The sequence below is a fragment of the Pinus tabuliformis genome, chromosome 4_2 (assembly GCF_031772625.1).
Source record: "Pinus tabuliformis cultivar Carrire ecotype Pingquan chromosome 4_2, CPIR1, whole genome shotgun sequence".
Lineage (NCBI taxonomy): Eukaryota > Viridiplantae > Streptophyta > Pinopsida > Pinales > Pinaceae > Pinus > Pinus tabuliformis.
In genome coordinates this window covers 9,300,991-9,445,169 of record NC_142304.1, presented here as the reverse complement: position 1 = coordinate 9,445,169, position 144,179 = coordinate 9,300,991, and positions in this window count along the sequence as shown.

Sequence of the window (144,179 nt, the reverse complement as noted above, 5' to 3'; positions counted from 1 at the left end):
ATGAAGAAGGTGGTAGCAGAATATTTAGCCTAATGTCTCAAATGCTAGCAAGTAAAGGTGAAGCACTAACACCCAACAGGATTACTCCACCCACTTCCTATTCTTGAATGGAAATGGGAAGCCATATCCATCTATTTCATTACTAGACTACCTAATTCAAAAAGGAAACATGACTCAATCATGGTGGTAGTGGACAAATTGAGAAAATTTGCTCATTTCATACAAGTATAGTCAACTTATAAAGTGGTACAAATTGCTAACATTTTTATGCAAATTTTTTTTAAATTACATGGAATACCCAAAATGATCATTTTCGTTGGTGATGTGAAATTTACATCACCATTATGGAAAGCTCTATTTGAAGGATTGGGTACACAACTACACTTCAACACTGCATATCATCCTCAAATGGATGGACAGACAGAGCGAGTAAATCAAGTAGTAGAAGACATGTTGTGGACTTATGTAATGCAACAACCATCTAAATGGGAGAACTACTTGCACTTGGTAGATTTTTCCTATAATAATGGATACCATACATCCTTACATATGAGTCCCTTTCAAGTGTTATATGGGCGTAAGTGCAGGACACCCTTGAGTTGGAGTGCTCCAGAGGACAACTTGATGGTAGGACCAGATATGTTAGAGGAAATGGAGGAGATGGTGAAAAAGGTATGAGCCAATTTGAAAGATGCACAGGACCTCAAAAAGAACTATGTTGATCGGAATAGAAGTTTTCGGGAATTCAAAGTCACATTCGGGTACGAGCCAAAAAATCACTTTGCAATGGACCAGATGTGCTAAACTAGCACCACAATTCTTCAGTCGTTTCCAAATTTTAGCTCGAATCAGACCAGTGTCTTACCGGCTTGCCTTACCCAGCCATATTTGTGTGCAGAATGTCTTTCACATTTCTCTACTTAAGAAATACATTTATGGTGCTAACCACATAATCAATTGGCAAGACATTCAGGTAAAGTATATAATAAGTTTTTTTTTTTGAATTCATATTTATTAAAAAACATAGTTGATGATTTAAAGTGTTTTGTTGATATGTATAGCTCGAACCAAAAGGCGAGTTCTTCATCGAACCCCTGTTTATACTCGATCGAAAAGAAGTAACGCTGCGGAAATGAGTTATCACCTAGGTTAAAGTGCAATCAGAACACTATGGGCCGGAGGAGGCTACCTGGGAAGATGAGTAGGTTCTGAAGGAAACCTTTCCGGATCTATTTCCAGAAGGAAAACATCGGTAAGATGTTATATATTGGGGGGAAGGTGAGATATCCCTAGATAATGTAAATATTTAATTTACTGCAAACCAAACAAATTGTTTACTATTTTAATTATAAAATTATTTCTTGAATTTAATTATGCTAGTTAGGAGAGACAGTTATCTGTCCCTAACTAATTTATTTAGTATTTACTCAAGAAAGATCAAGAGGATAAGGGTATTTGAGATCAGGGAAAGAGAAAGAAAGGAATGAAAAGGAAGAAAGTCTATGTTGAGATGTCAGGCAGAGCTCTGTAGCTATGTCTAGTTTGGACCAGATAGTTGTGAGATAGTGAGATCTTGTAATAAAAAAAAACGAAGAAGGTTCCTATGTACAGGAACAGCTCAAGGGGAGACTACATGAGATAGTAGTCTCAAGGTTGGGAGGAAAAATATCAAGCAGCAAGGCCTAGTTGCAGACTAAACTTGGAAGACAATGTGAACCAGATAACTGAAATTCTCTTGTGAAGTAATTAAGATTCTGTTATATATCTTTATATAAATTTATGCATGGCAATTGCTAATGGACAGTAGGATTGACAGGTTAACCTGAGGTATTGGTAGTGATAGTTGGTAAGAAAGTTTCCATGTAACTTACTTTGTATACCAGTAAATGTACATTCACTTTCAGTAGGCTTTGACAAAAGACAATTGACAGAGTTTAATTGAGTATACATCACAGTAATCAAATCAAACATCAGGGAAATGAAAATGATCAGACTACTACCCAGATTTACATATTCTTGCATGAAATTAGATTACCAAAATCTTTGCTAAGAAGATCAAACCCTGAACATCAAGAACATAGCAAAACAAACATATATATATATATATATATATATATATATATATATATATATATATATATATATATATATAACGAAACAACATTCACATTATGGATAAGAAAAGAGAAACATCAGATTTACTAAAAGAGAAATTACAGTATGCGACAGGTAAATCAAGAGATTTCATCTTGCTACCCTCGCGGTTAGGGAAAATAACTTACCCCTTTTTTTGGAACATAGACAGATGAATAAACTATTAAATCTGATAAAAAAGGACGAATAATTGTTGAATCATGTCATTCACAGAATATATTTAAATAATAAAACAAGTTAACCGTATCTTAAGAACTGTAGAATTCTCGGGCAACATCACACGCTGTCTAGCCTAACGCTACAAAGGGAAGTTGAACAAGTGAGGCTAGAATTTCGAACCACGCCCCTTTACAGACATACAAAAACACACTTCGCCCCTTTCTAAGGTGGGCTTGCAAGACAACTATAGCTATTTAAACTAATAAATTAATAGTGGACTACGAAACCCTCCCTCTCAAATATGCAAACTGTTTATCACCCTTAAGGATCGACATTGTTCAAAACAAATACTGTCAAGTACCTTAACATCACAGTAGTGCTCAAATAGAGCCTCCTATTGGAGTCGAGACCTTAAATCAAGAAATAACTCTAAAAAGAAAACATTAAGCAAGCTCAAGTACACGATAGAAACTTTAGCACTCTCAAAGGACTGAGCAAGAGCTCCCACCAACAATTCTCTCAAGATGTTAACACCTGTAAAACCCTCCATCCCAACGTGGAGGAGTATCAAGAATTAAAAGTTGAGTCACAAAAATTGGAACTGTAAAGAGGGGTTTAAGACCTGAGTCTCTAAACAAAAGAACTTCAACATTACGTGATTGGAGACATTGGTATAAACCCTTGTCGTTGTAGAGTGTTGAACCAGAGGCCAATATGCCTGTGAGGGAGGCCAGAGACGATTACGAGTCATAGTATGACAACAACAAACCAGTTCAGAATACAAAGAAAAGAACTTTGACATTACCTGATCGGAGACATTGGTGCAAACCCTCGTCGTTGTAGAGTGGCAATCATTGAACTAGCTTAGAATACAAATATCACCAGATATGAGCAATAGACCTCTGAGCACTTGGGTATAGAGAAAACCCTTTCGAGCACATTGTTTCCATCTCGAGGAAGGGAAAGAATGAGTGAACAACAACGTTTCTTTTGAGGCATAGAACCCGAGTTTCTCCTCCAAGTCTGATCCAAATAATGAACAAAGGTCGTTGATATGGAACCAGTCTTGAGACCAATGATGGATTTGTACCACCATGAAGACTCCATAGAGGAGAGGCCTCCACCTAGGCCGATGAAACAACCAGAACATTAATGCAGCGTCGAAAAGTGAGTGGTAAGAGTTTATGTTTTTAAGAAAACCACACAACAATTAAGTCCGGGCTTAAATACCATGGAGTTGTAATAGTCTGTCATGTGTCGGAGAGAGAAGTGGCTCAGTTAAAAAACCCACTCCCATTACAACTTGTAATTATAATCGCGAAAAGCATGCAAGGGCCATGGTAGGTCATATTATACAGGTTCACACCATAAATAGATAGATCATGTAATAACCAAAATCACTTTGGTAAAACACTTTACACTTCTATAAAAGCCATAACTTAGTTCTATGTTAATTTAGAGTAATTTTTAATTTAAATTTTACTTATGTATATTTTAACTCGTGAATGTGTGACATATATATATATATATATATATATATATATATATATAATTACCTCTTCATATATAATAATATGAATTTTTCAGTCATATATATTTTATTTAAATTGTATAATATGAAACCCATATATATATAACATTTTATTAAATATTTTATGGATAACGATAAATTCATAATATAATTTTAATTATATATATTAGAAATATTATAGTATGTTTATTAATATATTTTGTTTTAAATATTTTAATATCAAATAGTAATTATTTATTTGATTTAAAAAAATTAATTTAAATAATAATAATAAAAGAAATTAGTGATAAATAAAATTTCTACAATTAAATTGTATATTTGACATTTATTTAACAAATCCGGCTTAATTAAAGATTTAAATTTGCAAAAATAATTAATCCATCTAACTTTATTCGAATAAGAATAAGGATATGAAATTTGTAGCCTAATCTATAATTTCACAAGTAAATTATTTAAATAATAATAAAATTTCCAATTTAAAAAATACCACCGGCTGATCTCATCTCTCTCCCATGGAAAAACCTATCAATTTTACATGAAAAGCTAAATATATGCGAAAAAACACAGCACTACTAGGAATTTGTCGTGCAGGGCATGGACCATGTGAATGCCACTGTGATAATCATGGCACTTTGCATCACTGGGTTCCTGCCAAATCATTCTAAAATATCCATCTTTACGTCGCACTTTTTGACCTCTTCATATTTGTTGCAACACAACCTTGTGTCTAGAATGTCATGGATTTTCTTTCGTATTCTATATTGGCTTTTTTTGTGAGTGGAGTTTACGCGCTAAAAACAGTGCACTAATATCGGCAGAGCCCCTATTACGAAGGCCCCAGCTGGAGGGTCGCCTTACATGATATCTCAGTTTCCACAGAACATTATCATTGAAAATTGCATTATTGAACGGAGCTTTAATCCAATATCGTGCCGAGTCACAATCCTGTTCCTACCTATCTGGTTGATTGAAATCACTGCAACCATGCACGACTTCGAATACTAACAACTGTTCATTTAACTTTTTTTTTAAGTAATTAATCGCACACCGAAAGCTCTCGACTGTATATAATCTTACTCAAAATTGTACCGGAAAATTTATAGGGACCAAACCTCCACAAATAACAAATAACCATTTGACCTCATTAACTATTTTCGCCAAGTATACGAAAATACCCTAACTAACTCTCCAGCGACTTCGTCAGCTTTGTCGGGTGTGAATGATAATGATAATGGAAAAGAATGTTTGACGAGACGAGCTTTTGCCGAACCTTTCCATGAAATTAGGTGAAATGAGGTACTTCATGTCTCCTTAGATATAATCGTACGCCAGTCATTGGCTGGTATGTTACAAACCATAAAGAATGTCGGTCTAAATTTCAGCTGCGTGGGATTAAGGTCACCGATTGTTCACCTTTCCTCCATTTTTCTTGAAGAAATTGGGTCGCAACAGAGGAGTAAAGAAGAGAGCACTCCACTGCCCACAATCTCCGCCTGTGAAAACTGCGGTTTCAGAATTTTTCTATATATAAAACTTTGAATTGGCCCAAAAAGTCAATGGAAAATCTGACGATTTCAACAGCGCAGACTTTGCCAGATTTGGAAGGAAATAGCAATTACGGTCTTCAATGGAGAAAACATTGATTTGGAAGGAAATAGAAAGAACCATTCAGAGGCGTCATGAGGGGTGTGCGGGGTTGTGGACATGTGAGTCTCGCGTTTTAAATCAATAGTTTTCGCCGTACGTCTTTTTATATCAACAATTTTCACAGTACGTCTCTAGGATAATGATTACCATTTTTACAGTGCTGAAATTGGATGTGAACCTGTGAGACACAAAGTCTTTAAATAAAAGGTAAAAAATAAAGTATTACAGATTAGTTGTTCTATTGTTATTGGAATCATTATGATTATATTGCTATCGATATACTTATAAAATTAAATTTTGGATATATATATATAAAAGACTAAAAACCATCAAAATAATGATTGTTATTAATTTGTGATTGATGAGGAAATTTTAATGGGACATAATTTTTATGGTGGAGGGAGTTTTATTTTTTGTTTTTTCTAATATATGATAGTTTACTTTAAAATTAAAATAAAAATAATTTTGTGAATGGTTATTGCAAGTTGTTTGCATAGGCCCTCGGGTTTGGGGGCAACGGGGTTTGGGGGTAGGGGTGGAGAGGGAAAGTTGAAGAAATGTCTAATTCATATTATTATGTTTCTTTATGCCGAAGATGGAGTATGAGCATGACAAGTGTGGTCCTTTGCATAGTGAGCCTTGTGAAACTTATGAACGATGTTGTAATTGGTACGGTTTCATTGTGCAAAACTTTTACTATGTGGACGACAAAGTATGCACGCGAGAATGTACAGAAGGCTTATGCAACCATGGAAGTAACTATGCGGAAAGAGTTGTGCGAAGGTGGTTGTTCAAAGGTAGTAGGTGCGGAGTTCCGAAAGTGAATGATTCAATCAAATGCGTTATTGAATGTGGAAGCAGTTATGCACTTGTGGTTGTGCATGTGCAGATGTTGTGTGAAAGTTGATTAAAATAATAAATATACAAATATCATTTTAAAAATCTTATTTAGGGGCATATTTCACAACATATGATCATAAATTAATATCAGTTTCAAATGTCAATGATTGAGTGCATCATTGAGCGTGGAAGTAGTTTTGCGGAAGAAGTTGTGCAGAGGTAGTTGTGCGTGTGCAGATGTTATGCAGAGAACATACACATGTACAAAATTTGTGTGAAATGAGGAAAGTGATTGCAATGTGTTTCTATACTGCTAGAATGTGCATAAGAGCAGTGCTTATTTTATTATTAATAGATTCTGCTGAGTGTGGAAGTGCAAACAATGAAAGCTTGAGAGTTTTTGGCAAAAAATGGACAATGTTGTTCAGAGGTAGCGTGTGCAAAGAACAAATGTTTTGTCCAACTTTTATTAAAGTAATAAATATACAAATGTCTTCTTTGGTTCTTGCGCACTATATCTGGGAGTCACATTTATTAATATCATTTTCAAACGTCAATAACAGACAGAAAGGCATTGTTGAGTGCAAAAGTAGTTGTGCAGAGGTGCTTGTGTGAGAGCGTTTTGTGCAAAGATAATTTTGCTATGTAGTTCTACATATATTTGTGTTATGTTGAAAGTGTATGAAAATTGTGTTTCTAGATTTGATGTTTTACTGCTTATGTGGTTTTTATAATGCGTGAGCAGGTGAGTAGTTGGTGAATTGAACACTGAGATGACTTGTATTTACTTGCAAATTTATTTTCTATTAATCAGAGGCTAGACCTGGAGACACTAGAAAATATGGATGACAACTTTACCTTTGAAGTGTGTTTCAAATGCAAAATCGTTACAATTGGTGATATCTAGGAAACAAGATTGAAAACATTTGAAATAACTACTATAATGAGGGGAAAAGGCTATTTGCAGTGAAAGAAAAAACAACACATTAATGTGTAGCATTTTTTGTTTGCAAATTGTGTTTAAGAGATCAGATTATTGTCCGAGCTTCTATTCCCTTACATAAGGTGTTATTTTTGATATTGCGTTTGCACCTTCAATTATGTCTCAATGGTGTTTCTCTTAAATCGTGGATAATAGCAGTAGTGCATAAAAACAAAAGTTGTACAATAGTGCAATATTTTAAACCGATTTACCTTTGTGAGTTTCCTATTCACATATATTATTAGAATTTGTTTTGTATGGTACATTATTCGAATTTGTTTTGTATGGCAAAGTTATGTTTCTTATGACACATATAACTCGCTTATTAAATCGGTGGATTGTTATTAGCTTTTTTATTCTACGGCCAATTATTTTTCATGTCATATGCACCAATTTTGACATAGGTAATATTATATACATTTCTGTTATGTTGAAAGTATATGACATAGTTAGGGTTTTGTATCTATTTTAATTATTCTGGTGCCTATTCCCTTATTGATAGAAAACACTCAATTTATCTTGTATATTGGTACGCACAAGGTATGAACATTACTTGTTTGGATTCGTTAAAATGATACTTAATCTAATATTGCATAATCATAATAAGTATTTAATCGATAAAATATTCATTATTTCTAGTTTACAAATTTATTATGTGCAGTAGAACTAAGATTATTTCATAGTGAGTGTTGTGACACTAATGGTTTGGGTGAAAAAATGTTTCCAAAAATTTGGTTCCAAATTATGAGGCCACTAGGGATGGTTGCAGAGTTCTTTATGAATGGTAATATAGTTTTATTTTCTTCTTGTCTAAGTAGTGGATTACAAGTACACTTGCTAGATGCTAATTTCAAATTACATATTTTTTTTTGGTGTTTTCAAGAAGGTTTCATTTTAATGTTAGCTGCTAATTTCTAATTGCATATTCCTTTCTTTTTGTGTTTTTAAAGAGGATTTTGTTTTATTTGACAGTTTATGGTTTTGTTGTGTGAAACTTTTGTTGTGCGGAGGAGAAAGTATGTGTGAGACAACTCAGGTGCTATGACATTGACGAGGCTACAGAAGGAGATAGTATCAGTTCTTTAACAGTTATTATAATCGTTGGACTATAAAATATACTCTTATTATGCATTATTAAATAAACCATGTTTATAATCTGTACGACATGTGCTTGTGGGGCACTGTTATGTTAATGCTTTGGTCAATTCTTTAACAGTTATTATAATCGTTGGACTATAAAGTATACTCTTATTATGCATTATTAAATAAACCATGTTTATAATCTGTACGACATGTGCTTGTGGGGCACTGTTATGTTAATTCTTTGGTCAATGATACACGGATTGATGCGGTTGTAGGTTTTTTGGACTGGGGGGGGAGGATGGCTGAAGAAATCTACAATTGCTATTATTAACGAATATATGCAAGAGAAGTGGGCCTCTTTTGCATAGACGAGGGTGTTAAATAAACTGTGTTTTCATTCTGTGTGAGGAAGAAGTATTTTACAATAAAAGGAATGTGTGGAGGGCTTTATGCAAGATTTATTAAAATAATCAATATACAAGTCTATTTTTTAATTATTGTTTAGGTACATTTTTTTGCAACTATGGAAATAACTGTGCGAAAGGACCTAAGCCAAAGAGGTTGTGTGGAGCTGGTTGCTCAGAGGTAGCATGTTTAAAGTTTTGAATGTTAATGGCCGATTGAAGGGCCTCATTGAGTGTGGAAGTAGTTGTGTGGAGGTAGTTTTGCATGTGTGGATGTTATGTGAAAATTTTGTGCAAAGTTTATTAAAATAATACATATACAAATCCCATTTTTTAATTCTTATTTAGGAATGTATTTGACAACGTATGATGATTATTAATATCGTGTTATTAAGTGTGGTAGTAGTTGTGCAGACGAGGATGTGCGCAAGTGGTTCTACGTGTGGAGAGGTTGTGCAGAGAACAAATACATGTGTGTAATTTATGGAAGGAGGGAAGTGATTGTAATTCATTTCGATACTAGTAGAGTGTTCACAAGAGAAGTTCTTATTTTATTATTGATGGATTCTAGGGAATGCGGAAGTGCATACAATGAAAGCTTGAGAGTTTTTTGCACATAATGAACTGTGTTGTTCGGAGGTCAGTGTGTGGAGAACAAATTCTTTGTCCAACATTTATTCAAATAATAAATATACAAATGTCTCCTTTGGTTTTTATTTAGAATCTATTTCATAATGAATGCTTCCTTCCCAGAATATCTGGACCCACATTTATTAGTATTAGTTTAAAATTCCAATTCCCGATGGAAGGGCATTGTTGAGTTCAGAAGTAGTTGTGCAGGCGAGGTTGTGTAGAGGTGGTTTTGCGAGATAGATTTTTGTGCACAAATTGATTTTCTCTACAGTTCCACACATGCATCTGTCTTCTATTGAAAGTATATGAAAATTATGATTATATTTTTGATGTTTGAGTGGTTATGTGGTTTTTTGAATACATGAGCAGGTGTGTAGTCGACGAATTGAATGTTATGTTGACTTCTGTATACATGCAACTTTGTTTCTATTAATCAGAAGACAGTCCTCAAGATGATAAAAAATCTAGATGGTAGCTTTATCTTTGTAGCATGTTTCGGAGGCAAAATACTATAATGTGGCGATTTGTATGGAAACAAGACTATAAACATTTGAAATAGCTAGTATCATGGGGAAAAACACTATTTGGAGTGATATTAAGAAAACATATTGTGTAGCTTTTGTTCTTTGAAAATTGCATTTAAGAGCTTGGAGTATTGTTTGAGATTTTATTTCCTTACATAAACAATTATCTTCAAAGTTGAGGTTGCATCTTCAATGGTGTCTCAATGGAATTTTTGTTAAATTTTAGATGATAGAAATAGTGCAGAAATAAAGAAGTTATACAATACTGCAGGCTTTTAAACGGATTTACCTTTGTCGGTTTCATGTTCACATTCGGCAAATTATTAGCTAATTATCATGACTACAATTACTTCAAACTTGTTTTATATGGTAAATTTCTATTTCTTATGACACATATAACTCTGCTATTAAATCAATGGATTATGATTAGCTTTGGTTTATTCAATTGCTAATTATTTAATGCGTCATATGTACCAGTTTTCGCTCAGGTAATAGTATATGCCTTGGTGTTATGTTGAAAATATATGACATAGTTATGTTTATTAATTTATTTTTAATCGTTTCAATCTTTGTTCTTTTATTAACACAAAAAACTCAATTTATCATGTATCCCCATATGGGAGAGTACTATTTGTTGAGATCCATTAAAAGGAGACTTAGTCTAATATTGCATAACAATAATAAGTATTGAATTGAGAAAATATTCATTATTTCTAGTTTACAATTTTTTATTTTATAGTTGTGCGTGTTACGCTATGAATTGAAGTTTTTGTTCTAAGTAATTAAATTGTTTTTGCATCCACAAAAATCAAAGATTTAAAAATTAAATCTCTTTGTGACTATGTATCAAATTTTTCAAGAAATAGGTGTGTCAAGTTATTCGTAAATCAAATTTAGTTGGATGGGGTAAATTTTCAAGTTGATTTGTCATATAACATATCTTTACTATTTGTAGCTCTTACTAATAGTTTTACAAGTCTTAAAATTTGACCGAAACTAACTCAAAATTATAACTATCCACTTTCAGTGATAAACTTATTTTCATGTTTGCAAAAATCAAATGTTCTAGAAATAATTTTTTTTCTGCACAATAAGGTTCACACTACATCGTAACTGCGTGTCAATTTTTGCGAGAAATAGTTGTACAAAGTTATTCGTAAATCAAATTTGGTCTGGTTTTACAAAGTAGTAGGGACCAATTCTCAAGTTGATTGCATCATAGGAAGTAGCTGAATACATCTTGTCATAATATTTTCTTGTATCTATTATTAATAATTTTATGTGTCTTCAAAATTGACCGGAAAAATTCCAACACGTTGGTAAAATATCGTGGTACTTTTTTGTAACTTGATGTTATAGTTTTCAACATTCATGATCTTGGGTGCCAATCGTCTATCAACATTTGTGCTATTAAATTTTTATTTAAAAAAAAAAGGTTTGCGGTGATTTTTGGTGGTATGGGAAAACTTATGGATGGGTTTTCTGATGATGTTGAATCCATTTCCATTATTACAAAAAATGATTCAACATTTTCATTGTCAGGTTTTTATTAAAAAATGAAAAAAGCTAGCATGCAGTGATTTATGGTCGTATGGGAGAATTTACCATTTCCATAGACAACATCTATTATTGTATATCATAAATATATGTTTCTTATTACACATATATCAATGATATTGAAGTAGGAATAAAATGAAAAGTAAATGGACAAGATGCTTTTGGAATTTCAAAATTTTTCCTATTACTGTCCGTAAGAATCAGCGTTGGTATCTTTAATTGCTATATATTGAGAGTGTCAGGTGTAACATTTTTCACATGAGTAATTGTAACATCTCGTGTTTGTGAAGAAAATAATGAATTCTAAAGTGAAACTAGACTTAAATATGTTATTGAGTGAAAAAGTACCTTTTTACTGCAAATGAAAAATGGGTAGTAGATGAGTGAAATAATCTATTTTCAATGATATGGTTAACTCACTTGCTGAGATCGATGATAGATTTGACTCGTCGAGAATTTATAAGTTATATGTGTGTTAGGAAACCAACTCACAAGAAGATAGAAAAGATAGATCAACGCCTCAGAACTCAACCTCTTCGAGGGGGAAACCTCCTTTACATTACACAAATGAACAATTCTTGGATGATACAAATGACTAAACCTCTCTTCTATATATAGGATTCCAAGGGGTTACAATATAATCAAGCTGGCATAACAGTAATAACATAAGGGCACAAAAATAACAATAGTGGCTTTCTATAGGGTATACTAATAACAATATGGGGACAATAGGGGCACAATAATAACAATAACGGAGACAATGACAATAGTAATGGGGTAATCACTAGTATTATGGGGGCCTAACATGCTCCTCTCCCTCTGAAAAGTGTTGTCCTCAACGCTTGAGTAGTTCTGGATGCTTCTGTATAAAATTTGCATCCTCCCATGTGGAATCTTCAGCAGATAAGTTCTTCCACATGATGAGATACTCTGAAATTGATTGATTTCGTAGCTGTCAAGCTCTTGTTTTTGTGACTGCTTCTGGTTCCAATATGATTTTTCCTTCCTCATCTAGTTCTGGCAATATTGTTTGAATAAGGAGCTTGTCACCTATAACCTTCTTTAAACATGAAACATGGAAGACTAGGTGCACTCAGGAAGCTGCAAGAAGCTCCAATTTGTATGCCATAGTACCAATCTTTTGCAACACCTTCTACGGACCATAATACTTTGGTGATAATTTATTATCCTTCTTAGCTTGCTTGAGGGACATTTGTTTACATGGTTGTAGTCGTAGGAATACCTAGTCACCTAAATCAAAACTTTTTTCGCTGCGATGTTGATCTACCTGTTGTTTCATTCTATTCTGCGCCAACGTGAGGTTATCCTTTAAGAGTTGGAGAACTTGCTGTTGATGCTTGATGTGATGTTCCACTGCTTGAACCTTAGAATTTTCTCTTAAATATGATGTGATGGATGGTGGATGATATCCATAAAGTGCCATAAATGGGGTCATTTTGCTACAATATGGAAGGAAGTGTTATACCACCATTCATCTAGAGGCAACCATTTGACCCATTGTGTCTGTTTATTAGATACAAAGCAACGAAGATATCCTTCCAAAAATTTGTTTACTATCTCAGTTTGCCCATCAGATTGAGGATGATAAGGTGAGCTATCAGCTAACTAAGTACCTAGACAAGAAAATAATTGTCCAAAAATTTCCAGTGAAAATGGGATCTTTATCGCTTACAATAATCTTTGGGTTTCCATGTAGCTTTTGAATTATTTCCTTAAATGCAGTAGAAACTGTACTAGCTTTAAATGGATGTGATAATGCACAAAAGTGTGCATACTTGGTAATTCTGTCAACTACCACCATGATGACACTCTTTCCCTCAGACTTGGGTAAACCTGTGATAAAATCCATTGAAACCTCCTCCCAACGTTGGCTTGGAATGGATAAAGGTTGTAATATACCTGGGGTCTTAATTGTTTCAACTTTATTTTGTTGGAAAACCAAACATTCCGCCACAAACTTTTGAATATTTGATTTAAGGCCATCCCCAAAAAATTCCTTCTTAACCCTGTGGTAAGTTTTTAAAAATCTTGAGTGCCCTCCTAAGGGAGAAGTGTGCAATTCCATAAGAATCTTTTGTTTGAGTTGGGAATTCTTACATAGGTATAAGCGATCTTTGTACCATAACGAATCATTTTTCCAAGTAAATGTATCATATGTACTGGGATCTTGTTGTAACTTTCGAATGAGTACCCACACTTCTTCGTCATTCTTCCATTCCTCCCTTGCTTCATTTATCCAATCTGGTTGGATAATAGAAATGGCATACAACAATGCTTCCACATCCTCATCCTTTCTTGAGAGTGAATCTGCCACAACATTTTTCTTCCCTTTTTTGTAGATGATTTCAAAGTCATAACCCAACATCTTTGTGACCCATTTTTGTTTCTCTTCAGAGGATAATCTTTGTTCTAAAAAGTATTTAAGACTATCATGATCTGTTTTTACCTTGAAGTGTCTTCCCATTAGGTAGGGTCGTCATTTATTAAGTGCATGTAGCATTGCCAACATTTCCTTCTCATAAATAGCTTTGTGTAAGTACTTTCCCTTGATTGGACGACTTTCGAAAGCAATGGGTCTTTCATCTTGCATTAAAACAGCACCAATTCCATTTCTTGAAGCATCACATTCCACAATAAAGGTTTTTGTGAAGTCCAACGTAGCTATGACTGGTGCTTGGCACATTGCCTCTTTAAGATATTCGAAGGCCTTTGTTGCTTTTTGAGTCCATGAAAATGGATCGTTCTTCAATAATGTTGTTAGAGGTGCTGCTATTCTCCCATAATTCTTAACAAACTTGTGATAATACCCTGTCAACCCGAGAAATCCTCGCAGATGCTTTATGGATGTGGGGATTTTCCATTCCTTAATGGCTTTAATTTTTCTAGGGTCTACCTTAACACCTTCCTGAGATACAATATGACCCAGATATTCCACCTCTTGTACTCCAAAGAAGCATTTGGAGCTTTTTGCATATAATTGTTTCTCCTCCAATAGTTTGAACACCCTATTAACATGTTCAACATGATCCTTCCAAGACTTGCTATAGATTAGTATATCATCAAAACATACTAACACAATTTTTCTAAGGAAGGGTTTAAAAATGGAATTCATCAAACCTTGAAATGTATAAGGTGCATTGGTAAGGCCAAAAGACATGACCAAAAATTCATAATGACCTTCATGAGTTCTAAATGTTGTTTTCGGAATTTCTTCAGTCTTCATTCTGATTTGATGTTATCCTGAACGAAGATCCAACTTGGTGAAGTAAATTGATCCATGCAATCATCCAATAATTCATCAATGAAAGGAATGAGAAATTTATCTTTAATAGTGAGCTTGTTGAGCTCCCTATAATCCATAAACATGCACCATGATCCATCCTTCTTGGGCACCAATACTACTGGAGTAGAGAAAGAACTTTGACTAGGTTGAATTATACCAGCATCTAGCATTTCTGCAACCATACGTTCAATTTCACTCTTTTGGGCATAGGGATATATGTAGGGCCTGATGTTTGGAGGAACACTTCCTGGAATCAAATGAATAGGATGATCATGATCATGAATAGGTGGGAGACCTTTTGGAATCTCAAAGACCTTGGAATGATTGCCCAAGAATTTTTGGAGATCTGGAGAAATAGATGATTTCGATGTGGGAACCTCTAGCAAACATAATTGTGCAATTACACCTCGTTGTTCCTTATTTAGAATCTTTTTCATACCATTAGAGCTGATTATCTTTCTTGGTTTCCCTGCAACACCCCTTAATTCAACTTCCATTCATTCCGCTATTGTACCCAAGGATTGTAGCCATTGGACTCCTAGTACAACATCAGCACCACCCAACGTAATGGAAAGCATTGGGCTATTCAATACATATTCTCCCATGGATAGCTTGATATTATGGCACTTTCCAGAGCAATTTATGTTTCCTCCACTTGCAACCATCACTTGACACTCTGGTGCTGGATATAGGAAGCAATTCAATTCCTTTGCTATATTACAATGAATAAAATTATGGGTACTTCCCGAATCAATCAACACTATTACCTTTTTCTTCTTGATATGTCCTTCTATCTTGATATTTTGAGGAGTGGTAATTCCAGCCAATGCATTACAAGATATGGTCAAATTCATTTCTTCTTTATCTAGCATCTTTTCCTAGAGTATATCCTTTTCTTTTGGCATTTCTTGTTCCTTTTCTTCCTCCTCTTCACAATATATGTAGAATAATTTCTTCTCAGCACACTTGTGACCTTTAGTGTATTTGTTATCACAATTGTAACAAAGCCCTTTTGCTCTTTTTTCTTCCAATTTTTGTGGTTTCAACCTTGAAGGTTGTGGAAGGCTATGGGAAACAACACTTCCATATTTATAGTTGTGAGTGGTAGGCTTCTTGGTTGCCATAATTTTGCTTTCCATTTTTCTTACTAACCTGAATTCCTTCTCCAATGAATCTGGTTCCCAAAGGCAAACCTCATGTTGCATATTATCCTTTAAAGTCCCTATGAACACGTCAATCCTATGTTCCTCTGGAATATCTTTTACCCTTATGTTCAATTTTTGTAAGTCCTCAATGTGCTCTATCATTCAACCCTTTTGTTTGAGATTTATCAATTGGCTAAAAAAGGTGTTTCTTTTTGTATCCTCATAATGTGCTATCATTTCTTCCATAAAAATTTCCGAAGTGAAGTAGGGGCTATTGATTAATATGGAAAAATTAGCTGAGGACACACAACCCATGATATAATTTGTAACTTTTAAGGAAAACCCAATTTATAGGAGGACTAGTATAAGATAGGTCTAGTTTACTTTATCAAATACTTTGTGTGACTTCTTGTGCAATGGAAATGGCATCATGGATGTTCACGTCAAATAGGAAGCCAAATTGATTTGGTGACACCTTCTCCGATAGAAATGGCTTGATCTTGTTAGAGATTACCTTTGTGATTATTTTATATACCAGGTTGCATTAAGAAATAGGCCTGAATTCAAAATAGACTTAGTATTCAATAATTTTGGGATCAAATTTATATAAGAAGCATTAATGGCTACTGATACTTTCATATATTTTCTATATTCCTCCACCACTAAGCATAGATTAGGCCCCATAATGTCAAAGAAAGAAAGGAAATTTTCAATCATCCAATTATTGGGGCTTGTACTCTTGTCTTGAGAGAAATGTTCCAAAACTAATTTCTCAAGTGTGAGATGGCAACCAATCTTAGCAAATTTTCCATTGCAGAAAAAATGAAGATAATGTTTGGGGAGATGAAGCTAGGGCAGAAAAAATGAGGGTAATGTTTGGTGACATGAAGCTAGGGACTAATATTAGAGGTACTAAGGTCTTTAAAGAGAGAAAAGAAGTAGGATGAGGCTACATCCTTTAACTCTTTGGATGAAGATACAATCTTTCCCTCTTCAATCACGAGCTGCGGGATAAATTTAGTGTTCCTTCTATCATTGGTATAGTTTTGGAATAATCATGTGTTACCTTCCCCATTCATTATCCAAGTCTCCCTACATTTTAATCTCCAAGTTTCTTATTCCATTTTTAGGATATGGGTTTTCCTAGCATCCAAGGAGCTCATTTTCTTAGCTAATTCTATATGGAAGAAAGTATTAGAAAATTTTTGAGAGATGATCTCACATTTTGATTTAATCGTCAAAAGTTCTTCTTCTTGCTCAAATTTCTTGTTCCTTTCCCAAACCACCACCACCTTCCTTAACTACATAAGTTTTCTAGCCATGGTAAGCATAGTAGAGGTGTTATTATTAACTAGGGATTTTTGTTACACATCCCTCACCAATGATCTAAAGGATTCCTCTGCCAACCTACACACTTTTTTTTCACTTTGTAAGAGCTCAATATTGAATTTGTTGTATCTCTGTAACTACGGATCTTGACTATTTGAAATCTTGTCCTGCGGTAGACCTTTGATTCCTCTTTCTAACCCCACAAGTCTGATCAAGATTGAACTCTCCAAGGAAGAGTTATGTTGAATCTCCCACGGTGACCTGACTATAGACTAGTTCAATGGAGAGAACTTGTATGATGTGCCACATGTCACTGTTTCGACCTTAGTACTTGAAACTGATACACAGAAAAATAAGGTCGTCCTATTTTTGAAACATCTTACGAAATTTCAATCTGATGCTCAAAACAGAAGTTATGACGATTTCCCCCAGGTCACATATTTGGAATGTAATTCGGGAGTCTAAAAAAACCATAACTTCCTTAGCTCATATCTCCACAAATATAGCGAGACAAGCTCTGAAATTCAGACCCGAAGTTCAAAATGATTTCAGCTCAAATGGGTTTTTTTTGTAGCTTCAGGAATGTCACAGAATTTTTTTTTTAGCGAAAATGCCACGATGACCTGTTTGGAGTAGCGAAACCCTAGAATCCAAAGCTCCGATACCAAATGTTATGAAACCAACTCACAAAAAGATAGAAAAGATAGATCAACGTTTTAGAAATAAGCCTCTTCAAGGGGGAAACGTCCTTTACATTACACAAATGAACAATTCTTAGATGATTCAAATGACAAAACCTCCTTTCTATATATAGGAGTCTAAGCGTTCACAATATAACTAAACCGACTTAACAATAATAATATAAAGGAACAAAAATAACAATACAGTGATTCTATGGGGCACAATAATAACAATATGGGCACAACAATAATAATAAGGGATACAATGAAAATAGTAATGGGGGAATCACTAGTATTATAGGGACCTATCATTCATATCTCGGTTAAGTATATATATATTCATGTGCGAAACCGAAATATGTGTAAGCCAAGATAGGGGTTGACATTTGAGTTGGCTTGCTTGGGGATTTTGTATCATATGACCAATCAATTTTACCAACTCCCTTGACAAAGAAAAATAACAATGTGGCTTAGACCTTTTACCCATGTGACCATATCTTAAGACTCGGAGGGTAAGGGTCACTGGAAATCCCTTTGCTAACATTATGATCTCATACTTGCCATGTGGCTCATTTTACATGACCCAGATGCCATCAAGATTCATGATTATTGGTCCACCAAATGTACCCTGTTGGTATGCCACATGGCATCATGATCAAATTCCATGTCATCACCATTGCACAATATTGTCCTTCACTACCATGTGGACAGTTCATAATTTAGTACATGTCCTTCAAATCTGACTCATATCTATCACTTGTATAACCACTAGATGCTGACAATCTATCAACATTTCATCAGTCCAATGGGGGATCTTAAATATCATTCGTATTTGCATATCATCCACCTTATATGCTTTTTATCCTTTTCAAATTGGTCAAAAGGTGCATGTTGTTTAATGACATTAAATAGTGCACGTATTCATATGCCAAAAGATATTTCTTGATTTCTAAAGTTTGGATTTTCCCTCAACATGTGCAAGGAGTTTTTCCAAATGTTATATACCATTTGAAAGGTCTCAAAGAGGAATATCAAACCATACCATCCATAGACTCATTAGGACATCAAAACATCGATAAAAACTCAATCAAATCAAAAAGTTTTTTTCTTCACTTCATCAGGAAATACAATAGAGAAACCTATGATACTGCTTCCTTGGATTCATTACTGACATTGATGCTCCCTTAGACACCCCCTTTAACATCAATGACATTGGTTTTCATCAATGAAAATACCATTTCCAATAGACTAAACCATGAAAAAAATATTTTATTCCTAATAAATGTTATAAGGTAATTGGCTTCACATTAAAAATATATTTTAATATATTATGAAAATATAAATTAAGGTGTGTGATGCCTATAAAATGGTTATTGAACTATTCATTTGAGGATCAATTCTCTCTCAATCTAGCTAATGTTTTTTTAAAGGAGAGCTATAGAGTTCCTGGCTATTGTACCTTCAGGATCCTATGTGGCTCTAGACATGAGTAAACAGTTCCTGGGGTTTCCTTAGTCAAGGCTAAATCCTATGAAGGAGAAGTATAGGAATAGGAGTCCCTATCTGAGTCATGGAGGTTACCTGGAGACACGCCTTAAGGTAGTTCGAATTACCGGAAACCACAATGCTTTAAGAAATCCCTAGAATACCACAACTAGAACCCTTGAAATGTAGTGGCATAACTCGATTGACTAATTTTGGAGAAGGGATGCACTACATTTTGTTGAAGTGAGATATTGGGGATGTGATATTGATGGTTAGGAGGCTAAGGGGGTTTTTTACATTTCCCTTATTTGTGTTTGGCATTGGTTAAATGCCATGGAAGGCTTTAGGTAATCAATTTGGTTGTGAAGTCATAGCCCAACTTGTGGGTGATATATTACTAAGAGTAAACAAGTAGCACAACCTATGGTTGGTTGGAATGTTCAAGGAAATTTTCCAATTAGAATATTCTATTAGATGATTATTCTAAGCATGTTATTATGTTTAATATATATTATTATGGTTTACGATTATAGTTTTTTATTTCATGCATGATATAATGTGACTTTGATCATGTTATTTATATGATTTTGGTATCATTATTGGTGAGTAGTGGCATTTCCCCAACTATCTGGTTGGCAGATGTTACAAAGAGAGATGAAGAGTTAGAGATAGTGATATTCAATGGTGGAGGATAGTATTATAAGGGGAGTGAGTGAGTGAGAATGAGAGAGAAGAAGAGAGGGAAGGAGATAAGATAGAGATAGAGGGTGGAGAAAGGGAGGGAGAGAGGGAAGAAGTGAGACAGACAAATATATATATATATATATATATATATATATATAGATATAGATATGAATAGAGAGAGAGAGAGTTGTGGGACGAGAGAGAGATTTTGACTGGGTTGTTTTGAATGACTTACTCGAGGAGCAAAGGAGATAGAAGAGGGTAGACACAGTGACAAGTGTGGGGGAATATAATAGGAGAACAGAACAAAGTGCCTAGAGTGATAAAGGAGTGAGGGAGATAGAGATAGAGTTAGAGAGTGGAGAGCGAGAGAGAAGCTGAGAGAGAGTTATGGTGAAGAGAGAGATCCCTATATCTCCCAACACTCTCACTCAATATATGTCTCTATCATATGCTCACTTACTCTCTTCCCATATCCCCATATTATTCTCCCTCTATTCCATTTTCATCATCTTTCGCACTCTCCCACTCTCTTACATTCCTACTATCCTACCATATATCCCTCCCCACCTCTCTATATTAGTCTACCTCTCTCTCTACCCAATAAGTATCTTATTCCCTCTCTCCCTCCTTGCTTACTTTAGTATCCCCTAGCCCACATCTCTTTCCATATGACACTACCAACCCCCCATTGTATCCTATCCTCAGTCCCCTCTCTCTCTCTCTCACACACACACACACGCGCGCACACACACACACACACACACACACACACACATTCAATCCATCATTATCATCACCACGTCATTATGCATATCTCTCTAAATGCCTCCCTATCCATTGATATTTTACTTTATCCCTTTCTTCTTCCCTCATTGCATCCATTACAATAGAACCCCCAAAGATATGCCTCTCTCGCTCTCCCTCCTCTCCACTCTCCCTCTTTATCCCTTCACCAATATCCTACAATGTTTCCTTATTTACCCATCGATCTTCCTCTTCTCGTCTCTCTCACTCTCCCTTTTGATCCTATCTCTCTTTCGACTCTCCCCTACCCTCTCCAACCCCACATATCTCTCTCTTACTTAATTCTACACCTTTATACACCGCATTCCCTATCCTCCATTTGTATCTCTTTCCCCCATTGTTTATGTGTATGTTTGTATTCCCCTATTTTATTCACTCACTTTCTCTCTCCTTCCCCACTCATATGTCTCTTTCTCCACTTATCTATGTCTTTCACCCTATCTCCCACTTCCTTGTTCCCCCACCCTACCCCTATCCCCCAATCTCCATCTCTCTCCATTCCTCCCTCTATTTCCCTCTGCACCTCTCTCTCTTCCTTCTTTATCCCAAACTCTACCCTTGTCCCGTAGCATCCATCTCTCTCCCATCCTCACTATGTTCCCATCTTTCCCTCTTCACTTCACTCTCTACCCCCATCTCCTCTACCTCCACACTTCCATAGCCATTGATCCATACACCCTTACATTGTTCTCTCACTCTGTTTCCCATCCTCCCTCTCTATTTCTCACAATCTCTCTCATTCCTCAACTCCCTCATTCTCCTTCTTTCACAAAATTCCTCTCAGTAGAATTTCATGGATATTCCACTAGATAGTTTCTCACAATAACTATACTAAAATATATTAGAAAATCCAAAATATATTGTACAATAGTTTATTTATCCTTAGATTTTTTGATACATTAATTATTGTTTATTTCATATGAATTTAAAATTAAGCTAGTTAGAAAATACAAAAAAAATGTAGAAATCACTCAAAAACAATAGTAACACAAGATATGACCTAGGAAACCCTTTCGGTGGAAAATCCAGATGGAAAGTAAGGTTTATTTGCTCTCTCTTTCTCTAAATGGAAACCTTTGAAAGTACAAACAAGTGAGACCTATGGCCCAAAAGATACTATAGTGAAAAAACCATTTATGTTTTCTCTCTCCTATCCACTCTAAAATAATATTCTCATCTATGGAACAAAATGCACTCGAGTAGAATGAAGCTCATTTTACTCCTAGTGGCCTAATTAAACCATGAGTGATAGCCCACTAATGATTTGGTTTGACTCCTTTAACTCTCAACAAGAATAAAATGTTTCCTATTCGAGATTATTCTTCATCATGATCACATGGATGTTGCAATTTCCATGGAAATTGGGAGTTGACATGGCATCCTCTCAATTTTGATAAATCAACTTCCGAGAGGCATAAATTTATCATAGAAGCTCTGATTGAGACAATTCTAGAATTATTTGAAAGGTATTGGAGTGTAGCTTACAGAATATAGGACCATAGTAAATTTGGTACCATACAAAAACTCATTAGAGTAAAAATTTCTCCTGAACGTTTCAAGCCAAAACTTTCATAATGATCCTCATGAGTTCTAAATGCTGTTTTTGGAATGTCTTCAATCTTCATTCTGATTTGATGATATCCTGAATGAAGATCCAACTTGGTGAATTAAATTGATCCATGCAATTCATCCAATAATTCATCAATGACAGGAATGGGAAATGTTTCTTTAATAGTGAGCTTGTTGAGATCCCTATAATCCGGACACATGCGCCATGATCCATCCTTCTTGTGCACCAATAATACTGGAGCAGAGAAAGAACTTTTACTAGGTTGAATTATACCAACCTCTAACATTTCTGCAACCATACGTTCAATTTCACTCTTTTGGGCATAGGGATATCTCTATGGCCTGATGTTTGGAGGAACACTTCCTGGAATCAAATGAATAGCATGATCATGATCAAAAATATGTGTGAGACCTTTGGGAGTCTCAAATACCTTTGAATGGTTGTCCAAGACTTTTTGGAGATCTGGAGAAATAGATGATTTCGATGTCGGAACCTCTAGCGAATATAATTGTGCAATTACACCTCGTTGTTCCTTCTTTAGAAGATTTGTCATACCATTAGAGCTGATTATCTTTCTTGGTTTCCCTGCAATACCCCTTAATTCAACTTCCTTTCCTTCCACACAAAATTTCATGAAAAGATCTTGAAAATCAAAAGCTATTGTACCCAAGGATTGTAGCCATTGAACTCCTAGTACAACATTAGCACCACCCATTGGAATGGAAAGCATTGGGCTATTCAATACATATTATCCCATGGATAGCCTAATATTATGGCACTTTCCAGAGCAATTTATGGTTCCTCCACTTGCAACCATCTCTTGACACTCTGGTGTTGGATATAGGAAGCAATTCAATTCCTTGTCTCTCTTACAATGAATAAAATTATGGGTACTTCCTGAATCAATTAACATTATTACCTTTTTATTCTTCATATGTCCTTCTACCTTGATAGTTTGAGGAGTGGTAATTCCAACCAATGCATTACAAGATATGGTTAGATTCATTTCTTCTTTATCTAGGGTTTGTTCCTGGAGTATATCCTCTTCTTTTTACATTTCTTGTTCCTTGTCTTCCTCCTCTTCACAATCTATGTAGAATAATTTCTTCTCAGCACACTTATGACCCTTAGTGTATTTGCTATCACAACTGTAACAAATCCCTTTTGCTCTTTTTTTTTTCCAATTGTTGTGGTTTCAACCTTGTAGGTTGTGGAAGCCTAGGTGAAACAACACTTCCATATTTATAGTTGTGAGTGGTAGGCTTCCTGGTTTCCATAATTTTGCTTTCCATTTTTCTTTCTAACCTGAATGCCTTCTCTAATGAATCAGGTCCCCAAAGGCAAACCTCATGTTGGATATTATCCTTTAAAGTCCCTATGAACACGTCAATCATATGATCCTCTAGAATATCTTTTACCCATATGTTCAATTTTTGGAAGTCCTCAATGTGCTCCATCATTGAACCCTTTTGTTTGAGATTTATCAATTGGCTAAACAAGGTGTTGCTTTTTGTATCCTCATAATGTGCTATCATTTCTTCTGCAAAAATTGCCCAAGCGGCAATTTGTTTATGAGAGCAAAGCCATCGATACCATACAAACTGATTTGGTTCCAAATATAAAGTTGCAATACGTACCTTTGTGTGTTTTGCACATTATGGAGATCAAAAAATTGCTCCATTTGTAGTATCCATGTTTCGGGATCCTTGCCATCAAACTTCCTCATATCAATTTTTGGAACATGGTGGGTCTTCAATCCAACATTAGAGTCTATGAAATCATGATTAACATTTCTTTTGTTCTCAACGTGAGTTTCCTTTACTACCCTTTCACCATTAGTGACCATTTCTTGTAGTAACTGATTCAAATTTATCTTCAATTCTTCCATCTTATCGTCCATGCCATTCATTTTAGCTTCCATGCCATCCATATTAGCTTCCACACCATTCATCTTGGTCTCATTTACCTTTACTGACAGTGAAATTTGTTTTACTTGGTCTTGTAATTTTTATATATCATGTTGCATTTCTTCCTCTTATTCACGAGTCATGCTAGATCTTTCAGGTTGCTTACTAGGTGTTTCCATTTTATTTCTTCGGGGCATTAATTAATTCTAATAATTCTTCACTATTCCATTTGAATTCCTTCAAACTAATTTTTAAAACCAATCTTATGCAAAATTTAAAAAAAAATACACACCCTTTTTTTCAGTTTGTAAGAGCTCAATATTGAATCTGTTGTATCTCTGTACCTACGCATCTCAAATATCTGAAATCTCATCCTGTGGTATCCCTTTGAGTCCTATGTCTAACACCGCAAGTCTGATCAATATTGGATTCTCTAAGGAAGCATTATGCCAAATCTCCCACAGTGACCTGATTATAATATAGTTTCAGTAGATCGAACTTGTACGATGTGCCACATGTCCCTGTTTCGACCTTGGTACCTGAAACTGATACACAGAAAACTACATGTAGTTGTCTTTCTGAAACTTCTTACTAAATTTCAATTTGATGCTCAAAAAAAAAGTTATGACGATTTTCCCCAGGTCACTAGTTTGGAATGTAATTTTGGAGTCTACGAAAACCCTAACTTCCTCATGTCATATATCTGCAAATATAGTGAGACAAGATCTGAAATTCAGACCTTAAGTTCACAACGATTTTGGCTAAAATGGGTTTGTTTTTGAGCTTTTGAAACATCGCAAAAAATATGTTGTAGTGAAAATGCCACGATGACCTATTTGGAGCAGTGAAACCCTAGACTCCAAAGCTCTGATACCAAATGTTAGGAAACCAGCTCACAAAAATATACAAAAGATAGATCAATGCCTTATAATTTAGCCTCTTCCAGGGGGCAACCTCATTTACATTACAGAAATGAAAAATTCTTGGATGATACAAATGACTAAACCTCCCTTCTATATATGGGAGTCTAAGGGGTCACAATATAATTAAGCCGACATAATAGTAATAACATAAGGGCACAAACATAACAATAGTGGGTTTCTATGGAGCATACAAATAACAATATGGGGACAATAGGGGCACAATAATAACAATAGGGGATACAATGAAAATAGCAATGGGGGAATCACTAGTATTATAGGGGCCTAACAATGTGAGTCTGTTAATGGAAGAGAAAACAAGTAACAAGATTTGGAGTATTGGATGAGAAAATGTTGGGTGTGTTCTAGGGGTCTTTGATTTTAGAGAAGTTGTTTATCTCTGTGCAAATAATTTTGATTTGAGAAAGAGGGAAATTAAGCTAGCAATGATAAAAGTTACTCTGAATCCCAATAAATTCAGATGGTTATAAAAGTTATTAGAACCGAATAAGAGTTTAGAATTCTTTGTTGTGAATAGCTTCCTAGAGTCAGGAGAATGCATAATTGACATTGTACAGGAACACATTCTTGTAAGTTTTGAGGTTTCCTTCGATCTTTCTATTATAGACATTTTTTTGTTAAGGCTAATGTTTAGGTATTTTTTTTGCCTCTTTGTCCATGTAGAAGGGCTAGAAAGTACATCTCATGGTTCAAAATACATTTTATATGTGCTTTATGAGACATACATAAAAAATTGTATTTTTTATTGGTCTCATGTCATTTCAAATGAATTATTTTCTCAGTTACAGAGATTACACAAGAAAAATCACTTATTTATGATGGCATATGTGATAACGCTTCTCATTTCAAGGCATGCGTTTCATGGTTTACCCTGTAATCCTAGTTTTGACTTTTGCGAGGAACCAATGATGTTTTGGTATCCTATATTGTGGAAGCATGAAGCTTATTTAAATTTTTGTTTAATTCAAGATGCGTTTGTAAGGAAAATGTATTGCATGGTAACTTGACAAGAGCCTTCTTGAATATCAACAAAGGCTAAGGCTTTCCTATCTAGCAAAGGGGAATATGAGGAAAGAGAGAGCAATATGGTTATATGAACTTATAGTTTTGAAGATAGGCCATTGCTTTTGCCAACGTTTGTTTTATATAGGTATTTTGTTACTATAATCTGTAGGAAATATCATTGTTGACTATCTATATTTGAATAGAACAGGAAAAGAAAATTTATTTATTTTGTCATTTATTATTGTAAAAGTGATTATGAAGAATACAACGCACGATAATACTTTGAAAAGTATTTATATTATTTTAACTTAAGTGAAGCTAAAGCTATTAAAGTATTTGAATGAGGAATAATTTCTATGGAACACATTTACTCTATGAGGTACAAGGACATGTTTCCAGGAAGTAGAGAACAGAGCGAGGAAAGTTAGATTGTATCAATAAAATATAAAAAAATGATAATAGATGTTGAACAAATCGCTAAAAAAGAAATCATAGGTACAAGATAAATGTTTAAGAAAAGAGGCACGATTCCCACGGGACAATCAAAATCTTACACATGCGGTATTGGTGTGAGTTTATCTTCTAGAAAAAGAAGGAAAATGACTACTGGAAGAAAAAAATTGGTTGTCGATAGACTATGAGGTGGAGGGTATTTGTTAGGTCCCTATAATACTAGTGATTCCCCCATTACTATTGTCATTGCAGCCCTTATTGTCACTGTTGTTCCCCTATTGTTGCTATACTATTATTATTATGCCCCATAGAAGCCCACTATTGTTATTGTTGTGCCCTTGTATATTATTGTTATGTCGTTCTTGATTATATTGTGACCCCTTAGACTCTTATATATAGAAAGGAGGTTTTTTCATTTGTATCATCCAAGAGTTATTCATTTGTGTAATGTAAAGGATGTTTCCCCATCGAAGAGATGATTTTGAAGTCGTTGATCTATCTTTTATTCTATTTTATGAGTTGGTTACATAACATTTGGTATCAGAGCTTTGGATTCTAGGGTTTTGCTGCTCCAAACAAGACATTGTGGAATTTTCGCTATAACTTTTCTTCTACGATATCTGAGAAGCAAAAATTAAAACCCATTGGATAAGAAATCTTGATGAACCTTGGGTCCAAATTTCAGATCTTGTCTCGCTATATTTTCGGAGATGATATCCATGGACATTAGGGTTTTTGCAAGCTCCCGAATTATATGGAAAATAGGTGACTTGGGGAAAATCATCATAGCTTTCTCTCTGAGCATCAACTAGAAATTTAGTAAAATGTTAAAAAAACAGGATGGCCTGTAATTTTTTGTGTATCAGTTTTAGGTCCAAAGGTCAAAACAGTGACACACCTCACTTCATACAAGTTCACTCTAGTGAACTAGTCTATAATCAGGTCATCGTGGGAGATGTTTCTTTTCTCTTCCTTCAAGAATCCAATATTGATCAGACTTATGGGGTTGGAAAGAGTACGCAGAGGGCTACCACAGGACACAATTTCAGACCTCAGATATCCAAAATTACAGAGATACAATAGATTCAATATTGAGCTCCTACAGAGTGAAAAAAGGTGTGTAGCTTTTTTAAAATTTTTGCATAAGTTTGGTTTGAAAATTTAGTTTGAAGGATTTCAAAGGGCATAGTGAAGTAATATTATCATTAATTGATGCCCTAAAGAAAGAAAATAGAAACGCCTAGTAAGAAACCTAAAAGCTCTAGCATGACTCATCAAGAAGAGGAAGAAATGCAACATGATATATCAAAATTACGAGACCAAGTGCAAAAAATTCACTCTCACAAAAAGTAACAGAAGCTAAGATGGGTAGTTTAAATAAAGGTGTGGAAGCTAAGATGGATGGCATGGAAGCTAAGATGAATGGCTTAAAGATAGGCATCGAAGCTAACATGGATGGTATAGAAGAAAAACTTAAAGGCAACATGGAATAATTGAAGGCAAATTTCACAAATTTGCTACAAGAAATGCTTACTAATGGCAAAAGGGTAGTAAAGGAAACTCATGAGGAGAACAAAAGAAATGTTAATCATGACTTCATAGACTCTAACGGTGGATTGAAGACCTGCCATGTTGCAAAGATCGATATGGGAAAGTTTGATGGCAAGGATCCTGTAACATGGATACTACAGATGGAGCAATATTTTGATCTCGATAATGTGAAAAACAGACAAAAGGTACAAATTGCAACTTTATATTTGCAACCAAATCAGTTTGTATGGTATTGATGGCTTTTCTCTAGTAAACAAATTGTCACTTGGGCAATTTTTACAGAAGAAAGATAACAGATTATGAGGATACAAAAATAAACACTTTTTTTAGCCAATTGATAAATCTAAAAAAAAAGGGTTCAACGATGGAGCACATTGAGGACATCCAAAAAATAAATATAAGGGTAAAATATATTCCAGAGGAACATAGGATTGATGTGTTCATATGGAATTTAAAGGATAAAATCCAACATAAGGCTTGCCTTTTAGAACCTGATTAATTGAAGAAGGCATTCAGGTTGGGAAGAAAAATGGGAAGCAAAATTATGGATGCAAGGAAGCCTACCACTCACAACTATAAATATGGAAGTGTTGTTGCCCTAGCCTTCCACAAACTACAAGGTTGACACCACAACAATTGGAATAAAAAAGAGAAAAAGGGCTTTGTTACAATTGTGATAGAAAATACACTAAAGGTCATAGGTGTGTTGAGAATAAATTATTTTACATAGATTGTGAAGAGGACAATACAAGAAAAAGGGACATTGGTGAGGGGTGAAAAACGTCACCATAAGTTCATTGGTGACAGTCAAAAGAGCATTTGTCACCAAAAACTAAACGTCACCAAAGGTGGTGTCACCAAAAGTATATGTTTTGTAGTGACATACAAAGTCCGTCAACAATAACGATTTATAATGACGGATAGTGACTGTCACCATTTATTATGAGCAATGGTGATGGATGATAGACTCTGTCACCAAAAACTGAACGTCACCAAAGGTGACGTCGCCAAAAGTATAGGTGTTGTAGTGACATTCAAAGTTCGCCACCAATAATGATTTATAATTATGGATAGCGACTGTCACCATTGCATATGAGCCATGGTGACGGACCATAGCCTCGGTCACCAAAAACTAAACATCACCAAAAGTATAGGTGTTATGGTGACATTCAAGGTCCATCACGAATATTGATTATTTTGATGGATAGTGACCGTCACCATTTCATATGAAAAACAATGATTTATTGTGATGGATCCTTCATGGCCATCACTATTGGTGCATATATATGGTGACATTCGTTGACCATTGCCAAAAGTCGCATTACCAAAAGTATAGATGTTGTGGTGACATTCAAGGTCTGTCATGAATAATGACTATAATGATGGACAATGATTGTCACCATTTCATATCAACAACGAAGATTTATGGTTATGGACCTTTGAGGGTCATCACTATTGATGTGTATATATGGTGGAGTTCGTTTATTGTCACCATTTCATATTTTTGGTGAGGGTCGAAAAATGTCACCAAAGCTCATTGGTGATGGTCAAAAGAGCCTCCATCACCAAAAATTGATCGTCGCCATTCCATATGGATGTCAGGGCACGATGGAATCGAACCACCAACCTCCTTCTTGTAAAGCAGGTTCTCTTTCATTGAGCTAGCACCCTTTAAAGAATTATACTTTTAAAAATTAGACCTTGAAACTTCATAAATTGTAAATTCTACAACTTTCAATAAATTAAAGTCTCGACAATATTTTACTAAACAAGAAAAGTAGCATCGAAGCTACAGGTCCCTACTTAATGGTTATTGAAGTTATGAAAAGTGGGTGGAGGGAAAAATTGTTATGTAGAAGAGAATCAATATGTTCAGTTGAATAATCAATTTTAAATGAAACTCTGAAGACATTTATATCCTATAAATGACCTATAACTATCAAATGCACCAAATATTGCAAAGGAAATGTCATAAGTAGATAACATATGGAATAAGAGGAGGCAGGGACTTGGAACCCTTGTACATCTTGGCATGCCCTAGCAATTGACACATCTTAGCTTGTTTGACATGTCTTCGTACTATCTAGCACATGTTAACATGCCCTAGCATTCCCTAACACACCTTGGCAGTCATGACCTCACAACTAGCATTACATTTTTCCATGACTTGGGAACCTTACATTCACTAGAACACCTTGGCACTCCCTAGTTGTCATGCCCTCTATTATCCTCCACAATGTCCCAGGTTGATGAGGAGATTGATGGAGGTAACCACAGACCAAGTTTTTAGTTTAGTAGCTAGCCCTACCAAACCAGAGAGGGCTCTCTCTATGAAATCAAAGCCAAGAGTTGACTCAAATGTAAAGGATTTTAGGCTAGATAGCTAGGCTCAGGTGGGTTTTTGGAAAATTTAGGGACTTGGAACTCTATCCACCAGTGTCCTGTTTGTCAAGGACTTTGTCAAGGAGGCTGGGAATTGGAACTATATCTAGGATAAATCACCTAACATGCATGATAGAATCTCCCTAGAATAGAATACATCCAACCTAGAAGAGTGTCCCCTACTCAAAATATAGAACCCTTCTCTACTGTGCACTTCTCTTAAAGGTAAATATGTGCATAAAATAGTACCAAGAAAAACACCTAAATTAAGAAAAGTGAGCATATAAGTCAAACTATAAAAGTATACTAAATATGGCTCTATATAAGTTTGGGAAACACTAGATAGGCATGCTTGCATAAAACAACCATAAGATGCCTAAAATCGATGTGCTTCTTTCGTCGTCGTTATTCCCTCATAGCAAAACTAGAATCTGTAGCATGTACCCCAAGGTTGTATGCATTTTCTGAAGGTGTAGATTGAAAGGATCTACTGAGATGAAGTACTATTGAAGGAGAAACACCTTCAAAACAACAGATAAAGTCTACTGTGAATTCAACCCATTTGCACACAGACCAAGGCTGCTACTGGGTACACTTCTCCGTTGAATGGAAATTGTAATGTATTGTAGCGTTGTTGAAGAAAAAACACCTTTAGTGCAACACGGATAAAACTCTAAAAAATATTGTCATTGTGGCCTTAGTTGTAGATGACCTCATCAATATAGGTAACAAATTCGATAATTGAAAAACCAAAAGGTGAGCTGCATAGATCATTTGAAATAACAAATTTGGGCATACTTTATTATTGTTTAGGAATGTTAGTATAGAAAATGCAAGGTAGCATGTTGCGTCTTTATGTCACAGGCCAAGGATGCGAAGAAATACATAAAATATTAAATAGCATGGTATAAGTCGATTGCAGGTTCTTTTGAAACGAGAATGGAATTATCCTTGTGTGGGTTCTAATTTAGTGGGTATAACTTTAAATAAGAAACTGATAGTTATGGGTTTGGAATTGTCTCATAATTCATGAAAAGTCCCAAATTTGTTCACTAGAAATAAGCAGAGTGAGTCGTCAGGTTTATGGAAGGAACACCCTATTCATAGGAAGATAACTTGAAACTAGTCGGGCATATTATTTCTTGTCTTCTTGTCTGTGTGTGCTTTGAAAAGCTAACAACATTCAAAGACTTAATAACAACTCTAGCAAAGTTTATAGATGTGAAGCACTTCTAAGAAAACCCATCGCCTAATGACAATTGAGTGAGGAATATGTCGAAGGATTCAATCTTTCACTCAGTCATAAAAAGGAAGTTGGGGTGTCCAACATCTTCCCAACAAACTGACTCCAAACATAATGTGAAAGGCAGCTTAACTGTGAAACCTCTTTCCCACTTTGTAGTATTGTTTCCTCTTGAATTCCAACAGGTATCTCGCTGCTTAGATCCACAAAACTCATTCCAGGTAAACTCTGCATGATACAATTGTGACGTGCAAGCTTGACACACACTCTAGTTTCCCTCTAAAAGAGGGTACATCAAAATATTATGACAATCTTAACTGTAATTTGATCATACACCATTGGTGTATTGCATGGAATAAACAATATATTATCAATGCACTTATGAAGAACTCAAAATAAATGAATTTCTTACTGCTACAATAGCGCCACTCGTGGGATTCTCGGATAAAGCACCTAACCTACATGGAAAAACCTTCCTAGAATATAGTACCTCCTACCTAGAAGTGTGCCCCCTGCTCAGAATATAGAACCCTTCTCTACTATTCACTTTTCTTAAAGATAAATATATGCATAAAATAGAACTAAGAAAAACACCTAAATTAAGAAAGGTGAGCGTCTAAGTCAAACTATAAAAACATACTAGATATGGCTCTATCTATGTTTGGGAAACACTAAACAAGCATGTTTGCATACAAAAACCACAAGATGCCTAAAATCGATGCACTTCTTTCATCGCTACTACACCCTCATAGGAAAACTATAATCTAAAACATGTATCCCAAGGCTGCATGCATCTACTAAAGGTGCAGACCAAAAGTATCTACTGAGATTAAGTAATGTTGAAGGAGAAACACCTTCAAAACAACAAATAAGGTCTAATGTTTATTCAACCCATCCGCACACAGGCCAAGGTTTCTACTAGGTACACTTCTCCCCTAAATGGAAACTGCAATGTATTGCTTCTCTATTGAAGGAGAAATACCTTCAGAGCAACACCGATAAAACTATAACATATATTGTCACTGTGGTATCGGTTGTAGAAAATATCATCAATATAGGTAACAACTTTGATAATTGAAAAACCAAAAGGTGAGCTACATAGATCATTTGAAATGATAGATTTGGGCATACTTTGTTATTTTTTAGGAGTGTTAGTATAGAAAATGCAAGGTAGCATGTTGCATCTTTATGTCACAAACCAAGGATGCGAATAAATACAGAAAATATTAAATAGCATGGTATAAGTCGATTGCAGGTTCTTTTGAAACAAGAATGGACTTCTCCTTGTGTAGATTCTAAGCTAGTGGGTATAGATTTAGATAAGAAATTTATAGTTCTGGTGTTGGAATTGTCTCATGATTCATGGAAAGTCCCAATATTGTTCACTAGAAAGAAGTAGAGCGAGTCGTCAAGTTTATGAATGGGAACACCCTATTCGCATGGATATAACTTCGAATTAGTCGGGCATATTATTTCTTGTCTTCTTGTACATGTGTGCTTTGAAAAGCTAACCACCTCCAAAGACTCAAGAACAACTCTGGTAAAGTTTATAGGTGTGAAGCAATTCTGAGAAAACCCATCACTTAATGACAATTGAGTGAGGAATATGGCGAAGGATTCAATCTTGCACTTAGTCATAAAAAGGAGCCTGGGGTATCCAGCATCTTGCCATTAAAAAACCAACTCCAACCATAATGTGAATGCTAGGTTAACTGTGAAACCTCTTTCCCACTTTGTAGTATTGTTGCCTCTTGAATTCCAACAGGTATCTGGCTACTTAGATCCACAAAATTTGCCCCAGGTAAACTCTGCATGATACAATTGTGATGTGAAAGCTTGACACACACTCTAGTTTTCCTCTAAAATAGGGTAATTCAAATTATTATGACAGGCTTAACTGTAATTTTATCATACATTGTTGAGATATTGTATGGAATAAACAATATAATATCAATGCACTAATGAAGAACTCAAAATAAATTAATTTCTTGTTGCTAGAATATCACCACTCTTGGGATTCTCCAAGGATCCACTAATTTATACACATTTTGAATCTTTACATGGTATGCAGAAAGATTAAGCAATGGTGGTGATCACTCTTTGCCCTCCCATGGAATGTCTATACAGTCTCAACAATAAATTGATTTAAAAGTGAGGTATATGCCTGACAAATAGGAGTCTGACTCTGCAACTCTAATTTTGTGGGAGGGAAATATTCAATTGTAAATGCTTGATCTCCTACAATGTAAATTTCTAGATAAATGGCTAGCCTAAGTCTGTACATTGTCCACATATCCCAAAAAACCATGTATGTCTAGACTCTGGTCGTGTGTGAGAGAGGGGAGATCACATAAATAATTCATTATCAAAGAAAAGGTTAAAGCACAACATTCTATGGAGATTTTTTTTAAATTTTATTACATACCTTAGAAAGTTTGAAAGGATAGAACTGAATATTCCCTCTCCTTCCACACTTCATTAAATATGCCCCTTTTCAATGGATATGTGGCCTGCAAAATCACAATCAGCAAACAGAATATGAAGAGTAAGTTTAATGGATTAAAGTAGCTTTTTTATACCTCAAGCAAATGGACTCTTAGAAATTGTATTCATTCTCTACAAAGATGATATAACAAGATCTAATCACATTTTTAACTAAAACAAAGGTAAATTGGATTCATGCTCTGCAATAGACGATATAATGAGATCTAATGACATTTTCAACTCAAACAAAGGTAATTTGAGTAAGCTCAAGATCCAAAATGATGGCATACAACTTCTGAGTGGTAGTTACTGTATATATCTAGCAAGAGGCTATAACATAAAGATATTTCTTACATGTGAAGATAAAAAAATGAAAGGAATGTGAAATTTTGACCATCAACTATAAGTTCCTTTCCATTACTAGATCAAACCATAACATTGTTATCAAGATAATCAACTCACCCATGATAGTATGGTTCTAATAGTTTCATGATAAAGCTCAAACTCAATCAGCTTCAAACAACATAAATTAACCAACAATATGTCTAAGGTTGGTTACCTAAGGATTATATCATACTAAATTTAGGGCAGTTTTAGTGAAACCATTGTCGACCTGTTGTGGCTTTTGAATGTTTTGAGGGTGTTATCTATTAATTTTAGTCATCCCAACTCAATGGCCTATAAAAATGACTAGATCTCTGTAACTTTTAAGATATATTGAACCACGGAACTGGGAACGGAAAAATACAAAATAAATAAATCTAAATGATAACGCTGGTGTAGACAAGAGTGGGAGTTTTTATTAGGTAGCCAGACACACTGATGCTTTTTTTTTTTATTATTTGAAAATTTTCCAACTAGTCATAGGGATAATTATGAGATTATGTTTTTTCAACAAAATTTAAGTGAGGTCAGTGATAATCATGAGTCTTTTTTTTTAATGATCCTATTTTTAATGATTTTACGTAAAATATTTATTATTTCAGGGTTTTAAGCTAATTGATATTTTCATTTTCCCAATGTCTCTGCATGAAAGAAAGGAATCTTGTTTACATTGTGGATCAAATTTTGATATTTAGTTATTCTCTGTCTACTTGCTAAAGTTCCATAACATTTTGGGAACACAATTCTTCAACTTTTATCACAAACATGAGTCCTAGTAGATCCAAGTCTAGAATATTTGAATCCATTTCCAATATTTCCTTGCAAATTGAATATGATTATGGATCTACATGTTGTGTATCTTCCTAGGAGATATAGAGACCAACCAATTTCTTGAAGAAATTTTTGATCTAGGACCATGTCAATTTGCACCCTATGTATCAATACAACTAATAAATACAGTCTACCACACAACATAATAATTGGAGGAATCAAGAGAGATTTAACTACTTCTAGCAAATAAATGAACATGAATACACAACCTGTGGCATCATAAACATAATCTCTTTATTTATTAGCTCCTCCTCTAATATTTAATGCATCACACAGGTCCAAACCATGGTTTCTAGCCAATGATTAATGCCACATGCATACTAAGGCTCCTCTGAGCACATTATCTCTCTATCTCTGTTACATAGAGGTAGGCTTGTCCCCTTATACATAGAGATTACAATTATTATATCCTAAATTTCTTGAAGAAATACATCTAAACCCCCAAATACCAATGCTGCCACATTTTTTGGGTGTTAGATACCCACTACACAGTGCATAGGAATCTTGCTTCATGGTCTTATTGTAATTTCTCTTCTTGCGATTTGGCTCCAAAATCCATCCCTAGCTCCTCATGATTAACAGACCCAACAACTCCCATAAATGGGTCAATAAGTTGGAGGTGTGTCATGCTCTACTGCCCCTGCATCGAGCACAAATCTACATAGACCCACATCTGAGACACACTTCCCAGTTTGTGAAGCTAGAAGTTGCATATCTCCTATTTCTATATTTTAGAACTCAGTCAATTGTGTGCATTTGATGGATCCTCAACCTTAGGAACCCCTAGGTCAATATCATACTTGAATCTAGATAGGTGTGTGCAAACATCATATTCATGTAGTCCTTGAGGCATTAATTGCTAAGTACCTACCAAGGAGCATTTATTGCTCAGTAGGTGGTTGCATTTACTTTAGGAGTTACACTCCCTAAGGGATTTAATTAGCCAAGAATGGTGCACTCCTTGAGGCCATTAATGGCCAGTTTTTAACCCCCTCCTCTTGGCTTATATAAGGACAGAGGGCACACTAATATTTCAAATAACAGAGTTGTTTGTGTTGTATCTTTCAGACATGTGTAGAGCTTGATCATGATGTCAGGTTGCTATAATGTTTCCATGTGGTGACCATGAACAAAAGGGACATGATAGATCTAACTCAACACCTAGTTTTTTTAGAGTTTCCTTATGTATTTCCAAAAGATTTGTTTGCTCTCCCACCCACCTGTGATCTGAAGTTCACCATTGAAATCAATGTGGAATGATACTTATCTCCAAGGTTCCTTATCAAACAATTTCACCCAAGTTATATGAATTACATATGAATTTATAATATTTCTTGAATTTTGGATTGATCTGACTTAATGCAACATTTTGAAGTTACTAATTTGGGTGATGAATAAGTATTAGTGGTTGGAGCTTTGCATTTCCTGTATATGGTTGAATAACATCACCATCTAGAATCAATATTAGTTCTCTTAGATTGATGACTTCTCTAATCAAATGGAAAGGACCATAATATTCTTAAAGATTGATTTGTGATTTTAATACCACCAATTAAGAATTTAGAAGGGCATCCCAAATATTGCATTCAAACCATGATTAAGCAATTGTGATTTTATTATGGTAATGTTTAAGTTTACAAATGCCCTCGTGCTCTTCATGAATCTAATGAATGGGGTTTCTCATAAATACGTAGGCAAGTTTTTTCAAGTGTTTCTGGGTGATAGTTTGATTTATTCTTGTGCTACAAGGGAGAATGAGGAGAACATAGGGTTGATATTGTAGTGACTTGGAGAGAATAAAGATGATTAAAATATCTCTGAGTGTTCCTTTTTCTAGGAAAAGATCCATTATTTGGGCCACATTACTTCTGGATAAGGTATAGTCATGGACCTTGCCAAAATCAAGGCCATTATGGAATTCCTAACACTAAAGGATGCTCACAAGCTACACTATTTCAATGTATTGGTTGGGTATTATAGGACATTCCTAGAGTAATTTGTTGGCATTATGATTCAAGTGTTGTCCTTGATGGCAACTCACTCAGAGGTTGGTACAGGTGATGGCAACTTAATCAGAAGACAGATCTCAGTACAGCATGCCAAGGAAGCTCATACACGCCGTTTCGTTAAGCCCAAGTCGCGTGTACACGCTAGTTCGATTCAGAAAAAGCGCGTGTATGTGGAAAGGTTCCTTTGGTCCATGGTGGTTAGTCCTTGGAAGTTGTGCCTATGATTTCGGACCATTATGTCTCGACGGGCGTGTCGATCCCTAGTTTTAAAGTTGATGGTATTGTGTTACTATGGTTTTGGCTCTTGGTATTGAGAAAGGCCTAAGGCTATATAAGGAGAAGAAGATCATTAGGCAATATCATCTTTCGACAAGGCTTGAATATCTAAGAGAGAAAGAGATCTGATATGCAGGTTCTGGGTTGCTTGATCTAAGCCAAGGAGAGATCACATCGGTTGATGGAAGACTAGATCTAAGGATAGATCGGGATCTAATGGTTTGAAATGCACTATCATGATATGGTTGATTATGCGTATTTCTAGATCTGCATATTGTCGCAATGTTACGTTTTGGGTCTAACTAATGTCTGGTACAGCTGCAAATTGAGAAAGTTTATTTTTAGATCTGTACGCAGGTTGGCTTCGGTAAAAGCGCGTGTATACGCGGGTTTTGCTCATTGAAGTAGCGTATATCTTTTGAAGCTTGATTTTGGGTTTACAGTGGGGTCTGACTGTTATTGCAGAGTTCTGTAGTCTGCTCTGTGTTCTGGTAACTGGTGATTGACAGGGTTCAGTGGTTCAGTGATTCAAAGTTTGGTTGTTTTATGCTTCAATGATCTGTTGTGGAAATTGAATGATTTGTGGTCTTCAGATTGTAATGTTGTGCTTCAGGAATATCCAAGTCTGAAAATGTATGAAAAGTGATACCTGAAAGAAGGAAGATTGTAGGTCAGCACCTACGTACTAGTATCTTGGCTAGTACAAGAGCAAAGGGGGTTGGAGCTCCCTTCCAAGGAAGTTTGGAGAACGAGAGAAGGTTGTAGCCTTCTGCAGGTTGTAGCCTGCGTACTGGTACAAGGCTGCACCAGTACAAAATATTGTAAACTGAAGTTTCTTATTCAAGAAAGATAGAGACAACTTGCAGCAGGTGGTTTTCACCCACATTGGGTTTCCACCTTATATCTTGGTGTTCATGTGTGTGGTTTTTGATCTGTTCTGTTATACTGCACCTGCTTACTGTTAATGTGGTGAATAATGTCCTGATGAACTTAACTGAAGAATAAGCTAACTAAATTATGAGTTTTCTTCTTATACGGTGTTTTACTTAACCACAGTAGCGTGTACATGCTGGTTCACCTAACTGAAGTAGCGTATATGTTTCTGAGCATTGAAAAGTTTGATTGATCTGATAATACTGATTCACCCCCCCTCTCAGTATTATTTCCAACAATTGGTATCAGAGCAGGTCCTTCAGAGAAGCTTGATCGCTTGAAGGTAGATCATTCATCATGAGCAGCTACGAGAAAGAAGCATCAATCAGGCCCCCGATTTTTGATGGGACAAATTTCAATTATTGGAAGGTAAGAGTTACTGCATATCTTCAATCTCTTGGTACAGAAGTTTGGAACATTGTAGAAACAGGCTATGCTTTTCCTTCAGCTACTCCTACAGATCCAGCTGAGAAAAAGAAGTATGAAACAAATGCAAAAGCTGTCAGTACTCTATTAGGAAGTATATCTCAAACAGAATTCATGAAGGTCATGCACTTCAAATCAGCAAAAGAAATATGGGACAAAATGATCACTAGCTATGAAGGAGATGAACAGGTAAAGCAAGCTAAACTTCAAACTCTCAGGATTCAATATGAGACTCTCAAGATGTATAATGATGAAAGTGTGGCTAATTATTTTCTTCGGGTAGATGAGATTGTTAATTGTATGAAAAATTTGGGTGAAGAAATAAGAGAAACTATAGTAGTTCAAAAGATTCTAAGATCATTATCCCCCAAGTTTGAATCTAAAGTATCTGCAATAGAAGAAAAAGAAAATCTCCGTGTTCTCACTATGTCTCAGCTACATGGAATTCTAACCGCTTATGAAATGAGAAAGGGAGGTCCATCTGACAGAAGGGAAGCTGCTTTTAAGGCATCAGGAAAAGAAGATTACTATGAAGCAAGCCATGTTCCAGAAGAAGAGGAAGAAGAATCAAATTTTGTCAGAAATCTTCAAAGGGGTTCTGGAAGGTTCAGAGGTAAGCTACCTTTCAAATGCTTTGCTTGTGGGAGAGTAGGTCATTATGCTGCAAAATGTCCTTATAAGGATAAAGGAAAAGAACCTGCTAGATGGAACAAGAAACAAAGTGCAAATAAGAAAAGCTACTACACCCATGAAGATAGTGATGGCTTATCAAACAGTGATGAAGATGAACAAGGTAATAAATATAAGCTGTTAATGGCATTTGAAGATGATGATTATGAGGATGCTGTAGATGTGGATAATCTCTATAATGAAATCACTAGACTCAAGAGAGGCATAGAAGAAAAGAATGTGATCATTGATACTTTGCAATTTCAGATTGATGAAAAGGAAAAACATCTTGAAAAACTAGAAGGTGAAATTGTTGGTCTCAGAAAAGAAATTGAGAAAACAAAAGCTATTAATCTTAAATTTGTCAAAGGATCTGAAACTTTGGATGAGATTATCAGTGTGCAGCGGTCTCCTCTAAACAAGACAGGTTTGGGCTATAATGGAGAAACCTCTCAAGCATCCACCTCAAAAAGTTATCTTGATGCAGCAAGAAGAAATGAGCGGAAGAACAATGAAGATAATCAGGTAAAGCAGGGACGAATTACAAACAAAAACTATCAGGGACAATCCTCCTTAAGGATGAACAAAAGCTACAACCAACCACAGGTAAAATCTTCTCAGTTTGGCTCAAGAATAGATGAAAATAGAAATTACAATCAGTTGGCTGGTAGATTCAATAACCGCAGAAGCTTCTTCAATGGACAATGCTTTTCTTGCCACAACTTTGGTCACAGAGCAGCTCAATGTGTTGCATATAAAACAATCATGACTAGGGAAGCTCAAAAACAAAGAAGTATGACAGGGATTACAAAAAGGACCTATAACAACTTTTCGGTTCTTGAAAATGAAGTTGAATGTTCTATTTGCAATAATTTTGGTCATAAAGACTCTGAATGCAGGAGCAGGTTTCAGGAGAAAAAGGAACAAGCCACAAGCACCAAAACATGGAGAATAAAGGAACCTCAAACAGAAAGATGTGGGATAGCATTTTATGCAGAAGGACAGGAAAATCTATGGTACATTGACAGTGGATGTTCGAAACATATGACAGGTGATAAAGAAAAACTTGAATCTTATTCTACTTTAGAAAAGGGAAAGAAAGTTTCTTTTGGAAATGATACTCCTGCAACTATAAAAGGAAAAGGTATTGCTCCTTTGAAAGAAAAGGTCAAGGCTGGAAATGTTTTATATGTTGATGGATTGAAGCATAATCTTCTAAGTGTCAGTCAGATGTGTGATCAAAAAACCGAGGTTATTTTTAGATCGAATGGATGTCTTGTTCGTGATCTTGATACAGGAAAAACAGTTCTCAAGGGCAAAAGAACTCCAAATAATCTGTACATATTTGAAGAAGGACAACAACAATGCTATCTTAGCAAGGATGAAGAGCACTGGTTATGGCATCGAAGGTTGGGACATCTAAGTTTCTCACAAATAAGGAAAGCATGCAAATATCAGGCAGTTCGCGATCTTCCAGATATCAAAATTCCAGACAACACCATATGCAAATCTTGTCAGTTTGGAAAGCAAACCAGAACTAACTTTCCAGAGAAGGAAGGATCAGCTAGCTTGCCTCTTGAGCTAGTCCATACAGATGTATGTGGTCCATTTAGAAAAAGGACACCTCGAGGAGAAGAATATCTGATATTATTCATTGATGATTTCTCAAGGTTTGTTTGGTTAGGGCTTATGAAGCACAAAGATGAAGCATTCGAAAAATTCAAATCCTTCAAAGCATTGGCTGAAAATGAATCAGGACACAAAATTAAGTGCCTCAGATCTGACAGAGGTGGGGAGTTCACATCAAATGAATTTTTTGATTTCTGCGATGAACATGGGATAAGAAGAGAATTCTCTACAGCTAGAACTCCTCAGCAAAATGGGGTTGTGGAAAGAATGAACAGAACTATTCAACAAATGGCTCGTGCTATGCTCGATGAATCAGGTACTCCTGCAACCTTCTGGGGTGAAGCTGCACATGCTGCTGTTATTATTCTTAACAAAACAAATGTCCGAGTAAACAACACTCAAACACCTCATGAGCTTTGGAGTGGTAAAACTCCTTCCGTGAAGCACTTCAAAATCTTTGGGAGCAAATGTTATATCAAGAATACTGATGAGCAACTTGGCAAACTTGAACCTAGAGCAGATGAGGGCATTCTTCTTGGTTATTCTCCACATAGCAAAGCATACAAGTGCTACAATAAAAGACTTGGCAGAATTGTTGACAGTATTGATATAGTGGTTGATGAGAAGGGATATATTCCTAGGCAAGTTCATCATGAAGACATTGAAGAAGATGAAGGTTACTCTCAAAGGCGAAATAATGAAGAAGAAGAACCTCAAGAAGAAGAAGAATCTCAAGAAGAACCAGAGGAGCAGACAAGAACGGAAGAGAAGACTCCATCCAGATATGTCCAAAAGAATCATCCAGAAACTCAGATTGTGGGGCAGAAAGAAGCAGGAGTACAAACAAGAAGGACACTTGCAGAAGCTTCAAGCTACTTGGCTCTACTCTCCTCCATTGAACCACAAAATGTGAAAGAAGCATGCAAAGATGAATGTTGGGTCAAAGCAATGGATGAAGAACTTGAGAAAATCGAAAGGAACAACACTTGGGAATTAGTTCCTAGACCAAAAGATAAGAATGTAATAGGAACAAAATGGGTCTTCAAGAATAAGTTAAATGAAAATGGAGAAGTAATTAGAAACAAGGCCAGACTTGTTTGTAAAGGGTATGCACAACAAGAAGGAATAGATTTTGAAGAGACCTTTGCTCCTGTGGCAAGACTAGAGGCCATCCGAATGTTCCTTGCTCTCTCAAGCTTTCAAAACTTCAAGGTATTTCAAATGGACGTGAAATCAGCCTTCCTGAATGGAGACTTAGAAGAAGAAGTATATATTGAGCAGCCAGATGGGTTCATTCTTGGGAATGATCCAAACCTTGTATGCAGATTGAAAAAGGCACTCTATGGGCTCAAACAAGCTCCAAGGGCTTGGTACTATCGGTTGGACAAATATCTTCACCAACAAGGCTTTTCAAAAGGATCAGCAGATAGCAATCTCTATATAAAAGTTGAAAATAACAAATTGCTAATTCTTGTTGTTTATGTAGATGATATTATTTTTGGCAGCAATGAAGAGACTATGAGTCAAAATTTTGCCTTGGTTATGCAGAAAGAATTCGAAATGTCACTTCTTGGAGAATTGACATATTTTCTTGGATTGCAAATCCAACAAAATGAAGGAGGTATCTTCTTGTCTCAAACCAAATACCTCAAGCAGATCTTGAAGAAGTATGGCATGGAAGAGTCAAAGCCAGTATGTACACCCATGGTTACAGGATGCAGCCTCAGTGCAAATGATGAATCAGCAGCAGTTCACCAACCCACTTATAGATCCATGATTGGGAGTTTGCTTTATTTGACAGGTACTCGACCAGATATTACTCATGCAGTAGGAATGGTTGGAAGATTTCAAGCCAACCCAAAGGAAACTCATCTTCAGGCAGTCAAAAGAATCTTCAAATATCTTCAAGGGACCCAAAACTATGGCTTATGGTATCCTAGAAATACAGATCTCACTCTTCATGCTTACACAGATGCAGATTGGGCTGGAAGTGTGGATGATAGGAAAAGCACAAGTGGAGGTGCTTTCTTCATGGGTTCCAGATTAGTATCTTGGTTCAGCAAGAAACAAAGTTCGATTGCCTTATCTACAGCTGAAGCAGAATATGTGGCTGCAGCATCTTGTTGCACACAACTTCTTTGGATGATGCAGACCTTGCAGGACTTTCAAATCACTTGCACTCCACCTGTCTCTATCTTATGTGATAATACAAGTGCAATCAGCATTTCAAAGAATCCAGTCATGCACTCAAAGACCAAGCACATACCAATCAAGTACCATTTTCTTCGGGAACAAGTGCTTGAGCAGAAGGTCAAGTTGGAGTATGTTCCTTCTAAGGAGCAAGTTGCCGATATTCTCACAAAGCCACTGCCCAGGGAAACTTTTGAATATCTCAGACAAAAGCTGGGAGTAGTTGATGCTTCATCCTGTTGTTGAAGTTTGTTTGTTCTACAAAAAGTTGGTATACGCAGGTTACGGAAGGGATATGCGCGTATATACGCGGATTCATGATGGGTAAGTCGCGTGTATGCTGGACGCTTGTTGCAGAAAGAATATCCGCGTACATACGCTGTTTTATACAGGATAAATCGCGTATATGAAGTTCTGAACAGCAAGGGAAATCTCTGGAGTTCTGAACAGCAATGGGAATGTCAGAATTCTTCAGGCACAGTTTCAGGGAGTGCAACAGGCACAGGTTCAGGGGGAGCAGCTTAAAAGTCTCATAAAGCATTGTTGGCATTCAGATGTTTTGGTTGTTGGTTTCAGGAGAAGGAGCTCAGAAAGAAATCCTGGTTGCTGATCTAACAAGATGTTTATCAGATGCTGCTGGTGCCTTTCCTAAGTCTTGGTCTAGATCTGTTGTCTCTATGTCATGTATCTCTCTTGTCATATCTCTTTTATGGTGTCAAGGTCATGTAACGGCCTATGTTGGTTTCCCCACTATGCCTGGGATGAATGCTGTAATATAATTGGTTGTTTCTGATATGTCCCCTCTTGGTAGGGAGTATGGATGTATGTATTGAGTCTTTTGGTGATACGAAGGTCCCTTATGGTGTATAAGTCTTGGTTCTTGTTGAAGAACATCTTTTGCAGATCTGGCCTACTGTCAGGGGGAGCACGAGTCAGCACAGCCAAACAGAGGTATCAGCATGTCCTCAGGGGGAGCACAGCCCTTTGCCCTTGATGTCAAAGGGGGAGAGTGACTTGGTGTGGTGGTTGCCATCAAGTCCAAAGGGGGAGATTGTTGGCATTATGATTCAAGTGTTGTCCTTGATGGCAACTCACTCAGAGGTTGGTACAGGTGATGGCAACTTAATCAGAAGACAGATCTCAGTACAGCATGCCAAGGAAGCTCATACACGCCGTTTCGTTAAGCCCAAGTCGCGTGTACACGCTAGTTCGATTCAGAAAAAGCGCGTGTATGTGGAAAGGTTCCTTTGGTCCATGGTGGTTAGTCCTTGGAAGTTGTGCCTATGATTTCGGACCATTATGTCTCGACGGGCGTGTCGATCCCTAGTTTTAAAGTTGATGGTATTGTGTTACTATGGTTTTGGCTCTTGGTATTGAGAAAGGCCTAAGGCTATATAAGGAGAAGAAGATCATTAGGCAATATCATCTTTCGACAAGGCTTGAATATCTAAGAGAGAAAGAGATCTGATATGCAGGTTCTGGGTTGCTTGATCTAAGCCAAGGAGAGATCACATCGGTTGATGGAAGACTAGATCTAAGGATAGATCGGGATCTAATGGTTTGAAATGCACTATCATGATATGGTTGATTATGCGTATTTCTAGATCTGCATATTGTCGCAATGTTACGTTTTGGGTCTAACTAATGTCTGGTACAGCTGCAAATTGAGAAAGTTTATTTTTAGATCTGTACGCAGGTTGGCTTTGGTAAAAGCGCGTGTATACGCGGGTTTTGCTCATTGAAGTAGCGTATATCTTTTGAAGCTTGATTTTGGGTTTACAGTGGGGTCTGACTGTTATTGCAGAGTTCTGTAGTCTGCTCTGTGTTCTGGTAACTGGTGATTGACAGGGTTCAGTGGTTCAGTGATTCAAAGTTTGGTTGTTTTATGCTTCAATGATCTGTTGTGGAAATTGAATGATTTGTGGTCTTCAGATTGTAATGTTGTGCTTCAGGAATATCCAAGTCTGAAAATGTATGAAAAGTGATACCTGAAAGAAGGAAGATTGTAGGTCAGCACCTACGTACTAGTATCTTGGCTAGTACAAGAGCAAAGGGGGTTGGAGCTCCCTTCCAAGGAAGTTTGGAGAACGAGAGAAGGTTGTAGCCTTCTGCAGGTTGTAGCCTGCGTACTGGTACAAGGCTGCACCAGTACAAAATATTGTAAACTGAAGTTTCTTATTCAAGAAAGATAGAGACAACTTGCAGCAGGTGGTTTTCACCCACATTGGGTTTCCACCTTATATCTTGGTGTTCATGTGTGTGGTTTTTGATCTGTTCTGTTATACTGCACCTGCTTACTGTTAATGTGGTGAATAATGTCCTGATGAACTTAACTGAAGAATAAGCTAACTAAATTATGAGTTTTCTTCTTATACGCTGTTTTACTTAACCACAGTAGCGTGTACACGCTGGTTCACCTAACTGAAGTAGCGTATATGTTTCTGAGCATTGAAAAGTTTGATTGATCTGATAATACTGATTCACCCCCCCTCTCAGTATTATTTCCAACATAATTCTCCAAGATAGCTAATGCCATTACCAAGGTCAAGAAGAAGGTTAAGGAGTTTTTATGGATATAGTAGTTTCAACGGGTCCTTTTGAGGCTTAAAAATTTGTAAGCCACTGGTCTAGTCCTAAAACTGCTAGAAATGGACCAAGATCTGTAGTATTTACATATGCTAGAAACCATATTATTATGTAATGTGTCATCTTATGGAGTGGTTCATTAGTTAAGAAACAAGATCATTATGAAGGCATCAAGAGGAAGTGCTGATTAGTTGGCTAGACACTTGTGTTCCACAACCATGCATGTGGGCATCAAGGTGTATATGGAAGTCCCCATCTTGAATTAAGTTACCATCACAAGTAGTGGGATTACTCATTGTTTACTTCACATGATTCCTCCATCTATGTTAATCACATGTGCATGTCTATGTGTATATACTATCACTTGAGTAAGAGTTTCATGACAATTCCCATGTTGTAAGACCCTATTTTTTCATCTTGAGAAAATGGAGTCCTCTCCAGGTCACTCTCATAGTTTAGGTTGTCATAAGAAAAGTAGCTGATTTTCCTTAAGATGTGAACATTTCATTTAAAGTAGTGTGATAATGTGGTTTCAGTGAGGCATTGAAAGATGGAATGAGCATGCACATTTGGGATGTTAATGTTATGTTTTACTTGAGGCGTGTGTGCACATCTAAGAAGACTCTAACAATGGTTGAAGAGGTGGAATAGTTAGAGAGGTTGTGGGGTTGCAATCTGACTTAGAGGTGTACATAAGAAATTTACACACTATGAAAAGTTGTGAAGAAATATTAAGACATTTGATGAGCTGAATGAAGTCAACTTGGCTGTGGTACTAAGTGTACATTCCTTGATCGAAGTTGATACCCTCTCCTTGGAACTACCACTTTGCAAGACGAAGAAGAAATGTGAAATATATGTGCAATCAATTAAAGAAGTTGGCAATGTTGTTGCAACATATATCGTGGTTTTATCGTGTTGCAAAAGGTGTTGGAACTTGGAAGGTGACCATCGCAGTAGATTTGTCATGGAGTGTCAAGGAGGTGCATCTGATAAGGAGCGAATTACACAAATCTAACAAATAGGCCATATTGGGTTAAGATATTACTATTTTGGGACATCCAAAGTTGAAGGTGTAGTCCGAAGGCCACATCTTATGGGTATCTTGGAATTTTGGTGTGTGTTAGTGGTGTTACTACATTGTGTTTGAAACTTTGATGAGCAGTAGCTAGAATGTGTTCCATGAAGGAAAAATGCCCTCAAGTTTGAGATGGCTTAACCATTTGGCATTGTAAGGTGTCTTATGCCCTATTTTTGAGGAGAAAATTAGAACCATCTTAGGGTGTGATGGGTTGTACCATGGACTTAGGTCCACTTGCATGGGTTGAGGTGTAAAGGCACCCCATGAGTTCAGGAAAATGATTGCAATGCTTACCTATATAAAGTGTTTATAATACAAGATTAACGATTTTTTGTTGAAGAATGGAAGACGAAGATAAGAAAGGAGAGGCACTAAGGTTTGTTGTAAATCAATAAAAATGAAGGAAAAATGTCTCCTATTAGCGGGATTTTTCAAGTTGCCTCTTCAATAGGACTAAATTTTAGTTGGAGCTAGGAAGTTGGCCTCACCAAGACACAACATACCCAAGCTAGTCCATTAGATAGATTCGTTTTCAAAAAAGGTTGCAAAGGCTAAGGTGCAAATCTCCCCTTTTTTAATGTGGGTTTTAAACCTTCCATTTGAGAATGCTAAAAACAAGGTCATGATCTTGAAAGCTTGATTTTACCAAAACTCAATGTCAATGCTTAATCCATGATGTGATTCTTTCTATTTGGGTTTGGCCTTGAACATTGAGATCTATCTTTGGGTCTAGTTATCAGTCTGTCATTTCATTTATGTGTTGAGAATATTTTAAGGGCTATAGGGGATAAAATGGTTATTTTCCAATACCCCTCCCTTGAAACCCTAAAAAGAGATGGTGTGCCCCATTTTGTTGTCGTAATATTTCAACCATGAGTTCTTCCTATGAGGATGCCCTTGTTGAAATGAAGGAGGGGTATATATTGCAGGTGTCTCTAGAGGTCTTGACAAAGGTGAAGGGGAATGGAGTTTACCTCCTATTGCAATGCCTTCTATTCCACCATTTGAGGTGCTAAAGGGCACTGACTTTAAGGGTCATAGGTGAAATCTCACGAAGATCTTATAAATGAGAAGGTAGGTGTGATTTAGCATAGGATTGATTCTTCAACAGTTGACTTTTTGGGTGAGATTTCTGAGTAAAGGGAAAAATTGAAGCCCTACTACCTATAGATTAAGTAGAGTATGAGCAAATGTTTGCTAAGATTCAAATAGTCTCTCCATTGTTTGTCCATGAGATCCATGGCAACTATGTTCAAGTGTCAATAACTCATGTTAAGATATCATCTTTGATTCAAGGCACATATACTTCTTCAAGTAGTGGTGGAGAGTCCAACCAATGAGGAGGGAAGATTGTTCATTTACAAGGTTGGCATCAATCAAGTATTCTCCCTCTCTAACCAACTCTAAGATGAGGAGTGTGCATAATGGACTTATTATTGTAAAAAATTGCAAATATTGGATTATCTTGAATTTCAAGGGCTTGAAGTGGTTGCCTCAACCTACAAATATTTAAAGGAACTATGTGTTTTTCAATTAGACCCTTGTGGTCAAAGAGCTACAAAAGAGGAAGGCCTTATGGCTATTTCTAGGGGCACAATCTGTCATTTTTTGTGATATTGGTTATGTTTTTTATTTTGCTAATTTAATGTTAATAACCTAGTTGTGTGTTCATTTACTAGATCTGTGATCTGCTAGGTCAATGGATTATCATGTGCTAAGTTTGCAGAAAAATTAACATTTATGAAGAAGTTGAAAGATTTTCCTTAACCAAACAATCTAATGACATAATCCATCTCCTTGTATGGAGGGTGCTAAGGGTATTGCTAAGGTTGATAACTACTCAAAATGAATACTGAAGGAAGCTTTGGAGTTTGAATTGAATCAAAGCAATATCAAGAAATATTAAGAGGGATGATGGTACCAGATTCATGAAGCATGGACAACTGATGCTTCAATTACTGCAAAATTCTTCAGAAAACGTAATTGCCCATAGTTTTCCATATATATATATAGATGAAGTATTGAGATCATTGGAAAATTGTGGGCAATTCTATTCTTCTGATGATGATCCATGAGAGTGGATCAAAACATAGAGATTTAAAAAAACTCGAATGCAGTTTCCTTATCTATTTTTCATTGGAATGCATAAATTATGTACAGTAACTACGAATTTGAAACTATAAAAAGATACAACACAAGATATTATGTCTTTCAAGTTGGTATCATAGTAATCATTTTTTAATATACTTATAAATAATATATAGGAAAAGGGGTAATTAAGAAAATGATATGCTTCTAAATGACATCGCATATTCTAGTTGAGGGCATTTATGCCCCACTCAAAGACAAAAGATCAATAAAATATTGGTTCCTACTTCTCTCTCAGATTTTTCTGTCAGTGTGCACTTTGACCATGGCAGCCAACTTCTTTTAAAGTCACTGATATCTGTCACTTTAACGTGAGACTAAATTGTGAATTTTTCCCATGGTGTTAATCCCAGTGAACGTTGGGTTGTTATCAATGGTCGGGGATGCGCTCTTCTTGGTTCTTGGATTGGACTAGTTATTCTTACATAGATCAGGGCTGAAAGGCCGATTACAAATGGTTGGCTGGATAACAAATAATAAATATTTCAGTGGTGTGACTAACCTATTTGCTTATGGTTCATTGGCTGGATCAACTAGAGTTTTGTCTCGATCCATTGATGAATGAAGACAGCCAGCATTGCTAGGATATACCCACTTACCTTTCATTTTAGTGTTACCAACTACCTACCAACCTATTAATACTACTGCACAGGAATAGATAGGAATGCCCTATACTTACTGTGTTGGACATTTCCTCTCGAGAAGGGTTTGGCCACGAAGCTCTCTGTCTTGCAACCTAGAACACTGACATGAGAGGGGACAGCTTTCGCATTTACTCCATTCCCATATGAGGTACTTTACATATCCCAAGTGAGGATGATATACTTTGAGAGTAGCTAACGCATTAGACGAACTGGCACATACGATATCTACTCCCTCATACACAAATTCCCGGTTGTTGCTCTCATACCCGATGGACGAGTTACCCAGAATATTGAGAGGGAAAGAACCATAGTTACCAAGTTTTCCCGAATTGGGGCAAATAGTGTAGAAATTCACCGATTCAGTTCATCTGCTGATCAAGTCACCGAAATTCAATCTTATTCATAGCATTATGGGCTACTCATGGGGCTAATTCAGTTTGTTAATTTTGTGGTGCATATTTGGAAAATTTGAAAATGACAAGGGGTTAGGATTAGTAAACAGTCACATAAAAGAGAGAATTAATATCATTATTTAGCATCGATTTCAAAGTTAGTCGAACTATTACTTGTATATAGAAGATAATCATAATCTTTGGAATTCTCTATGACGAGTATAACAATAAATAAATAAATAAATTGATGCAATTAGAAACTTAAGATAAAAACAAAGAATTAATATGAAACCCGACCTTGAGGAGAACTTACCTGACCAAAGAGTGTTGAGTAGTGTTCCAGTCCTTTGTCGTAGTGCGCCAAAGACCAATATGTAACCATCAGTATTTAGAAAAGGGCCGGATGACAATTACACATAATACACTAAAATTCAAACCCCAAGCATTACCAATCGAGGGTTTCAGTCGCAAGGTTTTCCTCCCAACAGGTAAGGGACCGAATGAGGGAGGCAGTGTGAGATGGGAGGAGGTCGTTACTTTGTAACTCCTCAGTCTAGATTCATCGGCCATGTTTAGCCCTAATCTTTCCACCATTGGATGATTGCCAGCACATAAGATATGGTACAAACACAGTTACAATCTCAAAAAATTTCCAACCAAACTTCATTGAATAAATATTTCATCATAAAATAGTGTATGTGGGTAAGTAAAAGCACTCAGAAGGATTATTCATTAGCTATGCTTTGAGAAGAGATAGATAAAAGCTGGATGGGATATATAGAAAGAAAAAAATGATACGTAGAACAAGGGAAGAAAAATTTGAAAATATAAATGAAATTAGAAAAAATCTGTTTTTTCAATTCTCTAAATTCAGAAAAGAGCTTAGTCATTTATCCACAAGAGAGATTAAACATTTATCCATCCCTGCAACACCAATTGTTTCTTTACACCAAGAGAACTTCTCAGAGCTCACAAATTTTGTCAATGCATCTATAGTATTCTTCAAAGTGTCCACCTTTACCAGCAACACCTTTTTGTCTTCTATCATATCCCTCACAAAGTGATATTGAACATCAATGTGCTTTGTCATTGAATGATATGCAGGGTTCTTTGCCAAGAAAATTGCACTTTGGCTGTCATCGTCTATCCTTATAGCTTCCTGTACTAACCCCATACTTGAACAAAATCTCTGCAACCAAACTACTTCCTTGCTTTCATGAGTGGATGCCATGTATTCTACATCTGTAGTTGATAGTGCCACTACAGATTGTTTCTTACTCATCCAACTGACTGCACCTCCAAATGGATTAAACACATACCCACTTGTAGATCTTCCCTGATCTTTATCTCCATCCTAGTCTGCATCAAGAAAACCACGAACATCCAACAATCTGTCCAATCCTGGTCTTCCTTGGTAGCACAAAACATAATCACTAGTGCCACGCAAATACCTGAAAACCCGCTTCATTTTTGTCCAATGCTCCTTTCTTGGTTTTGCCATAAACCTGCTCAATACTCACACTGCATGTGCAATGTCTGGTCTAGTACAGACCATTGTATACATCAGGCTACCGACTGCACTTGCATATGGAATATGGGACATGTCCTCTTCCTTTTCTTATGTCTTAGGACACTGTTCAGCAGATAACCTCAGACCTACAGGAATAGGAACCTTCATCGGTTTACTATCCTGCATATTAAACCTCTGCAGTATTGTCTCGACATACTTCCTCTGGTTTGACCAGAGCTTTCTCTTTGCCCGATCTCTTTTACTTTCCATGCCCAAAATAGAGTTTGCAGCACCAAGATCTTTCATGTCAAATTTGGAGGACAATTGGGTCTTCAAATCCTAGATAATTTCTTTGTCATTTCCAACCAGCAACATATCATCCACATAAAAGACCAGATAAATAACACGGTCACAAATTAATTTAAAATACAGATAGTGATCTGCTTTGCATCTGGTGAAGCCAAGTCCCCATATAAATGTATCAAATTTATGATACCACATCCTTGGTTACTGTTTTAACCCATATAGAGACTTCTTTAACTTGCATACCAGTTTTTTCTTACCCTTCACTGCAAAGCCTTCAGGTTGCTTCATGTATATTTCCTCTTCCAGATCGCCATGAAGAAATGATGTCTTCACATCCATCTGTTCTACCTCAAAATCAAAAGTAGCAGCAACAGATAAAAGTAATCTAATAGAAGTTACCTTGGAAACAAGAGAAAAAATATCACCAAAATCAATTCCCGCCACCTGGGAATAACCTTTTGCTACCAACCGAGCTTTGTATTTCTCCTCCTTTCCTTCTGCATTTGTCTTCTTATTGAACACCCATTTGCTGCCAATGTGTTTCCTTCCAGCCGGCAACTCCACTAGATCCCAAGACTCATTTTTGTGCAAGGGTACCATTTCATCAACCATGGCCTCTTTCCAGAGTTTGCCGTCCTTTGAATCTACTTCTTCCATCACAGTTCTGGGATCATCGTCAGTAATAGATAAAGAAAAATTTGAACAGAAAGTAGATGGACTATACCTTTCTGGCTGCCTTCTTTCTCGAACTGATCTTCTCACACCTGGAGTTTGTGGCTCTTCATCTTCTGATTCCTCCTCTACTATAGAGTTTGATTCTTCCTCCTTTAGCTCAAAATATATCTTCTCAGGTTCCTTTGGTTGGAATTCATGTTTAATTACATCTTTCACCTCTCTGAACACCACATCTTGGCTATACACAACCTTCCTTGTTACTGGGTTCCAAAGCTTATAACCCTTTAAACAATCCTTATACACAATAAAGATGCACTTTTCAGATTTAGTATCCAACTTGGTTCATTTCTCCTTTGGAACATGTAAATATGCATCACATCCAAATACCCTCAGATGTGAAAGAGAGGGTTTCTCACCAGTCCATACCTCTTGTGGAGTCTTATCCTCCAATGCTGATGAAGGTGACCTGTTGACTAGGTAACATGCAGTATCCACTGCCTTTGCCCAGAATTCATGTCCTAACCTAGGACCACTGAGCATGCTTCTTTCCCTTTCCATCAACGTCTTTTTCATTCTTTCTACAACTCCTTTTTGCTGAGGTGTATATGGAGTAGTCTTCTGTCATGTTATACCACACTTCTTACACAATTCTTCAAATTCCTTGTTACAAAACTCTCCACCATTATCTGTCCTTAGCACCTTTATCTTCTTCTCTGTCTAATTTTCCATGCGAGCCTTAAATTCTTTAAACTTGTCAAAGACTTCAGATTTCTTCTTATGGAAATATATCCATGTATTCCTTGAGAAGTCATCTATAAATGATACATAGTACACAGAATTACCAAGTGATGGAACCTTCATAGGTCCAAACACATCACTGTGCACAAGCTCTAATATATGTTTCGCGCTCTTACCACCAGAGGGAAAACTCACCTGATTCTGCTTCCCATATACACAATTTTCACAGAAATAAAAATCCAGAGAGCTATTACTCATACCTTCTACCATACCTTTACCATGAAGTATTCGAAGGCCCTTCTCTCCAATATGTCCAAGCCTTTGATGCCACAACATGGTCTTCTCTCCACAGACCACTAGATTTTCTGCTCCACTTTTAGGAACCGCAGAATTGTTGCACCCATCAACAACAGTGCTACCTTGCAGCTTGTACAGAGTTCCAATCCTAACTCCCCGCATCATTAACATTGCTCCTTGAACTATATTATAGGTATCCTTCTCAAACATTGTTTTTTACACCCGCATCATCCAACTTGCTTACAGAAATCAAATTTCTGGCCAATGCAAGAATATGTAGAACACTTGGAAGTGTTCTAACCCTTCCACCTTGCAACTCCAACTTTACTTTTCCACGACCAATAATTCTAGCCTTCCTATCATCCCCTAAGAAGACGTCACCACCATCGTATTTCTCATACTCACGGAACCACTCTCTATGGGGAGTGAAGTGAAAGGATGCACTTGAGTCAATCAGCCATGCCTCATGATCTACATGTGTACTTGAAGAAGCCAAGTACACATCCCCACCTTCATCTGAGGTGGTTTTCGCTTTTGCAGAAGGAGCATCATCAGATCCCTTTCCTTTGTTGGGAGCTTTAGATTTACACTCCCTTTTGTAGTACCCTTCCTTTCCGCATTTCCAGCACACCACCTTTATAGGTTTTCCTGGAGATTTAGATCTCCCTCTAGATTTAGATCTCCCACTCGATGACTTATTTTTGTTTCTATTCTGGGACCGTCCTCGTATAGACAAGGCATCACCATTCTGGCTCTCCCTATTTTTCCGTCTCATCTCCTCCGTCAGTAAGGCCGAGACTATTTCATCAAACTGCAAGGCAGTTGCATTACTACCTATTGCAATAACCAGACTATCCCACGAATCTGTTAGAGAACATAACAAACTGATGCACTTATCTTCATCTGAAATTTTAATATCAACAGATGCTAACTGACTTACCACAGTATTAAATGCATTCAGATGCTCTTTCACCGAGTCTCCATCTTTCATCCTCAGGTTATATAGCTTTTTCTGCAGGAACAATTTATTCACCAGAGACTTAGATTGGTACAATGTCCCTAACTTGTCCCACAAAGCCTTCACCATAGCTTCCCTTGATACATTCAGCAATACTGAATCTGAGACACACAATCGTATTGTTCTCTTTGCCTTCCGATCCAACTTCTTCTATTCTTCATCGAACACTCCCATTGGTTTAGTACCGGGATCTACCACGATCCACTAATCTTTATCCACCAACAGATCCTCCATCTTGAGTTTCCACAACTCAAAACTCTGACCATTAAATTTCTCTATCTCTATCTTTCCACTACTCGCCATCTTCTTTCACCACCATAATCGATCTCGTAGATCTCCCACTGAACAGGGTCTACCACAGGCCCGAGCGAAACCCCTCAGCAAAAAAGGCATCCCCTTGAAGCCAAAACTGCTCCGATACCAAATGTAGTTTTTAACCCCATACAGAAATTACCTGCATACGAATTCTAAAACACATAAAATAAACACACAAAACACATATACACAGAGATTTTTCTCTTGGATCCCAAAACCGAGATTACTAGCTTGATTTTTCATTATGTTCCTTTCAATGTCATAATACATATTTATACATGCTGAAGCATCCAATACCATGGACCGAAAACCATCGCGTCCAAAAGCATGGGCGAAAATCATGCACAAAACCATAGGTGGGTCCACCCAACCTAACATAGGGTCCAAAACAAAAATTTTCTAGGGTGCTGCCCTGGACCCCATAAAGTGGGGTTACGGGTACCCCTCAAACCCCATGTGACCTCCCCCCCTCTGACCCCTACTTAACTACGTGGGCTAGTCGTGGAAAGAATATAACAAAACCCAACAAAGAGGATAGAAAATAAGTGAAAGTGGCTTATTCTTTCGTTGTTATAAGATTTTCTAAATATAAATAAATAGAGTTTGGATGATATCTACAAAGATGGAAATAAAAGGTTAAAAAGGCAGAACAAAATAGAAGGTAAAATTGATATTAGAAAAATTCTGTTTTTTCAATCCTGGAAACAGACATGAAGGAATGTGTGAAGTGACTTAATTTTAAGTAATTGGTTTTTATTTATGGAAAAATTAAAGTTTTGGAGGGAAAAAATGAATAGTAAATTTTTTAGATACTTTTATTTGTAAGATTGTTATATTATTTAAAATAAATAAAAGTTATTCAAAATTCAAAATAAATTGAGAAAAAAGTAAAGAATTTTTTTTTATGATGTCTACTTTTGAATTTTTTATGAATTGAATTTTTTCTACTCGAATTTTTATCGTATTGTATCGAATTCGAATTCGAGTTCGAACTCGAACTTGGTAACTATGGAAAGAACCTGCTTAAACCTGCGTTAGGAACGAACCTGCGTTAATAAAAGGAACGACTGGTTTCTCTCATTCATAAAGCTTCAGTCTATCTCCCTTCAAGTACTCGTTCCCACTCTTTCCTCCTCTTTAGGCATATGTACCAAAGTGTGGGAAAGGTAGTTGCATAACACTGAAAGTAGTCAAATCCATGCTTTGGTGAGCTACAGTCTTTATCCAGCTAACTGAATTTCATAAGCAACTATGGAAGCAAAGCAAGTATAGCAGGGGTAGGAACAGAGCCTATTGATTCGAAACCAAATGTCAAGATAGTAGGAGTAAAGAAAGCATCATACCTTTTAGTGAGAAGGTTCCAGTTGGGCTCTTATTGAAGCCAAAAGTTTTGTCCAGTCATCATTTCTGAGGACCAGCAACAACTTAACAACCTTAGGTAATGATCTGGCAACTGCCTCTTGGATTGTTGCCTCAAGTTGTGAGCCAATTGAACTTGAAGTGGATTTAAGGCCATGGAGATGTTGGGTCCGTGAATGCTTTTCACCACGAATATTTTTTATGTGTGATTTATTCAAAAGTTGTGGTTGGGCTTGCATAGATTCAGACTTATTAGCCGCAGTTTCAATGGAGTGCATTCCCCAGATTTCATGGACCTATGGCAGGCAAATGCAGCTGGTAGTCAATGGGAGATTTTTACTACACACAACTTACAATTTTCATTATATGAGGTAGCAACGGCCCACCAAGACATAGCTACTTCATTTGACGAAAATTGTAAGGTTTGCGTACTCAAAATATCCCATTGCCCACCAGTGGGATTTGCGTGCCATAAGGCCAAGAAAGCAGAGGAAGGGACACCGATGAAACTATGGCTGGTGAAGATACGTAACAAAAATACTCGAGTCTTGTAAACCTTCTACACCACCCATTGCATTAGCATGCCTATTACCCACTGGCGCAATCATAATCTAACCCACAATAATAGAGCCTTAGAAAGGTTGTTGAATAATGTCAGGTCCAATGTGTAGGGATTCACTTGTTTTCCGTCTTTTTAGTAATTACTAATAATTTTTCTTGTAAATGAAATTGCGAGAAAGGTATTCCATAAGGCACAGTTCTCTCACGGAATGACTGGATATTCAAAGTATTGTAGGCGACAAGCAAACAGTTTACAGTATGGAGAAGATGTCAAGCTATGCAATGAGAATTGCTAATAAAAATAAAAATATGTACGACTGTTCATATGTAGAACAATCTTAGAGATGCAGGGAGAGCATACAACTCTCAGGATTTACAGTGAGAAAAGAAATAAGATTCATAGATAGGATGGATATATTGTCATGTATGTAAGGAGAATTGCAAATAAAAATATCCCTTGCATACAAAGCACTGAGAGGGTGGGAGTGAGAAAATAACTCTAAGAAAATTAGAAGATTAAAATTGTGGTTCAACAAAAGTGGAAAGAAAATGCAAGGAGAGAAAACACCAGGGGAGTGAGAAAAAAGTCTAAGAAAACTAGAAAATTAAAATTATGGTTCAATAAACGTGGAAAGAAAAATCAAACACTTCTGAGAATTACATTTTCACCCAACTATTTGATTTATTCAAAAGTTCAGGGGTCTCCTGTGACTTCTTACTGAATTGATCTTGCAAAGGAGGAATTCCATTGATCCGTTAATGAAAAGGGGATTATAGACTATGTGTGAAGTTGCCTATGTTACTTAGTTCAACGAATTGAAAAGATTGCAAATAACATAAACACTTAAACAAATAGGAAACACATTCAAACCATCAACGAAATCAAATTTAATAAAGGAGTTCACCAAACTTCCTATTTACGTCTCCTGGTCCCTTCACTTTGAGTGTTGACCTCTTTATTATGTCTTCAAATTGTTGTTACAGGTGTGAGCTCAAAAACAGAGTCTCAAACACAAAAACGGATCTCACCACTTTATTCAGCTCGAGTTTTCAAGTCAAAATGCGTATACACTCAACCATACTTGGCCACTATGACCTCCATACCCGCTGGAATGGTTCAAAACGACACTCTGTCAACTCCTTTTGTGATATGGAATTAATATACCATGTATAGTTACAAACTGGAATGAACACGGAATAATACGATTTCATTAAAAACAGAGGATAAACCAAAGGAATGGCAGGCTTGGAGTTGACCCCGACCGTCTGACCTTTTCCTCGGTGCAGATCCTAATACCATGCAATCCAACAGTTATCGCATCTCGCTCATCAACTAATCCGGACAATCTGCACCGTCGATCTGTCCTGCTTGATTTGACGGCTATCGCACAATCTCACGCAAAAAACTAGCACGTCGGTTAATTCTCCGAAAGCACGCGAGAAAGACTGTTTTGGTGTGCTACATGTCGACCATTGAGTGCAATCATGTAGATTTATGAAAAAACATTTCCAGCCTTTGAGGCATGCGAGAAAACGTTTATCGCTTCCCTGCCAGAACTCAAACAAGTTTAACTTACTTTGAATAACCATATCGTGTCCGTTTTCAAAGATAACCTGCTTTCATGTCTCGACGTGATATGCGTCAATCTCCTTTGATCAGATTATCCAATGATTTTTATGTGAACCAATCACACATACGCCATTCCTTCTCTACTAACATCATCCAGAACCTGTGACTCATTCCCGAGTTGCCACATGTCCTGCTGACGTAGGCATTGGCTTTTGACATAAATATTTAATTGGCTCTAATTTCTTCATCCAAACTTGGATTTATGCATTGGTTACACCATTGGTTTCGTATTAATGAGCCCTTAAACTTGAGCCTACTTTCACCTGCATTTGAAGACTTTTGACCTAGAAGTAAAACTGAATCCATTTTTGGTCACTCCTCCCCAATGGAAGCTTTTGGTCCATCAAATATTTGGTTTTAGCTATCGAGTAAGTGAGGATAAAGTTCCTTCACTTTTTCAATCTCTATCCATATTGCTTTACTTGGATTTGTACCTTTGAGACTAACTCGAAGATACTCAACATTTCCCCTTCCCGAAGTTCTTATCCTTCTGTCTAGAACTGTGTCCTCCTGTAACTCGTTGAGATACTTGGGCAAAAGATCTTCAATGGAAGGTAGATGACCTTTCTCTTTGGGATCTTCAATCAATGAAGGTTCATACAATTGCAAGTTTTCAACATTTACGACAGAGTAGATTTGCATGTAGGCTGGTAGATCTAGGTGGAAAGCATTTTCACCACTTTTATCAAGTATTTTGAAAGGACCATATCTAATTGGTTTCAACTTTTTACCTTCCCCTTGCAGTATTTCTTTGTTGATATACAACCAGACTTGATCACCAACTTGAAAACTATGCTCAACTCGATGCTTGTCATGTTGTACCTTATACTTTGCTTGGCTTCTTTCCAATTGTTCCTCTACTGCCGGGTGAATTTCCTGGATTTGTTCAATGAACTTGGTGGCTTTTTCCACATCACTGTGTCCATCAACTGTTATGTCTTTACCAAAGACAAAATCCAAGGGATACTTTGGTATAAAACCAAAGCAAGTCTCAAAAGGATATCTCTGAGTAGAAGAATGTTTTGCATGGTTGTAAGCATGCTACACATAACACAAATGCTCATGCCAAAGTTTGGGATGCTTGCTACAATATCCTCAAAGCAACTGTATCACTATCCTGTTGATCACTTCTATCGGACCATCTATTTGTGGACGAAATGTCGTGCTCTTATTTAACTTTGTGTCCATTAACTACCATAGATTTGACCAAAATTTCCCAACAAATCGAGAATCTCGATTAGATACAATAGAAGTGGGTAACCGAAAATGAACCCATGCATTTTGAAAGAACAACTTTGCAGTTTGTTCAGTTGTGACCTGTTTATTACATGGTGTCAAAATACACATCTTATTGAACCTATCCACAACTACATAAAAATAATCATGACCCTTTCTAGGCTTTGGCAATCCCCCAACAAAATCCATGGAAACACTTTCCCAAGGACGCGAAGGCATTGGAAGTAGAGTATACAAGCCTAATTTTCTATTACTTAGCTTGCTTGTAGCACACATAGTACATCCTTTAATATATCTAGAAACTGTCTCATTCATTCGTGGCCAATAGCATAATCTTTGTAATTGTGCAACTGTTTTACTTACACCAAAATGACCTGATATGAGAGAAGTATGTGCTTCTCAAATTATATTAACTCTTTTAGTTTGTGGAATGCATAACTTTCCCAAATGATATAAGAGTTTGTCCTTTATGTAAGAATCCAATTCTTCTATCTGCTTGCCATGACTTGTGAATGCATTTATAATTGGTATCGATAACTTGCCTGCAACCTTATTATGTATGCCCTTCTTATATCTGATAACAAGATGAAATTGTTGTAGAAAGCGCATCCACCTGTAATGTCTTGACTGTTGCGATTTATTTTGTGAGTGTAAATAGTGAATTAGTTGATGATCTGTATGTATGATTGTTTCTTTACCCATTATGTAATGTTTCCACTTTTTAACATTCTGAACTAATGCATACAATTCTTTACCATATGTAGGATAGTTAACTACTGCTGATGTAAATGTCTCAAAATGAAAGAATATAGGCTTTTTGTGTTGCATCAACACTGCCCCCATGGCATATTCACTTGCATCTATCTCGAACTCAAATGGATGTTGAAGATATAGCAGTGCTAGTACTGGAATTGTACTGATCCTTTCTTTCAATGTGTCGAATTTGTGATGTTTACCTCCCCACTGAAACACCTATTTCAAACTTGCCAAAGCATGTAAAGGAGTTGCAATCAAAGAAAATTTAGCAATAAACTTTCTCCAATATTGTGGTGCCCCTAAGAAACTTCTAACTTTTGTAGCAGTATTGGGCTTAGGCAAATTTACATTAAATTTGACCTTAGAGGGATCTATCTTCAATTCACCACCCCCTACAATATAACCCAAATAATTCAAAGATGTTCTGCCAAATTCACATTTTGACAGTTTTACATAGAGATTTTCTCTTTTCAAAACATCTAAAATATGCTTTACATGTTCATCCCATGTTCTACTAAAAAAAAGAATATCATCTAAATATACTATTACAAAATCATCAATGAATGGTCTAAATACATCACTCATGACTCGCATGAATGTAGTTGGAGCATTAGTTAAGCCAAAAGGCATAACCATCCATTCATAGAGTCCTTGCTTTGTTTTGAAAGCAATCTTCCATACATCTTGTTATGCAACTCTAATCTGATGGTAGTCGCTTCGCAAGTCCAATTTAGAGAAGTAAACTTCATCTTTTAACTAATTTAACAAATCATTAATACGAGGAAGGGGATGATGATTCTTTATTGTGATTTTATTTAATGCTCTAAAATCAATTCACATTCTCCATGAACCATCTTTCTTTCACACTAACACAATATGTGATCCGCACGGTGATGTGCATGGTCGAATAAACCCTTGATTGAGAAACTCTTGTACCTTCTTCTTTATCTCTACATTCTCCAGAGCTGATAACTTGTACATTCCAATGTTAGGTAGTGGAGCATCTTGCTGCAAATAAATCTCATGTTCTATCTCTCGCTTGGGTGGAAGCCCTTTAGGCTCTTGAAACAAAATATCATAATCGGAAACAACTTTAACTAGATCTGCTTTCTATTTAGGATTACAGCCTTGGAATGCATCGGATTCATCAATATCCTTTTCTTTTACAATCATAAGTAAAAATTGCTTAGTTGAATTTACAATTCTTTTCATCTGTCCTGAATTTATGAGAGAGCAGTTATCTTTGATTTTATGAGCCCTTAAAATATATTCAATTCCATCCTTAGTGATTTGATACTTTTTTTTTCAGTTCGATAGAAAATAGCATTTCTATCATACAAGTATGGACTTCCTAATACAATTCCACATATGTCCAATGGGACTATGTCTAACTCAACCTCATCTACAAACTTTGACCCAATAGCAAAACGAACTTTACATTGTTTCGTAACTGGTAGCCTAGTTTTATCACATACCCAACCTAATTGATGGGTCTTTTTATGAGGTTTTGTTTCTAGACCCAACTTCTTTACAATTGCTTTAGAAATCAGATTAACTTGAGACCCACTATCAAATAAAGTATCAATTTGAGTATGCTTGGAAATGACTCTAATGTGAAATAGTTCATTCCTTTTCCTCCCATCATGATCATTATCGACAGAATGCAAAGAAGTACTTGTAGATTCTTTAGAATCTTTAGCTTTTATACCTGTAGCTATAATTGTTGTCTTGTCACCTGAATCTGACCCCAAGTCCTTTTGAACAACAACAACATTATTTCGCTCTTTACTCTCGAACTTCTTAGGCTTCAATTCTGGATGAAATGACTAGCATTGTGCCTCATCGTGTCCTTCCTTCTTACAATGAGTGCATGAAGTTTTATCCTTCTTCACAGCGTTTGTTTTCCTCTCCTTCCATTTCAGTTTATTATTGCTTTCAATAGGTTTGGATGATTTCCCAACATCTCGGGTTACATTTTTACCTCTAGCTTCTAGATGAGTTGCATGAACTGATACATCATCTAAGCTATTTGGATTAAGCATAAGTATAGTATGCCTCAAATAACTATGAAGTCCACCTATGTATTTCAGTCATTTCTATGGTGAGTCTAATGATATGCTTAATGTTAAACCTCTCTTACGAAACTCCTGAGTATAACATTGAACACTTTGACCTTTTAATTGTCATAGTGTTTCCCAACTCATCATTGCTTGTTGCATATAAGCCAAAGGATAAAATTTCTTTTTAATGGCAGAAATAAACTCATTCCAAGTTGAAATTATTTTACCATGTTTTTGGAGATCTACTTGTGTCTTGGCTTTCCACCATACAAGTGTGGTCCCTCCAAGTCGAAGGCTAGCAAGCTAGATCTTCTTCCTTTCTGAATAAACTTTCTACACCCTACAATATACATCAATTTGCCTTATCCAATTATCAAGCTTTTCAGCATTAAGTTCTCCATCATAAATTGGAAAATCAAATTTTGCATCTAATTTGATCAAAGAGGATTTCTTTTTCTTTTTAGAAGAACTAGTCTTATGAGAAGAAGATGATGATGACGATGATGGTGATGATGGAGGAGAAGGTGGAGGAGGCTTTTCTCCTTTTCCTTTATCTTATTTATCTCGAGCAACAAAAATAAAAGGTTCCTCTACTCCTTTGTCTAGTTTAGGTGATTAAGTGCCCTCACCTTTTCCATTTTTAAACACATTATACATCTCTTCCACCATTGCACGTATCGTCATGAAACTATCCAAGAATTGAGATTCTGGCCCAAGTGGAGTTTCATCTGCCATCCTTCTTTGTGAAAAGACCCTTCCAATCTCTGGATTCGCCTCAATAAGTTCTCCTTCACCTCGTACGAGCCTCAACCTAGTTAGCATTCAAATCTCCACGCACACTTGTCAAACCTTTTAAAAACCTTACTGCTTTGATACCACTTGATCCGTTAATGAAAAAGGTATTATAGACTATGTATGAAGTTGCCTATTATACTTAGCACAACAAATAAAAAAGATTGTGAATAACATAAACACTTAAACAATTAGGAAACACATTCAAACCATCAACACAACCAAATTTAATAAAGGAGTTCACCAGACGTCCTGGCTACGTCTCCTGGTCCCTTCGCTTCCAATGTTGACCTCTTTATTATGTCTTCAAATTGTTGTTAGAGGTGTGAGCTCAAAAAAAGAGTCTCAAACACGAAAATGGATCTCACCACTGTGTTCAGCTCGAGTTTTCAAGTCAAAATGAGTATACGCTTGATCGTACTTGGCCACTATGACCTCCAAACTCCATGGAATGGTTCAAAACTACACTTGGTCAACTCTTTTCATGATATGGCATTAATATACCATGTATACTTACAAACTACAATTAATGCGGAATAATATGATTACATTAAAAAAAGAGGATAAACCAAAGGACGGACAGGCATGGAGTTGACCCCAACCATCTGGCCTTTTCCCCGGTGCAGATCCCAATACCATACGATCCAACGGTTATCGCATTCCACTTATCAGCTAATCTGAATGATCTACATCATCGATCTGTCCTGCTTGATCTGATGGCTATCGTACAATCTCGCACTCCAAATATCACGTCGGTTAATTATCTGAAAGCACACGAGAAAGGTTGTTTTGGTGTGCTACGTGTCGACCGCTAAGTGGAATCACGTAGATTTCTAAAAAACCATTTCCAGCCTTTAAGGCACATGAGAAATTGCTTACCGCTTCCTTGCTGGAACTCAAAGAAGTTTAACTTCTTTTGAATAACCATATCGTGTCCATTTTCAAAGATAACCTGCTTGCATATCTCGATGTGATATGTATCGATCTCCTTTGATTGGATGATCCAACGACTATGGTGTGAACCAATCACACATATGACATTCCTTCTCTGATGACATCGTCCAGAACCTGTGACTCATTCCCAGGTTTCCATGTGTCCTATAGACATAGGCATTGACTTTTGACCTAAATCCTTAATTGGCTCTAATTTCTTCATCCGGGCTCAGATTTATGCACTGTTTGCACCATTGGTTTTGTATTAACGAACACTTCAACTTGAGCCTACTTTCACCTACATTTTAAGACTTTTGATCTAGAGGTAAAACTGAATCCATTTTAGATTAGCCATTCGACTTACCAAATCCGATGTCAAGTTCACTGGATCAAGTGTCGTCTTGTTTTGCAAGTGATTCCGAACCTTGCTAGTCAATTTTTAGAGTTACACAATTTATTGAAATGGAATTGAAATCTTATTGATAATTTCCATAGAATTCACCAAAACTAATGTAGTAGGGTTAGCAGGATAGAAAATCCCCGAACATCCAAAAGGGTTGATTTCAAATCTCATTAGGTAATGTTACCAGGAGAGCTCCAATGGTCAATCTGTAGAATTTCATAATTTCCTTAAGACAACATAGGTAATGAAGTGAGGGTTTGCAGGGTAGAAAATTTCCAAACACAAGTAATGAAGTGAGGGTTTGGAGTGTAGTAAATTTCCAAAGATTCAGAGGTCTTCTTTCCAATTGGGAATCTTCTTTCCAATTGCATTGGGTTTTGTTCAATAACATTAATTTAATTTAACATTCTGGCATTCGCCACATATTTTTTGTTCAAGATAAACATTTAGAATCTAGATATATGTGGTAATTTTGATGGATGCATGCAATTTGGATTAAGCAATGAGAAAAGGAATTAGAAAAACTATGGAAAGAGGTAAGATATATGAATATATTTACATGCTCAAGTAAACTCTGTGCCACCTGAAATCTTTGAGAAATCCATCCATCCATTGTTGTGAAGTAGACCTACGATGCTCAACTGTGGGCCACCTGAAGCTTGGAGAAATCCATCCAACCATTGTTGTGAAGCAGATCCAGTATGCTTAGTCTTCCATCTTTTGATTCTCCAACTAGTCTTTCCTCATGCAAACCCTTTTAACCAGGGTTCGAATTGAATATTTTCATGCGGGGTTCAAATTTACTATTTTCAGTGCGTAAAATTGAGGTGGGAACCAATTCAAAACTCAACTACTACAAAATAATATGGTTTGACAACAACTTTCGTAGATTGACTATTTTCAGTGAGGGGTTGGAATTGACTATTTTCAGTCCGTAAAATTGTGGTGGGAAAATGGATTCAAAACTCAACTACTACAAAAGAACATGGTTTGACAACAACTTTCATAGATACTACTTCAAATAGGTAATACATTAACATAAATGAAATAGTTAATACATTAATATAAACGATACGAGTTTCAAACTCAAAATCTAGCACAGAATATTTGAAAAGAGTAAAGTGATTTTTTTTTACATATTTTATTTTTCTTTTTATAATTTAGTTTAATTTATCTTTGAAGATATTAAAACATCATTTATTTTAATGAAGATGAAATCATTTTTAATGAATAAAGTATAAGTCCCAAGGTAGATGTTACACAATTTGAAGAATCCAATAATATCATAAGAAATTTATTTAATTCCACTCAAACCATTTTGGGACTCTTCCAAAATGAAACTTTGAAAATCTAAAGGAAAAATTTATTTCACCATAGAAAAAGTGAAAGTGTCTTCTAGATGTTTTTAGTCCCCTTGCTATCCATACATCTAATTATTGTGGAAGAACTCCAATATATATCCTAATTTGAAGGAATAGTTTCAACAAGGACATTGATATGACCCTCAAGAACTAAATCCAAGAATTGTTCTTTGTTTAATATGATAGGGAAATTCATCTTCTCTTATCATGTACCCACCCCCCTAAGTGGCATTAAGGAGGCGAGTTAATGAAATTTTTCCTCTTTAAGTACTATTATAGGATCTCTTTTGAGCTTGTATATGTATTTTTCTCAACAATAACTTTCCAACCATTGTATTCTTGCTTAATTATGAGTCATGCATAGAAATATATGACCTTCTAAAAATTTCTTCATGTTTTCTTTTTCTCAATGACACTAGCAATCATACTACTGATGTGGTAGCAAGTTCGCCATGCATTTGTATTATGCCATGTAACAACTAGTATAATTCACCCTGGGATTCACATTTGTTGGGACATTCATCTTTGCTTAATGGTTTATTGGGTTTGTTATTTGTTGTACATGATAGGCATTGTCTTATCATGTACCCATCCCTCTAAGTGGCATTAAGGAGGTGAGTTAATGGATTTTTTTCCTCTATATGCACTATTATAGGGTCTCTTTTGAGCTTGTATACATGTTTTTCTCAATAAGAACTTTCCAACCATTGTAATATGGCTTAATTATGAGTCATTCATAGAAATATATGACCTTCTAAATATTTCTTCAAGTTCTATTTTTCTCAACCACATCAGCGATCATAATGGTGATGTGGCAACAAGTTCACCAGGCATCTGTACTATCTCATGTCACAACTAGTATGATTCATCCTTGGGTTCACACTTGTTGAGTATGATTCATCCTTGGCTTCACACTTGTTGAGAAATTCATCTTTTTTTAACTTCTTATTGGATTATAAAGCTACTCCTCCACAATTCTATCATATTCTCACCAGACTTCTCATCGTACCAAGCCTTTTAAACCATGCGCCACAATGCACATGAAAATTTTATATATGCAATATGTCACATAGGGGAAAATGTTATCCTATACAATATCACATTGCACAACTTTTATTTGTATGCATCTTGCTTTTCCCTTTGTCTTCTATGTCCCCCACATCTTCCTCCTTACTCTTTTCTTCCTCTATCTCTTATCTTTCCCTTTATTTTTCTTTCTCTCTTTCTTCATTGCATGATGAAACTATTTTATCTTGTGGCAATCCCCTTTCCTCATATTTATCACATCTACAAAGACTACAGAAATGCAACAAACAACCAAAGTGTGCCATGTGTCAACCTCAAAGTTTTCAATGATATGACAATGTGGCACATGCCATGGAACAAATATTTCCCAACTCATGATATTCCAATGAGTGTCTACAACATGTCCCTCCAAAATTATATGCCCTCTGTCATATCACGTGCTTTTTTTTGGTGCAATACAACGTATGTCCCATGAAATAATTCCATGCAGTATAGAAAAAGCATTAAGAAAGCCTTGAAAACCTTCCAAATTTTTACTAACTTGTGCCTAAGTGTTTTCCATAGGGTGAGGCACTTCTCTACGACCCTTAGGCTTCTGCAAAACTCAAAAAAAGGCATGAATATTTAAAAAATAATTGGTTTATGTATTCATAAGCTTATTTTGTCAAGGGAATAGCTATGTTTGTCAAGGTGTTCATACCTACATCCCATTCCATAGAAAGCATGATGGGTGCACTCAATGATGTGTGATGTTCAACTATACAAAATGGGTTAGAAACAAATCAATTTTTGGCATGTTCAAATTTCAGAGATTGAAATTCTCTTTTGAGTAATTTTGAATTTTGTGAGGGATTAAAGATGATAAACATGGATGAAACAAGGGAAGACAATCACCCAAAGCCTCTAATGTAGATCTCACATCTCCTTTTCCTCTTGGAGGAATGTTATGTGACATGTTTCCTTACAAAACTTTCAATGATGATTATCTTAAAAAATAAACCCCAATAGTGTTTAACTATTTGTAATGCAATTAACAAAATAAAATATTTTTGTACTATGACCAAAAAATAGCCATTTCGTTGGAATTTTGACAGTTGTTGACCAGAGAGACGTTGTCCAATTGGAAAAATATTGACTTTGTCAAATGTCGATATTCTGATAGATAGATAATTCACCTAGTCAAACTTCAGATATTTGACAAACATTCAAGTGTCATCACATATCTGACGAACAAAATTATTGTCAAATATCTTACTAACATATTGTCAGATATCTGATGATAATTGTGTTTGTTAGATATTCGATAATTTCAGGTTTTTTTTTAAATACAAAAAATATTTGCAAGAAAAATCTGACAGTATGACCGAACTATCAAAGTACGATGTTGGATTTTCCATCCATATGTACTAGTAGGGGTTAGGGGTTAGGGTTTAAGGGTCACATGTTAAGAGGATAAGGGGTTAGGGCTTAGGGGGTTCATGGATTTTAGGTTAGGGGATAATGGCTTAAGGTTTAATTGGTCAAGGGGTTAATGGGTTATGATTTATGAGTGTATGGGTTAAGGGATTATGGATTGGGGGTTAAGGGGATAGGGAATTTAGTGGTTATGGATTAAGGGCTTATGGGTTGTGATAATGGGGCCCCTAATCCCCTTATCACCACTATTTGGGGTTCTTACCTTCCATCTAGGCACCTTAGCCCATATGACATTAGGTCCTAAGAAACCTTCTCATTCTCTAATGCTAGGATTATAGATCTTACTAAACCATGCTTGGACCTCCCCTTGCCCCATTCAATACACAACAAGATAGCCCTCCCACCTTTTTGATCATACCATTCAACTTCTCCTAATGTTATGAACCCCCAAATTTTTTCCCAATGCCCCTACAACTACACCCTTGGCCCCCCTTGGCTAAGGGCTTAAATGCATTAGGGTTTATGGGTTATGATAAGGGAGCCCCTAATCCCCTTATCACAACTATTAGGGGTTCTGCAATCAACTTCAATTGCATGATACATAAGAGAAATTGAGAGAAAAAGGCAATGAACTTGGAAAATTGAAAGAAGTTGTTGAAGAATTAACAAAATGGAAAGCTACCATGGAAGTGGGGAAATAAAATGGTGGAGTTAATCTAAAACCATCCAACAATGTAAGAATTACATGTGTACACTATTTATTTTTTTATATATGTTTGACCTATGTTTGACAATAAGGTTGAGTTTGATGTAGATGTTTTCTCCTCTTAATGTATTTTTTAGCCCCACATATGTTGAGAGTATTAGTGTAATTTTATTTAGAAGTAATCCATTCCTAAAGAACGAGGCAGTATTCTCACCAGATGCAAAAGGGAGATCCAATTGTAATATGACCTTGGTAAAATTTGTATTGAAGGCACTAAAAAGGGGGTCAAAATGGGATGAGCCTAGATATGGATAGCTTGAAGATTGCACCATTCATGTAGTTGAGGACTGCTTGTGTTAGTTTTGAATAGACTTGGAGAAAACTAAGGGAATTTGAATGTTGTTTTGAGCATGTTGTGGAAAAAACCTTTGAGAATATTATAGACTTGTATGGGAATATTACACATACATTTGGTAAGAGAATGGACTAGTGTTAAAGGATGATGATAGCTAAAGGGACATCCTTATATCCTCTTTTTTTCTTTTGAGTAGATAAGAATTATGTTTGGGTTGCGCATGGAGATGAACCATATTTTATTCCTATGAACTTAGATGAATTTGTGGACATCAAAAGACCATATCATTTCCCTTTGAAATCAAATACGTGGAGGATATTTAGGGGAAATATGACTGTCCATAACATGTAGATCATATTTTTGGATCTTGTGGCTCTTTTCCTTAGACCTTAGTAGTGCTTCGAGGTTGTATTTGGAGTGCTAGTGAACAAAAACCTAATATAACCAAGAATATTAGTGTTGGAGCAACTATGGTTGGGAGAAACGCTTAGGGGTTCTAGGAGTTAAGGGTTGTATAAATTTTGATGCCAACCTAAGTTGTATATACTCCAATGATACAACCTAAGATGCATATACGCATAGTATGCAAATACAATTGCATGTCACACTATGTGTGTCCCAAGAATTCCAAATATTCCATGCTTAGGGAAAATTCTCTTTAATTAAGGTTCAAGGCTTCTTAAATAAACTCTATGTGGAAATGTTTGACTTAACTATCCAAAGTCTAAACCTTCGATAAACCTTTAAGCAGAACCTTACACAACCCTTCATAATCTTTGGCTAATTCTTAACTTAACCTAAAATACACTAATCCCGCTTATTTCTATTATAATTTCAATATAATAGAAATATTTCAAACCCACACTTAAACCTTACCTGTCCACCATTCCTCAAACCTTTGCACATATACTAATGCTCTCCTTAGTGCGTTAAATCTCCTCCATCGATCTCACTCCTTGATCCGATAGTTATCACGTCACTCGATCGCCAACTAGCTTGGTTGATCTCCACCATTGATCTGTCTCATCCAATCCAACGGTTATCGCACAATCTCGCATAGATATTTGCACGACCGATATTAGATTGGAAGCACGTGAGAAAAGTGGTTTTCTCTCTCCATCATTTGCTACGTGCCAGCTGCTAAAGGTAATCACGTAGAATTTAGAAAGACTGCTTACCACCTTTAGGGTACGCGAGAAACTGCTTACCCTTTGCGAATACTACCTACGTGCTCAATACAAAACTTAAAGAAACTCAGCTTAATAAAGGTTTATCGCTTAATCTCTGCCATTCCTCCTCTTGACTTCATTTTGCACAGCTTAATCTTAGCCATCTATCGCACACAACCTCGTCCATTGATCAGACTGATCCAACAGTCCCTGTGCACCGTTACGTTCTTTTGGTTCTTACTGTGTAATCGCCCATTCGGATTTCTACCTACATATTGTCTTCCACCTTACGGTTTTCACTTGTTCTGATCTCGATCTCCCCTCGTGCCTTTATGCTTCCTTCACCTTCGCTATAACATTAAAGGTTTTCTCCAATACTGTCTGTGTGTAAAACCATAACACTCCTCTTTGCACTTCTTCTCTGGTTCTGCAAACTTGCAACCTACGTTAAGAAGAATTACTCAAGTTCAAACACAACTTATAATTCAAATACACATCACACAAACTCAAAATTGAGTTATCTGTATTAAAAAACAACCATTTACACAGGAATTTCTTCCTCGGCCTGATTTTCAATATTAGTGGCCTTTCCTTTCCTACCCATAGGCCTAAATGCCTGACTCTCTGACTCCTGACTAACTGACTAACTCTCTACCTCCTTACTATACCCTTTTGGCTTACATTTATACAAAAGGTTCTATTTAACCAATTCTAGTTCAGATCCTTAATCTATTGAACTAAATCCTGAATATCCTCTAAGTCCACCTTTAACTCCAATAATCCCTAAGAATCCTCTCTAGTTCCACGAATCATGAGACCACTTTCTAGTCTAATACTTATAATTGATTTCCAACTCTCTCGTCATCACTCATCATCACTCATGTTCTCCTACATTCGAGAGAATTTACAAATATCCTCACAATATCTAATTAATTCCTATTCCAATCACTCAAAACATTAATAATTACATACATAGGAATCCAACTTCCTTGAAAACACAAGACCCCCTAAGTTAACTAGAATATAATGAAATTACTGAGCTGAATGCTCCTGCATCAAATTCCTTGAAATCCTACAATTTCTTGAACGAACAAATCTAAAACTAATTATGTTGCATGAAGACATGAGATTCTTCTATGATAGATAAGCAGTGGAATAGAAACAGGGATAAAGAAACACAATCACACATAATAATACAATATTTTTCTAGAGAACCCAATTGGGAAAAGCCATCTACTTGTTTTCTATTTTATTGGCAGAAATTGAGCAAATAGAATTCTTTACAAGGCAAATTGTTTCAATAGAAAACAAGGTTGTTCTCTCTGATAATGGGAATGCCTTCTTACAAGAGTCATACAATGATATGCCCTTTACATAATACATAGATAGATATGGTTAAATACTATTTACATCCTCCATATCATGCAAGGAATAAGTACACAATTTTATAATGTTGCATGCTATTACAATACTCCTCCCAAGTACCAACTCTAGCTAGGATCAAGCTTAAAAACATCAATTACCAATATACATAATCTACACACAACATGTTAGACTTCCTCCAAATATAAGATGTGATTCATCTTTCCACATGGTCTTGGTTTTGATTCAATATAATAAAAGGTGTACCTTGTTTATCCATCTCCAACCAATCTCCATTCCTACCATAAGGAATATCATTGCCATGCTTTTGGATGAAATTCCAAAAAATCCGTATTATGTCTACAACATCATTATGCCCTCCATGTTGAAAAATCATAATTCAAACTAAGAAAAATATACCATTAACACTAAGCATAAAAGAATATTTCTTCAATTCATCTTTCACCACTATAATAATCAACCACTAGTTTTCACCACTATAATAACTCTATCAGGTTTTTTCCATCCTCTTTGATGAGTTTCAATTGACCAAATAGGATGAGGTGGTAGGTACTGACCATGATAGAGTTGAATCATCAACACCTCAAAAGGTATATCCATTGGCAACTGATTGTACCATCAGGAAGGTCATCTCTCTAGATGAGGTTCCATAACCGTTGATAGGAGAGATTCCACTAAGCAAGAAATAGAGCTATTCAGGATTCAGTTCCCCACGTGTCTAGGTGTCAGGTTGTTGCATGAGCCCATGGATATCCCCATGGGGGACCTAATTTTCACCTATATTGTCATGGATGAGACTGGGGAGGTTCAACAACATAGGTGTTTTGTTTGCACTACCAAGTAGTTGTGTTAGGTTAATAAGTGTTAGGTCGTAAGTGAGTCATATCCCCATGGATTTCTTTGAGGTCGAGCGAGTTGGACCTTTTTCATATGGTTGTTTGGATATCCAAATGTGTTGTTCCCCATGAAATTAGTGAGGTTCAACAAAACAAATACGAGAGGGTTTTAGTAACCGCATAGTTCATGAGGTGGTTGAATTGAACTATCCACCATCAAAGGGCACCACCATGAGAGACGTTACGGTTGAGAGCTATGCAAACACCAATTCCTTCCTACCTACTGTTATGGTCTGTTATGCGAACCCCTCCTTCCTTGTAAATAGTTAGCATGATAGTTACTCTAGCAGATCCCTCTCATTTCACATTTTTCCATAGTGTCAAAACCTAATTTTGAGTGGTTCAATGAGGAAATCCCACATTGGCGATATCAAATGGGAAAATTGGCATTTCCGGGGGTTTCCATAATAGTGGCAGGATGCCTTCGATTGAGAGGCTCGATGAAACTTGCATCGAGACGTTGAACTTTCCCCATCCAACTATGATGGTCTGCAACCAAAATGTGAACCCATCCTTCCGTCCTTACTTCCAGCTGTAGGGTTTCAACCCATCAAGTGTTATTATGAGGGAGGTCAGAGGCTTGTTAGAGCCATTAAGGGTGTCCTATTGATTTATGAGGGATTCACCCAATGTTAATGTGTGTATATATGCAAGAGGAGGGTTTCAAACCCATTGAGTGTGTCTAATGTTCCATGTGATATTATTCTTTTTCATAGTCTCCACATTAAAGCCAATTTACATCGCTGGTAAGTATCTTACTGGCCTATGCATAAGAAACCCATATGATATATGTGAGGGATGAGTGTACTCTTCCTATGTGTGTGTGGATGTTTCTCTAGCCTTTTTTGATAGGCATTCCAATAAGTTCCAGGCGCAAGGCTGTGGCCCCAACACATTCTAGGGAGTGTTTGGGCCAAGTTCCATGGAAACACAAGGGAGCAGTAGTTTCAAATGCATGGAAATGAATGAATAAGAGTGTGACAGAGAGTGTTATCTAGCGAGTATGAGGTGTGCTAAGTGTCAAGGAGTGCTAGGGAGTGCCAAAGCATGCCAAGAAATGTAGGGGATGCTAACACGTGCTACATAGTGCCAAGGGATTATTAGGTGTGCGAGATGTTATGGCATGTCAAGATGTAAATTTTTTTCTTAGTTGTTTAATTTTCTGACCACGGTTGGATGTGAGCCTTGTCTTCATAACTTGTTAAGTTGGATAAGTTGAAATTATACATGAGTAGCGTAATATGAGTTATAGGAATTTCTTAGGTGAACAAGGCATAGTCTAATTGTAGTAATTGTAACTTGGTCGAGATGTTGTTATAGTTAAGTTGTTGTTATAGTTGAGTTAGGATTTTGTTGGGTTCCAATGTTGAAAAAAATGTAAGGGTAGTTGTGAGGTTTTGATAACTAAGGTGTGCCAGGGCGTGCTAAGGAATGAAAAGGCATTCTAACACATGTGAGACATTTTTTTGGTCTAATGGTTTGATTTAATTTTATGGTGTTATTTTTATTGTTCATTTTGCAAAGCACTATTTTTCCTAGTTCCGAACATTACAGTGAGCGAATTCTAGGTGTGATAAGGAGGGAGTGACAAGGTCTATTATGCATTAATGCGAAGGCATTCTAGAGTGCTAGAGAATCATACCAAGATGTGCCAAGTGCCAAGGTGTTCCAATGCGTGCTAATGAGTGTTAGGAAGTGCTAGAGAAACATAAGGGAGAACTAGGTCAAAATGCATGGAAATGAATGAATAAGAGTGTGTGAGAGGGAGTGCCAGCAAATTCCAAGTGTGCTAAGGAGAGAGTGACATGGTATGCTAGGTTGCGCTAAGTCATCCTAGATTGCTAGGGCGATATGCAGCCAAGATGTGCCAGGTTCTAGGGTGTGTCAACATGTGCTAGGATTGTTATAGACATTTTTGGGCACTGCAACCCAAATCATAAATTTCCATAAACCAAGGGCTCCTAAGTCCCTAAAAGTGTTGTTCCAACCCCTAAAAGAACAAGGTCAGCTAATTACATCATCTCCCGGAAGTTCTCCATAAAAAACTACTCAGAACTGGTCAAAACTTGACCATATCACCTGCTCCCTGGTCAAAGTGTGATGCATCCCACCTAATGCACATCGGAGGTGCGATGCATACTGAAAATCCCTTCTATAGGGTGTGATGGATGAGAATAGACAAGTGGCGGAGACAATTTGCGAGGTGGATGATCATGGAATCTTCCAGAAACTTCTCCTGTGACACTTGCCTCTCAGAATCGCCCAAGGATGAGTAAGAGATCAATGAGATCTCCAAGTGGAATCAAAAACTATCAGAGAGAAGGCACTAATAAAAACCCAGAGCTAACTCACACCTCTGCAAATATCTATATATAGATCTCTCATCCCAGAGATCCAGAGGTTGGAGGCTGGAATTTTGTATCTTGTAAGGAAAAGCTACTGGCTTCTTGGTGCAACATCATAGTGTTGGGTGATCTAAGCTTTTCATGAGGTGAAGAAGGGCTTTCTTGCTGAGAGGATGATGCTGGGTTAGAACAATTGGTTGTAATCCTCTTTGCTATTCTTGATTATTAATAAAGCTATTCAAGTTTTCCTCCACATTCTTGTATGATTGATGATATATGCATTTGTGTGGTCAATATATATCTGGTCCTATATTGTTTATGATAATAGATATATGTTCTTGGATAGTGTTATGCTGCTTTTATTCTACTGGTGCTCATTGAAGCTGGGTAGACGAGGAAGCGAGTGGAAAAGATCTATTAGAAGGGAGAGGAATCAAGCAAGGAACCAAGCGCAAGACAGAGGTTGGTCTCCTTTATTCCCCTCTTATCTATTTCTCATAAAGGAAAACGAAAGTAGTTTTAGTTTGTTTGTTTCTAAGGTAGCTACCAGCCTTAGTGGGACTAGCAACTCTGCATAGACACTAGATTTCCTGATAACAAGGACATGTTAGGGAGTGCCACGGAAACACAAGGGAGCACTAGGTCAAATTAGTGCATGCAAATGAACAAATAAGAGTTTGTGACAGGAAGTGTCAATGAGATATAGGTGTGTTGAGGGAGTAACAAGGTATGGTAGGCAGTGCTAAGGCATGCTAGAGGCTAGGGAAAAATGCCAAGATGTGTTAGGTGCTAGGATGTGCTAATGCATGCCAGGGAGTGTTATGGAGTGCCAAGGAAACAAAAGGGATCACTAGTTTCAAATACATGGAAATGAATGAATAAGAGTGTGTGACAGGGAGTGTTAGTGAGTTCTAGGTGTGGTAAGGAGGGAGTGACAAGATATGTTAGGTAGTGCCAAGGAATGATAGAGTGCCAAGGCAACATACCAAGATGTGCCATGTGCCAAGGTGTGTCAATGCATGCCAACAGATGTTAGGGAGTGCCACAAAAACACAAGGGAGAACTAGTTCAAAATGCATGGAAATGAAGATATAAGAGTGTGTGATAGGGAGTGTCAACGAGTTCCAAGTGTTCTAAGGAGGGAGTGACAAGGTTATATGCTAGGCAGTGCCAAGGCATGCTAGAGTGCCAGGGCATGTTAGAGAGTGATAGGGTGTGCTAGGGAGTGCGAATCATGCTAGGAAATGTAGGGGATGCTAACACACCCCACATAGGGCTAAGGGGTTGTTAGATGTGCCATGTGTTAGGGCATGTCAATATGTAAACTTTGTTTCTTAATTGTTTTTTGGCCATGGTTGGACGTGAGCCTTGAATTGGTAAATTTTTAAGTGGGGTGAATTGAGATTGGAGTTGAGTAACCTAAGATGTGTTATAGGAAGTTATTAGGTGAACAAGGCATAGTCTAGTTGTATTAACTATAACTTGGTTAATTTGTTGTAGTCAGGGTGGGACTTGGTTAGGTTCTGGCCAAGTCTAAAAAAGGGTAAGGACAATTGTGAGGGAATGATAACAAAGGATTGTTAGGGCATGCAAAGGAATGAAAAGGTGTTCTAACACATGGCAGAGAATGTCAATTGATGGTTAGGAGTGTTAGGGAGAGTCAGGGGAACACAAGGGAGAACTAGGTCAATATGCTTGGAAATGGTCAAATAAGAGTGTGTGCCAAGGAGTGTCAGTGAATTCCAGGTGTCCCAAGGATGAAGTGTTTTAGGAGAAGATTAGAATAAGACTTGTAGGAGGCAAGCCTATGGTTGTGATAAGGAGTGGAAAAAGAAATTTTAGAGAAAGGGAGACTTTGGGTTGGGCACAATATTGTTTTTCTAATGAATTGGTTGGGTTCCCAAGTCGCAAAAAAAATAAGGTTATCTGTGAGGGTGTTAGTGTCAATCAATTCAGCCTATCACCAGTGATCAAATATGCTCTTACAAGGTTTTTTTAGGGTGTCAAGTCAATTTTTTGTCATTTTAGTGAGTCTTCAAATAAAAATTTGGTCACTGGCTAATGTGTCTAGGGCTATTTCCACTCTCTTAAGAATTTCATATGTCGGTCACTTTCATCACTCAGTTGAGTCTACCATCATGAAAACATCATTAATATCACTTCCGTCACATCATAATCGTCTCCATTAAGCTTAGTGTCACCATTATATCATTAGGGTTAAGGTCACAAAATTAGTCATTTCATGTATAAATCCGGCAAATGAGGAGTAGCAATAGGTAAATTTGTTCAATGACACTTGATTTCAAATGTGATTTATGTTTTTAGATGTAATAATGTTCCTAAGGTTCTAAAGTTACAAGAAGAGGTCCTAAGGCTACAAAACTCAAAAAGAAAGTGAACTGGTGAGGTGGGCCATCCTACCTCATTAATCAATTAGACACCAAAAGCAAATTATAAAAGCACATGGAGGAGCTCACTCACACTCATTTTCACTTGTCTACCATCCTAGAATCAACCTCGCCCCTCTCCTTTGCAAAAAATTGTGATTCCATAGCCCTCACTGGCCAAAATTAACTCTCGTTGCGCACAGAGAGCCTTCCCTACGCACCTGGACAACATGTTGCACACAGGAATCCTTCACTGCACACGTGGTAGAGTTGTCCAAAATTGTTGTTTTACCACCAAAATTCATTTTTCAAAGCTCCTCTTCAATGATTTCATCCTCCAGACTCTATAACAAGTAAGTTTAATCATTTTCATGCCCTCCTTTGATGCATATGTCAAGAAAATGATCAAATTCTTCTTCTTCTAGGGTTTACCTGATTTTCATGGTTTTGATCCTCAAATGATGAGTTATTACCCTAATCCCTAGATTCCTAGTCCCTACACCTCTATTTGTATCTAATACACCATTTCCATCCAACACAAAGCCTTATCCCCTCATTTTCTATCATTTTCCTCTAAACCCTAATCTACCCTATCTCCACCTAGTTATGGCTATGTTTTCGCATTTTCCACCCCCTTCCCTCACTCATTTCCTGAAATTCCTTTTTCCCCTACTCATTGACATCATCCCATACCCTCCTAAATCTCCTTACAAATTTAGGCAACTCCTAAGTCCATCATACCACCTCATTACGTCAAAGCAGCAAATTTCACTGTTTTTCCTTGCCTTTCACCTAGGGTTTGAAGTATGGAGCCTGAATCATCACCATCAGAGAAGAGGAATTATAACAAGGGGAGAAATATACTAAGTTTTGAGCCCTCTAATTGCAATTAAATCACCTTCTCCCCATTTTTCATGAAATGATTCGAAGATGTCAATTGTTTAGGGTTTTGTCAAAGAGTGCACGGAGTAGGTTACCATATTGAGCATCTCACATGTATATTTGCCGCCACCTTGAAGGAAGACATGATCACCATTGCAAGGACTAATTTCGTGTTTTTAGTGGATGCCATCTCTCAAGCTATAGGCATACCAAAGCATGGTGAAAATTGTTTCAAAGGCATGAACCTAGACCTAGAAGAGTACAAACCCTACTTGAAATCACAATACAAAGGAGCTCACTCACATGTTTTCCCATTCTGATACTTGTTGGAGAGATATGCACTATTGATGAAGATCCTCATGAATTTCTTCACATGTGAGGGTAGATTTTCCAGGCTATATCAATACCACATAAGACTTCTCATGCACTTTACAGCTGCCAAGTCTCTAAATTTTTCCAGCTACTTGTATAGGAGCCTAACCAAAATGTCTAAAAGGGTGAAATTGGAAGGAAAACTGCATTATCCCAACCTCTTTCACCATAGCCTAATAAAGGTTATAGTACTCCATGAGTTGATAGAGAATAACATGACATGGGACACCTTCATTGAGGCATCCTTGAAAACACATATAACCACTTCACCAATCTAGCACCAAACCATGTCAGTACATCCCATGGAGGTGGGGTCATCAAGCAAACATGATGAGGTTTCAAAGGAACCTAGGCCTAAGGTGACCAAGATATATTATAGAGGTATAAGTCTTGTGTTTTCTCCTCAAATTGATGAAGGGGCCAAGCCTACTACATCAGTAGAACAAGGATCACCATCACATCATGAGGCTTCTTTGCACGATGAGGAGCCCATTGAGCATGACTTTGACCTAGTTGACTTGGAGGCACATGATGAGCATCAATCCCTACAACAAGTCATAAAAGAGAAGGATTCTTAGATCATGTATCTCAAAAACAATTTGGAAAGGCCCAAATTCATCATTTCATTCCTTGAGCAAGAAAACAATCAACTTAAGGCAAAAGAGCTTGTCATGAATAAAGAGAAAATCAAAGCCAAGAAACAAGAGATGAAAGGAAAGGAAGTGGTGGACTATGAGGACACTAGGTAGCATGAAGGACATGTGGCAAGGAATATAACAAGGAAAATCGGTCTTAGGAAGGCACTTCAGAGGGAAAGAGAACAAAAGCCACCAATGGAAGAATTGACCTTTCAAGATAAGATTGTCATGGAAATAAATGAGGACAATGATTTTTCGCTTGACAAATTCAATTTCCACCTTCATAGTCTCCTTGAAAAGGCCAATAGGGATAAAAGTTGAAAAAGAAAACGGCCATCCATTATTACACAAGGAATCAGGTTGCCAAGGTCAAAATCAAGCAGTTGGAGGAAAAACTCAAGGAAACCCTAATCAGACAAGAGGAGAAGGGTATGTTAGATTTTTTTTCTGATGCATCCATTATTGTATAACATACCTCATTAGGCATCTCTGGACAAATTTTGGGAGGATTTGGAGAATTTTTTTTGTTTTCGTGCAGACTAGTGCAGACTTGCAATTTTTTGGCAATTTTCTATCTAGGAGCGCAGTGAGCTCATGTTGTGCTTCTTCCCCAGGTCTCCAAATGATGGAAAATCAGAAATTTTGGAAATATTATGACCCGATCTCAAAACCCATTTTCCCACTTTCCTGGTTTGGAGCTCATTTTTCGAGAAATTTTCAAAAAAGATGCCAGAATTTACCTTTCTGCCCCTCTTTTTCCATTTCGTTGCACACCCAGAGACACATTGGAAGAATGGCAATATCTCAGCCAAAAATGGTCCTTTTGAGTGCAAAAATACTTTAAAGACATAAAAACTCTCCCATATTTCTATAACAGACTTCAGATATGGATTTGGACTTCAGAAAGGTACTCAAAAATGGCCTCCAACAGCTCGTTGCGCACCTGGAAATTTCTAAGATTTTTGTAAAAATTTCACTGTGTAATTTTTGTAATTCCTAGGTTGAATTTGGTAAAATTCAAAAGGGTGAACTAGATGAACGTGAGGGGTAAAATTAAAAGTAAATAATGGGTGGTTAGTCTTTGTAATCTTCTATGATGTAAATTTGACCTCATTTATGAGAGAGCTTGGAGTCAAAGTTAATTGTCGAAGTTGTTTTTAACTTACCTAGACATTAGGGTTTGGTTAGAACACCTCATGGAATAGTTCCTAGAGTCATGGACTCAACCCCTGAGAGTGGGTAGATGTTGTTTTGGTCTTTATGTATCATTTTCTCAGTGATAGAATAGGTTGGATTTAAGAGGAGAGAACTATTGTAGCTTGTCCTTGCACATTTTCTGAAATCAAAGGACACAGTTTGCAACTATTATCTAGGAATTCATGTGCAATAAGTCTGTGATGTTTTCTTTTCTCTATTATAGACTTATATGAAATATATTCATCTTTTCTTTCCATTCATCAATTCTTCAATGGTTTTACTTACAGATTATAAACATAATTATTTGCATAAAGCTCTATTTTGATGGAAAAAACATTATGTGTTACTTTCTTTCTTGCTTAATCAATTCATGTTTCATCCTCATTAAGACCTTTTGCTTCTTCTAAACACTAAAATACACTGAAGAACAATAAGATCTATCACAAAAGTAATGCTACCTTGCTCCTTTATATCTTTGTTGCTGTAAACCTTTGATCCTCTGACCTAGCTACTTGCCTTTTCTCCCTTATCTAGCAACAAAACCCTAAATTTTTCAAAACCCACCTGAGCCGAGTTATCTAGCCTAAAATCCTTTACATTCTAGTCATCTCTTGGTTGTCATTTCATAGAGAGAGCCCTCTCTAGTTTGGTAGGGCTAGGTACCAAAATAAAATCTTGGTATGTTGTTACCTCTGTCGATCTCCTCATAAAACTAGTACATTGTGGAGGATAACAAAGGGCATGAAAACTAGGGAGTGCCAAGGTGTTTTATTGAATGTAAGGTTCCCAGGTCATTGAAAAATGTAATGCTATATGTGAGGTCATGACTGTCAAGGTGTGTTAGGGAATTCTAGGGCATGATAACATGTGCCAGATAGTATGAAGACATGTCAAACAAGCTAAGATGTGTCCAGTGCTAAGGCATGCCAAGATGTACAATGGTGTGAGAATGCATGATAGGGACTATGAGGGAAACAAAAGGGAGGAACAAGTTAAAATTCAAGGAAATGAGCACATAATAGGGTTAGTAAGTCATCAATTTACCTTTTCCATGAGGGGAATTCTAGGCACACCAACACTAGGTCCCAATAGGTTCCAAGTGCCAAATCTTCCTTCATTTCTTCTCATCTAGTTTCCAATAATTGATCTCAAATAACTTTAATATTAAACCATGCCAAATAATACCAAGTCATCTCAACACATCCCAAAAATTCTAAGACTTGCCAAGTGCCAACACATGCCAAGTGCCAATGTGCGTCAAGGAGTGTGATGCATGCTATGAAGTGGCAGAGCATATCGAAGAGTGCTAAGGTGTGCTAGAGAGTACCAATGCATGTTGAGGAGTGTTAGGGACTACTAGTAAAAAACAAGGGAGCACCAGGTCAAAATGCATGGAAGTGAATGAATATGAGGGTGTGTCAGGGAGTGTCAATGAGTGCTAGCTATGATGCTAAGGAGGGAGTAAGGCATGCCAGGGAATATCAGGGCATGTCAAGAAGTGCTAGAGTGTGCTACGTAGTTCCAAGGTGTGCTAACATGTGCCAAATAGTGCCAAGGAATTCCATGTGCTAAGACATGCTAGGATGTGCAGGGTGCCAGAGTATCCCAATATGCATCAAGGAGTTTCAAGGAAACAAAAGGAATAACCAAGCAAAAATGTAAGCAAATGAACACATAAGAGGGTTAATAAGTTGGGACTTTATCTTTTTCAAAAGGGGCATGCTAAGTACACTAATAATATGTTCCAATACATGCCAAGTGCCAATGTGTTCCAAGTGCTAATGTTTGTCAATGCAATATTATGACAAGGTGTTCTATGGAATGCTAGGGACTACAGGGCATGCTAGCACATGATAGGGGAGTGCTATGCTATGCTAGGGCATGCCAACATGTGCTTGGGCATCCTACTCATTGCAAGATGTTCTAGCCAAGATGTTCCAGGTACAAAGATATTCCAAGACATGCGAGGTGCCAAGGAATGTTAGTGTACTTCTCCAAAGCATGTTAAGGTGTGCCATGAGTGTCGAGGAGTGCTAGGTCTCTCTCATTAATATATTTTATAGAGCTTGATTATGTATTAAATAATATAGTTGCTACACACACTAGCGGAACTTTATTTAAAGGAAATTTGCTAGATAATAAACATAATAGAGATGAATCATGTGTTGACTCATAGGAAAAATATATTCTTATGACTTGAGGGAAATGATACACACTAATTGCTTCCTAAAACATTGACTGACTATAACAACTATGACATTGGACACATAATGAAAAAGACTCCACAAAAATGGTCTTAAATTGTTATCTTTTGACAAAAAATATAGTAACAGGTACATATCATCATCAAAAACTCATTAGAATGATCCATGATGACAAACATTTTTTGACCGTCACCAAAAGTAACCAAAAAGAGCATTGGTGAGGGTCAATAAAATATCGTCACTAGAAGTGTCACCAAAGAGAGAATTAGTGATGGGCCTTTAATGACCCTCACCAAAAGTGTCACCAAAGAGAGAATTAGTGACAAGCCTTTAACGACCCTCATCAAAAGTGTCATTGAAAATGGCTTTGGTGACAAACCTTAAAGGACCATCACTATATAAAATTACAACAACATTTTTTTAAAGACCGTCACCATATGTGACATTTGTGGCATCAAGCATCATCAAAAGCTCATTGGAATGGTCAATGATGACGAACATTTTTTGACCATCACCAAAAGTAACCAAAAAGAGCATTGGTGAGGGTCAATAAAATATCGTCACTAGAAGCGTAACAAAAGAGAGAATTAGTGATGGTCCTTTAATGACCCTCACCAAAAGTGTCACAAAAGAGAGAATTAGTGACGGGCCTTTAATGACCCTCACCAAAAGTGTCAATGAAAATGGGTTTGGTGACAAACCTTAAAGGGCCATCACTATATACACTTACAACAACACTTTTTTAAAGACCGTCACCATATGTGACATTGGAGATGGACCTTAAAGGTTCGTCAAAGGCATGGCCCTAACCAATGACCTTTTTTCTTGTAGTGGGAGCAAGAAAAGGAATAATAAATGTCAAAAGAAGAGGATATACACCAGGAACAAACCCTAGAGAAATAAGAAATGAATCTGACCATATCTTGTTATGCATGGGCTGGAATTACCACTCCTCAAACTATCGGGATAGAAGGACATATCAATAAGAAAAAGGTAATAGTGTTGATTGATTCGGGAAGTAACCATAATTCTATTCATTGTAAGATAGCCGAGGAATTAAATTTCTTCCTATATCCAACATCAGAGTGTGAAGTGATGGTTGTAAGTGGAGGAACCATAAATTTCTCTGGAAAGTGACATAATATCAAGCTATCCATGGGAGACTATGTATTGAATAGCCCAATGCTTTCCATTCCAATGGCTGGTGTTGATGTTGTACTAGGAGTCGAATGGCTACAATCCTTGGGTACACTAGTTTTTAATCCAGAAATTTTCATGAAATTCTCTTAGAAAGGAAAAGAATTTAAATTAAGAGGTATCACATAGAAACCAAGAAAGATAATTATCTCTAATAGAATGAAAAAGCTTCTAAAGAAAGAACAACGAGGCGTAATTGCACAATTATGTTCACTAGAGGTTCCCACATCAAAATCATCTATTTCTCCAGATCCCCAAAAATTCTTGGAAAATAATTCCAAGTTATTGGAGACTCCCAAAGGCCTCCCACCTATTTGTGATCATGATCATGCTATTCATTTGATTCCAAGAAGTGTTCCTCCAAACATCAGGGCTTACAGATATCCCTATGCCCAAAAAAGTGAAATTGAATGTATGGTTGCAGAAATGCTAAAGGCTGGTATAATTCAACCTAGTCAAAGTTATTTCTCTACTAAAGTAATATTGGTTCACAAAAAGGATGGCTCATTGTGCATGTGTCCAGATTATAGGGATCTCAAAAAGCTCACTATTAAAGATAAATTTCCCATTCCTATCATTGACGAATTATTGAATGAATTGCATGGATAAATTTACTTCACCAAGTTGGATCTTCATTCAGGATATCGTCAAATCAGAATGAAGACTGAAGACATTCCATAAACAACATTTAGAACTCATGAGGGTCATTATGAATTTTTAGTCGTGCCTTTTGGCCATACCAATGCACCTTCTACATTTGAAGGTTTAATGAATTCCATTTTCAAACACTTCCTTAGAAAATTTGTGTTAGTATTTTTTGATGATATATTAATCTACAACAAGTCTTGGAAGGATCATGTTCAACATGTTGACAGGGTGCTCAAACTATTGGAGGAGAAACAATTATATGCAAAAATCTTCAAATGCTTCTTTGGAGTACAAGAGGTGGAATATCTGGGTCATATTTTATCTCATGAAGGTGTGAAGGTAGACCCTAGCAAAATTAAAGCCATTAAGGAATGGAAAATCCCCACATCCATAAAGAATTTGTGAGGATTTCTCGGGTTGACAACATACCATTGTAGGTTTGTTAAGAATTATGGGTTAATAGGAGCACCTCTAACAACATTATTGAAGAAAGACGCATTTTCATGGACTCTAGAAGCAACGAAGGCCTTTGAACATCTTAAAGAGGAAATGTGCCAAGAACCGGTCTTATCTAAGCTGAACTTCACGAAAACCTTTATTGTGGAATGTGATGCCTCAGGAAATGGAATTGGTTTTGTTTTAATGAAGGAAGAAAGACCCATTGCTTTCGAATGTCATCCAATCAAAGGAAAGTATTTACACAAAGCTATTTATCAGAAAGAAATGTTGGCAATACTACATGCACTTAATAAATGGTGACCCTACCTACTGGGAAGACACTTCAAGGTAAAAATGCATCATGATAGTCTTAAATACTTTTTAAAACAAAGATTGTCTTCAGAAGAGCAGCAAAAATGGGTCATAAATATGTTGAGTTATGACTTTGAAATCATCTAAAAAAAGGGAAGAAAAATGTTGTGGCAGATGTACTCCCAAGAAAGGATGAGGATATGGAAGCATTGCTTTGCGCCATTTCTATTATCCAACTATATTTGATAAACGAAGCAAGGGATGAGTGGAAGAATGACAAAGAAGTGTGGCAACTCATTCAAAAGTTACAACAATATCCCAGTACATATGATACATTTAGTTGGAAAAAATATTCCTTATGGTACAAAGATTGCTTATACCTATGTAAGAATTCCCAACTCAAACAAAAGATTCTTACGGAGTTCCACACCTATCCCTTAGGAGGGCACTTAGGATTTTTAAAAACTTACCATAAGGTTAAGAAGGATTTTTTTTTGGATGACCTTAAATTAGATATTCAAAATTTTGTGGCGGAATGTTTGGTTTCCCAACAAAATAAAGTTGAAACAATTAAGACCCCAGGTCTATTACAACCTTTATCCATTCCAAGCCAACATTGGGAGGAGGTTTCAATGGATTTTATCAGAGGCTTACCCAAGTCCGAAGGAAAGAGTGTCATCATGGTTGTAGTTGACAGACTTACCAAGTACGCACACTTTTGTGCATTATCGCATCCATTTAAATCCATTACAATTTCTACTACATTTATGGAAACAATTCAAAAGCTACATGGAAACCCAAAGATTATTGTAAGTGACAGAGATCCCATTTTCACTGGAAATTTTTGGACATAATTATTTTCTTGTCTTGGTACTCAGTTAGATCATAGCTCATCTTATCATCCCAAATCTGATGGGAAAACTGAGATAGTAAACAAATGTTTGGAAGGATATCTTCATTGCTTTGTATCGGATAAATAGACACAATGGGTCAAATGGTTGCCTCTGGCTGAATGGTGGTATAACAGTTCCTTCCATACTACAGAAAAAATGACCCCATTTATGGCACTTTATGGATATCATCCACCATCTATCACATCATATTTAAGAGAAAATTCTAAGGTTCAAGAAGTGTAAGATCACATCGAGCATCAACAACAAGTTCTCCAACTCTTAAAGGATAACCTCAATTTGGCCAGAATAGAATGAAACAACAGGCAGATGAACATCGCAGCGAAATAAATTTTGATTTAGGTGGCTGGGTATTTGTACGGCTACAACCATATAAACAATCAAGCAAGCTAAGAAGGATAATAAATTATCACCAAAGTATTATGGTCCATACAAGGTGTTGCAAAAGATTGGTACTATGGCATACAAATTGGAGCTTCCTGCAACTCCCGACTGCACCCAGTTTTCCATGTTTCATGCTTAAAGAATGTTATAGGTGACAAAATCCCAATTCAAACAATACTGCCAAAACTTGACGAGGAAGGAAAAATCATATTGGAACCTAAAAAAGTCAAAGAAACAAGAACACTACAACTACGAAATCAATCAATTTAAGAGTATCTCATCAAGTGGAAGAACTTACCCATTGAAGATTCCACATGGGAGGGTGATAATTTTATACAAAAGCATACAGAACTACTAAAGCATTGAGGAAAGCACTTTTTTGAAGGAGAGGGGCATGTTAGGTCCCTATAATACTAGTGATTCCCCCATCACTATTGTCATTGTATCCCTTATTATTATTTTTGTGCCCCTATTCTCCCCATATTATTATTATTGTGCCCCATAAAATCCCACTATTGTTATTTCTGTGCCCTTATATTATTATCGTTATGTCAACTTTGATTATATTGTGACCCCTTAGAATATTATATATAGAAAGGAGGGTTTTTCATTTCTATAATCCAAGAATTATTCATTTGTGTAATATAAAGGGGGTTGCCCCCTCAAAGTGGTTGATTTTGAAGTCGTTGATCTATATTTCTTCTATTTTGTGAGTTGGTTACATAACAGTATTATGAAGAGCCTTCACGTAGAGTAAGTCCAAAAATATATCATACAATTGAATCATTTAGATGCAAGAGTGCACCTAAAACAAAGAGCATTGAAGAAGTTGTGGGCATGGAAGTTGATAACAATGTACTACCTCATAGGGTTAGTACTTGTTTGCAAGGAAATCAAAAAATAATGGAGGAGACTACTGAAGGGGACATTAATTTCGATGGTCATTTTTCCATATTGTTGGATGAAAATTATGACAAGGGTGGTAAGAGATTCAATATTGAGAGGATACAACTTTCTAAGAGAAAGGTTGTTAATGAGACATAATTGAATGTCGATATGTCTTCAGTTGCAACTCTAGGGTTGATGAAATTGCATCAACCTGGTAGTGAAGAACTTGTGAACTTTGTTAGATGACGACAAGGAAAAAATCTAAAGCTGAAGGAAAAAATAAAAGAGCTAGAATATACCCTGATCTTAGGTCCTTTTCTAAAGACACAATTAGTGATACGTGGACTTCCATTGGAAATTTCTAGTCCTAGAAGGTTTAATATATTTGTGAAACTTGTCAATATTCTAAGTGCAATGAAATTGTATATCATTAGTAATATATTTGAAAGGTTGCAGATTAGTGGATCTGCATGGCAAGTTGTTTTTGATTTGTGGAATTCAAACTAGAGAACTAGGTATTTTGTCAAATTGGTCAAAAGTGAGCTGGACGGAGATGTGGAATTCATATACAATGAGATATTAACTTTTAGCCGGGGGCTTGATTCACTATCTGAACCAGAAAAAGATAGAAAAGGTCAACATGATGCCAATCAGATGAGGCAGATAAGGGTTGCATGGTCTGAGAAAATCAAAACATTGCAGGGCATTATTTGTAGGTGTGGAGACATAGAAAATCAAAGAGCATATGTGTATCTCAGGGTGGTAGTGATTTTTCAGGATTTAAATGGGTTGTTTAATACAAATTAGTCTAGATTAATTGTAAAGGAGAAGTTGATGACTGATCTAGAAAATATTTAACAATCACGCTGAACAAAGTTTGATGATATAACTAATTTTAGTGTAGAGTAAATTAGAAAATGGCTAATTACTTTTGTTAGTCTCAATGGAGGGTGCTCTACCTTAGTTTCTCATTTGCAAGAAGAAGAAAAATAAATTGAGGAGGATACTTGAGGTCTAAAGAGAATTGGGTTGTGATTTTATATGTTTTAATTATTTTAATACATTGGAACATTTTATTTTGTTTTCAAAGAATTTTACTGTTGAAATATTGTGTGTACATTATGATGTAATGGTATAGTTTTTGAATGTAGTTCCTTGTTATTTGTTGCAGATAAATTTTAGAGATTAAGTCAATGGGATGCCAATTACAATCGCCATTGAGACAAATGCGTTTATCTCTACGACTAAAGTATTGGAATTTTCGTGAATTATTTTTGCAACAAGGGATATTTTCCAGACCATCACTTTGTAATCATAACTTATTTGCATTATAATTACTGCCTTTTCTATCTTTTAGTATGTTTACAAATTATGTAAACGATCCTACAATAATGTTTCAAATTGGATCTTGTATTGATGTGGGTTCTTAAAAATTGTACACAAAACATTAATTGAACATCTGTTTTCTAGTATTTTCTTTGAAATTTTATATATTTTCTAATGTTTTGTAATTAATGATAATTAAAATGTATTTATGTTTACTATGTTCTAATGTTGAAACCTATTACTAGTTATATCAATATTTCTTAGATAATGTTTTACTTGTGAACTTGTATTACTATGGATTCTTTATTATTTCTCAGCATCATTGATTGAACATGAGTTCATGAGACTATGCTTTTAAGCTTTTATATTCTATGTAATGGTACAAAAACTGGTGGTAATGAAAGTAAACTTTTACCAAGAGTTTTGGTTCATTGATACCTATTGCATTTGTGATGTTTATTTGAGTGATAGCTATGATGATTAGGATTTTAATCTGAATACAATTGTTGTTGTTGTAACTATTCCAATTACTGTTTAAGACATGTGAAGCACAAATACTGTTTAGTTTGTGCAAGTTCTGTTTACAATAGAGATGAATGACTAGAAATTTTTTGGTTATGAGATATGTATTGCATTTATTGTGACTAGCATTTAAACTCCAATACGATTACAATTACTGTAACTCGATTGATAGTTGTTGAAGGTTGTTCTACCAGAAAGCCTCACTATTTTGTTCCATTTCTCTTTATTTATAATGCATGTACAAAAGCGAGGATTGCACACATCAGTGTTTGATTGTATGGAGTTGTCATTTTGGCGCGATTAGAATGAGAGTTTTCTTTGTGCAGAGGAAGCTTATTTCCTAGAGTAAATCCTGTGCACAACAACATGTGATGATGATGGTGATAATAATAACATATTGAACTATGGAATTTTTTGTTTGAAGTAGTGTGAAAAAAACTGTATTTTTCATTTTTCAATAGTAAATTGTGAACTAATATTTGTAAGTAATTTGGTTATAAACATATAAAATTTGTTTACTTAAAGAAAATAAATATTTAAACAAGTCATACTGCATATAGAAAATGAATATTTAAACAAGAAACTTTATACTTCAACCACACACATACTAAGAAGCCAAAATAGGTCCAAACACTACACTTATTCACATGATTAAAACAAAAGGGAAAATTCAACAAGAAAGAAAGACAAGATGAAAAAAGAAAAAGAAAACACACAACAAGGAAACATAACCAGAAGACAAGCAAACAAAATGGCTAAAGAAAATAGAATGTAGAATTAGAATAAGAAAACTGAGACAGACTACATGGAAAATCAGAATAAGAAAATGGGGACAAACTACATGGAATGTGTGTAGAATGAGTGCAAGAAAGGGAAAAATAGGATGTAGTTAATCGTACTCCTAACCTAATAGCTAGAAGGTCAAGGTCGCGTAAAATGAAATTTCTAGTGAAGCCATCATAGTCGTTCCCGACCTACATCCATGAAGATATGAACAATTAAAACAAATAAAAAATGATGTGCAATAGAAGATATAAAAACTTGAAAAACTTCCACAAGAAAACGAAGGTCTTTCCCATGGGTAGAAAAGTGTGTCACAACCACTACTTTCATCCAATCCACATGCTTAACTTTTCTATGAATACCATTTTTTAACAAACCTTGGAAGCATCTTGTGGGTGTGTCTTCATCTAAACCGAGCTCCTTAGTGAACGCGAGGAAATATTGAAACTTGTTGTTTGCTACAGAGGTTTCGAAGTAAGAATTTTTCAGCCATTCAACGATTGGATCATAAAATTCATGATGGCTCTTTTGAAAACCTCGTAAGCTTTTAAAAGATGATTTTTCAATTAGAGGAGTGGGATCACGATCGAAATTTTTTTAAGGGATAGTAGATCTGATAATTCGTAGCAGTCATGCCAATATAATGGGGACCTGCCATAACCAACAGTGAAGGCTGAAGTGGCTCTCTTGCTTGACAAAAATATAAATAGAGATATTTTGAACCATGAAGCTCAAGGGGTGTGAAACAACTGTCATTGGATGTGCTGATGGGAAAATGATAAGCTGAATGACAGTCAACAAAGACATAAAAATGATTAGATGAGATGATTAAAGCAACAGATTCCTAGTTTGCAATAAGCGAAGAAAAATCAATGTGAACGGTCTCGTGGATTCTCTGAACAATCAAACCAAGTTCCTTGTGAGCCAAATATTACTGACCATTTTCCTGCAACTGGTGACAAAATATACAAGCATTGTAGTAATCAAAAGAGTTTAAAAAGGATGTGATCACAACAAATACATTAGACCAGTTGGGACATGGTGAATGAAGAAGAACTTGATTTGTGTGATAACTTGTGGATTTATTATTACTCAAGAGGATTTCTGGTATGATGATAGGAAAAATTTGGAATATAAAATTCGTAAGAAGACCAAGGAGCTGACCATTAAGGGATAAATTCGATAAGAAAGATTCCTTCGGGAAAATATAGTCCTTGAAATGATCAACTTCACAATTTTATGACTTTATGACAGATTCACATTCCTAACCGGAGTTTGATGCGAGAGATTTCCATGAAGATGAATGAACTGTAACAAATTATCGAATTCAATCAAAAGTAAAATCTTGAAAATTTGAAAAGTCACACCTGAAATACTAAACATTTTCTCAAAGGAAATTTACATCTAGTGCAACCATGCAAAGAGACAGATTTTGCGAGAGAAACCATATTTGACTTATTTCGAGAGGTTTACTAGAGTCACAAGATCTTGACATAACCATCAACGAACATTGCAATGCCTTGACTCCCTCGCAGGTCCTGGAACTTTCCATGATTGTAGAATCACATTTTGAATCGTGAATCATATCATGAATGGTTTGAAGATAGTTGTTATTGTTGGTTTCAGTGAGACCACTTCTCATGAGATAGCAACCATCTTTGTCACATATTTTATTGGGTTTTTCAACTTCAACAACTAGATTGCTCAAATCGAAAGACTCTTCTAATCATAAATTCAATTATAAATGCATCGGTGAGATATCATGAGCAAGTTGATTTGAAGAGTTGTCCTCATGCAAGAGAAGATATGATGAGGGGTGGGAAGGGTTCTCTATGATCTGACAGTTTTCAATTTCATCATCAACAACCTTATCACCTTGTGTCAATTGACGGGATAACTCAACAAGTGAATAAACTCAAGATCATGGAGTATCTTTGTCACAAACAGATGCATTGCAAATGGTAGGAAACAAGGGATAGTTAAGTGAAGAGGAAGTTTTGATATGAACATCTTGTTTGACTAAACAAGATTCTATATCTAAACTAAAATCTTCATGAGAAACTAAAGGTTCATATGATGTGATTGGGCATTTGTCATGAACATAAAGAAATATTGGAATGGTTACTACTAAAGGATGGGGGTTGATTGGAAGAACTTATTTCATTGGATTCTCTACCAAGATTAGGAGATTGAGAATCATCCAAGAGTGGAAACTCATTAGTTTGACATGGAAGATTCTGAAAAAGAGAGGAAATATTGAAAGCATCTTCACCTTTTTGCTCCTCTACCTATTAGGTTCCTATACCAATAGGAGTCATAATTTTGAATGGATAAGGTTAAGCCTTGTAATATGTACATAGCTATGATTTCTGTAAATGTTTTCCATATTCAAAAATAAAAAATGAAAAGAGGGTATGTCCTAAAAGAAAAATTAAAGGACAAAAAGAATAAAGAAAAAGGTCAAAAAAAAAGTATAAAATATGAACCCCAAAAAACAAAAAGAGACCATGAAAGTGTGCAAGTCTAAATGCCACTACTATTTTCTTTATGAAAAATAATGATTGTGTGCAGCTTTTGATTCATGCCACAATCCAAGGTAATCAAACTATTTAATCTTGATTATTCCATGCTTTAAAGTACATGTTGATAGTTAGAGAATAAAATTTGACCAAATTGTTTAATATTGGCAGATCATTAGCTTAGGTAGAGTATAATAAAAGGAGCTCATCAGTTTAATATGAGTCCTTGGATGATATAATGATATAATTATATAGTTTCCTTTATGAAAAGAAAAGAAAATGTTTTAATAAGGGTTTTCTAGTCTAAATGCACCCTAATAAAGTGAAGAAAAAAATGGTAGGACAAGTAGATGGGTAAGTAGAAGAAAGGTTGCATAAATATGATGATAGGGAAAAAAGCATATTTATCATCTCTCATCATAGGTTTCAAATGTAAATGGCTAATCAAGCAAGGAGATTGGTCTCAAGGTCAATTGATTAACTTCCCCCATTCATTTTACCTATTTACTTAACTAATTTCCCATAATGAAGTTCTAAGTACTAAAAAACTCTAAGTCAAAGGGGCTCAGAGCATTTCTCTGACTTCTAGAGGGACCGGACCCTCGGCTCAATGGCTTATAGATACCAAGTACCAAATTCCTCTCATAAAACTTCATCCCCCCTTCATCTCATTCATTTCCCTAATAAAACCCCTTTTCCTAAGGTTAAAATATTATTTTCCTAGGGAAAGTAATCACCTCCATGTAAATTCCCCTTTCATATGAAATACTTTAGCCTAAGTTATAATGCATATATGTAAAAAACAAACAAACCACGGGAAATACATTATTCTTGGTGCTATTCATTCCTGATGTTTTCATATTAACTTCTAACTATTATATATTAATTCCCATTAATAACCCTTTTCCCGTATATATCAATTTCCTATATAAACTTATCATTATACCCTAGTTTAAATATAAACTATAAGATACATCAAACCCGACAAAAACCAACTAACTAATCGATTTGCGATTAAGTTAGGCAAAACCATGACTAAGCCCTCCGCCTTAATACACCATTAATCCTGATACCGCCATATTTAAAATACCCCGTCGGGCCCCGCATTAACCTATGCGTGCAATTGCGCCCCGACCACCGTCTGATCTGAAGGCCCAGATCCAATGCCCTGAAACCATTTGGGTGGGATCATCCGTCGAACGATACACGCCCAAAAAAGTTGTTTTCCATGAGATCGTCGTGGTGACGTGTTAGTCATTGAGTGGAATTGGGCGGCCCATCCCAAATACCACCAAACGCCCATAAGCGATGCGAAATTAACCACTTACCGCCTCCCCTCTATGTGACAAATCAATCACTATTGACCTGTACCTGCCAAAAAACATTTTTTCCATATAAAAACCAAAAATCCCCAAAAATGTTTTCTTAGCTAAATTTTTGCCTTCAAGCTTCTGTACGCATGCACAACACCTACAAAACATCGAAGCCATCAACCCACATGCAAATTTCGCTCCAATGAACGCCACATACCACCCACTGAACCGTGCAGCTTCCACAACCACCCTTCGACCAATTGCAACTACCTGTTACCCTGCTCGGAGTCAATTTGCCTCAGTTTCAGGTATTTAAACCTGAATTCACCAAGTACCCTGTCAATTTCAAGTTAGACCAGTCATTGAGTATTTTGTTAAACTTAATTAAAATTACTCCAATAGAATCCATACTGCACCTTGCTGAATACTCCAACCCCAAAACTGCCAAACTACCTCTGAAAACCCCAATTCAACCTTGAGCAAGCCCAATTCGAATCCACAAGAACTGAATTATGGCTGCCCCTACTGTATTGAATGTGAGACCCATCTCCACGCCCCATTTGGACCTGGACCACCTTCCCTTAGCCAATAGAGAATTCCAGATAAAATATACCTCTGTCATAGAGCTCCTACTCAAAGTACATTGCCAAAGTAGGGACAAGTTCCTGAACCATGCTAATGAAATTGGCCTTTTGGAGTCAAATTTTCCCAAGTACCAATTCCCCCAAGTCCATATTTTTCCTGAAATTGTACATATGTGCCATGCTTGCTACGTCCCCAGTCACAGAACCATCATGTCTCATGACCAGAAGGTCCTTTTCACCATCACTCCTGAGTCCATCAATGAGATGTTACAGCTCCAACTAGGGCCAAACCTAACTCCCCTCTCAATTGGAGACCTATTAGACATATATCCCAAACTCAGCTCTGCAAGATTGGCCTAATTGATACCACCATAGATCCGCCTCCATATGTAGCAACTATATTTTCTCCTTGGGGCCGAAATATTGTATCCATGATATGTTGTATTTTGGGTTACTCCACAAGTGAGTACATTGATGAAATCATCCTGGCTTTCATGTCCATCTACACCCCAGGACAACGTCCTGCAACTATTTATGACTTTGCCACATTCATAGTTGACATAATGCATGAGCAGTTCACAAGAATGGGAAATGAAAGAGCTTTCAAGTACTCCTCAATACTATACCACATGTTCCTCTGCTTCCAAGAATAGAAATTCCCACTTACCTTTCAAAAGTTGGACACCAAGGGCCAACCAAGATCAGTCATCTTTTGGACTCCATTGATTCATCAATATTCCTCCCCCTATTCATACAATGAATTCATAGATTCCTTTGTCCACCCTGTGATGACCATGCTCAGTGGAACCCCTCCACCAAGAATCAGTCCTGAGATCAGGAGATTCCTTCATTTAAATATCAATCATCAAGTGGGAGATTGGTACTTTTACCAAAACCACACTGAAGTCAGAATTTATGGGTGCCAGCTTGCCCCATACAAACTACCTAATTACCTCGCAATGAGATTATTTTCCCTAGAGTACTACAAATAGATAATAAATTCAGATGAGGTAAACTTTTTCAAAGCAAAAAAGAAATCCCAGCTCAAGATCAAAGACCAATTGGGTCATTTTATTTGTAATAGCAGAGAAGCTAGAAACGTGGTAGAGCTGATCCTTCAGAGATTAAAATTAAAACAAAGCTTCATATGGAGATATGATCCCTTGGATTTCATCTGCGAAAGAAGCTAGAAAAACAGGATGGCTCCCTATATCCATCACCGTATCCCTGATATATAAAAGTATTCCAACCAATTGCAATGGGTGGAAAACACTTTAGAGGACAGGGACAATACTAAAGTTGTTGTGGAAAACACATTATTAGATCTGGAAAATCAACTTGATGAAAATTCATTTCTGCAGGTACCACCTCAGGAAGGGACAATGAGCACTCCCCCTATCATGCAGACTCCTCTGAATGAGGAGAAAAATCCCAAAAGGGGCAGGGAGGAAGGATCAAGTTCAAGGACACAAGCCTTCAATGTTCAATATGAAAGAGGCCAAAGCAAAAGGCCTAGACTCAATCCTGTGTCAGAACAGGAAGACACCAATGGCTCAGTTGAAATAACTAATTCTGAGCCAGAAAGGAGTAAAGGTACTGCTCCTTCAGAGGAAACATGTCCCTCATCATCCTCAGGAACCCAGATGATACAAAGATAGATAAGTGTAGAGGCCTCGTCTTTTAGCAGGCCAGCAGACTAGGATAAAAGTATCAAAGACAGATTCAAAGAGATAAAAATGAGGAATGAAAGGTTGAAAGCTGAGACATATGCTTAGCTTTTCAAACTTTCTACTCCAATTTAGAATAGCTTGATGTTAGCCTTTGACATCAAAGAGGGGAAGATGCAGGTGCCAGCAACCAAGGGCACCCACTGACTATAAGAAGGTTTATTTTGAGGTGTTGGCCAGGGATATTCACCCTGTGGACCAAATAGAGTTTCACAAGCAGGCTAGAGAAATGATCTACTCCACCTTGACAGGGAAGTCAGTAGTTGTTCATCAACTGCAAAGTTCCCTGAAAAACATCTCAGCTCAGTATCAGCTTGTATAGGCTTCATCAGAAGACAAGGATAATAGAATCAAGTCTTTGGAAGACTTGATCATAGAGATGGGACATGATCCCAAAGATATCAAAGAAACAAAGGAGGTAATAAAATAGAAGAACAAGGACATTGCTTCACTGAAGAAGCAAATAAAGATACCCTCCTTACATCATCCACAAACACAGGAGGTGTTACAGTCTCAAACTCAGCATGAAGATTTAATGGATTTAGTCCTCAAGCTGAATGATTAGTTGAAGAGCACGAAGAAGGAATTGGATGCCTTAATCCAATTGAATCAAAGTGAAATCAGGACCACACCCGCAACTGTAATCCCTACAGTAACTACTATAGGACCATCTACATTGGTAGCTGCGTTGGCTCCAAAAACTCCTATAGGCACTGCCTTGCCCATCACCACTGCAGCATCTACATCGACGGCTTCTACAATAGCAATAGATGAAGCAGCCAAGCTTGTTCATGCCATGGAAGAAATTTCTATTTATATAAATGAGATAAACAAGCTAAAGGAACAGGTGGAAAGCTTTGAAACAGACTATAAGCTTGTGTTGAGAGCCAAAAATGTCTGCCTCAACATTGGAGGATAACCACCTAGTCAGGGACTTGAATACCTTCCCTTATCCGTTTGGGTTAGTGGCTCCAACTAGTTTAACTAGGTCCAATTACCTTCTCTCAATCTCCGATGACTTAAAATATGACTTTCATTCATCAATGGAGAAGAGGCATCAGATCAGCCCTCTTGCTAATTAGGCAAGAAGGTGATCCTTAAGCTGATTTAGGGCTCATCTAAGCCACGACTAAGTTATGACTTAAAATTAACCTAACTTATTCTAACCTAACTAACTCTATGGTATTAAGTTAATATTAATTGTTAATCCTATATGATACTATGATAATGTTATCCCTATGAAACTTGTTAATTTAATACTATTTATTGATCCTAAAGTAACACAATGTTAATACTGCACTATCATTAACGTCTTCTTAGGTACTAAAGTACTCATATTTATCTCATATGCTAAATCTAAACTAAGATATCATATGATATTATACTAATTAACTAACTATACTATATAAATAAATATATCTTATACTATAATATTACTATTTTAAAATAAAATCATTATACTATAATATATCTTAAATATTACTAATATAGTTCTAACAATAAAACTAAGTATTTAATCTAGTTTATTACAAGATTATAATATATCTATGATAAAATATAAAATAAATGTTAATTAAACTAAATGATGTTATTATTGTTCTAAGGAAACATTTAATAAGATCTAATTAAATACACTACCTAAGTAAAATTAAAATCATTCTAGTTCTTTTAGGTTATTTTTGTTTATTGAAAGTTAATGTTAAAAAACTAATTAGTAATTACTATGCTAAAGTTAACTCTAAGAAAGATGAAAAAAGTAATTTCAAATGTTAAGTGTCATTGATTAAAAATGAATAAATTAATATACAATATATTACATTAATCCTCATGATTGATTTTTTTAACGTTTTGAATAAAGATTAAAATCAGTCAAGAAGTTTGATTGCTACAAGAGCTCAATCATGCCACTAAGGACTAGGATGTTTGCCTCTAAAGAAAGAGGACTTTATGTAGAATTAATTAACAAACGCAAAACTAATTTAAAACGAAAATCATATCTCGAACTAGAACGGGATAGCCCTCTCCTAATTTGAGAGAAAATGAAATAAAACAAGGGGAAGGACTGATTTATGAGCGAATTCACCATGTGATTTCCATTAACCAAAAGAAATAGTTCATATTAATTAATGGAATAAAAAGCAAAATATATTTGCGATTAAATGATAAATAGTTATCATTTATCTCATATATACTTCAATGGATTCATTATAGATTCGATCTGCCTCTCTTTGAGATAGCTCCTGTAAAGCTTCAATAACATATCAAAATTGAATCAACAATAGTGTTAGATATCAACAAGAAATACTATTTAGAATAAAGATCGAAATCAATTACAAAACTTGGACAAAAATAAAAATAAAAATTCAGCATTCCGATAATAGTACACATGAATGGAAATTGATTTAAACAATGACAAAGCTTTTTACAAAATACGTAGTCCTTAAGAATTTGAGACCTGTGCTCTTACTACCTGCAATAGTGCTAAGCAATAAAACAGGGCCAAAAACCCTCTTTCAATCTCTACAATCACTCTCTCTGTGCAAAACAAAAGTGCATGAGCACAAATTGAATCATAGTAGAAATTCCCCTCCTGAATCGCGATCCTTCCTGTAGTGTAAAAATTCCTGTGTCTCTGGATCCCCTGTGCTGTTGTACCCATGCTGCTTATATAACCATATAAGTTTGTTTCCTTCTCCTTGAGCTGAGGCTTCAAATCCTCCATTCCACCTATAATTCAAACCAAAAATATCTTTTATTTTTTATTTTTAATGAAAATAATTTAATAAAATAGAATCCAAATCTGATACATAAAACTAAATTAAATAATTAAAAATAAAGTTAAAAACAATTTAAGCTAAAAAGTAATTGGTTTCTATCGATTAAAAATGAAAATGAAAAAAAAAAATATTGAAATGGTTATTCGAGAGTGGAATGTTCTGCTCCATCGTTTCTTTTCATTTTCCAATGCGCACAACAATTCACCAACTTCATCATCTGCTAAGCTGCTCAAAACCCCGCCTGTTGTGGACTGTGAAATATTTAACTTGAGTTGCTGACTTGGAAAATCTAATGCGTAGCTCATTGGCTAACATCTTAGTAGTAATTCTCTTCGGTTGGAATAACAAGGGTATCGTATAGAAGAAGATTGCTAAGGGAGTTGCTTGAAATAGATTGTCGAATATTTGTTACTCCTTGCCTTGCGAACACTGAAACTGTTACCTTCAATAACCAATAGCCAATTGCAAGTGGTTGCGAGCTATTCATTCTGAGAAAAGAGTGGAGAGGATCCATGCCTAATCACATTATACAGTAATGCTGCAAATATTTTGTGCATAGAAAAATCAATCAAAATCGAAATTGTCCCCAATTAGAGGCACTAAGTGGCACAAATATTCAGTTCTTGTTAGATCTTTCAGGGATTCCCACCAATGATCACGCCATACAATGGAGAAAATTCCAACAGAAGCGAGCGAATAATGGAAACAATACAAGTTCGATTTTTCTATTGTGAAGTTATCATGCCTCATTCCTGCATCACAAACAATTAAATCATTATTATTGGGCCAAAAGAAATCTCAACAGGATATCGTTTTTCGTAGTTAAATCGTGGCATGATGACAAATGTGTTCGAAATTGCTTGATTTACGTGATATGGAGTTATGACTGGTGATTCATATAAATTTGACTACCACTGGTAGATTGAGGTAATCGAACTTCAATCGTTGTTGATAATTTGCCATGTTAGTCAATCAAAGCTTATCCATATCTCCATAGTTACTAATACGCGTGGCAAGAATATCATATTTTGATTTTCCTTTTTAGTTTTTTTGGTACAAAAGATATATTACCAGGTTCAAGGCATAATTCGTTAATGGTTTAAAGTTTGCTATGTTTCCCTCCTATGTATATATGCACGTGTTTTTGGAGTTCAGACGTAACAAAAACAATTCATTTACTCTTTTCAATCCAACTAAAAAGGTGTAATGTTTGTATTTTATATATTCTCCACATTTGAATAAAAAGGCCACGGTAATTTAGATGGATATGATATATAGTCATGTTAATAACTCTTTACACATATGTACATGTTTCTTATTTTGTTTTATTATATAAATTTTAAATATTTACAAATTTTTTAATTATACATATATACAATATATTTTAATTAACATATATACAACATGTTTCTTATTTTGTTTTATTATATAAATTTTAAATATTTACAAAATATTTTAATTATACATATATACAATATATTTTAATTAACATATATACAACATGTGTTACATACAAAATAGTGGTTTTGTATTTACTAAATATATTTACAATATAATACATATGTATTTTATGATGTGTTGTAATATGGGTGTTTTAATTTAGTTTTTTTAAATTTTGGCTGAATTTGTTTATTATTTACCATGTATTTACAATGCATATCAAAATTTATTTACAATATGGTTAAAGAAAAATTAATTAATGATCCATCTTTTTACCTATGCAGGTGTCAAATGAAGTATAAAAGATAAACAACCCATGAGACTCAATATGAAATGCAAGGGAATGTGGCAAACAAAGGTGCCACATTGCTTTCTTGTGACCAGTAAGAGAATGTTGTCATGATCATAAAATCTAATCACCAATCACACAAGGAGCCTATTGCGACAACCCATGCAAAAGCCACAAAGTCAAGCAGTTAGAACACATCCAATCTTCAAACAAGCAATATTCACAACCATCTAATTCAAATGAGCTCAAACATATTTAGCTAGATAGATAAAGACACGTTGAACTCACTTAGGTCATCCACATTCTACAAATCCAATAATAATATTACCAAACGATCAGTTAAAAGGGTCCCCATGTGAGATTTGAAAGTGAAAAATGGGGGGGTTGTGTTTTACCACAACAGCTTGCCAAGATTATGCAGAAAGAGGAGGAACAGAAGGCTGCAAGGATAAAGGAAAAGCTTAAGTTAATGGAAAGAGACTTGACACTAAAGGAACCTCTTGGAGAAACCAAGGAAAAACTGTGGGCCAATGTCATTGACTCTGTCAATGATATTTGGCCATCCATACAGGTCATATTAGAGTAGATTTATCTCACAAGATTAATAACAGAGGCTATTGAGAAAGTGAAGATAGAATTAGGCAACAGGCCTAGAGATGCTACCAGGCTCATCCAGTTCTTAAATTCAAAGAACAAGTACCAACTACAAGAACTGAAAATTGAAGACAAGACTGCTACTATTCTGAAGGTAAAGAAAGTCCTCACCAAGAGGGAACTAATGCATAAGTTAGAGGAAAAGAGCAAGGAAATGCAAGTAGCCATTGACAAGTTCATGGCTAAGTTAGACAAGCTAAAGGAAAAGGGATTACCTAATCCCTTAGTCATTGATGATAAACTTATGGAACAAGGAGATTACAATGACAAACTCAGGGATGTAGCAAGGCAACAAGTGGCTACTTCACAGGTTTTAGGAATACCAACAGGAAAGGTAATATACATTGCCTTTGAAAATCTACTTACCTCCAGAATGAGGTAAAACATCTGTTTGTAAATAAGCCTTCATTGCCAAATACACTGAGGTAGATGAAACTTCCCGGAGAATGTTGAGTATCCAGTTACCAACAGACTAAGAATGGGAAAAGTTGACAAAATATAAATAACTTTATGCAAAGTTAAATGAAATGATAAAACTCTTTAAAAATATATACAAAAATAGAATTAGAATTTCTAAATAAATAATTTTATGTATTATATTTTGAATAATATAAAATATGTTATTATAATCATAAAACACATATTTCACTAAATTTAGAATAAAATAATGTATATAGAATTTGAAAATAACCAAAAAGATCAATTATAGTGATGTCATTATAATAAAAAAATTCCAAATTTAATGAAATATGTGTTATAATTAGAAATTTTATTATGAAAAATTTAAAATATATTTTAAAAATTTTCAAAAAATAATTTTAACATTTCGTTATATGTTATTTTCAAATTTCTATTAAAAAAAATTGATTTTATAAACTTGAAAGGGTAGTTTTTTGGGTCGCGGTTTTATATATACAAAAAGATGATCATTTTTACTAGTATTTTAATAATAATTAAAAAATATGCTTACTTTTTATTTTTAAATTTGTCTAGCAATCTTTAGAATGTTTACAACACATGTCTTAAAGAAATTGGAATTAAAAAACATAAATCAATAGAGAAATGGGGGGTCGTAGTTTTGTCACTACTTAAAAATTTATGTAAAATATTAATGATATCTTTTAAAGAAAATGAATAAATTAGATAAAAATATATATATTAAATTTTAGAAAAAATATGATATGAAATTGAATTTAAATTGACATGTTTTGTCTTCCTTTACCACCACCTAATTTTTTATGATTTTGTAAATTTAAGAGTAAACATTCCAACTCCATTTATTTTTATAAAACTTCTTTGCCACAAAAACGGAAAAAGTGATACACATTAACATGATTTTACTTAAGTCAAACACATAGTCAACGAGGTAAAAGAGCATCAGATTCAAAGGCTACAGGGTCAAAGAGTATCCGTGTCAAAGAGTATCAGTATAGAAGACAATAGCCTTTGGCCATCACATAGCATTAGCAACCATAAACTTCCAGCTAAACCACAATAAAAGGGACAACAAGAAAACATTTCAATAGCTGTCACTATCTTCCTGTGAGAAGATATTTTGACTTTCCTAGATTAATTCACAAGTTAGTTTGGGATATTTTGTAAAAACATTTTTTATAAATACTCCACAAAGCGAAGTATGTAGGTGTGGAGTCTTATACTTTCAAGAGAATTTTGTTGAAAGACTATAAAATATTTTGTATCACTAACTGGGCCAACATGCTAGATTGATGAATAAAGATCAGATATTTCAAGGGATTCATGTGTAAAGCGGAATACAAATGATTAATTCCCTTGTGTTGTTTTATCTCTCTTAAAGTTGTTTCATAATCTTAAATGTTTCAAAAGTCTAAGTGTTTTAACTTGAATATTATTTCAGAATTTGCTTAACTGCACTCTGTCTTACGGTTATACATTCTTAATGTTTTCTCTTAAACTATCTTATCTAGGGAATTCTTAATTGCTCCTTAGCTTCTGTAGTTTCTCCTCGGGTCTATAGTAAAGGATTCTTAATTGCCATTTACTCATGATTCACTGTTGTTCCCCCATCTTAGCCTCGACCTAATGATTCTTGATTGCCCTCTCACCTCCGTTAAGACTCATTTCACCATTTAGTACAAGAATTTGTACTTCACTCTGCTATCTTGCCCCTTGAACATTCCCGTTGGTGAGTTAACTCCAACTTTGTTTCCCCTTCTTTGACTCCATTGCCCAATGGCCTAAAGGCATCAATCTATCTGCCTATTTTAAGGATTCCACCACCAAATATTCATACAAACCAAAACCCCCTTGAACTCTATAACTAGCCTAATATCTATGTAAACATAGCTAAATTATATAGAGAGAGCCCTCTCTGAGACATAGGTTGGCTAGAGCCTATGCTTAATAGTTGGTTTGTGGTTACCTCAAAGCCTTCCCTTCTTCCAAAACTTCTAAGGAAAAGTTTTGAGTGATAACATAGTGGCGACCATACTGGGGATGCAAACCTCAGTCTCCTAAAACTTTAAGGAAATCTTAATCATCATCTTGAGCCCCTTAAAGTCAGTTTTTACAGAAGTTTTAAAATTTACACTAAAAAGCATTTAAAAAGTTATAATTCTGGCTACCAGGAAAACTCATTATACTAGGGCCAACCCGGATCCAAACCTTGTTGTTATTGTGGATGATCCAAACAGAATTATAAGAAAATCCAAAAAATAAGAGAGTTCAGCTGATAAAACACCATTAGTTAAAGCTAATTCATGTCCTGATGAGTGGTTGTTTTTAGAATATTTATCTTTCGATGTGCAATTTGATCTCTCATTGTTTAGAACAAAATCTAAAAGTGTGCTTAATGAAACTGTTCTAGATCCTGATTTTATTGTAGACCTTGAAGTTCAAAGAGCTAATAGATCAATTGATGAATATATTCTGAACACTCCACTATCATCCATTAATACTGCTCTAACTACTGAACTTTCTGCTCAATCCTCCAACGTTATTAATACCCCTTCCATCACTACCACACCATCTATTATTTCTACTACAATTCATTCCACTGGCCCATTCATTCCACAGCTCCCAATACAACCTAGAATCCTATTTCCACCTATAGACACTCCCACTTCACCCATTAGCCCTTCGAGTTCACTTATAGATACTTCCATCTCCCCTATACACACAACTGTCCCTTTTATCCCAATTTTTGTTATAGAAACCCCTTCATCCACTGTTAATATTTCAATTTCATTTGTAGATATTCCAACTTCAGTTGTTAATATTCCAAATTCCACTGTTAATACTCCAGTTTCGATTGGAAATCTTCCATTTTCAACTATAAGCACTGCTAGCTCATCCATCTCCACCTCAGCCCAAACTAATCTTCCCTTATCCCTGAGCCAAGCCAAGGCTTCCAATAGATATGCCCCTTTGGTGTTACCTGGTCAGTTACATGACTTACCTCAGGACTCTCAAAGCAAAATTCAACTATTTGATGCTACAGGCCTATAAACTGCTCAACAACATGTTAATAGAATGAACGCTTATTTTGAGTTACATGAGATAGATGATACAGATGTAAGAATGAAGATTTTTTCCCAAACATTAGCTGGGGAAGTTAGAACCTGGTTTAAAAACTTAGTTGCTGGTAGTATTGCAGATATGACAAACTTTCATAGGATGTTCATCGAGAGATGGGAGAGGAAGAAAAACCCATTGCAGATACTTTATGAGTATGAGAACATTAGGAGAGGTCCTAAAGAATCAGTTCAATACTACTGTACCAAGTTTAATAGCACTTACAATGCCATCCCGGCCAACCTTAACCGTCCTCCTAATCTCGCAATGATGAAGTTCCCGGATGGTTTTGACCTAGATATGGCATACCAACTTAGGGAAAGAGAGCCTGCAACCCTAGAGCAAAGCCAAACCAATGAAGTAAAAGTAGAGGCTAATATTTTAGCCAAAAATGCCCAAGAAAAGTTAGAAAGGAGAGTAGGATTTGTTGATGAAGCTTCAACATCTGATGGTAAAGTAGATCTTTTGGCCAAAACTGTAGAAAGAATCGTGGATAGACTTGACAACCTAGATAGAAAAACATGGGATAATCAACAAGCACCCCCAGTTAGGAATGCTAATATCAGAATAAAACCAAATTCAAAAACAAAACACAAGAAATAATGGACCTAATCAAAACATTAGGCCCCCTTTTCAAGAAAACTATGTAGAATCATCTGATCCTGATGATCCATAACAAGATGCCCAAATCAATCTAATGGGATTAGATGATCAAAACCATGTATTGCTCTCCCAGGATGAGGAATAATTGCATATGTTACGACAACTGCAAACCTAGTCTGGAGAGTCATTTGACTATAAACAGGGATATGACTCTGCCATATTTGAAGTGCACAAACAATATAACTTGAGAAGTAAAAAGAATGTTGGTCCTCCTGACCAAACTAAGAAAGCAATGGAAAATCAACCCAAAATAACAAATAAAGTTCTTGTTTCAGAGGAACCTCAAATCCTCCCTAGACCAAACCAGAATCCCCCTATTCCCACCATTGAAGAAATAACTGCCAACCAACCCTCTGTTGAGCAACCATCCACATCAGTGCTGCTTAAAGAATCAAAGAAAAACACTTATAATGCTAGATCTAAAATTCCCCATAAGAAAATCCCAAGTAAACAAAAGGAAGATAATTCCACTCAAAACCCTATTTCAAAGGTCTACAACCCTTCCTCATCATTCAATTTGGGAGCAGAGATATCCAAGCTGAAAATTTCAGTCCCTTTGACTGAACTAGTTAAAAATGAAACTTACAAATCATAGGTAAATCAGACCCTGAACATTACTAAAAACGAAGACTCAGTTAACTTGTTTGATGATAAACCAGAATTAATATTTGGACCAGATGTTAATGGCAAACCGCAAGAAGGAGGAGTTCCCCCTTTTACATTAGCCTTAATATTCATGAAAAAATACTACATAATGCCATGTTAGATTTTGGGGCTTCTCGCAACCTAATGCCAAAATCAGTAATGGAAAAATTGAAACTAGACATTACTAGACCTTACAAAGACTTGTTCTCCTTTGATTCAAGTCAAATAGAATGTCTAGGGTTAATCAAAGATTTGTGTATTACTTTAGTCCAATATCCTGCCAAGAGCATCCTCATGGACATTGTAGTGGCTGACATCCCACCAAAATATGGCATGCTATTATCCAGAACTTGGGGAGCCAGGTTTCAAGAATCCCTCCAACTAGATATTTCATATGCCACAATTTCTGTGTTTGGACAACCCAAGAAACTGTGCAGAGAAAATTTCATGAAATACATGGTAAGCATCCAAGATAGACCTCAAAACTATCCCATCTACTCCATGCATTCATATGTAGACTCTTTTATTATGTTCAACACTGATCAAACACCAAACGAGACTCCTAACAGTGTTATTGTAGAACCAAAAGAAATTGCAGTTTCCACTGCTAATGAATCTAAAGAAACTTCAGAATTGTGCAATGAAGAAAGTAATTAGGTTGCTAGAAATAAAAATAAATGGGATACTGATGATGAGAACTATGTAGATGAAATCTTATGGCATTTAGAATTTGATGGCTCTGTAAACAAGTTAGGAGAAGGAGCAGGAGTATGGATTTATAATTAGAAAAAAATCACTCAAAGGGCCACACCTATAGGTTAAATTTCATATGTACCAATAATATGTTCGAGTATGAGGCTTTGATTCTAGTTCTCGAGGTAGTTAGGAATTTAGGTGGTCAAAGAGTTTCAGTCATAGGAGACTCAGAGCTAGTTGTAAATTAGATTAAGGGTGTATATATGACTAAAGACACTAGATTATGTTATTATAGAGGAACCATTGTAGAAATACTCAATAATTTTCTAGAAACACAACTTGCAGTAGTTCCTGGGAAGCACAATATGCAAGACCATAGTTTAGCAATGTTTGCTAGTACCTGTAGGTTACCCTTCCAACCTAACCATCAGTACATTACTGAGGTCAGGCACAAACATTCAATCCCAGATAATGTGCAGAACTGGCAAGTATTTTCAATGATAGAGAGATAGATAAACAACTTCTTAGCTTTAGAAGAAGAATTTGCACATAGTAACATAGACACTGATACATCCATAGATCTTAACTCTAGGATGAAGTAATAATAAATGAGCTAGAAGGTAATGAAGTAGATAGTTTTAATCCCACTAAATTCACAAGGTTAGATATAGACAACCCAGAATAGGTTGAGATTGATGAAACAATTAGTGAAGAAAGTGAAGTAATTAATCTTAAGGATAATTTCTTACCAAAAGGTTTAACCCCTCTGGAAGACTTTTTCGATTCAAATGATGTTCCTAGGAAGACTAAAATGGGACCATTAAAATCTGATATTGAAGAGTGTAACATAGGCACTAAAGACAATCCCAAGCTAATTAAACTATCAAAGTCACTCCCTTCAACAAAAAAGGTGAAATACATTGAGTTATTGAAAGAATTTCAGGATGTCTTTGGTTGGAGCTATGAGGACCTTAAATCCTATGACACCAGCATCATCTAACACATAATTCCTCTCAAAGAGAATCAAAAACCTTCTAAACAAAAGCTTAGGAGAATTAATCTCGTCTTATTACCTTGAATAGAAAAAGAAATTAAGAGAATGTATGATGCCAAGATAATTGCACTAATAAGGTTTTCTGAATGGGTCTCAAACTTGGTCCCAATCAGGAAGAAAACTGGTGAGATCAGACTCTGTGTAGATCAATTACCCTCTTCCAAAAATGGACCACATGTTATAAAGGGTGGTTGGGTCAACCAGAATCTCATTACTGGATGGGTTTTTTTGTTACAAACAAATTTTGGTTCACCCTGATGACCAACCCAAGACTGCTTTTACCACTCCTTGGGGCACATTTATGTATTTCAAAATGCCTTTTGTGCTAATGAATACAAGAGCCACTTTCTAGAGGGATATGGATATAGCCTTTTCCAAAGAAATCCATGATTTCCTTGTGATATATATTGATGATATTACTATTTTCTCAAAATCAGACAATCAACATCTAGATCATCTATATCAGGTCTTTATAAAATGTAGAAAGTATGGCATTTCCTTGAACCCCAAGAAATATTTATTTGGACTAGAGGAAGGGAAATTTTTAGGGCATATCATTTCTAAAGATGGCATAAGAATAGATCCTGCAAGAATTGAAGCCATATTGCTGATACAACACCCTAGGGATATCAAAGAACTACAAGCCTTTTTAGGAAAGATTAACTTGCTTAGAAGATTTATTTCTAACCTAGTAGAGTTGATTAGGCACTAAATAACATGTTGAAAAAATATTTGGCCTTAAGTTGGAATGTTGAAGCTAAGAAATCATTTGAAGACATCAAGCTAGCCTTGACAAAAACCTTGGTATTAGTTACTCCCAAATTTGATAGGGATTTCATTTGTTTTCCTTTGCTTCGGAGCATACAATAACTGAAGTTTTATTGCAGAAAAATGACCAAGGATATGAACAACCCATTGCTTTCATTAGCAAAGCCTTGAGAGATGCTCCCTTAAAATACAACATAATGGAGAAACAAGCATTGGCTTTAGTCAAAGCTATCAAATATTTTAGGGTATATATTTTGTATTCTCATATAGTAGCCTATGTTCCCAATTCTGTAGTCAAAGACATCCTGACTCAGGAAGGTCCTGATGGGAGGAGGGGAAAATGGATTGCTACTATCTTAGAGTATGATATAGAGATCAAACCCATAAAGTTAATCAAAGGCCAAGGCTTAGCCAAACTTATGGCTAAGTTGAACTATCAGGCCTTAGACATAAACTTTATTGCTACAATAGATGAAGAAGAGGAGATGGTGACTCCACTGATCAATCAAGCCTTTAGTGAATCACCATGGTATGATGATATCATCTACATTTTATAAAACGTACAAGCTCCTCTTGGATTATCTAGAACCAAAGGTAGGTTTCTAAAAATGAAATCTTTGAAATTTTGTATACCTAACAATGCTTTGTTTTGGAAAGATCATGAAGGAATTCTCCTTAATTTTTTGATAAAAGATGAGGCTAACAAAGTTCTACAAGACTTTCATGCAGGTGACTGTGGTGGACACCTCTATTGGAGAACCGCTGTAGATAAAATCTTAAGAGCAAGTTTCTATTGGCCAACTTTATTCTCTGATGTCAAGAGATTTGTGACCTCTTGTCACAAGTGTCAAATTTTTGAAGGAAAATGAAAACTTCTACCACTACCCCTTAAACCAATCACTGCTAAAGTACCTTTTCAACACTGGGCTTTAGACTTCATTCGTGAAATTCACCCACCCTCCTTTGCCCAACATAAGGGGATCCTCACAACCACAAACTATTTAACAAAATCGATAGAAGTCATACCTTCAAGGGAAGCCACAGATACTATTATCATTAACTTCCTTGAAGCCAACATTTTGTCTAGATTTGGATGCCCAACCAAGCTCATTACTAATAATGCAACAACTTTTAAATCCAAACGAATGATAGAATTCTGCAATAAGTATCACATCACCGTAGGTCATTCTACAACCTACTACCCTCAAGGAAATGGACTGGCAGAATCTCCAAACAAAAGCATGGTGAACATTATTAGGAAGTTATTGGAAGATAATAATAAAACATGGAATAAGAAGTTAGTCAAAGCCTTATGGGCTGACAGACTAACTACCAAAAAGTCAATTGGTACATCTTCCTATCAGTTAGTTTATGGCGTGAAAGTTGTTTTTCCATCCTCTTTGGGAGTACCAGTGATGAAGATGCTCCAAGAACTGCAATCTGAACCAAATGATACCCAAAAGAGAATTAACCATACTATTCATCTCTAGCAAACCAGAGAAGAAGTCCACATCAGATCTCAAGTTGTGCAGGAAAAGATCAAAAATATTTTTGATAGGACCAAGGAAAATGATTTCTACTTAGGTGATAAAGTAATCAAGTGTGACTCGAGAAGGAAAGATAAGGGTAAGCATGGGAAATTTGATTTCCTATGGAAGGGCCCCTATATCATTTATGCTTACAGAGGGAACAATGATTTCTTCCTTAAAGGAATAGATGGTGCTGAAGGAGGAGGACCAGTGAATGGTCGAATGCTCAAACATTACATAGAACCTAGTTACTAATTGTTATTTCCCATGTGTGTATATTTTATTTTGAAAAAGTCTAGTTTGGATTGGATGGTAAAACTTTACAGTTGAAGCCCAGAGAGAAGGCCCTAAGCTTTTAGGGATTTATTATCATAAGTATGAATAAAGTAGGTTGAAAGGTGACAAATCACAAGGTAACTGAAGTCAAAATTCCAAGGCCACTGATCGCAAAGTTCTTGACATTTCACAAGGAAATTCCATCCCCAAGTGGAGCCACTACTAGTTTCCTATACCAATAGGAGTCATAATTTTGAATGGCTAAGGTTAAGCCTTGTAATATGTACATACCTTTGCTTTCTGCAAATGTTTTCCATATTGAAAAATAAAAAATGAAAAGAGGGTATGTCTTGAAAGAAAAATTAAAGGACAAAAATATTAAAGAAAAAGGTCCATAAAAAAGGTGAAAAATATGTACCCAAAAAAACAAAAAGAGACCATGAAGGTGTGCAAGTCTAAATTCCACTACTATTTCCTTTATTTAAAATAATTATTGTGTGCATATTGTGATTCATGCCACAATCCAGGGTAATCAAACTATTTAATCTTGATTATGCCATGCTTTAAATTTCATGTTGATAGTTAGAGAATAAAATCTGACCAAACTATTTAATCTTGGCAGATCATTAGATTAGGTAGAGTAAAATAAAAGGAGCTCATCAGTTTAATCTAATCCCTTGGATGATATAGTGATATAATTAGATAGTTTGCTTTGTGAAAAGAAAAGAAAATGTTTTAATAAGGGTTTGCTAGTCTAAATGCACCCTAATAAAGTGAAGAAAAAAATGGTAGGACAAGTAGATGGGTAAGTAGAAGAAAGGTTGCAGAAATATGATGATAGGGAAAAAAGCATATTTATCATCTCTCATCATAGATTTCAAATGTAAATGGTCAGTCAAGCATGAAGATCGGTTTAAAGGTCAATTGATTAACTTCCCCCATTCATTTTACCTATTTACTTAACTAGTTTCCCATAATAAAGTTCTAAGTACTAAAAAGCTCTAAGTTAAAGGGGCTTATAGCATTTCTCTGACTTCTGGAGGGACCGGACCTTCGTCTCAATGGATTATAGATACCAAGTACCAAATTCCCCTTATAAAACTTCATCCCCCCTTGATCTCATTAATTTCCCTAATAAAACCCCTTTTCCTAATGTTAAATCATTATTTGCCTAGGGAAGGTAATCACCCCCATCTAAATTCCCCTTTCATATAAAAAACCCACAAAAATACTTTAGCCTAAGTTATAATGCATATATGTGAAAATAAACAAATCACAGGAAATACATTATGCTTAGTGCTATTCATTCCCGATGTTTTAATATTAACTTCTAACTATTATATATTAATTCCCATTAATAACCCTTTCCCCGTATGTATTAATTTCCTATATAAACTTATCATTATACCCTAGTTTAAATATAAACTATATGATACATCAAACCTAACAAAAATCCACTAACTAATCAATCTATGATTAATCTAGGCAAAAGCATGATTAAGCCCTCCGCCTTAATCTACCATTAATCCCAATACCACCATATTTAAAATGCTCATTGGGCCCCCCATTAACCTCCATGCACAATCGCGCCCCGACCACTCTCTGGTCTGAAGGCCCATATCCAATGCCCCAAAACCATTTCAGGCAGGATCATCCACTGGACGATACACGCCCAAAAAAATTGTTTTCCACAAGACCGCCCTGGCGACATGTCAGTCGCTGAGGGAATCAGGCGGCCCCTCCCAAATAGCACCCGACACCCATAAGCGGTGTGAAATTAACCTCTTACCGCCTCCCAAATATGCAAAAAATTAGTCACTATTGACCTGTACCCGCCAAAAAAAAATTCATATGAAAACCAAAAAGCCCCAAAAATATTTTTTTGGCTGAATTTTTGCCTACAAGATTCTGTATGCATGCACGACACCTGAAAAACATCGAAGCCGTCAACCCACATGAAAATTTCACTCCAGTGAACACCACAGACCACCTAGTCAACTGTGCAGCTTCCATAAGCACCCTTTGACCAATTGTAGCTACCAGTTACCCTGCGGAGAGTCAATTTGCCTCAGTTTCATGCATTTAAACCTGAATTCACCAAGTACCCTATCAATTTCAAGTTAGACCAATCATTGAGTATTTTGTTAAACTTAAAAAGAAACTAAAAATTACTCCAATAGACTCCACACTGCACCTTGCTGAATACTCCAACCCCAAAACTACCAAACTACCTTTGAAATCTGCAATTCAACCTTGAGCAAGCCCAATTCGAATCCACAAGAACCGAATTATGGCTACCCCTACTACATTAAATGTGAGACCTATCTCCACGCCCCATTTCAACCTAGACCACCTTCCTTTAGCTGATAGAGATTTCCAGGTAAAATATACCTCTGTCATAGAGCTCCTATTCAAAATACATTGCCAAAGTAGGGACAAGTTCCTGAACCATGCTGATGAAATTGGCCTTTGGGTGTCAAATTTTCCCAAGTACCAGTTCCCCCAAGTCCATATTTTCCTGAAATTGTGTATATGTGCCATGCTTTCTACATCCCCAGTCACAAAACCATCATGTCTCATGACCAGAAGGTCCTTTTCACCATCACTCCTAAGTCCATCAATGAGATGTGACAGCTCCAACCAGGGCCAAACCTAACTCCCCTCTCAATTGGAGACCTATTAGACTTATATCCCAAACTCAGCTCTGCAAGATTGGCCCAATTGATCCAAAACTTCATCATAGAAGAGAACTATACCACCAAAGACCCCCATCCATATGTAGAAAATATATTTTCTCCTTGGGTCCAAAATATTGTATCCATGATATGTTGTATTTTGGGTTACTCCACAAGTGAGTACATTGATGAAATCATCCTGGCTTTCCTGTCCATCTACACCCCAGGACAATGTCCTGCAACTATTTATGACTTTTCCACATTCATAGTTGACATAATGCATGAGCAGTTCACAAGAATGGGAAATGAAAGACTTTCCAAGTACTCCTCAGTACTATACCACATGTTCCTCTGCTTCCAAGCATAGAAATTCCCACTTACCTTTCAACATTTGGACACCAAGGGCCAACCAAGATTAGTCATCTTTTGGACTCCATTGATTCATCAATATTCCTCCCCCTATTCATATAATGAATTCATAGATTCCTTTGTCCACCCTGTGATGACCATGCTTAGTGGAACCCCTCCACCAAGAATCAGTCCTAAGATCAGGAGATTCCTTCATTTAAACATCAATCATCAAGTGGGAGATTGGTACTTTTACCAAAACCACACTTGAAATCAGAATTTATGGGTGCTAGCTTGCCCCATACAAACTACCTAAATACCTCCCAATGAGATACACCTACTGCATTGAATGTGAGACCCATCTCCACACCCCATTTGGACCTGGACCACCTTCCCTTAGCCGATAGAGATTTGTAGATAAGAGATACCTCTGTCATAGAGCTCTTGCTCAAAATACATTTCCAAAGTAGGGACAATTTCCTGAACCATGCTGATGAAATTAGCCTTTGGGATTCAAATTTTCCCAAGTACCAATTCCCCCATGTCCATATTTTTCCCGAAATTATACATATGTGCTATGCTTTCTACGTCCCCAGTCACAGAACCATCATGTCTCATGACCAGAAGGTCCTTTTCACCGTCACTCCTGAGTCCATCAATGATATGCTGCAACTCCAACCAGGGTGAAACCTAACTCCCCTCTCAATTGGAGACCTGTTAGACTTATATCCCAAAATCAGCTCTGCAAGATTGGCCCAATTGATCCAAACCTTCCTCATAGAAGAGAAGTATACCACCAAAGAACCCCCTCCATATGTAGCAACTATATTTTCTCCTTGGGGCCAAAATATTGTATCCATGATATCTTGTATTTCGGGTTACTCAACAAGTGAGTACAATGATGAAATTATCCTGACTTTCATGTCCATCTACACCCCAGGGCAACCTCCTGCAACTATTAACGAGTTTGCCACATTCATAGCTAACAGAATGCATGAGTAGTTCACAAGAATGGGAAATGAAAGAGTTTTCAGGTACTCCTCAATACTATACCACATGTTCCTCTACTTCCAAGTAGATAAATTCCCACTTACCTTGCAAAAGTTGGACACCAAGGGCCAACCAAGATTATTCATCTTTTGGACCCCATTGATTCATCAATATTCCTCCCCCTATTAATTCAATGAATTTGTAGATTCCTTTGTCCACCGTATGATGACCATGCTCAGTGGAACTCCTCCACCAAGAATCAATCCTAAGACCAGGGGAGTCCTTCATTTAAACATCAATCATCAGGTGGGGGATTCGTACTTGTACCAAAACCACACTGAAATCAGAATTTATGGGTGCCAACTTGCCCCATACAAACTACCTAAATACCTCCCAATGAGATTATTTTCCCTGGAGTACTGCAGCAAGATAATAAAGTCAGATGAGATAAACTTTGTCAAAGCCAAAAAGAAAGCCCAACTCAAGATCAAAGACCAATTGGGTCCTTTTATTTGTAATAGCAGAGAAGCTAGAAAGGAGGCAAACCTGATCCTTCAGAGATTAAAATTAAAACAAAGCTTCATATGGAGATATGATCCCTTGGATTTCATCTACGGAAGAAGGCAGAAAAACAAGATGACTCCCTATATCCATCACCTTGTCCCTGAGATAGAAAAGTATGCCAACCAATTGCAATGGGTGGAAAACACTTTAGAGGACAGGGACAATACTGAAGTTATTGTGGAAAACACATTATTAGATATGGAAAATCAACTTGATGAAAATTCATTTCTGCAGGTACCACCTCAGGAAGGGACAATGAGCACTCCCCCTATCATGCAGACTCCTCTAAATGAGGAGAAAAATCCCAAAAGGGGTAGGGAGGAAGGATCAAGTTTAGGGACACAAGCCTTCAATGTTCAATATGAAAGAGGCCAAAGCAAAAGGCCTAGACTCAATCCTGTGTCAGAACAGGAAGACACCAATGGCTCAGTTGAAATAACTGATTCTGAGCCAGAAAGGAGTAAAGGTACTGCTCCTTCAGAGGAAACACAACCCCCATCATCCTCAGGAACCCAAATGATACAGAGACAAATGAGTGTAGAGGCCTCGTCTTTCAGCAGGCCAGCAGACCAGGATAAAAGTATCAAAGACAGATTCAAAGAGATAAAAATGAGGAATGAATGGTTGAAAGATGAGACATATGCTCAGCTTTTCAAACTTTCTACTCCAGGTTAGAATCGATTTATGTCGGCCGTTGACATCAAATAGGGGAATATGCAAGTGTCCTTCATTCAACCAACTGTGCAGAAACCAAGGGCGCCCACTGAAGAAGGTTGAATTTGAGGTGTTGGTTAGGTATATTCACCCTATGGACCAAATAGAGTTTCACAAGCAGGTTGGAGAAATGATCTACTCCATCCTGATAGGGAAGTCCATAGTTGTTCATCAATTGCAAAGTTCCCTGAGCAACATGTCAGCTTAGTATCAACTTGAAAAGGCTTCATCACAATCCAAGGATAATAGAATCAAGTCTTTGGAAGACTAGATCATAGAGATGGGACATGACCCCAAAGATATCAAAGCAACAGAGGAGTTAATGAAACAGAAGAACAAGGACATTGCTTCACTGAAGATACCCTCCTTGAATCATCCACAAACACAGGAGGTGTTACAGTTTGAAAATCAACATGAGGACTCATTGTATTTAGTCCTCAAGCTGAATGATCAGTTGAAGAGAACGGATAAGGAATTGGATGCCTTAATCCAATTGAAGCAAGGTGAAGTCGGGACCACACTTGCAACTATAATCCCTACATTAACTACTGCAGTACCATCTACATTGGCAGATACATTGGCTCCAAAAACTCCTATAGGCATTGCCTTGCCCATCACCACTGCAACATCTACATCAGTAGCTTCTACAACAGCAGCAGGTACAACAACAAATGAAGCAACCAAGCTTGTTCAAGCCATGGAAGAAATGTCTAGTTAGAGATACAAGATAAACAAGCTAAAGGAACAACTGGAAAGCTTAGAAATAGACTATAAGCTTGCCAGGATTATGCAGAAATGGGAGGAACAAAAGGCTACAAGGATAAAGGAAAATCTCAAGTTAATGGAAAGAGACTTGACACTAAAGGAACTATTGGTTAAGTGGGGCCTGACCTAGGTTCAGCAGTGAGTTTAGCTAAGCAAATCCCAGTACTACTGGCCCTTTTGGCAACAGTCCGTGGAGCATGGACTGAGGTCTCACCCGAAGTAGTATGGGAGGGTGCTGGAACCAAGCTTCCGCACCCTAGGGATGTCTTGATCACGGTTTTGGAGGTTCACGATCCTAATCTACACACTGCATTGCTCCGCAGAACTTTCTATTCTTCGCAACCCGTGTGCACCTTCATATTATTCCGATTTGATCCTTACTATGCTATTATATTAGTTCTTAACTTATTTTGTGTGGGCCCAATATTCTTATTGCTTATTCACTTCCAAATTAGCACGAGTACTTAAAAAAAATATAAATGCATAAAGATAACCACAACATAGAAACATAGATCTACAAATAAATGCACAATAATCTGAATCAATCTTGTCATTATTAATACTGAAGTTCCGTTACAGACCCGACTCTACCCTGGGCACTCAACTATAGGGGTATGCGCACTAAGCTGCAGACTCTACTAGGCCTTTGCGCACTCAGCTGCAGAGCCTCTACCTACCACTACGACCTGATACACTTTAGATTCACTTCTATCTTCTAACCATGCCTTCGCAGCTATCTGTTACTTTTCAAAACTTTGACTTCCTTTACACTTAGAGCCTCACTCAGTTTATACAATCCCATGGTCTGTGAACAATGGGTAGGCTGACACACTTTATATTAAATTCCATTATCTTAGGGCAGACAACCTTAGACTCTTGCACTCCGCACCCGCATTTCGCAGGGTCTTTACATTACACTTTGACCAAAATTCATGCTTCAAGCCCCAAAAACATACTATGGGGGGATCTGCTTCCCAACAAGCCCCTAACACAATCATCATGACTCATCTCAGGTCACTCTGCTGGTGCATGAATCTTTGCGCGAAGTCCATCCAATTGTGCTTGTGCTGTGTGAATATCCGTAGCGCACTGCTCTACCGTCTGCTGGATCCGCTCTGCCCGCTTAACTGAATGCTCATTTTCAGGATCAAATCCCTGTCTCAAGACATGCATCATTTTCATTTGTGCAAGTTTTCTTTTGATGTCAGTCATGATGAGGAAGGCCTCATCAATCCAAGGCTAGATGCATGCTTTAAGTACTTCATCGTTTTGGTGTGCTGCGTCTACTTGTTCCTTCAATGGCTTTGCTTGTTGTAGCTTCACAAGCCGCTGAGTTAGGACCACTATCTGCACCGTCCCGTGCACACTATCATATTGCATTTGAAGCTCCCACGCCTCTATGTCCAACTACTGTATGGTGGGGTCCTCCTATAAGGTTGTGAGGGCCCTGAAGGATTCTTCCAACAAAGTGGTGCAACACTACTCTACCTGTTCAATTTCTTCCAACCCTTTTTGGATATCGTCGGCATGTTATTCTCAAACTTCTGGGGTGTGGAGGGCTGTGCCCTTAATCGTAGTTCAACAATTTGTAGGTTGAGGTCCAACTAGATCCTCGTAGCTTCCTCCTTTGCATTGCAGAATCTACTGGCCAATTTGTGGATCCGCATTCCTATTGGCAGATCTATCGCAATTTCTAGTTCTGTGATGCAGTGACATGCTTCCTCTACGATTTGCTCCAGCTGCTAGTTCTGAGCCACCGCTTCATCATGCTATAGGCTAAGCTGTTCAATGTTGATTTGTTGTTCACTTAGCATTTGTACTATGCATCCCTCCCTAGCGCAGAGTTTTGTCATCATTATGTCCTGTAGCTGGTATAAAATATCCCGCGGAAGGGCGGCCAAGTTTAGGCTGAGTACCTTGATCTGTCGTATTACGGCTCTATCCTCCATGTTGTCCATTGTCAATAATCCTTTCGCTAGCACGACGGTGTTGATCATTTTGACCCGCAACAACTGCTCTGTTGCCGATGCTCTCGTCGCACCATAGACGGCTACCGTTCCTTCTTGTGGGAGTCACACCTGAAGTCCATGCAACTATGCCCTAAGTGCCCCCAACACATTCTGCTACTCCATCATTGCTTCTTGGAGTGCCTCCCTAGTGACCTCATGAAGTATGTCACCGATGTTGTATAGATCACCCTCTGTCAGTGTAATAGGCTCTCCATCCAATTTGGAAGCCCTGGTCTTCTTCCGTGGCCCTGTTCGTTCCTTACCGCACAGCTGTTTCAGTTGTGTAGCTGTTGTGCTTGGGTCTGTGCCCTCCACCATGTAATCTGTCCCCTATCCTGCGGTCAGGTCTGGGCCTCTTTCCTCCTGCATCATGGTGGCCCCAACGTTTGTTGTTTTTTTGGCACCCTTGGTTTGCTCGGCGGCGGCCTTCGCTACCTCATGGGAAGCCGTTACCTCCTCGGGGAACTACTCGTTCCACTTTTGTTGTGCCAACAGCTTGGCAGCATCCTTTTGTCTTTGTATCGATGCCTCATTGTGCGCTACCAGATCTGGAGTGCGCCATTCGGGTGGCCATGAGTCGAGCACCGCGAAAACGGCATCATCAATTACGATGAACAGGAGTTTGGTCCAGTTCGCCTCTTGATCCTTCCGCGCCTTGATATACACATTGTGCATATCCACCTTAAAGTCTGCAAAGCTCCATAGGTTGCCATATACCATGGGGGATAGGTGCGGTTGTTTGGGGATCCACATCCATACGCTTGCCTCCATGACTATCCAAAAGATCTTGATCTCGCAGATTCACGTGGCGTGCCTTGTCGCCCAGAGAGACATGTACTTCGCTGCCTCTCGCAAGTCATAGTCAAGCGGAGGAAACTGACTATCCTCCATCAAGTCCCTTGCATCTAACAAGATGGATAAGAGCAACCACGTGTAGCGAAAGGTCTTACCCTGATCCTGAGCCTCCTTGCATTTCCTTAGGAACTCCTTAAAGAGGAACTGCACCCAGTTGAACTGTACCCCCTCAGTGCATTGATCGGCTAGTGCAATGACCGTTGCTGGTACCTCATTTCCATGATATTTTCTCATCACTTTTCCTGCCAGTAGTTGGGTGGCTACGTGCACCCCTTTGTCTTGAATGCTAGTAACGACATAACCCCTCTGCTTCTTCTCTAACCTCTATTTCTTCTTCATGGCTTCTGCGAGTGCCAAGTATCCGCTTTGGCTAGCTATTTCTATGGGGTCCCTTTTTACATAGGGAAGGCGAGAAATCCTATAAATAAGCTCCACCGTAATGGGAATTGGCTCCTCCAGACACAAGTACCCATCATGCACTAGGCAAAGCAGTTGCCTAATGATGAATATCGTGATTGGTGCCCGGTGAAAGTGTGGAATCCATAGTAGGTGGAGTAGCCCGGCCTCCTCCAACCAAAGCAGCCATTTCCGTGGATGTTGCATTGTTACTAACTCCTCCTTTCCTTGTTTCATAAGTTGGCTAGTCTCCAAATGTGGGAACGTTTCACTGTCCATGAGGTCCCAATCTTCAAATTTCACCATGGGTACATGGCCCAGGAGTGAACCCTCAAATAGAATTCCATCTAGGAGGAGTGGGGTTTCGAGTGTGCTATTAACAGTATCCACATCCTTGGGTACTTTTGCTTTCCCTTTCCATGGGGGACATATTTGGACAGTTTTGCTGCAGTGCGCACTGGTAGAATGTCTTCCTCCACTTCTTCATCTAGTTCAATCTCTTCTACGAAGGCTTGAATATCATCCTCCTCATCATCTATCTCAATATTAACCATCTTTCCCTTGTCCTCCATAGACAGTTTACCGAACCACGGAGTTCACTGAGACATACGGACTGTCCTAGTACCGATGGATCCATTTTGGGTGTTGGCATCTCGGGCGATTTATGGATTTCTGATGCATCCCCCACCGGCAGCATAGGGCTCTGTGTGACTCTCTCAGTTGCTGACATCATTCTAATTAGGAAATCCTATGTCTCTTTCGGCAATGTTTCAAACACTGGACTTGCTCTCACAACCTCCAAATTCGTCTAGTTCATACCCAATTGATAGCGCAACAAATGAATTCTCAAAACACCAAGGGTTGTTCAGTGGAGAACCACCTGTGATTTATAGGCCCTTTTCAATTCAAATTCAACCATTCTCCCCATATTCAACTCATTAATGCGAGATTGGTAGTAGATAGTCCCAAATCTAGTTATGACTTTGTGTCTTAATTTCCCTTCGTCCCCTCCTTGTTGCCATAAATTGGACATCTTGTCATGAATAGTGACACCAATAGTCACTTTCCAGCCTACATGCGTGGCAGTGCAGCCCCATGTGTGCGGACACAACCCGTGCATCATACTGATCCTGCGCGTAGCTTCTGTGTCACGCAGCTCCCATACACACTCTTTTATAGTCCTGCGCTCTCTTTCAATTGATTGGAGCACTGAGACTATGCTTCCTACGGATAGTCAGGTGGTCGCACCATGTGTGTGAGGCTTCAAGTCACCTTCCAACCCAATCCGCGGTCCTTCCTTAGTTACCCTTGTGCCAGTTAGCACATTGCATTCCTCCTTATGCTGTGCACTTCCCTGGTTATTTTGTCTGATAAGGTGCGGTCCCAACCATGGTAGCAAATTCAGGAATTCTTCACGACAATCTTCTAGTGCAATGGTATGGCTGCCCATATGTTGTCTTGTCCTTTTGTTGACACGTAATGCTTATGCGATTTCAGTTTCCAATCTTTTGATTTCTGCGTCCAGTAACATGCTTCTTTGCTTCAGTTTTACCCGATCTTCTTCAAGTTTGCGAAGCTCAAGGTTCCCTCATTGAATGGCTTCATAAATCTACATATGTTCGTCCTCACGCGGCTGCATAATCTCTTCGCTTTGGTCCTCGCGTGTTGTCCCAATTATGGGAGTTATTGTGTGAGGATTCTTTTCCAAAGCTACGGCCTCAACTCTGCTCGTTGTCTTTGGAATCATTTCCATGCTCAGGTTCTTGTGCATGGCCCTATAGGCCCATCAGACCGCTGGTATGCGCAGGTCCCAATCAGTTCGTTCCGCCTGATAAACTATGTTCATGATTTTGCATAGCTTTTTGAATGCTCTGACATGGAATATTTGTGGTGTGCGTCGCTTTTCCTACTGTCGTGTCTGGTTTTGATTTCTGATCCTTAGTCTAGGACGTGCTTGCGCAACACACATCTGCACCCATCGACACAGGTGGGCATGCAAGCTGCTTCATCCTGGCTGCATGCTCACGTTCAATGCTGGGGACTTCCAAACTGCAAGCACATCTGCCTTCTACATTCGCACGAGTTTACAATGGTCTCCTGATGTGTACTCCACCATCATGTGGGTGTTGCGCACAACACCCACTAAAGCGCACCATATCGTTGCTGTTTTGGTACTTCATTTTCAAACTTGTCCAGGAATTCATCCACCGTTGTTACTCCATCATACGTTGGTGGTTCCCTTGCCTCTATTGTCACTCAATGCAGTGATCTAATCATCATGTTGCAATTCATCATTGTCACTTCGTGCAACCGGTTCTGCCAACGTTCTACTTCTTCATCTGAATATGAAGTACAGGAGTTGTCACGCTGCCACGAGATTCTCCCATCGGCAGTGGGGTTCACCTGACCTTGGTCTCACGTCGTTATCTGGTAAATACAATCTAGCTCATCGTTGCACACTGGTTCAGTGTAACATGCTCCTTCGCTTAGGTCTAGCGGAGCTACTATGCGTAGGGAATTTTTCTCGAATATCATCTTCTGCTTCTTCAGGTTGATGACTCCATTCATATCAGTAGCCCAGTCTATTCCTAGCAACGCGGGATAAGGATTGTTGTCATCGACAATCTCTATTACTTCAAAGTTCATCTGTGTGCTTGCGCCTTCGATATCAACTGTCACCCCTTGCAACCTCCCCATGGGAAAAATATTTTGTTGGTCCACCATTCATAATTGAATAGGGGACCATTGTAATGCGGGCCTACCCATGCATTCCCATGTTTGCTTCGGTAACACATTCACATCTGAACCCAGTTCTAGGATTACTTGATCCATTTTGTACTCGCCAAACTACGCTGTCAATATTATTTCCCCCCCGGTGCGTAATGCATGCTTTCCTGCTTTCCGGACTACGCGCGGTTCCCCTAACCCTACACACCTAGTGATGAACTCCTGTAGTCCCTTAACTGCCTTATTGTCGTGCAATAGTTTCATGCACGTCTCCAAAAAGGTAGTAAGCATAGAAGGATCCATCCCTGGCTCTGGTTGATCCTTAATACCTGAAGTGGAGACCTCCACGAAGCTCTTCTTAGCTTCCATGAACGTCTCCTTTGCAAGTTCTAAGTCAAACTTAGGTTCCTTTGTAGGAGCCTTGCGAACCCATGTATCTTCCTTGGGCTAGTTCCCCTTATCCTCCCTTGTGGTCACAACACTTCTAAACACCATGTTCACATTTGGGTCCTCTTCGCACAGTTCAGACCTCATGATTTGAATATTTTGAGTCAGAGGAGGCTTGAGTACCCCTTTCTCATGCATCTGTGCGATCAACGTAGGACAATCTACCATTTCATGATCAAACTGAGCACGACATGAACAAGATACTCTCGTTGGGTTGGTACAATCGCGAGCGTAGTGCCCTGGTCCTCCACAACTGTAACAAGTTAACTATCTACGACCCCTTCCTGGCCCCATTCCTCCTTGTCCTCGACCTTGCCCCTGAAATCCAGTGTGCGCCATCCCTGCAGCTGGGTCGAGGGCTCGCATTTCTGTCTGCATCCTATATGCGGGGGTCCGATTGATCATTATCTCATAGTTGCGACAAGTACGCTCGTCGTAGCCGACTAACCTACAAAAGTTACAAAACAACTACTGGGGAGTCTGTGTATACTTCTACAAAAGATGACAATTATTCGTCGTATGTTTTCCTCCTATCTAATAGATTTCACACCATAATGTGGGTGTCACACTTGGCCCTACCTGTATCTTCGGTCTCAACGACATTGGACCCCCTCCTGCCAAGTATTTCGTGAATACTGGACAGTGCTTCTTGTCATGGCCCTAGCCTTTGCATTTAATGCACCACAATTCCTCGCGTGCCTCTAGCTGTGATGCCTTATCATGCTTCAAGCTCTGCATTTCCAGGCAGAGATTTTGTAGTTGTGCGTGGATTTGTTGAACTCCTAGCCTCGGATCCTATATCAGTGTCCCATGCAACCTCATCCCCATTTCCAATACTTCGGCCTGGGTAGAAAGTTTCTATTGCGACAACATCATCCTTAGTTGTGGTGTTAGAGATGCCACAAACCATGCGCAATGTTGTGCATTCGTGAGTGTCATATTAGCTTCACGGATCGTACTCTTCAGTCATTGATCCAGATCCCAGGGGGTCTCGCCTGGAAGCATCACAATCTCTTTAAACCTGATGATTGACTGTGTCTCTGATTTCAGCTGGCTAAATTCTTTGTTCAGTGCATTCTGGATCTCTTCTATTCCTGCATTTGGGTGATCATTGGAATGCTTGATATACCATGTCAATGCGTGATCCTGTAGCGCGCTCACCAATGTAGCCTTCTTAATGTTGTCGTTCGTGACCCCTTGCGCTTCCCACACAGCTCTTACCATGAACCATAACTGGTTCAAATCCTCATTCCCTACTCCTCTAAATACGGGTAGCTTGATCGTGCTTGCCATGCTGAACTACGGGGGTGGTGGAGGTGAAGTGGGTGGAGATGGAGGTGAGGGAGGTGAAGTGGGTGGCGGCGTGGGTGGGTGTGGTAACTGTGTAATGCGCTGCCTTATCAAACTGACCACACTTCTCGGAGAGACCCGAGTGAGCTCTTCCTCACTCTCCCGCTAAGGTGAAATTAAGGGACTATTTCCTAATTCCTCGCTACCTTTGTAGATATTTCTGCTCCATGTCATTCCAAACATTAATGTATTTGCATAACCCGCTTTTCACATAACACCATCTTAATATAGGTATTCAAAGATTTAATGTACCTACCTCGCAGTCCCGTAAGAAAACATCATTCTGCCTCGGTGTAGCTCACAGTCATATCTACCGCAAATTCAGTGATAAATCCCCTTATTATTTGGTCGAGCCAATAGTCCGCAGCTTGCGTGATCTTATCTTTTGATGCTTCTAATCTGCGCACTAATTCCGAAGTCCACACTATCTATTGGTCGAGCTTACACTTTCCCTTGTTGTCAGCTAACCTCGTGATCCACTCATACAGTTTAGAAGGAAAGGATGCGAGCATATCTCATGGATTTCTGTGTACATGTAGTGATCCATCCACCTTTTCTCGAATACCTGCGGCTTTTTGCTTTCCCGTGTCACGAACTCGTGAATCTTCTTTTCCAACCACTTCAATTTCCTTCTTTGTTGGGTTCCAGTGGTACGAAATTAGACATACCTTAGGCATATCCCGGTCCCAGTAATGGAACCACTTTTTGGCTACGTGGGGCCTGACTGAAGTTCAACAGTGAGTTTACCCAACCAAATCCTGATACTACTGGCCCTTTCGGCAACAATTCGTGGAGCGCGGACTGAGGTCTCACCTGAAGTATTATGGGAGGGTGTTGGAACCAGGTTTCCGCACCCTAGGGATGTCTTGGTGAGGGTTCTAGAGGTTCGCGATCCTAATCTGCGCGTTGCGCTTCTCCGCGCAGCTTTTTATTCATCACAACACATGCACACCTTCATATTATTCTGATCTGATCCTTACTATGTTATTATATGAGTGCTTAACTTAGTTTGTTTGGGCCCAATATTCTTAATACTTGTTCACTTCCAAACTAGCGTGAGTACTTGAAAACAATATAAATGCATAAAGATAACCAGAACATAAAAACATAGATCTACAAACAAATGCACAATAATCTAAATCAATCTTGTCTCTATTAATACTCAAGTTCTGTTACAGACCCGACTCTGCCCTACACACTCAGCTGCAGGGGTCCGCGCACTCAGTTGCGAACTCTACTAGGCCTCTATGCACTCATCTTTAGAGCCTCTACCTACCACTATGACCTAATACACTTCAAATTCACTTCTATCTTCTAACCATGCCTTCGCAACTATCTGTTACTTGTCAAAACTTCGACTTCCTTTACACTTAGAGCCTCGCTCTAGTTATACAATCCCATGGTCTGCAAACCATGGGTAGGCCGACAAACTTTATATTAAATTATATTATCTTAGGGCGGACAACCCTAGACTCTCACTCTGCATGACCGCGTTTCGCAGGGTCTTTACATTACACTTTGACCAAAATTCGGGCTTCAAGCCCCAGAAACATACTATGGGGGGATCCGCTACCAAACAGGAACCTCTTGGAGAAACCAAGGAAAAAATGTGGGCCAATATCATTAACTCTGTCAATGATACTTGGACATCCATACAGGTCATATTTGAGCATATTGATCTCATAAGATTAATAACAGAGGCTATTGAGAAAGTGAAGATAGAATTAGGCAATAGTTCTAGAGATGCTACCAAGATCCAGTTCTTAATTCAAAGAACAAGTACCAACTACAGGAACTGGAAATTGAAGATAGGATTGCTACTATTCTGGAGGTAAAGAAAGTCGTCACGAAGAGGGACCTTATGCATAAGTTAGCGGAAAAGAGCAAGGAAATGCAAGTAGCCATTGATAGGTTCATGGCTAAGTTTGACAAGCTAAAGGAAAAGGGATTTCCAAATCCCTTAGTCATTCATGATAAACTTATGGAACGAGGAGATTACAACGATAAACTTAGTGATGTAATAAGGCAGCAAGTGGCTACTTCACAGGTTTCAGGAATACCAACAGGAAAGGTACTCTACAGTGCCTTTGAAAATCTATTTTACCTCCAACATGAGGTAAAACATCTGTTTGTAAATAAACATTTGTTTGTAAATAAGCCTTCATTTGCCAAATACACTGAGGTAGATGAAACTTACCAGAGAATGTTGAGTATTCGGTTACCAACATATCAAGAATGGGAAAACTTGACTGACTTACTATAGCAGAACACAGTAAAAGGTCAAACACACAGTCAACGAGATAAAAGAGCATTAGATTCAAAGGTTACAGGGTCAAAGAGTATCCATGTCAAAGAGGATCAATATAGAAGACAACATCCTTTGGCTAACATAGAGCATTAGCAACCATAAACTTCCAGCTAAACCACAATAAAAGGGACAACAAGAAAACAATTCAATAGCTGTCACTATCTTCCTACGAGAAGATATTTTGACTTTCCTAGATTAATTCCCAGGATAGTTTGGGATATTTTGTAAAAACATTTTGTATAAATAGTTCACAAAGTGAAGTATGTAGGTGTGGATTCTTATACTTTCAAGAGAATTTTGTTCAAAGACTGTAAAATCTTTTGTATCACTAACTGGGCTAGAATGTTGGATTGATGAATAAATATCAGATATTTCAAGGGATTCAAGTCTAAAGCGGAGTACAAATGAGTAATTCCCTTGTGTTGTTTTATCTCTCTTAAAGTTGTTTCATAATATTAAATGTTTCATAATTCTAATTGTTTTAACTTGAATATTATTTTAGAATTTGCTTAACTGCACTCTGTCTTACTGTTATACATTCTTAATGTTTTCTCTTAAACTATCTTAGCTAGGGAATTCTTAATTGCTCCTTAGCTTCCGTAGTTTCTCCTCTGGTCTATAGTAAAGGATTCTTAATTTCCCTTTACTCATGATTCACTATTTTTCCCCCATCTTAGCCTCAGTCTGAGGATTCTTGATTTCCCTCTCACCTTCGTTAAGACTCATTTCACCATTTAGTCCAAGGATTTGTACTTCACTTTGCTATCTTGCCCCTTGAACATTCCCTTTAGTGAGTTAACTCCAACTTTGCTGCCCCTTCTTTGACTCCATTGCCCAATGGCCTAAAGGCATCAACCTATCTGCTTGTTTTAACGATTCCACCACCAAATCTTCATACAAATCAAAACACCCCCTAAACTCTAGAACTAGTGTAATATCTAAGCAAACATAGCTAAATTATATAGAGAGCCCTCTCTGAGCCATAGGTTGGCTAGAGCCTATGCTTAATAGTTGGTTTGTGGTTACCTCGAAACCTTCCCTTCTTCCAAAACTTCTAAGGAAAAGTTTTGAGTGATAACACTACCTACGTAATGTGATTTCTTTGTACCTGATCATAGTTTAATCCAACAACATTAGAAACAAGAGAGTGTGAGAAACTAGCTAGTGGAACAAATTTCTCAAGTGGGTCATGGTGCAAAGATTTAGGATATGTAAATGATATACGATAACATAAATCCATATTATCTTTGACACTACAGTGTGAAAAGTGACAACATCTTGCGAAACAAAGTACTGAGTCATCGCCGTAGGCTTCATGAGCCATTCTGGACTTTCCTCCATTGAATTTGAATCATCAAAAGTGAAAGAAGAATGAGAAGATAGCCTCGATATTTGATTCACCGCTTTCACAATTTTACAACCACTGTAAGGAGGTAAACAAATCGAGACTGGAAAGGTAGGAGGACAAAGAACAAAAGGGGAAGTAAGATCCTCCTCTGAAATTTGAGGTGCCTCATAATTCACAAGAGTTGGGGAGGAAGAAAAATCAGGAGGTTCAGCTTGACCGTATTAGGAGACGAGAACCAAGCACTCAAAATATTGTTTCAAGAAATCTTAGTTCAAATGCTTTTTAGGAATTTCATAACAGAGGTGAAGGAATCGATCAGAAAAATCCTTAACTGATTCACCAAGATTTATTCTTAAAATATTTATTCTTCCACAAACATATCGGTAGTTATACTTATCAAAGGCTTTATGAAGCATCTTGGCAAGCTAGTTGAATGAATGAATAAAAGCAATGGGTAATGTATGACACCAAGGATTAACATTACCTTCGAATGTGAGTGTGAGTAATATGGCCATGACATATTTGGAACATATTCTATGAGAAAGACAAAGAAGGACAACTTGAAATAGATGTTCACAAAAGGTTGATTCACTCTCACCATTGAATTTAAATTTAGACATTTTATGAATAAATTTTTCACGGATGGTACAATTAATCTCTTTAGAAAAACATCCTGGTATTATAATTTTGGGAAGATCCATTTTACATAAGAGATTCAAATGAGACTCAACGGGGACAACTTTTTGTATGTCCCTAGTTCTAGTGCCATTTTGTTGATAGTGGACAAACATGTGTCTTGGTACTTTTGCTTAATAAGAAAATCCTTTTAAGGCAGGCACGTTCTTCATGCATGGACTCTGAATGTTTGTAAGACTATTTTGTGGAAATTTGTATTTGATGTTTTCTTTCACATGTACTAAGATAGTTGAACTATTTCACTTATTTTAGTGCTTATCTTATTGAGAATGTGTTGTAATGTTTGTTATCATTGTCCCATCCTTGTGGACTATTCCGTAGGATGCTAGACAGATATTTCCTTGATGTTGGTTTTCATGACCATCACATCCACTGTGGACTATTCCCTCTCACTTAGAGGCTCACTTTTCTCCCCGCTTTCTAGTAGAGGAACCTTGACATAGTTGCAATAGCACACTCACTAGGCACACCTCCCTTGATTTTCGAAGACACCGTTGCATCATTCTCCTATGCTGATAGCTAGAACCAAGGCAGATATTTAGGGATTTGGCAACTAGGCCTTTATACTGGATGGGACTCCTACACCAAATGAAGTGAGGTTTGATTGGGACTCCATACCGGGGATATCACCTTGGTTGACAAATTTCCATCATTGTCAACAAAATGGCAAGGGATGACCATTGAAGGAAGCTTCTATTCAGTTTTGGAAGGGAAGTCTCACTAATTAGATTGCGTATTTCTGGAAGGGAAGGCTGGTCTTAAGCTCCGGAATTATGCAATGTAGCAGCCCTAGGGAATAGGAAGTGTGCATTGCATATATATAAGGTTAAAGGTCACAACTTGTTTACTAGAAGTGCACAATGTGCAATCCAGGAAAGTTGGGCGAAGCCAAGTTGAAGGGTCGAGGAGATTACGCAGAAAATGTTAAGTCCTAGACCAGTGAGATTGGTAAGTGAAGTGATGAAGCTTTGACTGTGTCTTAACACTTAGAATTATTGACCACTCAAGAACATTGATCACACATGACACATGAACAACACTTTCTCTTGTGTGTGCCTACTTCATGACCGATTACGAAAAGTGTGACAGCTAAAGTAGAATTTATGACAACCATGACAACACTTTTGTGACTGCATTCAAAACTTTGTGAATGAGTGTGACATGTGCTTATAGGGTTAGGAAAACTCATAAGCATAAATATGAGCCTTTGAAACCACCAGAATGAGCTTATGCATAAAATGAGACAACCGTCATGAAAAAATACCACATCTTACCTATCTTGCAGAAGGGAGTGAAACACTTAGTGAAAACAGATGCAATGACTTTCAGTGTTTGGTACCATACCTATCATTGAAGACATAATGATATGACAATGATAAGTTGTCCTTCAGATCACACTAAGAGGTGCATTTCAACTTCATAAAATATGTGCTTTGTTTTTCATACCTACCCTCCAAAGGGTTGTGAAACATATGGAGTCTTCATGCGATCTTGATCTACATTATGCTATCATACCCCATGGTTCCTTGGTCTTGTTATATGATGATAATATTTTCTCCTCATCTCCTTAAGCGTCATCGAGCATGTCCTACTTATTCATCTCCTTCTTCATCATCTCACCACAGTGTAAGAGAGTACTTACATCTACAACTCTCTCATGACGAGACGAAATTAGTATGAAAACCCATAGCCTAAGATAGAGCACTTACATTCATGAAATAGGTTAGGACTAAGTGGTAGGTCAGGGGTGAATGCCCAGTGACTTTGAAATTGTATAGGTTAAGCAACGAAGGGTCAAGCTTGATTACTGAGACTGCACAGTGCACAACTCAAGCTAGACTGAGGGAACTCTGGTTATCTGGAACTTGGTTATCTGTCTATTCCCTCTCCTTATGTGAATCTTGCATTTTTTTGGTTGATGACACCCTAATGGAAAATATGTTCCTTTTAGAGAGAATCATGGTGGAATCACAATGCTTTCACTCTTAACTAGTACCACATACTCTAATCGTTTTTCTATATTCAAATAACCCTTTTCAACTCATTCAAGTAGAGTAAGGAGAGGGGAGGGGAACATAAGAAGTATGTCAGATGTATATATAAATATCTTTCTATGAAGGGACAACCTCTTGTTCTTTCAATAAGTCGGGATTCCTCTTCTTCGTCATGAGATAAATAAGTTCCTATGCATATTTTTTTTTTAAAACGAAAAAAAAATATTAATAATAAAGGCCGAGAGAAGACAAAGGCTTCCTATGCAGAGAGGTGATGAAAGTAACTCCATCAGGGCACTGTCTAGGCTCACTGGTAGTGGAGAAATGCTTGTGTTCCTAAAGTGACTCTGTCGGGGTACTGTCCAGGCCTGCTGGCAAAGGAGAAACACCAGAGATGAAACTAAAGCTCTCATAGTCTATTCTACTTGTGCATCTATATACCCCTCATACCCAATTGAAACAACTCAGTTTGACCTAGCTCGATATGTTTGTTACCAATAAAGAGAATTGTAGGGACTACATCTTTTAATGAAGATAATTGAAGAAGCTAAGATAATCAAAGAACCGAATAATACTTTTGGGAGATTTAGGCTCATTTTTTCATGAGACAAGGTCCATACAGAGAGAGATGTCATCCTGTTTTCCCTCCTTTCAACCTGCTATTTCTGAACGGGTAGTGATCTGACTATTGGGCATGGAACAAAGATAACACAACAGTTTTTTAGCATATAAGATTTAAATTTCTTTACCACCTTGTACAGTTCATAAGATTTTTTTTCCACGATAGGATAATTGAGCTCTAGTCATTGCACACTTGCACTCATGAAGAATATAGGATTTTCATTGTTCAACTTATTCTTCTTAGTTATCACAACAACAAGAGAAGTGTCAAAAGAAAACGTGTAGAGAAAGAAGCCTTTACCGAATTCATGGTTGTACTCTGCTATAGCTTGTTTGATATGGGAAAATGCATCCTTTTCCCTCTTATCCCATTTATAAACTGTGTACTTCTTGATCATCTCCTGTATTGGTCTAACAATCTCGGCATATTCGGAGATGGACTCCCCTTTATCTTCACACGCCAAGTAGATCTACGACCACCAATATACATGTTATTCTAGTTAACATCAACACCAACATATTTTCTACAAGTAGCCATCCAATCAATGCCATCTCTCCAATATATATCCCACATAGTTGTTGATATAAATGCCAACAAACTCACTACCACTAGCCATCTAGGCAATGCCAACTATCCAACAACAAGATTTTTAGTATCATAGTACTTATTGATAGTATTAAATTTTATGCCTTTTTCTGTTTCTGATATATGTTACTATTCTACATGTGAAATTTGTTTGACATAACATTTGAAATAAATAGCAACTAAAAAACAGTAATGCAGAAATTTCTGAGAAATAGAAAAAACAATTTAAAAATAATTGTCGAAATTCGGAAATCTCTCACTTCATGTATGAAACAAATTAAATGTCAATACTTTCCAGTAATGATATCTAGCTTACACACTACTAAAAATTTCTTCCACTACTATATTCATTTTAGTTTTAGAGGTAATAACATTGACGTTCGCGATTACGCATCGATCTGTTCATTCACCAAAAGGGTACAGAACCATTAATTTCATTATGTTGTGCACGAAAATGAGGAAACCACACTCCCGACTTTGAATGTATTTTTTTCCTCTCTCTTCTTCTTCTTCTTTTTTTTTCTTCTGGTTTTACATACTGCGATTTTGTAATTCTGTGCCTTTTCCATATGTAGCCTATGCCTCCTGCATTAACTACAATCACCAATAAAACGTTAGCTACAACATTAATAATTATTTTTTGTCATTGATAAAATTTATTAATAAATAATATATTTAATTTAGTTTCATGACTTTAACGTTTATTATTGTTTAATAAAAGCTTTCATTTTGGAAAAATAGCTTCGTTTTCAAAATCTAAGCTTTATTATGGGCTTGATGCAAGAAAATATCCACAAAGTGAAACATGTTTATATATATTGCATATGTTATATAAATACCAACTTTCGCAGATGAATTTGTTCTATCATAGCCTCCACACACATATATTTGTACTCAACAACGCTCTACAAATACTAATTTACAATTGATTACTGCAACTTTTATGACTTACAATATAAGCTTTAAAATGAGTTTCATACGAGAAAAAACTATCCACAATAAAGTCGGTTTCTATATCAAATACGATCTGTTTAAACACTTATTTTCTTTATTTAAACAACTGTATATATATGTGTATATATATATATATATATATATATATATATATATATATATATATATATATATATATATATATAAAACCAAAATACTTACAAAGACTAGTTAACAATTTACTATTGTAAAACAAAATATAGAGTTTTTTTCACAATGCTTCAAAAAAACATGTTCCATAGTTCAATGTATTATTATTATAATCATCATCATAATCATCATCATCATCATCATAAGTTATTGTGTGAAAATTTACTCCAAGAAAGAAGCTTCCTCTGCACAATGAAAACTATCATTGTAATCACGACTGAATGAAAATTCCGTATAATGAAACACTAATGTGTGCAATTCTTGTTTTTGTACATGCATTTATAAATAAAGAGAAATGGAACAAAATAGTTAGGCTTTTTAGAAGAACAACCTTCAACAACTATAAACATAGTTACAATAATTGTAACCGTATTTGGATTTAAATGTTGGTCACAACAAATGCCATATATATCTCATAACCAAATTTTTTTTAGTCATTCATCTCCATTGTAAACAAAACTTTAACAAACCAAATAGTATTTTTTATTCACATGACTTGAACACTAACTGACATAGTTACAATAACAACAATTGCATTAAGATTTAAACGCTAATTACTATATCTATCACTCAAATAAAAATAAAAAATGCAATAGGTATCACTGAACCAAAACTTCTTCTAAACATTTATTTTCATTGTCACTACTTTTTGTACCATTACATAGAATATAAAATCTTAAAATCATAGTGTCAGGAACTTATGTTCAATCAATGATGCTTAGAAATAGTAATTAATCCATAGTAATACAAGTTCACATGCAAAACATTATCTAAGAATTTTTTATAAAACTGGTAGTAAGTTTCAATATTAGAACAGAGTAAATGGAAATCCATTTTAATTATCATTCATTACAAAATATTGGCTAATGAGTAAAGTTCAAAGCAAATACTGGAAAACAAATGTTCAATTAATGTTTGTATACAATTCCCAAGAACCCACATCCATACAAAATCCAATGTGAAACATTATCTTATGATTATTTACATAATTAGTAAACATACTAAAAGATAGAAAAGTCAATAATCTTAATTCAAATAAGTTATGATTATAGAGCCATGGTCTGAAAAATAGCTCTTGTTGCATAAAGCATTTAGGAAAAATTCAATACTTTAGTCGTAAAGTTATATGCATTTTTCCCAATGGGGACTACGATTTAGATCTCATGGACTGTAATCTCTAAAATTCATATGCAACAAATAATAAGGAACTAGACCATTCCATTATAACACAGAAAAATTATTTCAATAGTAAAATACTTTGACGACAAAAACAAGCATTCCAATGTATTAAAACACTTACAATATGTAAAAGTGTAACCCAATACTCTTTATCCCTTAGCTATCTTTCAGAATCAGGACTCCTGGAATGAATTCCTTTACTTTATCTTCAATGAATTCTTTCATCGAATCAATGGTAATGTCTTTCTTAACATGTTCATTTAATATCTCCTCCTCAATTTCTTTTTCTTCTTCTTGCAATTCTAAAACTGAGCTAGAGTACTTTTCATTGAGACTAACAAAAGTAATTGTCTATTTTCTAATTTCCTCCAAAATAAAATTAGTTATGTCATCAAACTCTCTTGCTTGTCATTGTTAGAGCTTTTCCATATTAGTCATCTTCTTCTCCTTTACAGTTAATCTAGACTAATATCTAATACATAGGTTGTTTAAATCATGAAAAAGTGCTACCTCCTTTAGATACGCAACAACTATTTGATATTCTGTGTCTCCACACTCAGAAATAATGCCCTCCAATGTTTTTATTTTCTTAGACCATGGAGCCATGATTTGCCTCATCCAATCAGTATCATGCTAGCCTTGATTACCCTTTTATGGTTCGTATAGTGAATAAATTTCCCAACTAAAATTTAATCACTCATTTTCTATGAATTCCTCGTCTCCCTCCAGCTCACTTTTGACCAATTCGATAGAAGACCTAGTTCCCTACTTTAAATGTCGCAAATCAAAAGAAATTTTCCATGCAGATTCAATAATCTGCAACCTTTCAGATATATTAATAATGATATATAATTCCACTGTACTTAGAATATTGAAAAGTTTATCAAATCTACTAAATCTTCCAAGACTAGAAATTTCCAATGGTAGTATGCGTATCGCTAATGGGGTCTTTAGAAAAGGAACCAAGCTCAGGGTATCTTCTATCTCTTTTAATTTTTCCTTCAGCTTCAGATTTTTGCTTGTCCTCAATCAAAAAAAAATTCAAGTTCTTCGCCACTAGCTTGATGCAATTTCACCACCCTTGCGTTGCAACCAAAGAAATATAAAAATTTAACTATGTCTAACCAACAAACTTTTTGTCATAAAGTTGTGTCATTTCAATCTTCAATATCTTACCACACTTGTCATGATTTTAATCCTACAATATGACAAAACGATCATTGAAATTAATTTCCTCTTCAGTAATCTCATCCATTATTTTATGTTTTTCGTGGAAACAAGTACTAACCCAATGAGGTAGTACAATGCTATAAACATCCATGCTCACAACTTCTTCAATGATCTTTGTTTTAGGCATACTATTGGATCTAAATGATTCAATTGTGTGAGTGCTTTTTTTACTTACTCTACGAGAAGGCTCTTCATCATCCCTGCCACCTCATAGTCTGTCAACAAGTAGTTTTTTGCTTCTAGTATTTATTTTCTTTCTTTTGTTGGTAGGTAAACCTTCACCAGTACTACTTGTGTAAGATTTAGATTGTCCCATAGGAATTGTGCCACTTTTCTTAAATATTTCTCTCATCCCACTTATCTCTTTTTTAGTGATTTGTTTAACATCTATTAACGTTTTCTGATATTTTGTTGATACACTCCAAATTTCCTCGCTTTGTTCTCTAATTATTGGAAACATTTTTTCATACCTCATAGACTCAAGGTGTTTCGTCGTAATTATTCCTCTATCAAATCATTTAATAGCTTAATATTCACTTAAGTTAAAAGCATCTAAAAACTTTTCAAAAATATTAGCATGACTTGTATTCTTCACAGCCACTTTTCCAGTAGTAAACGAAAAAGAAATAACTTATATTTTCTTTTCTATTCAAATGTAGATAGCTAACGGTGATATTTCCTATAGACTTTAATAACAAAATACCTATATAGAACAAACACTGGCAAAAGAAGTGGCCTATCTTCAAAAGCATAATTTCATATAACAATATTTCTTTATCTTTCCTCATATTCCCCTTTTCCAGATAGGAAAGCCTTAGCCTTTGCAGATACTCAAGAAGGCTCTTGTCTAGTTGTCATGCAACACACCTTCCTTACAGACCCATCTTGAGTTAAACAAAATTTTAAAGAAGCATCGTGCTTCTAGAATATAGGATTACAAAAATGCATTGGTTCCTCGCAAAGGTTGAATTTAGGATTACAGGGTAAACCATCAAACACATGCCTTGAAACTAGAATTGTTATCATCTATGTCATCATAAAGAATCCATTGTTGTTGTGTAATCTGTGTAATAAGAAGATAATTAATTCAAAATGACACTATCCCAATGAAAAATATAATTATTTTTCTATCTCATAAAACACATAGAAAATGCATTTTGAAACATGTGATGTACTTTCTAGCCCTAGTAAACGGGAAAAGAGATAACATAAATCCCTAAAAGTTATTATAAACAAAGAAATATCTATAAGAGAAAGATCACAAGGAACCTCTGAAGTTACAGAAATGTATTCCCATAAAATTTCAATTATGTGTTCTTATGACTCGAGGAGGCTATTCACAATGGAAAATTCTAAACGCTTATTTGGCTCGGGTAACTTGAATAACCATCTAAATGTATTGGGATTCAAAGTAGCTTGTATTTCTCCTAGCCTAATTTTCCTCTGTCTTAAATCAAAATTATTTTCAGAGAGCTAAAAAATCTCTCTGAAATCAAAGACCCCCGAAACACACCCAACATTCACAAATATAGTACTCCAAATATTGTTACTTGTTTTCTCTTCAATTAATTGATTCACATATCACCCATAAACTCTTGACCAGTCAAATCTATCATCGATCTTAGAAATTGAGTTAATTGCATCACTGCAAATAGCTTCTTTTGCTCATCTTCTACCCATTTTTCATTTGAAGCAAAAAGATACTTTGTCAATGCATAGCATATTTAAATTTTGTTTCACTTTATAATTCTCTTTTCTTCACAGACACTAGATTTTTTCCTTACTCATGTGAAAAATGTTACACATGACACTCTTAATATATATAAATTAAGGATACCAAAGCCAACTTTTACGCACAATAATAGGAAAAAAATTGAAGTTCCAAAAGCATCATGTCCATTTACATTGCACATTATTCCAACTTGAATAGCATTGATATACATGTCATAAGAAACATAAATTTATGATATACAATAATAGACGTTGCCTACGGAAATGGTCAATTCACCCACATGGAGAAAAATCATTACATGCCATCTTTTTTGTTGTATTTTAATAAACTATTGACAACACAAATGTTTGAATACTTTTTTTTAATAATGGAAATGGGTTCAACATCATCAAAAACCCCATCCGTAAGTTTTCCCATAATGGAAAAAATCAGGACAAACAATTTTTTTCAATAAAATCTGAGAGCACGAGTGTTGATACCTAATTCACACCCAAGATCATGAAAGTTGAAAATAATAACCTTAAGTTTCAATTAGGTACTGCGATATTTTATCAACATTTTGAAATTTCTATTGGTTTTCGAGTCAATTTTGAAGACTCATAAAATTATCACTAACAACTACAAATAGTAAAGTGTTCAAGGACCTTCACAAATAAATATTATGACTATATGTATTCACATAATTCCTACGATGCAATTGACTTGACATTTGGTCCCCACTCCCTTATAAAATTGAATCAAACTTGATTTACGAATAACTTCACACAACTATTTCTCATAAAAATTGATACGTGGTTACAATGCATTTCGAATCTTATTATGCAAAAAAAAAATTAATTATAAACTATTTGAATTTTTCAAAGGAAATAAGTTAACTACTGGAAGTGGATATTTGTAACCTCGAGTCACTTTCGGTCAAATTTTAAGACTCGTAAAACTATCAATAAGAGCAACAAATAGTAAAGTTATGTTATATGATGAATTGACTTGACAATTTCCCCCCACTACTTTGTAAAACCAACTAAATTTGATTTACAGATTGCTTTACACACCCATTTCTCATGAAATTCGACATGCAGTCACAAACAGATTTCATTTTAAAATATTTGATTCATGCAAATGCGAAAATAATTTAATCACTTAGAAAAAAAAACTTTAATTCATAGTGTAACAGGAAAAATTGTAAAAAGCAATTTGTAAACTAGAAAGAATGAATATTTTCTCTATTAAATACTTATTACTATTATGCAATATTAGATTAAGTCTCCTTTTAATGGATCCCAACAAGTACTACTCTTTCGTATGGGGATACATGATAAATTGAGTGTTTTATGTTAATAAGAGAATACGGATCGAAACAATTAAAAATAAATAAGCAAACATAACTATGTCATATACTTTCAACATAACACAAATGCATATACTATTACCTCTGTGAAAACTGGTATATATGATACACTAGATAATTAGCAATTGACTAAACCAAAGCTAATCATAATCCACTTATTTAATAGAAAAGCTATACATGTCATAAGAAATAGAAATTGACCATATGAAACAAGTTCGAACTAATTCTATTCATGGTAATCAGCTAAGAAACTACAAAATGAGAACAAGAAACAAACAAAGGTAAATCAGTTTAAAATCTTGTAGTATTGTATAACTTCTCTATTTGTGCACTATTGATATCGTCCACAATTTAAGAAAAACATCATTGAGACAGCATTGAAGATGAAAGATCAAATTTGAATATAACAATTTATGTAAGGAAATAGAAGCTCAGTCAATACTCTAAGCTCTTAAATGAAATTTGCAGAAAACAAATGCTACACAATCTATTGTTTTTTCTATCACTTCAAATAACATTTTTCCCTCACTATACTAGTTATTTCAAATATTTGCAGTCTTGTTTCGCTGGAAATCATCACCTTCGACTATTTTATGTCTGAAACATGCTACAAAGATAAAGCTACCATCTAGATTTTTTATGATCCTCATGACTATCTTATAATTAATAGAAATAAAGTTGTAGGTAAAGACAAGTCAACATTGCATTCAATTCATTGACTACACACATTCTCATGCATTCAAAAAACCACATAACCATTAAACATCAAATCTAGAAACATAATTTTCATATACTTTAAACATAACACAAATACATATGTGTGGAATTATAGATAAAATCCAATTGTGCGTAAAAAATGTCACACACAACCACCTTTGAACAAATTCATCCGCATAACTACTTTTGAACTCAACAATGCCCTTCCATCAGGCATTGACATTCAAAACTAATATTGATAAATGTGGATCCCAGATATCATGGGCAGGATGCATTCATTGTGAAATACCAACCAAAAACCAAAAACATTTTTATATTTATTATTTTAATAAGCATTGGACAAAGCATTTATTTTTCATACACACTACCTCCGAACAAAACATTTCATTGTGTGAAAAAGGCTCTCAAGATTTCACTGTATGCACTTCTGTACTCCATAGATTCCACTAATAATAAAATAAGCACTACTCTTATGCACACTCTACTAATATCAAAATTCATTACAATCACTTCCCTCATTCCACAAATTTTGCACATGTGTTTTTCTTTGCATAACCCCTGCGCATGAACAACCACTACCACACTAAATAACATGATATTAATTAATGATCATACGTTGTGAAATAGATTATGTTAATGGTGTTGAACCAGCCAACATGTCAAGGGATCTCCTCGATAAGAATTCCTAATTAGACCTCAGACCGTTTGGTGTAGGAGTCCCAACAGTGGGTTGTATGGTAATGCCTTAACCATGATTTCAGACAGAGACAAGTAAGATAACTTTGTTGATAGCAAAGGTGTTACAACTGCAGTGAGTCAAGGAAGGTGAATTAGAGGATCTAACGCATGGGGTTTGAGGTGAGGGCACCCCTTAGCAACCTGTAATAGTACTCGGCTTAGAAGGGAACACACGAGCAAAGATACATCACAACATGGAAGGCAAGTTAGCGAGAAATCCAAAGTGATGGTTAAACCAGCAACACATTTCAAAAAGATTCATACATACTCATACAGAATAGTTTATACCTGCATGCATAAGAAAACGAATACATATATCATTTAGAGTAAATGAGATAGCATGAAATGTGTTGGCTCTTATTATATAAAGAAGTGTAAGTTCCAGTCATACAATACATACATGTCTAACCACTAGTTCCAATAGTGGAACGTTAGATTCACATCTGCCTGCTCCTCCAAAGAGATGTACTAGCGTAGCACAGAGGACAAGGCTCGTTAGAATACTGTCCAAGCTCTCTCCAAGATAGTCTTATCGGACGCTTGGCTTACAAAAAGCCTTTACAATGAGTTATGAGGGATTGTTTATAGCAAAGGGTGGGGTGAACCTTGACATTTCCCTTTGTGACAGTTCAACTACCCTCATGACCCTTCACCTACTCTATGACTGTTACATCCAACTATCACAACTTTACTTACACTTGACATGACTTTACATTACAATGCACATGTACCCATGTGAAACAAAATGGCTTGAGCAAGCCAAGATAGACAGAAGTCTAACTTAGACAACCATGGAATTCCAAATCTTCGACTTCCTCATGCTGATCGACAATAACATAGTAGTTCCAAGGTTGGTAGTCCTTGATAGTGTCAGCGTGCTCCACGGTGACATCTACCTAAAAATTGACTCTTGCATCCATGGCATCTGGGTACACTGCTCAGGCTTCTCTGTCCAACCTATCTAACAGCATGCACATCATCGTCTTCAATGCGGCCAGTCCAGTAACATAATTTTGCATGATGTCTGCACTGATGAGTAAGTCTGGGCTGGTGGAAATGTGCATCAACTCATCAGAGTACGAGCCAAGCTCTAGTCAGACCTATTTATTTGTCTTCACCTGACTAACAGTCGCAATAGATGGGATTGCATGTGTGCGCACCACAACATCCATACCCTTGAATACTCATGGATGGGAATCTTGTATGCTAGTAATGAGCTGTGGGATCTCTTCATAGATCCGGATCTGACTCTGGATATATGCCTTTAGCTCGACCACATTGGCCCGCATCATCTTAGTAAAGTGAATCGGGGCTCCTTTGTATTTCATCTTCCATGTTTGCATGTCATCAACAAAGCATGCAAGTTTTTCAAGATACATGGTCTTCTAGCACATTATTGCTACCATCTGTTGAGATGGACGACTGCCTTATGCATGGTACCAAACATGGAGTACAATGCTTGCATAACCATGTCAAGGGACAATACCTCATCTAGTATTGCCTTCTTCAATTCAACTCGGGAGGACGCGACCACCAACTCTCATCATTTCCTGGATTTCTGTAGTTCCTTTTCCATTCGCTCATTTTCAGCTACCAGAAAGTGAACACTTGAGCTAGTGGTTTCGTCATACACTCTGGTTGCATCAGCCAAGGCTACTGGATGTTTGCACACATCAGTCACAATCATTCGTTCCTCAACTTGCACAAGAGATGTATGATCTTCTAGAGTTGACACTCTGCGATACTATGCAACTCGATGTTGAGATTTGTCGAATGAGATGTTGTGCATCTCTCCTTCCGGTTGATCACCAAGGATCCTAGTGCCTCCTTAGTCAACTTAGACTTTCTCCTCATCTAGATGTCGTGAAGTGGGTAAGTCAACCTCTTGGTGATGAGGCATGAGGTCAGTGTCCTGTTCCAACTCTTACTGCTCCATGTATGCATCCAATTATTGGAGTTCTTGCTCTATCTCATGAGCGAAATATTTCTCCTACAATGGTTCACCCTATCTACCTAATGCTAGCTGATCTGATAAGTCCACTACCTATACGGGTGTTGTCTCATATGTTTACATATGTTGCACCCCCTACCGTATTTGCTATTGTTGTGCTTCCCTCTCATGTTTCCATAGCTCTTGTTCCTTCCAAAGTTGCTCTTTTAGTTCATGCAACTCCTTCTATTCTTCTTCCATTCTTATCTTTTCCCTCTACCATTGTGCAATTCACATGTCGCGTTGGTGCCTCTTTGCCTCTATAGCCATAGATTCTTTCTCTATTAATGGATCTTCTTGGAACTTGCAGCTTTGCTCCTTCACAATGTGATTGAAAATCTTCCTCTTACCATTATCGCACACTGGTATGATTGACTCTATTGCTACTGTTTCTGCTGGTGGTCTCTATGATGTTGCTTCATGTTTCTTTTCTAACCACTCCACAGTGAAGCTGACTTGTTCATTGGGTATGGAAAAACTTTAGCAATGTCTTCATGGGTCCTCCTTGACCAAATGAAATGCCCCATGCATCCAGTTGAACTGAAATCTCGTGCAGTGATCCTTCATAATACAATGTGGGTCATATGGATTGTAACTTCGAAGGTCGAATGGGTACTTCTTCATCTGTGCTGCTTCGAAATCTACTTTCATAATACTCTGGATCTCGTATAACCCAATCCGCAAAAAAATATCGGGCCAAGGTGCCTTCTTCTTCTGATGCAGTCTAATTGTCAATCTTTCCAAGATGTGATAACCTACTTCCTACATGACTACTATGTCCAAGGAAAACTTCGGTAGAACATGTGGAGACTTCTCCGTGCTGAACATTCGGATGAAGGTGTTGTACGGTGAGGCATACCAATTAGCAATGTCTAAAAGTGCCTCCATTGCTTCCTTTTGAAATGCAGGGTGGATCCTATTCGAATATCATATTGTATACTGGGTGACAAAATGATCAGACAATCGTGTGATTACTCCTCTCAAGTTGCATTCAGGTAACAACTTGAGATATATGTTTACATTAGTCTCCACAGGTGACCATGCCCACTCCAAGCCCAGGAACTCCTGTCGAGCATAGACTGCATCTAGGACGTAGTCAGACATGTGAATCGTTGCATACCTACCTCTGGGTGACTGTCGAGCCTTCGTCACTTGTTCCTTCAGTTGATGAGCCAACATGCCAGGCGAGTTACATGGTTTTCCTTC